The sequence below is a fragment of the Polypterus senegalus genome, chromosome 6 (genome assembly GCF_016835505.1).
Source record: "Polypterus senegalus isolate Bchr_013 chromosome 6, ASM1683550v1, whole genome shotgun sequence".
Lineage (NCBI taxonomy): Eukaryota > Metazoa > Chordata > Cladistia > Polypteriformes > Polypteridae > Polypterus > Polypterus senegalus.
In genome coordinates, this window is record NC_053159.1 from 123,304,555 (window position 1) to 123,448,733 (window position 144,179).

The following is a 144,179-nucleotide window of genomic DNA, read 5'->3' on the forward strand; positions in this document are numbered from 1 at the left end:
AGGGACAGGAACACATGCAGCTTGAAAAAGAAAAAGATCAATGAGTCAAAGGCAAAAGAGGTACACAGGGCAAGGAAATGGCATTGGCTGCATTGTTGGTTGGCCAGGACACTTACGGAAAATTATTGATGCAAACAGTTAATGCCACCCAACATGTTAACTACAATGCAATCCATATAACATGGTGCACTTATTTTTGGCTCAACTTTATCATGTCATAATTAAAAACATATCAAACAAGTGTTTGATTGCTTTTCACTGTGACTCACAAATCTCACGTCAGTTTAAAATGCAATACAAGGGAATGTTGCATTTTAATTCATATGCATAGATCACATGTCAAACTAAACGCAAGGCAAATGTATTGCATTTCTTTGATTGTCTTGCACTTTGAATCAAGGCCGTGCATTAGTCATGCCAAAACTGAATGTATTCAAATGATCATTCAGCCTCGAAAGGTGGGTCAAGGAGTATCAACAGTTGGGGTAAAAAGTGATCTTCTTAGCATTTTTGTGTTAAGCGTAAGTTTCACTAATGTGGAGTAATTAACAAACCAATGAGTTTTGAGTCTCACTGAGAAAGTTTACTTTTGATTTTTTTCAGTTGTCTGAATAATGTGTCATGCTTGCCTTATATCTTATTGCTCCATTCCTCTTCTGAAAGTCCTGGCCGATATGTCAAGAAATTCAGCAATATCTGGTAGTGTCATCTAGATCTGATGATATTCACAAACCATGTTTAGGAGAATATCAGTGTATGGATAACCGGTTGATGACCTACATAATCGTATGGACTGACAGACAGAACTTTAGATAGAACTGTTGCAGCTCTTCAGGACATTAGCTCTTACATATATTCTAAGAATGTTACTGTAGCAGCTGGAAATTCATCACCTGTTACTGCTTCTGTTACATCGGCGGATTCCAGCAAAAAGATGACACGGAAGAGAATGAAGTCGTCATTTACATCGGCAGCCCCAACCTGTTCAATGAGACAGTGTACCGTCTTCTTTATAAACTCCCCATTCAACATTTTTATTCTTTAACCCTGGGTGAACACATTTGTGATTAGAACGTCTCTTAGCCCAACTCTTGACACCCTTTGCCCCACCTTTTCACGCAGTTTTGGCATGATTATTGTGTGGTCTTGAATTGAAATGCCATGCACTCAGAGTGGCTGCTAAGTGCAATGCGATACGTTTGTGTTTCTTTTAATTATGGCATACTCTCTACTCTCATTCATATGCATTACATTGCAATGTAGTTAACATGTTGGATTGCATTTAATTTTGGCACAAATAATCTTCCATAGGCCTGCTGTTCTTTTATTAAATTTGGTTTTGTTTAGTGACTACTGTTTAATGAACTTTTTTTATTCTTTTCAGGCAATTTCTGACTTTTTAATGCAGTGATCTAGGCAGTCTTAACCCCAAAATATTCTACCACCTAATTTATACTAATAAAAGGCAAAGCCCTCACTCACTCACTCACTCACTGACTCATCACTAATTCTCCAACTTCCCGTGTAGGTAGAAGGCTGAAATTTGGCAGGCTCATTCCTTACAGCTTACTTACAAAAGTTGGGCAGGTTTCATTTCGAAATTCTATGCATAATGGTCATAACTGGAACTTATTTTTTCGTCCATATAATATAATAGACTTCTGCTCGATGCCCGTGGGAGGTGGAGTTACGCCTCCCACGTAATTTAGTGCCTTCCCATATAAGGCCGTCTGTCAGCGGCAATCCAATAGAAACACTGCCGCTAAATTTTCACGGGTGAAGGACTGTGCTTATGCAGAGGAAGATGAGATGGTCAGGGTGGTGTTTGGCACAAACTCAGCGAAACTGCGAGAGAAACTTTTAAGTGCCGGGTCTCAGCTAACATTAACTAAAGCCGTGGACATCGCAAGAGATGGCACCAGCACAGCTGGAAACCTTTGATGCATGTACACCGAGCAGCTCATGTGAACTGACGCAGTGCACAGACAAAGAGCAACAGTTCCAAAGAGTGCTGAACAAAAAACGAATTACACAATTGAGAAGGCAGCAAAAAAATATGAAGCGTCTGATACATACAAGCATATTCATAAGTGCAGCTACTGCGGAAACAAAGCACACGGTGGAAAAAGTCAATGTCCCGCTAAAGGAACACAGTGTAAAAAAAAACCCGTGCATGCAGTGTGTCACGTCTCAGATAAAGAGGAACACGAGCTGTTTATTGATGAGTAAGAAACGAATCGATGAATGAAACCGGTTATCTTTACAATGATTGACAAACACGTCATGTAACTTGAACACAACACATCCTACAAATACGAACCTGATTGAAAGAAATAATGATAATCAAATCCTTGATGACAGCAACACTCGTAACACTCACAAAACAATTACTGTATATTGACAATCATGTTGCGTTATTTTTAAAATGTTCCCTTTTCTTTTTCATAATTTCTTTAACACACTACTTCTCCGTTTGCGAAGCGCGGGTATATATATATATATATATATATGTATATATATACCCCGATCTACATACTCTCAAATAGACAAACCACACGCCATGGCGCAATGGTAGAGGCTTCGCCTCTAGCGCCCGACGTCCGAGGTTCGATTTCCGAGAGGGGATGCACTGAGTATGTATGCGTGCTTCCCGATTCATTTTACCCTCGCATCCCCTTGGTTTGAGACGTATGAAAAAATATGCGGTTAACGCAGAAAGACAGATCACCAATTGAAGCTTTATGAATAACTAGCAGAATACCCGCGCTTCGCAGCGGAGAAGTAGTGTGTTAAAGAAGTTATGAAAAAGAAAAGGAAAAATTTAAAAATAACGTAACATGATTGTTAATGTAATTGTTTTGTCTTTCATATGAGTGTTGTTGTCATATCTATATATCTATATATCTATATATATATATATATATACAGTATATATAGCAAAATACCCGCGCTTGGCAGCGGAGAAGTAAAAAGAAAAGGACACATTTTAATAATAACGTAACATGATTGACAATGTAATTGTTTTGTCATTGTCATGAGTTTTGCTGGCATATATATATATATATATATATATATATATATATATATATATATATATATACATATATATATACATACATATATATACATATATATATACATACATACATGTGTACATATATACACACACACATATACTATGGGGTGCCAAACAGGCAAATACATTGATTTTGTGAATATATAAAGTTGACGTCAGAATATATAAAGTCAAAATATATATACCGACGCTGACTTTCTATATTCAAGTTTTGACTTTATTTATTCCGACAGTGACTTTATATAATCAAGTTTTGACTTTATATATTCGCGAATGACTTTATATATACAAGTTTTGACTTTATATAGTTAAATGTAGTCATCATTGCATAACTTTTTCTTTACCATAGAAATTTAAAGACTAAGTTCAACTTCCATTCCTAACAAAGATATTTCTGGCAACTAAATAGAACCTACTTATATCCAAATTTGAGCTATTGAGCTCTCGCCTGCCTGCCTGAATAAGTCACCCTCGCTTCGCTCTTACTTTTTTATCGTTCATTTAATCATGGCTAGTAGCGGAAAAATTATAAAATGGAAGGAGGATTACACTGAGGATGGCTTTACCAAAACAATTATTGATGGCAAATCGATTATTCATAAAGCTTTAATTGGTGATCTGTTTTTCTGTGTTAACCTCATATTTTTTCATACTACTCAAACTAAGGTGGTGCGAGGGTAAAATGAATCGGGAAGCGCTGATCAATGTAATCGGTGTACCAGGAAATCATGCATTGACATAAGTTCCCCTTTGCTTGTATTGCAAAGTGTGATTAAATGCGTGATTTTTTAACGCGCTATGGAGCGCATACATCGAAGCTTCTCAGCTGTGCTAGTGCTAAGAAAAGGAAACATTTTAAAAATAACATAACACGATTGTCAATGTAACCTTTTGTAAGTAGCGCCTGGAGGATTCAGTGTGGAGAAACTCTAGAGACAGCGTGTGTATTAACTTGTGGATTTTTCTGTGAGTATTTGGTGGCAGTGTCACAAAGTCGTAACACTGCGTTAGCTGCAGAGCGCAGCTCAGAGTGAAATGAGGTGAATGGGAGGGGAGATGATGACGTGACTCCCCCACCTGCCTTAACTGTCAATCCCCCACAAACACAGTCTCTCGGAATTTGCATAAGCACAGCCCTTCACCTGCAATTTTAACTTAGTTACAAAGTGATCAAAACTCGTTTATATCCTGCGTCCTCTCATTAAACTTGTATCCCGCATTACCCGTGGGCATGACAAACGCCAGTGGCAGCCTGTCTATGAACTTAATTTAAACTTTAGGTTTACATCGTGCTTTGTTTCCGAAGTAGCAGCACTCATGAATATGGTTGTATATGTCACTCGCTCGCTTCTTATTGTTTCGCTGCCTTCTCAATTATATAATGCATGTTTTCTTCAGCACTTTTTGGAGCTCTTCCTGATTTTCTACGTACTGCATTGACAGTCAGTTCACGTGATTACGTGGGAGGCGTGATGATGTCACACGAAACTCCGCCCCCCACGGCTTTCGAGCTCAACTCCATTACAGTATATGTAGAAAAATAGCCTCCAGTTATGACCATTACGCGTAGAATTTCGAAATGAAGCCTGCCCAACTTTTGTAAGTAAGCTGTAAGGAATGAGCCTGCCAAATTTCAGCCTTCTATCTACACGGGAAGTTGGAGAATTAGTGATGAGTCAGTCAGTCAGTCAGTGAGGGCTTTGCCTTTTATTAGTATAGATGGATACTTTATCTGCCATCAATGATTGTTTTGGTAAAGCCATACTCAGTGTATTCATTAGATGAACGGTAAAAAATTAAGAGCGAGGGGAGGGTGACTTATTGAGGCACGCAGGCGAAACCACAATAGCACGCGGACTCAATGCGTTGGTGCGCATCAGCTCGATCCGAATTGCGCGATCACATTCGAAAAAATATATCTTTTCAAGTTCTATTTAGTCGACACAAATATCTTTGGTTGGAATGTAAGGCAAATTTACTCTTTACATTTGTATGGTGAAGAAACATTTATGCAATGATGCCTACATTTAACTTACATTCCTACCAAAGATATTTCTGTCGACTAAATAAAAATTCCTTCTGTTTAAAATTTAAACAGAACTTGAACAGATACGATAGTTCATAATATCCACGCAGACTTGCACGTAAGAGCGGGAGTCATCCGTTTTAACAAGCAGCGTATTGCACTGATACGAAATAGCCTGCCCATTTAATTATTTAGGAATGGATAAATAAATTAAGATTTTGTACAAATAATGTTTTTCATTTTTCTTCCTTGATGGATTCTGGCACGCCCAGCAACAGTTGCTCGCACCCCAAAGAGTGTTGTGAACGATAGGGGGCGCCCTCGCTCCCTTGAACCCCTGTCCACGACTCCAGACACCAGGTAAAAGTCCAAATGTTGACTTTATTTCTCTTCCACAGTGCACAAAGCACACTCTCCTCCACAATACTCATAAATCTCACAATAATACAATAATAAACAAATAACCAATCCTCCAGCTCCCAGACGCGTTGCCACCCTTCCACCCAGCTCAGCTCGTTGTCTGGGAGTTCCCACAGTCCTTTTATACCTCCTGACCCGGAAGTGTTTCTGCCCAATAGTCCACAAGTCCTTTTCCCTTCCGGGTCAGGGTAAATCGTCCCTTTCTTCAACCCGGAAGTCCGTCGCTCTTCCTGTGACGAACCTCCGGGTCACAGGGCACGAAGAAGCCCTCGGTCCTCCCTGCAGCTCCCTCCTGTGGCCCCCACGGCATCCAGCAGGGCTTTGCATAAAAACTCCAATGTCCATGATGCCCTGCTGGTCTTCTGGGGACCTCCTCGCTGCAAGGAGGGCTCCACCTGGCGCTTGGGGTATTGGCCGGGATAAATGGCCGGCCATCCATTACAGTGTATATATATATATATATATATATTGTGAACCCGGCCCGGACACAGACAGGCGGACATGTTGATTTTCACCACCACACATTTATTTTTACACAACTATTTACAAATAAGTGTCACTCAGACTCAGTCCGTGCACAACACAAACCCCAACACACAGTCCTGGCCACTCAATGCCTTCTTCTCCGGGCCGCCTCCACACTCCTCTCGTGCCTCGTCCTTCTTCCACCCGACTCCAGCCTTGAATGAAGGGAGACGCCCCTTTTTATCCATGTCCTGGATGAGCTCCAGGTGTTCCCAACACTCCCCCGTTGGCCACGCCCCAGCGTGGCGTAAGTGCCGGCTGTTCTCCCGGCAGCTCAGCGGTGTCGTTTTAAATCTTCCCCCCAGCACTTCCGGGTGTGGCGGAAGTGCTGAGGTAACAGGTCCCCAAGGCATTGGGGCGCCTCCTGGCGGTGACCACGGGCCCCTGCAGGGTGGGGCTTCCATGCCCTCAACCCGTGGCCCCCAAAGCAACCAGAGTGGTGGCCCCCACATGATCCAGGGTGGGCGCAGACCCACATCCTGTCCCTCACGGCGTCGCGGCCGGGTCGTTGCCCCTGGCATCCCTGACAATATATATATATATGTGTGTGTGTGTGTGTGTGTGTGTGTGTATGTATATATGTAGATATGTATGTATATACTGTATATATATGTATTTGTGTGTATATATGTGTATGTATATGTATGTGTGTATATGTAGATATGTATATGTATATATATGTGGATATATGTGTATATATGTATATATATATATGTTTATATGTGTGTGTGTATATTATATGACAAAACAATTACATTGACAATCATGTTATGTTATTTTCAAAATGTTTCCTTTTCTTTTTCATTACTTCAACACACTACTTCTCCGCTGCGAAGTGCAGGTATTTTGCTAGTCTATACTAATAAAAGGCAAAGCCCTCACTGACTGACTCCTCACTAATTCTCCAACTTCCCGTGTAGGTAGAAGGCTGACATTTGGCAGGCTCATACCTTACAGCTTACTTACAAAAGTAAGGCAGGTTTCATTGCAAAATTCTATGCGCAACAGTCATAACTGGAACTTACTTATGTACATGTATACTGGCCATAGCCTGCAGCTCGGTCGCCGTGTGAGGTGGAGTTGCATCTCTTATCTTCACGCCTCCCACGTAATTGAGTGCCTGCCCATATAAGACCGTCCATCAGCGGCAATCCAATAGAAACACTCTGCCGCTAAATATTCGCGGGTGAAGGAATGTGCTTATGCAGACGAAGATTAGATGGTCAGGATGGTGTTTGGCACAAACTCAGCAAAACTGCAAGAGAAATTTTTAAGTGCCGGGTCTTAGCTAACATTAAATAAAGCCATGGACATCGCACGAGATAGCACAAGCACAGCTCAGAACTTTCAATGCATGTACTCCGAGCGGCTCGCGTGAACTGACTGTGAACGCAGTACGCAGAGAACAAGCAAGAGCTTCAAAGAGCGCTGAACAAAAAATGCATTACACAATTAAGAATGCAGCAAAAGAATATGAAGCGAGTGACGCATACAAGCATATTCATAAGTGCAACTAATGTACTGCGGAAACAAAGCACACGGTGGAAAAAGTCAATGTCCAGCTAAAGGAAGACAGTGTAAAAAAAACCCATGCATGCAGTGTGTGATGTCTCAAATAAAGAGGAAGACGAGCTGTTTATTGATGCAGTAAGAAAGGAATTGATGAATGAAACCGGTTATCTTTACAACGGTTGACAAACACGGAATGTAACTTGAACACAACACATCCTCCAAATACGAACCTGATTGAAAGAAATAATGATAATCAAATCCTTGATGACAGCAACACTCATAACAGTGACAAAACAATTACATTGACAATCATGTTACGTTATTTTTAAAATGTTCCCTTTTCTTTTTCATAACTTCTTTAACACACTACTTCTCAGCTGCAAAGTGCGGGTATTTTGCTAGTTAATAATAATAGTTTGTATGAATGTTGTTAATAGTTCTTAACATTTATGTGAGAGCCAGAAATGTAGATTTTTTTTAATGTGTCATGGTTAACTTACCGCTTCAGTAGTGCAATGAAAAGAGGAACAAACGTTTTGGATTGCTAGACTGAGAAGACAGTTTCAAAATAAGGGGGTTTCAGTGAGGTAACCAAGTTAGAGAGGCACTCCACTCCTCACCCCCATTAAAAACCTTTGTCAGCGTGAAGGGAAATACTCTCCAGCCAAAATCTACAATCACGAGGACCAATTTGAATTCCACAGTCCAGTTTTACATGCCTTTTAGAGGCTGTAATTGTGTGGTGTGTTACAGTCATTTTGCAATAAACAATGCACATTATTAAATGCCATAGATCATAAGACATCAGAAAACAGAAAGAGCTAGCAAGAACCAAAGTCAGAAAACAAGCTGAGGTCAAATACAGGAGTAGCATTGAGATTGTTTGAAAAAACAAAAAGGCAAAACCAGAAACATACTCTGGCAAAAAAGAAAGATTTGTACTGAAAAGACCCTAACACAGACCTTACTAATACTATGAAGGTTTGTATTAGTTTTCTGATTCAGAGCAAGGATACTGAAAAATGTGTGCAATCCTTGAAGGAACTGAGGCAATGGCAACATATGATAACAAACCTCAATCACATGCCTAGTAACAAATGTAGTTGTTAAACACAACATGGTTGCAACCATCTAAAATAATAATGAATCTCAAGACAGCACCACAAAGACATCATTAGAATGACAAAATTAATAAATAAGAGAAAACAATCTTTTAAATGCGCAAAATCAAAACCAATATAAGCAAAAAGCTAATAATGTAAATTCTTAACAGCTGAGAGTTGTGCCCACCCTAATGATCTTAAGATTAATCTGTGCAGAACTATCCTCAAGGCATGACTTTCATTGATAGCATAGCCCGTACCTGAGAGTTTCATTATTTTTGATTGTGGATTATTTTGTCCTTTCGCTTCATCCAATTGTGACCTTCTTCAGCCAACAAGATGTTTTGCCACTGAGCATTATGTTGTCTACATTAAAATCCATACCTTTATGTTTGAAGTCAGGGTTCTTTTCCAGTTATCTGAGTTTAGGCACCTTTGGGTCTTCCTCAAGAGCGATGCACAGCATACATGATGATGATTGATTAACGTAAATAAGATGTGGAAGCTAAATCCTTGAGCAAAGCTTTCGGTATACAGATCACCAAAACACAACTATGGAAATGAGCTGTGCAAAGTTATTGAAAGATGAAGATTATGGACATAGGTGGCTGAAATTAGGCTCCTCTAGAAGGAGTGACTGAGTGGTGAATTTGACAATCTGAGGATTTCTCATAGTAGAGCTTACAAAGTAAGGTAGTTGAGGCATCTACAGTATTGGACACTGGTGTATGCCAGGCTTATAAGTGGTTGTTTACTGTTTATAGAAATAAACTAAAATTAATTTAGTGATCATGGTCCTGGGAGGCCCCCACAGAATGTACTAGGTACAGTCCAACATAAGGAAACCCAAGAGCAGTCTGCAAAATAGCAGGTCTGGGAGCATCTGGAAATACTCCAGGAGAACCTAGAGATTACTGCTGTAGGTTGTGGACCATGTCGGGCCTGATAATCCTGTTACTACTAGAAAAGCAGATGGAAATTGAAACCAAGGTGAAAAAATATTAATTTTGATTGACACTTATACCAAAACAGTACTTTAGCCAGCTTCCAATTTAAAGTGTATTTGGTAAAATTCTACAGAATAAGGAAGGCTCATAGTCTCTTAATAAATATAGCATGAGAATCTATATTTGATGAAATTATATTTTTATTCATTTGAGTTTTTCAGTTTTTATCATCTTCTTCCTCTTTATCTTTTCCTGCTTTTATGTGTGTTCGATGTGTCTGATCAACCTTCGTAGTCAATCCCTTTTCCTTCAAATGTTCTTTATCTATCCATTCCTACTTTGAGCTCCCTCTCTTTCTCTTTTCCTGAACTTCCATTTCCACCATGTCCATCATTTTTTGCACACATATCCATTGTCAATCCTCATCACATGTCCATACCAATTCAACCTTCTTCGTCTTCTTTTGACTGTTCCCGTTAGGGGTTGCCACAGCGGATCATCTTCTTCCATATCTTTCTGTCCTCTGCATCTTGTTCTTTTACACTCATCACCTGCATGTCCTCTCTCACCATATCCATAAACCTTCTCTTAGGCCTTCCTCTTTTTCTCTATCCTTAGCATCCTTCTCCCAATATACCCAGTATCTCTCTTCTGCACATGTCCAAATCAACACAATCTCACCTCTCTGACTTTGTCTCCCAACCATCCAACCTGAGCCGACCCTCTAATGTCCTCATTTCTAATCCTGTCCATATTCGTCACACCCAATGCAAATCTTAGCATGTTTAACTCTGCCTCCTGTTTTATGGTCAGTGCCACCATCTCCAACCCAAATAACATAGCTGGTCTCACTACCGCCCTGTAGACCATCCCTTTCACTCTTGCTGATATCACCTCTCTTCCATAATCCCCATTACTCTGTACTGTTGATCCCAAGTATTTAAACTCATCCACCTTTGCCAACTTTACTCCTTGCACCCTCACCACTCCACTGAACTCCCTCACATTTTCACACGTGTTCTGTCTTGTTCCTACTAACCTTCATTCCTCTACTCTCTAGAGCATATCTCCACCTCTCCAGGGTCTTCTAAACCTGCTCCCTACTATCGCTACAGATCACAATGTCATCAGCAAACATCATAGTCCACGGGGACTCCTGTCTAATCTCATCTGTCAACCTGTCCATCATCATTTCAAATAAGAAAGGGCTCAGAGCCGATCCCTGAAGTAATCCCACCACCACCTAGAATGCATCCGTCACTCCTACAGCAGACCACAGTCACACTTCCCTTGTACATATCCTGCACAACTCTTACGTACTTCTCTGCCACTCCCGATTTCCTCATACAATACCACAACTCTTCTTGAGGCACCCTGTCATATGCTTTCTCCAGGTCCACAAAGACGCAATGCAACTCCTTCTGGCCTTCTCTATACTTCTTCATCAACATCCTCAGAGCAAACATTGCATCTGTGGTGCTCCTTCTTGGCATGAAACCATACAACTGCTCACTAATCATTACCTCACTTCTTAATCTAGCTTCCTCTACTCTTTCCCATAACTTCATGCTGTGGCTACTACAGTCCTGCACATCCCCCTTATTCTTAAATATCGGCACCAGTACACTTCTTCTCCAATCCTCAGGCATCCTCTAACTTTCCAAGATTCGATTATACAATCTGGTTAAAAACTCCACTGCCATCTCTCCTAAACACCTTCATGCTTCCACAGGTATGTCATCTGGACCAACGGCTTTTCCATTTTTCATCCTCTTCATAGCTGTCCTTACTTCTTCCTTGCTAATCCGTTGCACTTCCTGATTCACTATCTCCACATCATCCAACCTCTTCTCTCTCTCGTTCTCTTCATTCATCAGCCTCTCAAAGTACTCTTTCCATCTGCTCAACACACTCTCCTGGCTTGTGAGTACATTTCCATCTTTATCCTTTATCACCCTAACCTGCTGCACAACTTTCCCAGCTTGGTCCCTCTGTCTAGCCAATCGGTACAGGTCCTTTTCTCCCTCCTTGGTGTCCAACTTCTCACACAACTCATCATACGCTTTTTCTTTACCCTTGGTCTCCTCTCTTTTCAACTACCAATTCAACCTACTTTCTTGTAAATATCTTAGATATCTCAACCACTTTCGTTCTACCTCTGATTGTCTCATTTCTTATTCTGTCCTTTTTTGTAACTCCATACATCCATCTCAACATTTTAATTTCTGCCACATTTAATTTCTTCTTCTCCTGTGCTCCCTTTACTTCCTGTGTCTCAGCTCCATGCATCATTTCTGGTCTTACCACTCTTTAAAATGTTACCTACATATTGAAACTTATCCAGTCCTTTCAGTAGTTCTCTATGAAGGCTAACCTCTGAATCATGATTATTATTAAACCTCATATATTCTGTCTTCTTCCTTTTTATCTTCAATCCTGTATCTTCTTAAATAAAAACAGTACAGTACAGTAATATTTTCTTTTCCTGTCATCTTTCCAGCATCTCCTGACTTAATACAATGGACAGCAAAATTCAGCAAAGCCCACAGTGGGGGAAGCATGGCTTTGGGGAGCCCTGGTTAGATTCATGCCTCGAGGAGACACTTATTCCTGGAAAAGTGTGGCATAAGGTAGGAAAAAGAGTGTTTATTAGGGATTTTAATTTGTGTTAGTTTTCTGTTAGCATCATACAGAACAAAGTAAGTGCCATATTGTGACCCTGCTTTTCCCACAGGTTTCAGTCTTAAAAAACATTTTTCAAAGCCACTGAGACACACAAGGTGAATTCTTTCAATGCAGGGTTAGCTTTATGGGGTTAGGGTTTTAATCTAAAACTCAGTGTACTTAAATGAAACAAAGAACTAGTAAAGATCCACCAAACTAAGAAAAAAAATAACAGAGTGAAGCAGTCAGACCTCATCATATAAAGTACAAAGGACGGAGTGTAAGGTGAGTTGGCATGTTGGTGAGAAGCTATTGATTCAAAAACTTTTATGTGCCAAGTAATTGCCATGTGATTTTTTTTTTTTTTTTTGTTTATGATCAAATTTTTACTGAAATACAAGCAAACACTTTAAAGGGGAACATTAAGCCATTCAGATAGGAATTACAATAAGGTAAAATCCCATTCCCGGCATCCACCCCCATCCCTACCATCGCATAACACCACCCAACCCAACCCAACCCTGCTACATTACAATTGTTAGTGAAAACAAAGGAATAAAGGAGCCCATGAGGAACAGCAAATGAGGGAACAGCACAGCATCAAGCCATTATAGAGAAGTAGAGTAAAGGATTAGGGTTGTAACCAAGACCTGGGTACATCTGTGCTCGGACCAGCTGTACCATATCCATCCGTTTGTCAATATAAGAGCCAGATGCTCCATTGATATCTCACCTCTGACATTTCCAAAAGAATCAGATTGTGAAAGGAATACTTCCAGACAGAAAAAAAGGTGAACAATCAGAAGATTTCCAGCTGAGGACAAAGGCAATTTTAGCAGCAATTGTCTCTAACATAAATAACTTTTGCTGGATAACACATAAATAAAGTAAAGTGTACCAGTAGGAAAATATGGAGAGGCAAAGGGATGCTAATTGAGAGAACAGAAATAAGAAAATCAGACACCCCAGACCAAAAACTAAACACATAAGGACAGTCCCAAAACATATGCATAAATGTACCTGAGGTGTTCAGGGAGCAAAAGTGACAATTTGGGTCAGATGGCCTTCCCCAAGTGTATCTTTTTAATCATTGGACAATGTTAAATTGAGTTTATTGATGATTTTGGTTGGAATTGCATTATGAATTGTACCTACCAGGTGGCAGCATCATAAGGGGTTCATCAGTTTTGATCTTCATCATTTATATGACACCTATGGTATTAGGCATTTAATGCGTTCCTGTCTTGCCCATTTAAACCCTTCTATAAAGTGAAACATTTTAACTTGAGGCTCAGAAGTAGAGTCTTAGTAAGACAAAAACAGAGGTAAATGTATAAGATTTCATGCAAAATGAAAACATTTTTGGGATCAAGTCACAACTGCTAAAACATTCTAAGGTTTGAGTATCTTATATTCTGTATGAACTGGCATAGCAGATGCCCCCATATACCCTTGAGGCAGTGCTCAAAGCAAGCAATTAGCACAACAAGCCTAAGCCAAACTATACCTAAGATAATATCTACTGTATGCTTAAATAACTAGTGGAAGACAGAATTAGTGACACAGGACAGAAGCAGCCGAATGAATTCTGAGGTGTTCAGAGACATACTTATACATACTGTCTGCTCAAATTCAGCTAAATGCAGTCAAATTGATTGGGTGGCGTTTCATGATTCAGATGGACAATGACCCAAAACATACAGCCAAAGCAACCCAGGAGTTTATTAAAGCAAAGAAGTGGAAAATTCTTGAATGGCCAAGTCAGTCACCTGATCTTAACCCAATTGAGCATGCATTTCACTTGTTGAAGACCGCTGCAGTAAAGACCTGGCAGAGCATTAAAATGGAGGAAACCCAGCATCTGGTGATGTCCATGAGTTCAAGACTTCAGGCTGTCATTGCCAGCAAAGGGTTTTCAACCAAGTATTAGAAATGAACATTTTATTTCCAGTTATTTAATTTGTCCAATTACTTTTGAGCCCCTGAAATAAAGGGATTGTGTTAAAAAATATATTTTAGTTGCCTCACATTTTTATGCAATCTTTTTTTTCAACCAACTGAATTAAAGCTGAAAGTCTGCACTTCAACTGCATCTGAGTTGTTTCATTTAAAATTCATTGTGGTAATGTACAGAATCAAAATTAGAAAAAAGTTGTCTCTGTCCAAATATTTATGGACCTAACTGTAGTTACTGACTGAGTGGCAGATGAGTTTGAAATAGAGTAGTATTCCAAGATAGTGTACTGACAGCAAAAATAAGTGTTAAATGCTGGACATTGTCAATGATTTCTCAGAATCCTCTTAGTACAAGTCAGGGTTTGCTGTATTTAGGGGTGTTTTTTATATTTTCATTGCATTAAAATTATTGTTTTATATCAGTAACAACGTACTTCACAATAACGTGCAGTGAATACACTTGACTCATAGTTTCCGTCCTCTTTCTCTGTACGTTTAGCATTCGTTTGCTCAGAGGCTGATGCACTTGCTGCCTCCTGAGCAGCTCTTCCTTTCTCCCCTCTAGCGGCCCGCTTCTTCTCTTCTTCTGTCAGTTTTTGTGTTGCAATTACTTAGTACGTTTTTCTTAATTTTTCACTTAAGTTTTCAATCTGCCTCAAGAAAGGTCCTTGGGTGTGTGGGAACTGTTAACATTTGAATTTGATGATTGTATATAGCGCAGAAATGACCTCTCTGTACTGTTCTGTCTTCTGCATCTCCTGGAATACAAAAGACACACCACCATGCACCAAAAATGTGGAGACTGGGCAAGGTCAGGAAAAAAAAAAAAAAACAAATGCGGTCACTGATTACAACCGCATGAATGGATGCAAATGGATATAATGTTGCATTAATGCAACGTGTTTTCTGAAATGTACTATACAGATTAATAAAATGAATTATTACAAATATCATATATTTCGCTCTTTTTGTCAGTGCGGCTTTGACATCATGGACCAGAAGGTGCATACTAATTTAGCGTGAGCAGGAACACTCAAGAATAAAACTGAATAAAAAAAAAAAATCACATCCACAATCATTCTCAGTCACGCACACCACTCACACCCACATCCACAGTTTTCCCAGTCCCAGTCTCATTCATGCACAAGATCTGACACTGTTTTGAAATAAAGAGGTGGTATAACAAAAAAAAATGTTTGTTATACCACACCTTTATCAGAAAACAGCGTCAGATCGGGGTTTGGGGGAGTGGTGTGGGAGCATGAACGTGACTGAAAAAGTAAAACAAAAAAAAAAAACAACGATAACTTTATATAAGTATATAAGTACTGTACTATAAATTTATACCGGCTGTTACAGACACAAATCAAATGTATGTTTTTATTTTATAATATTAACAATAAGAGCAGCTCACTACTCAAAACAGTATATTTAGGAGGCAGCTGATCTCTCAAACCGGCAACCTCTTGATTAGGAGTCAGCATTTCTTACCGTTTCACCATGCAAGTCTACCCTAATCTGCTTTCTTTTTCTTCAGTTATATTCTTGAATAAAAGCGCACTTGTTTTTGTTATACTTGCACCTTTTGTGAAAGTGTTTATTTGATATTTGGACTCCAGGCTTCACACATTACACACATCATGTCTACATTTTATCAATTATTACTAAAACATAAAAACGTTTCTGTTTTAACGATATGTTTACATAGATTGTTGTAAACATGGAACACGCATGAAATGTATGTATTCCAAATGACAATATATTATTTGCCCTCTACAACTCCAGCACTTCACTCCAAGATAAACACTTTGAACACTGAGAACCTTCTTTGCGAATTGAGCTGCGGTGGTTGGGGGTGTGGGATAGCAGGCTGCTTGCTGCTTGTTCTGATCGACACATTTACAACACAAAAGACACTGACAGGGAGGTGCGAAGGAATTTAAAGTGGGCCGGGATTACAAGTTTTTTCATAGGCTTCGTTAATTCTAGTGTTAAAGGAAACTCTTTGTGGCTTTCAGCATGCCTTTAGAATTCGGTCTGACAGAGTCACAGAGGTGATTCCTGACACCCTGAGTCATAAGATAGAAATTCACAACATGAGTACTCTTAAAATCTTTCATTTAAAGATCAGTAACATTTGTTATTTTCCTGAGAGCTCTTTCTTTAATGCAACATTGGCCCAAGTGGCAATGGTGGCTCTGAGGCTAGGGATCTGCACTGGAAATCGGAAGGTTGCCGGTTTGAAATCCATAAATGCCAAAAGGGACTCTGCTCTGTTAGGCCCTTGAGCAAGGCCCTTAACCTGCAATTGCTAAGCGCTTTGAAAAGTTAGAAAAGTGCTATATAAATGCAAAGAATTATTATTATTATTATTATTATTAATGTAAATGACAACATTTTTGGGTGTTGCTTCAGGTAACATTTTACACATTAGATGATTTGCCTTTCCCTTTTTAGATTAGTGATACAATCGTAATCAAAAAGCCTATTAAGAGATCCGCTTTATGTTTTTTTTTTAAAATATATGTTCTCATAGAAGACCTTTTTAATTATTTTTCACTCTTACTGGTGATTGATAAAACACATCTTATAATTTTCAGCATTCTCCATCTCCTAAATGTAGCCTTATTATTCAAATAATAAAGGCAGAACAGTCAATTTTTCTCAAATCTGACAGAATCTGTGTTTGTGTCAAATTTAAACTTTCCATTACTTAAAAACTGCTGCTAGACAATAAAAAGGCGCTCACAGTAATATTGTCAAATTTTAGTTTTCTGATACAGTACATCTCATGTACTAGTAATGCCAGGATAACACGTCTCAGGTGTTCCCAGACAAAACAACTGTATCTGTCTAAAGTTTCATGCTGATAACTCAAAGAAATAAATAGTTACAGCATTTGGCACCATGGGTTCCACACTCCTATCCAAAACCTCTCCTCACAGGGATTCAGGTTTAAAACAATTTTATTGCACATTAAACAGTGAACTCTGAACCCAATCCCCTAATGCACTCTTGCACCAAAGTACCCCTCCTCACTCCACCTACACATTTACATTAAACCATTTACATTGTTTGCTTCTGCTTCAGATAGTGTAATTTTTCATTATGCACACCTTCAGCTGTATTTCATTATGTCCATATATTCTTGCAGACATCTAGGTCGCTGTCATCCAATAGTATGAGGTTTTGCGAGTCTGTGACCTATTGAGTTAATGACCTGAAAAAGGGAGGTGGTACTTGCCAATGATGGCCTCACGATTCCTCTTATTTGGAGGATATCTCATGATTGATACATTGTACAATGATATGCTTGAACTTGTTTTGATCAGGAGAATCTGCTAGTGATCTAGTAGTGATGTGTCACTTGTAGATATTTGATGTTGTTTTGTGAACTAATATACAAGAGCACATGACTCGTGTTTTCTCAGTGGGCATTAGAGTTCATTGCATTGGTTGAAATCTTTTGATGGGGACTTTTTGATTGATGCATAACACTTGGGTATTCCTTGCGCAGAATAATTACTATAACTTTTTCAAAATCTTTTGTGAAAGTGTATGAAACACCACATGCATGATTTCATACCAGATTAACAGTCAACCGTAAATATTGTAACAGTTTGATTACTAGGAGTGTGAAGTCGATACTTATCGCTTACAAACAAGGTATTGTCTGTGCCGGTGTGTGGCATACTTCACCCGTATGATATAGTGAAAGATTTTTAAATGATCACACAGCCCTGTACCGAGCCATTTAGAGTGTAAGAGTTTGACAATATTGTTATATATGAAAGGGCACAGCACCATGAACCTGTTGCTCTGCTTGCACTGCTGTACTTCTCTTTGACTGCTCCTGCAGTTTAATGTAGACGGTGTGGAGACTAGCAAGGTCATGGTCATCTTTAACTTTTTTGTGGAGAAAGACACATGCTAGTGATATAAAACCAAACCAAGTAAAGTAAAGTTTCACTTCATGAAGGAAAAATCTGGTTCACAACTGTCAGCCTGTCGTCACACGCATATGTTATTAGGCCATATCTGGATTACTGGCTATAGTCTGGTTTCCTTATCATAAGAAGGACTAATGCTAGCTTTAGAGAAAATTGATAGAAGAGCAAACAGATTAATTCTGGGATTGCTAAGTATAAAGTATGTGGAAAGATAAAAGGAGATTAATCTGTTCATCTTAAAGCCATATAACATTATGCTACTTTATCAGTGATTTTCAGTCTTAGCTTTTATTTAGATACACTTGGTAAGATGTTATTTACATAATCTTACCAAGTTGGAGGCAGTTGGTGATATGCTATCTTAAGCAAGTTGTGTAATGCGACATGCCCAGCAGCTCAGTCTAACTAGAACATGACTTCCTGCCCTCTGCCATGGGGCAGACTTTGTGTGCATGAGAGCTGGCCACCAATGAATGCTTACCTGGAGACACAATGCATATAACGTAATGATAAGGAATAAATTGGCATGGTCCAGTGATGCAACCAACTGCAGTTGGTAAATCTGACATACCCTACTATTAGAAGTTGTGTAATGCAAAATCTGCTTTAAGGAAATGGAGACTTGATTACAACATTAAATTGTAATTTCATATTTCTAAATTCAATTTCTATTTTAATTTGTCTTTTGTCAATTGTGAAGCACTTTGAGCTGCAATTCTGCATGATGTTGTAAAATTATGAAGTGAATGAGTATGTTTGTGGCTGAAAATTTATGAAATTCTGTTCTTCAATAAAATTTTAGGACATACAAAATGTTTGTGATAAAATTATTCTTTGTACCGTAACATACAAATCCATAAAACAAGGTACCAAGCAGCAGTTAAGCTGAAGTACCCCAGTCTTGACTTTATGTTATTTTAGAAACAGCTAGGAAAATAGAATTCAAGCTGCACTGCTCTGATCAGATCATTCTTCTAAAAACCTTTATTTTTATTTATTTACTTATTAGCCATGGTATCAGCTGTTCATGAATTTCATGGAGATCACTTGAATTCCATGAAAGGTACCTGAAATAGCCTGACTTCTCCTCCTTCTCAGTTTTTCTATTCATTCAGTCACATTAGTGAGCAGTAATCTCATTGATGTGATCAATATGGCTCTGTTCTTGTTCTTGGCCTGTTCTCCATAACTCCCAGGGACCTCTGTCATACCACCATAGGAATCTAAATTTAGGACATTTTGCCTGCTTTCTCTTAGTGGTGTTCATAGGGTTGGTTTAGGGTTCCTATCCCCAATCTTATGCTATTTAATTTCCCCTGAACTTTACACTTCCAGGTTGCTGGATCAGTTCAGGCTTTTTCAAGCAAGTTAATTAAATATATGAAAGATTTATAAATTATCCACACTGTTTAAATCCCATGAGGAAAAGTCCTCTGCCAAAAAGAAACTTTTAATAAAATAACTATTTTAGTGAGTGAGGTACCGTAAATAGAGTGCGGTTTCTTCTTCATTCACAAGATGAGTTTAAAAAAGCACAAGGTGTTATGGCCTGGAAAAAAGAGAGAATTCTGTATGAATATATATTTACTATTGGAAAAAGATGATCTGCTGTGGCAGCCACTAACGGGAGCAGCCAAAAGAAGATGTATAGTAGCTCATAGTGGGGCCTGCAAGAAAGTATTTGCCATTCATAACACATACTGGCTTGCAGTCAGATTGATTCCTTGTTGTTCTGGTTATCTTTCACCTTTGAGTCATCAGCTCTTACCCTCTCTGCCCCTTTACATGCTCAATTGGATCACCACACTATTTTTACATGTGCTATATTCAAACTCAATACGTCTCTGTGGTAACCAATTTAATTGGCCGGATAAGTAGATTATTGTTTAAGAGCTACTGGTGGTTTATTTTCACATGTAATGAGGTTTTGTCCAGTCAGATGATCAAGGGTGTTCTTTATTTATTTATTTATTTATTTGTTGGTTTATTTGTTTATGCGATATTTCTTGTAAAGTTTAAAAAGTCCAACCAAATAGACCTCAGGGGTAGAATTGTATGCTCTAAGACTATAAGACTGAGATCCTTTCCAGTGGTATCTTGAATACATGCAGTATGCACATGTGCATGTGTTCAAAATAAATTCTATAAAATAACTGAAATTTTCACCAAGTTTTAATTTTTCCTCATTTTAAAGGTGTATGATAAGCTTGGCCCAGCCTTTGCCCGGGAAGTTGAGAGACAACTGAAGCAACCCGAACACAGTCATTTAATTTTCAGCATCCTTGGAGAACACTTTGTTTGGAAGTATTTCAGAGAATCCCCCCACTGGCCTAGTCCCCTGGTAAGCAGCAAAACAATTACGTTGTATTTCATATTGCTTAGTTTAGTTGCTTTCACAAACATTAAATTTAACAAGAGGTCTAGTCATTTATCTAGAGATGTATCTAATAGGACTATGACATATCACAACACTACAGGCAGACATTAGTGTTTAGAGGCACACATTTCCTTCACCCAACAATAAAAATTGAAATAGGAAGAATTTTAGTTAGTTTATCTTTATATTATACTGCACCATTCATACAACATGGCTTAAGAAGGTACTTTGTGAAGCATGCAATTGATAGTGGCAAGATAAAAAAAAATATATAGCATACATAATGAATTACAGGATGACACAGTGGTTAATAGTGCTGCCTTGCTGAGCCAGTGTTTTGGGTTTCGAAAGCTATGCCGGGTCAAAAATAAAGAAGGAGTTGTGTCAGTAAATGAGATGGAATTCTTTGAGCAGGGTTGTCTCAGTCTTACTTTCTAATTATTACTCATCTGCTTACAGTCTTATTCCAAGTTGAGTGATACTGAGAGACGGTCACTAGAAGGTGCGACCCATGCGCTTTTGGAGAAGCTTTTGGAGAAAGCAGCTGCTGAGGTGCATTGCCAAATAAGAATAGGTAAGAGTGGCTTGTGTGCCAAAACAGCTGTGTACTCCACTTTGGGATTTACAGTAGGTGGCAATATTGGGTAAATGAAAAGAAACTAGATTCTAATGGTACTTCATTTAGAGGCATTGGGCAAAGAAGGCCAAAGGAAAACTGAAAAGAATTCCTACCTTGCCTGTTTTGCTAATCTGATTTCTTTCTTTAAAACTAATCAATAGCTTTACATGCCTGCATCCCCCACTTTTAGCCTCTGATGGTGTTTTCAAGTCTGTTTGTTATACATATAGGAGCATGTTGCAGGCCTGAGATGCCATTGTTTTTATAGTAATTGACTTCATTTTGAAATCTGGGTTTAGTTCAGTTCTCAGCACCATATCTGCATGTCCTTCTAAGGCAGTGAAAGGCAACCGTTTTCGGGTTGCAGCGCACTAAATCCAAAAATTTTATTTCACGGCCCACCTGAGGGACTGCCCATAAATAAAGTCATGACGACACAATCTATGGACAATCGCCAATAAAAACAGTTAATTTTACAAGTTTGAAAGACATTTTATTAATAAAGGAATCAAAGGATAAATCTTAAATTTAATTAAAGTGAACGGTGAGATTGTTTTTCAGCACATATGAGATTGATGCAAGGATCAATTTTCGAAAGACAGACGCGCATTTCCTTGTCGATCATTTGAAGTCTCTCGCGTTTCTTAGACTTAATTTCCGTAAGTGTTCCGTTGTCTGTTTTTCCAACATAAAATCTTTTTTTTAAAACATTATCTTTTTAATCAACCAAAAGTTCAAAAACACTAGCAATTTTAAATATTTTAGAAAAGTTTTCGCGGCGCCCCAAGAAAATTCCAGGGTGCACCGGTTGCCCGACAATGGAAGGTTTTCTGGGTTTGATTGTTTTCTTCACATCCCAAAGACATTTATGCCAAGTTAATTAGTTGATGACTATCAAGTGGATTGGTCTGTCCATCTATGTGTCCAGCAATACTTCCTGTCTTGCACCCAGTGCTTCCAAAATAGGTTCAGTTTTCCAGTCACAATGTAAGAGAAAAGGCTCATTGAAGAAACTAATTGAAGGATATCATCTTAATTTGTTTACTTTAACAATCACCTGTTAAGTTATTTACCATATATTCAAAACTTCTGCTGACACAACACAAGGACCAAATTATGCACATTCACCAAACTGACAGAATTGAGGTATTTCATCTCATTACTTGGATGTTTTAACTTTTCTCCTTTATATGGTGTCTTCTGATAACATTCACTGAGGTGGGTGCTATATAAAAAGAAGAAGCTATAGGTAGTGTTTCTAAAGTAAAAAACAAAAAAAAACCGCACACACACAAACAGCTGAAATGTTTTGAAGGTAAACTAACACAAGACACTGACAAAGAAGTGCTTTGCCATATGGAGTAAATAGAATACAAGACAGATGTGTATCTAATGTTGGTATTTATGGTCCATGGAGTGAACAAATAATTATTATTACAATTTTCCCCTATATTACTGAAAATTCCCAAGTGGATTGTTGTTGGAAATGTTGAAGGCAGCAGACGGTCCTAGAGTTGAATTTATGACAGATCTGCACAATATGATTGTGCGTGAAGGGAGGATTACTGAAGACTGGGAAAAACTCAATTTGATGCACAATTTGACAAAGTGGGTGCATAAAAGATGTAGTGGTGTGAAGGGTAGTGGAAGGCCAGAAAGTGCAGCCTTTATTTGTAGAAAGTGTGTGAGAGGATAGAGGAGTGCAGAATACTGATGTTGAAAGCTGACATTATGATATCAGCAATGGAGTTGATTTAGAGAAAATAGGGAAGTTCTGACAATTAGGTGATATACTAAGTGCAAATGGAGGTCCCGGCACTATAGTGATAGCCAGGGTAAGAGGTTAATGGAAGAAATACAGGGAGTTGTCACTCATTCTGACATATAAGGAAGTCTATCTGATATTTAAAGGAAAAGTTTACGAAAGCTGTGTGTGTAGTAGTATATTCTATGGGAGTGAGATGTGGCTGACAAAGGTGAAACGTGAAGGAAGACTGGAAATTACACAGAGATAAGAATGATGAGATGATGAATGCTGAGTTAAGAGAATGTCTTGATTGTGAGGTAATAGGTATTGTGCCGAGGAGAAACAGACTAAGATGGTTTGGGCATATAAAGCGAAAGACAGAAAGGATGATTAGATGAAGTCATAAAGATAAAGTTGGAGGGGATGGATGAACAAGAAGAGCAAGTAACTTTGGGGGATGTTGTCAGGTGGTTTGAAAAGAATGGGCCTCATCCCAGAGGGTGCCAAGAACCAGAAAGAGTGGAGGAAAAACATTTAGGGGGCAAAGAGCTACCTTGGGTAAACTCAGAAACTGACCATTAAACTGGTGATGATGAGGACCACACCTTAATAGTGATGGAGGTGTGAAACAAGAGAATAATGTAGCAATCAATATAAGTTGGAAAAAAAGTGTTTGTAGAGTAAATACAGGTCACCTAGTCACTTTGATTATGTACCAAATTATGTGGGTTACTATTAGCACAGAGTGACTTTGTCTTATTCTCTTTTCTGTTAATGTGACAAGCACAACATATTAATTTGTTTAACTGAGTTCAAGAAAATAGTCAATGAAACAAAGCTGTGTCAAATTTCTTCATGATGTGCATTGGCCTACTCCAGCTGGGCTTATTTAGATTATCTTATTAAACTAGTAAATTAAATAAAATTTTAAGGGCAATTTAATTCCTCCTGCTCCAGCAGGATAGACCCCAAGGCTACTGGTAATATCATCTGTCTCTTCCATAGTAATGGAATTTTCTTCTATACGCTCACAGTTTTTAAGATCACTCGTAGTGCAAATGCAGAATATGGCATGCAGCAAATTACAATTTAAAGTGGAGATATTGTATTACTGGTAATTAAAGCAGCAGGCTGCCAACTTGTCGCTTCCAATGTTTTCAAAGGCAATTCCACATTGGCTTGGACAACTCAGATTAGCAGTTTATTTTGTCCTAATCAATCTCTTAAGGATGTAGTTTTCCATCAGAAATCAATCTCCTTCCTCTTCAAATGGAAATAGCTGAAACTAATGTAACTATTGTTTTTGTTGCATCTGTACTTGTTATTTAAAATAATTATTTAATTAAAATACTTTCAATATAATTTAGAACTACGTGGATTATTTTTACCAGATGCAGCATGCACTGATAGCTGTGCAATATCTATTGATAGCCTGTAGTAGAATAAGACAAAATAATTATGTTATTGTATCTTGCAGATGGTGACTATTCAGGATCTTCTAAGGAAATGGAGGATTTTGTCCGTGACACCTACAATTTAGTGGCTACACAGCTTATGCATTTGCTAACCAAAGAAGAGGCAGAGCAACATGTCAGTGAAGTAAGCCTTTAGCTTTATTGATAATCCCTGAAATTGTGTAAACATCTTAAGAGATCCGACATAGAAGCTATGATAAGACCCATCATGAATCCTCATCCTAATAATGATGACGTAATACTGAAGCACAGAATGGTTTGTCTAGCAGTGGGCTATTATTAGACTTAGACTAGCACAGTATCAGCTGATTAATTAGAGGTGTTAGTACTGCCAGCTAAAGCCTAATGTTCATGAGCACCCTGGATGTCTTAACAGTTATAATGCTCGTATGCCTATGACAGTGATCCTCAGTCTTGTTCATGATTTCAGGTTTTCTTCCAGCCAATCAATTCTTTCTGTTATTAATACTTGTTAGGCTTATTATTGCTCACATCCTGCCTTGTCAGACATCTCTTAGTATTGCAGGGTTTCCTTTTCTGAGAACATCATTGAACTGTTTTCTAGATGGTAGAAGATTCATAATTCTTAATTCCTTTTCTCTTTCACATTTTATATATTTTATCACATTTATACAGTATATATTATACTTTATTAAAATATAAACCACATGATGAACCACACATGGCAATACATGGGATCAGGTCAACTTGCATCCCTAGTCATTTGAATGTCATTGCTAAATAGGCATTGTTAATGGAAACAAAAATTACAATTTAAACCAGGGAATGCCACTACTTAAGAGTTAAAGAAGCTATTAATAAATGTGACCAGTCCAGCTCCTAGTGTGGCTGTTTCTGGGGTATTGGGGGCACAAAATGAAAGTTCATAGAATTCAGGGTAGGATCCAAAATGGGGATCATGCGGGTCAGCATCTGTCAGAGGAAGCTTTATTCAGGTACCTGCTAAAGGGTTGCTCCACCTAATCAAAATGCAATATAATATAGAGAGACATCAATCTGAGGAAGCCATACCTCCTAACTGCTCTGGAAGTTCATTTCTAGGAGCCACTAGAATGTTAAGAATGTTATAGGGAAATCAAAAGGAACCCAGAAGTATTACCCACAGACCTAGTGATGGCGTCATAACCTGTGTTGGCTATCACAGAACTGATGCAGGCAGACTGAGGCTGCCAAAGGGGGTCCTGAGGAGAAGGTCACAAGTTTTGCTAGTGGCATTCCTGACCCTTGAAGTGGCTCTTTGGATTGGAGTATAAAGCCAGTTCTTGCTAGAACAGCAAAAAGCTTAGTGTCAGTAGATGAGCTGGAAAAGATCTTCTTCTGGTAATGAAATAGTACAGCCAGTGTTACATAACAGAAAGGAAAAGAGAGATAAGGTGAATGGGGAGATTTCATCTCATCCTTGTGCACTGTTGTTCTTATGTATTATTGCTTTGTTTGTTTTTTTTGTTTGTTTAATCCCAAATATATTATCTCCTAAACATTATTGATACAGTTAATATATGATACATCGATATGATACAGTTTATCTACTTTGGCATTCTGTTGTTGGTAAGGTTGGCATGCGGGAGTGCACCATCACACAAGAGAATTAACTAAACGTAAGCCCAAATAATATGTTGTATTAGCAGCAATAACTGTTTTATGTAAAAAAAAAACTGTTTGGAACAGGATTGAGGTCTCCTGGTGAAGAATGCACAGCGTTAGTATCTGAGATACCCCTATCCTTCTATATAAAAGCGGTCGGGATTGTCCTTCCATCCCATTAGTGCTACGCAGGCGCGGAGTTTCACACACACCTTGTCCATTTTGCAATGCACGATGGGATTTGTAGTTTCGTTTTTCCAGGTAAAAGATGATTTTCTACTCCAGACTGTACGATATCTTCTTCTTCTTTCTTACTATATAAAAGCATTCGGAATTGTCCTTCCATCCTGTGACTGGAAAGCGTAGCGGTATTCCGCTTATCACAGACCTACTACTTGCAGCTTGCGGTATGAAGCGACATGATGTTAGCAGAGTTCTGGTGCTCCCATCATTCCCTTGCTTTTGTGCGTGTTGCGCTGGAAAAATAGACAAAATTGTGTCTCTGGAAATAATTAATGCTGATGGAGTACAAATGCCTCACCGCGTAGTAAACATCAGGGGGGTTCAAAAGGGCGACCTCAATATAGAAAAAAAGTTTAAATTTAATCACAAAAATAACAGAAACTACGAGTATTAAAGTAATACCGCTCAAATGCAATATAACCAAATTAATGAGTTTGTATAAAATATCAAATTGATCTACATATTGAATTGCCTTAAGAAGTGGTCAACTTAAAAGTCGGTCGCCTTAAAAGGCGGGTATTTCCCTACGGTTTTCTACAAGTAGTTCAATGACATGTTGTTAACTTGACTAGAAGCTATATTTACCCTGTATGAGTGGGTGTCAACTGTTAAAATATTCCTGATATCACTTTTATAAATGCAACTTAATTTTGATGAGTTTTTATAGAATCTTGAATTCCAAAGTTTAGCTGTCAGGTATTCATTATAGCGGTATTCTTTTCCAGTGTGATCCAGATGTTTAGAAATTGATGCAAAAAACAACTGAAATAATGAATAACCATAGAAAGTTTGATAATTATAGGGGTTAAAATAGTGACATATTAGGCAGAGGCACTGGCTCACAGGAGAAGCTTCCTGGAATTAAATTTTGTTTCTAATTGTCATCTGTGTAGAGTCTGCAACTTCTTCTCATGTCTCTATGGATTTTTTCTGGATACCCTCTTTTTCCTCCCACAGCTACAAAGAATGCAACTGAGGTTAACCGGTGATACTAAAGTGGTTCCTGTTTGAATTAGTGCATGAGAAGGCCCTGTGATGGACTGGTGCCCTTTTCAGGGCTGTCTCCTGCATTGTGTCCATTGTTGCTAGGATAGACTCTGACCCAGAATTGAACTAAGCAGGTTTGAGAATGTTGTGTAAATTCTGCCCATTGTTTCAAAGGTTTTCTTTGCATACTCCAGTTTCACTCGAACATTCCCAAAGATATTCTGGTTAATTTGACAGTTTCACGTTGTCCCCAATATGAGTGTAGGTATGCTTGTGAGTGGGCTATGTGATGGACTTCTGCTCCATCAGGTTTTGGCTCCTGCCTTGTGCTTAGTGCTGCCAGGCTGACCTCTGACCAGTACGAACATGAAGTGGATTAAGCAGATTTGAGAATGGTATGTTATTTTATGGTATTTGTAGGTAAAACAATATTAATCACATTACTTGCTTGCCACTTATTTAAGTAACTCTGTCTGAGGTGATTTTTTCAGATCACAAGGACTTAATGCCGCTGTGCTATAGTTCATGTGCATTTGAATGCTGACATGTGCATTAGTGGCTTAATTCTGCATGGCTCAAATGACACTGATTTAGTGATTCAATGAGCAGTCTAAAGCTGGATCAACAGACATGGCCTCAAAATATTACAAAAAACCCCTGTAGTTAATCAGTCAAATGAAATAATCCCAGAGGACATGTTTGGTAAAAAAAGAGGGAGCTGAGTTTAAAAATAAACTTATGAGTTATCTGCCGGTGTTGTTTAAAATTAGTTATAATAAAACCCAGATCCAGATGTGTAATCAGGAAAGGGATTTTACTCTGTACAGTTTCAGTGAGCTTTTTGTTCTGTAAGAAACATGGAAAAGGCTAATCTTTACCTAACGGCATGAATAGTTAAGAAAATAAGAGTGTTACTGCAGATTATTTTAGAGTTACATTTCTAGGGTGCTGCTAACACCAGTTTCCATACCTTATGCTACAGCCATTTTTGGCTGAATACTTTTGTTTACCTCCCTCACGTATTATTACTCAACTCATCTCTTTTTAAGTTGCCTGGTTACAGCAATTAGCATGCAGTTACATGATGCATGGGGTGCTGTGCTTTTAAACAGCCTTTTAGCTTGTCTTCAGTGCTGAGGTAGTTGACACCTTTGAGTCTCAAGTTTTCTGAGGCTTTGCATACTGCTCTCTTTTTCAGTATTAATCTAGTCTGTGTTCTTTAGTGTTTTAACCCTCAGATGCCTCACATGTCTGTCTCTATTTACCAGTTAAAACCTTCATGCTGCTTTCATGGCCATGTCCTTGCTTCCTGATTTAACCTTTCAGCAATCCGGCTACTGACTTACATTAGCATTCAAGAGTTTCTTTTTTATCAAGGTACCATTAAATAGTTTTAGAAATAAGGTTAGGTGAATTGGCCCTAGTGTGTGTTTGGGGTGTGAGTGTATGTTCATCCTGTGAATTCTGTATGGGGTTTGTTCCTGCCTTGTGCACTATGCTACCTGGGATAGGCTCCAGCCCCCACCCCCCTACAACTCTGGTCACGATTAAGTTGGTTATAAAAATTACATGACATAAAAAATATATTGTTAATGCTGCAAATGCACCATTACTGTTTTTCACATATGTTCTTGTTTCCAGCCATGATTTTTTCTCCACACTGATTCCAACCTAAAACATCACTATTTGTTGTGAGCAGTTGACACTAGATTATAGTGACATGCATATTTCAACTATGTGGGCCAGAAAATAAAGGCACTACCAGTGGGGTAAGGCAAACAGTTATCAAGTGGCCAGTGGTCAAAACTATAAACAATTAACAAGTATCAAGAATACCAAAGTCAAATACAGTACCCAAGATCAATTTGTTGTACACATGCAGAGTCCTAACTTCTTATATAAGCATGGAGCGACAGCATAATTTGTCTTGTGACCCCGCCTACCCTCACATATCATGTGACCAGAAATGATAAACAATGATAAAAAGAAAATTACAAAATATGTACAAAACTAAAATATGAGTGTATAAAGACTCTAAAAGTTGTTACAACCATTAGTTGCTGGTACTTCTTTGAGCATAAATGAGACTGGCACGCTAATGAATGGGCCTGCTTTCAGAAGGGGGATAGCTATGAAAATGACGAAAAGGTAAAGATTTTAATGGCTTCACATAGGTAAAGTGAGACAGAAAGACAGACGAAATGTCCTAATTTTAAATGAACTGATATACTTCAACTGGATTCTAAATGTCTATTAGTTGTATTGCAGTATCTGCAGGTATGCAATGAAGATGTCTATAGAAGCTACTTTCACTTAAATAGTGGGTATAATGTTAAATTAACCCAATTGACAACACAAGCAACATGTGTCAACAATTTCAAATTAACCCGAAAAGGCATTTTTCTTTTGTTGTGCAAATACATAATTTCAGTTTTTGTTATTGGAAAAATATCTACATCTGTCATTCTTTTCATAATGTTTCAGATTAAACTTTAATCATTTTAAGATTTCAAATGCTATACATGAATGCAACAGAACAAAATAATTTCTTCTAAGGCACACTCCACTTAGAAGCTACAATCACTTTGAGCTACATTTTTTTTTGTATGAAAATGTGCTATATAAATAAATGTTGTTGTTGTAAAGAAACATTTCCCAGTTTTGTAGGCTGGGTTGGCTGGAGTGTATAACTAGTGCAGAAGTTTGGAATACCATAGAAAGCTGTCCTGCTTTGCTCCTCATTCAGTTTATTTTTGTATAGCATTTTTCACTGAGTGTGGGTTTATGGTGCTGTGACAAGTATACAGGTGAAATGCACCTTAAAACTTCACAAATTAATAACTACAGAATGCACACAGATAAAGGCATAGATTTGTTTAAACACACAGTTGTACAAAGCAATTCCTAACTGATGAAAATAAATATATCTGTCCGTCAATTAACTTTTGAGTTAGTTGATAACAGAGGAGAGGAAAACAAAAGCTCAAGTCAGCAGCATCCCACGAGAAAATAATCCTCTGGAGGGACCATAGTCAGTTACAGAGGACAAAATCAGATACGGTGTCCTGGAGACCTAGACCACCTGACCCTCCACCCCCCTGAAAGTGTTTGGTGGTCTAATAGGATGACAGAATCTTTCTGTCCATTGATTTCAAGGTTCCTGGTATCTCAGATGTATTTCTATAGGTGAGAAAACAGCTTCAAGTAGAGTGGTGGCACCACGTGTCACAGCAGGAAAACAGAACACAGCAGAGTTAGTACAGAATTATTGTATAACTTATATTTTTATATAAATTATTAACAAACAGAGATGCAAAGTGCAAGATAATCAGCATCTCTAATCTGGGTATGCTAGACTAAAGTAGTGAGTCTTCAATCTCGATTTAAAAGCTGTGACTGAAGGGCATCTCTTATATTAGCAGGCAGTTTTGAGGCCCTGAAGATAAAAGCTAGACCTCCCACATGGAATCATAAGTAGGCTGTCATCTTGAAATCTTAATGCACACTCTGGTTTGTAAGTAATGATGAGTTCAGATATGTAAACAGGGCCTTGGTGATTTAAGGCTTTATATTCAAGAAAGAGGATTTTTTCAAATCAGCTGTAAGCTTAAGTGGGGATCAATGTAAGGACCTGAACACCAGAGTTATGCATCAAGAAAATAACACATTGCAGTAGTCAGTCCTAGAAATAAATGCATCAGTTAATTTCTCAATATCTTCCATTTAAGAAATTCTTAAATTTCCAATATTTTTAAGCTGAAAAAAAAGGACTTAGATAGTTTTGTAACGTATGTTTTAAAAGACAGACTAGTGTCTGAACTGTAATGCGGCCGTTTTTACATTTGAGTACAGTGGTCATGTGCAGTGTTTATAAGATGTGTAGGCCACAGATGGAGGTATGGGAATTGGTTGCGTTGTTTATTTATTTATTTATTTTTTGCATATAGTGAGTTTTAAAGCTTGAGAACCACTTACAATCAAGCAAACATTTTCAGACCCACCCTCCACTGCAATGTTCCTTATCAATAATTAAAACAATGCAACTGTACAAAATGAGAATTTTTAATTAGTGATATACCTGGTATGCCCAAAAAACAAGCAACCTGAGTTGTTGAAAAAGCCACCCCGCCTTAATGATTTTGTCAATCCTACTTTCACATTTATTTTATAAAGTTATTTTGTAGTTTCACTTCTTACCAGCTTTGGAGACCTGATCCTCTGCAGAACACTAGGAATGCTGGAGAGGTCTCATGGAGTCCACTTATTAAGATTCCTGTTTTAATAATTTTGCTGGGTTCAGAAATAATATACTTTATGTTTACTTTGCATTATCTCAGATACCATAGCTCTGATTTGGATCCCTCTGAGTAGTAATCTGATTAGGTATCATTGGTCTAGGATTTTTATGGAGCTAGTTTCACTCAACAACAAAGGAGACCATGTGCAGTAGAGGTGTTGATAAAAACTCAATTTAATGCATGGGTGCATAAAATATATTTTTGGTCCAAAGGGTAGTCAACCGGTAGTGAGTGTAACTTTTTTTAATACAAAGTAGAAAGTGACTGAAAGGAGTACAGAATGCTAATGTAGAAAGTTTATATTTAAATAAAGGTAATGGAATTGTTTTAGGGAAAGTAGGGAGGTTCTACTAAGTAGGGAGGTTATGACGAGGATGGATAGGATTAGAAATGAATACATTAGAGTCTCAGCTCTTCATACAGAGTCTCCCTACAATTGAAGTGTAAAGTTTACGAAAGCCATGTGAAGATTTGTGTACTCTTATGAGAGTGAGATGTTGCCAGTGAAGGCAAAAAATGAAGCAAAGTTGGAAAAATGGAGATGATAATGATCGGGTGATTGTGTAATGTTTCGCTGAGTGAATGGAAGATGAATGTCAAGTTAAGAGAAATAATTGGTGTGAAGGTGATAGGTGTGGTACATGAAGAGAAACAGATTAAGTTGTTCTGAACATGTGGAGTGAATCAGAGAGGATGCTTGGGCAATGAAGTGCATCAAGGTGAGGATGGAGGACATAATCCTCATTGCAAAGGATATCCAGGACGACAGAGAGTGGAGTAAAAACATTTGGAGGCATCTGGCTAATCTGGGAAAACCCAGAAAATACCCTTTAAAATTAGTGATGATGATTGTTTTATTTAAAAAAAATGTAAAAATAAAATACTGCATTCTTCTTTATTTCCTTTGTAATGCCTAAAGGATATGGAATCAGAATGGTATGCTCAGGCTCAGATCTTTTCACCAAGAAGGCGAGAAAATTCAGTGGATAGTAAAGACCTTCATTTGACAACAAGACGGGGATCTGCTTATCAGTTAAAACCAAGAGGTATGTTGTCTTAAATGCTTCTGTCCTACCACATCTGGATTTTTGGTTCTGTGGAAGCCATATATTCTCTACAAAGAGGTTTATATAAAACAAACAAAATGTATAGGGTACTGTAGTTGGGCTTCTATTGTACTATCACAGCCTCACACCTGGGACAATATGGGCAGAGCTGAAGAGTTTCATTTTTTTTTTTTACCTTGACTCATCAAGTGGGTAGGGGAAGTTGGATCTCCCTTCTTTAGATTTTGAGGATCAGCAAAGGTGAAAGAAGAAACTAGAAGAGGATCCATGATTACAATACACAATTATGCGTGTGCCCACTCTCCCCCTATTAACTATTTTTTTTTCTTCTAAAACATCTGGTGATATAAACCATCCCCTAAGGAAAGTATGCTTATGACCTGCATTGTAACATAACATAACATAACATAATACTCTCAGACCTTATCCAATCCTGTTTGGCTTCAGGAGGAGCAAGTGTTTATTCCAGTAGCATGCAACAGGAATCGGGACTGAATGAGCTCCACTCCATCACAGGACCAACTCATATACTTTCCCACACTCACTTGGGGTCTGTTTAGGCAACCAGGCAACATAATAAACTTCACTGTGAATATGGGAGGAAATCCAGAGTACCTGGAGAAAAATCTGCATGGGCACTGAGCGAATGTGAAAAATACACGTAGACAATGACCAAACATGGAATTTAAACTCAGGATGCTGCAAAAACAAAAGTATGTTTCAAATATGATATGTATTCTTACCAAAATTGATAACATGATATGTGTACTTCATAGCTTGTAGGTGTGTACTAAAATCTATGAAACACAGTGGTTTTTGTGACTAGAAATCTAAATTGGCAGCTTTGAGTACGAGGCTGGAATTGATCCAGAACAGCATAACAGTCTCTAGACAGACACTGAAGCAATTTTTCTAATTGCCATCATCCTGACAGCACACAGTACTGTGCTAGTTTTTAGGCCACTGGCATGAGAAAGGCACCCAGGACAAAGGCACGGGGGAAAAATGTGTGGAGCAACACATGAGATCAGCTAGTAGATTAGTTTTATTTTCTGGGAAGATTTTTAAAACAATTTTCATGGGTGGCATGCTTTTGCACAGTATAGTATCTTTGGCCAGTAAGAAACTCACCTAAACAAAAAGATAACATACAAATTCAGTACAGATGTTATTATGTGAAGTACCCATACTCCACAGCACTCTACTATGCTTCATTTCATTATTCTCTGATATGATCTTAGGTTTAGCCAGTTGTAATTTTAGTATCTTTAAATTGAAAGGTAGAAAAAAGAGAAACAAATAAGATTATTTTTCATATTAAATGAGGGATATTGATCTAACCCTAAATCTTATAATTTATAGCTCAAAATATAATGCTTTAATTCCAGGTGAAGGCCTCCACCTTGCTGACCAAAAGACTCCTCCTCTTATCAGTACTGAGTCGGAAGTGCTGGGAGCCTCAGCAGCCACCATCCTTGCTGTTCATCCTGAGCTGATGACCACAGTGTGCGAGAGGCTGAAAGGAAAACTGTTGCCAACTGCCCTTCGAAGCTCCATCTGGCTTGATAAACTGCTGAAGGCAGACGAAATATTAAATAAACCTAACAGCTTGCAGTAAGAAGACTAATCCCATCAGTGAATATTTCTTTAGATGCAGAAATACTCTTTGCACTTACATCTTCAACCACAATTTCTGTGTTGTAATTCATGTTATAATTATCATTATCTAATGAGTCTTCAAATTTTAGGTGAGAGAATGTGAATTTTTGGGAGTGTGCCTTGTAATGGACTGGTACTTTTTCCAGAGGTGGTTTCTGCTATATACTGAAATCTGTTCCAAGTAACACAGAATTTATATGGAGGTAGTCCAGTAAAGGTCTATATACAATTACCTATAAATATGTTAATGTTCAGTATTTCTGTATTACAGGAATCTTGAAAAAGCATCCAGAGAAAAATTTGGTCGAGCAGTGGAACGCAGAGTTGGGGAATTAAAACTGAGAAGTGCTACACGCTCACCTATTTCTGGCTTAATTGAAAATGCAGTGGTTGAGGTGAGACCCATTCTTTAAAAAGCCTGCATAAAACAGAATAGGCCATATTTCTACATTGTTACATTTTTATATACTTAGGTATTAATATATATGCACATGCATATCACAAGGTAAAACTTATTCACACATTGAGAAAAAAAACTCATGCAGTTCATAAAAACACAGTATTATAACCAACACAATATAAGATCCCCTTTTTCTGTTACTAAAATATGCCTTACTTTCATTTTCTGCTGGAAACTGCCTCAGTTTTGCTCACTTTGAAGCAAGCTACCCAGCATTCATGAACATGTGGAATTCAAAATGCACTTCGAACAATACATTTAAGAAAATCTAGGTGTAAATCAGTGTAGGCTGCGGTGGGCTGGCGCCCTGCTTGGGGTTTGTTTCTTGCCTTGCGCTCTGTGTTGGGTAAGATTGGCTCCAGTGGACCCCCGTGACATGTAGTTGGGATATAGTGGGTTGGATAATGGATGGATGGAAATCAGTGTAGGGCAGGTAAAATTCTATTGAAAACGGTGGTACCTATTGTCTTGTTCATCTTCACTATGACATATCCAATTTCTGTTTTTTCTTTGCTTTTTATGGATTGGAGAAGTATTTGTAAAATACAGTATATAGCCTCTTTAATTTAGAAGAATGTCAGTCACAAATACAGTTACAATATATATTAATTTCCTCTGCAATAAGCACTCCCCTTTAATTTTTTGGCTTAGCATGATGATGAATATCACCACAGCTCAGAGCTTACCCTTTTTCTAATGTCTGAATCTTATTGGGGACTGCCCTTGTCTTGTGTCATTTGCCAGTTCCCTTGCTCTGTAAATTCAGACTTTACCGAGCATCTTTCTGCAATACCTATTACAGATGTTTATACCTTCTGTTTAGATAATCTTTATATTGTATTTTGAGTAGTGTTATGAGACACTTAAACAAAAGAAACATTCAATTTTAACATTTGCTGCATTCAATCCATCCATTAATTTTCTAAACTGTTTATCCTGAGTAGAGTTGTGGAGGACTCAAGCCTTTCCCAGCAAACACAGGGCACAAGGCAGGAATAATTTCCTGGACAGGGTGCCACTCCATTACAGGGTGAACACGCAGACAAATATATGCACAAACCAATAACCAGTAACATTGTTAATCTACCTAATCTACATGTTTCTGGACTGTGAGAGAAAACTAGGACAACTGCTAGGAGGACTCAGGTTGTGAACCCCAGCTTCATTGTTGCAAGGCAGCAGAGCTACCACTGCATCCTCATTGCATTTTATCTCAGTTTTTACATTTAAAAAAAGAAAATTAAACAGTGTTCTGAAAATGTTTGTAAAGGTAAGAAATAACAAAAGGTTTAATTTCTTTGAAGTAATATTCCGTTTGATTGATTCCTATAAAGAGCATGTAAACTTACAGTTTGGCGTCTATACACTAATGATAAATAGTTAACATATAATACAAAACAGCATGCAATAAAATCACAAAATGCAGTGTTGAAATAGCAACAGTAAAACACCATGACATATATACTGTACAATATATAATACTGTTTAATGGCATTATGTCAAACAAACAGAAGAGAAATGGCAGTTGCACTGGTCAGTAAACTAGATTTATCTAGGCTAAAGAGCTATAAGGCCTGCAGATTTCTGTTCATTTTCTTAATTATAAGACAACTCATTAAGCTGAAAAAACAGTTTACTTTATTGTAAGGAGTACCTTGCGCCAAAGTGCTGTGCAAAGAAGCAGTAAAATAAACACAATACAAACAATTTAACAGAAGCGGATTAATAAAACAACCAATTAGAACATCCCCCACAATCCCATCATACACAGTGAAAAATGGAAGAAAAGAAGTAGGTCTTAAGCTGACTTTTAAAAACCTTGATAGAGGATGAAGACCTGATGTGGAAAGGAAGCTCATTCCAAAGCTTAAGAGCAAAAACTGAGAAGCTCTGTCTCCCCTAGACTTCAAATGAGATCTTGGAACTACAAGGAGAAGTTGTCCAGATGACCTCAATGCTCTCTATGCCGCATAGGGATGAAGGAGGTCGCAGATGTATTTTGTAGCGAGACCATGCAAAGCTTTAAAAACAAACAAGAAGATTTTAAAATCAGTGCAACACCTCAGCGGTAGCCAGTGGAGAGAGGCTAAAATGGGGGAGAGATCCTTTTTTCTAGACCCAATTAAAAATCTAGCTGCTGCGTTTTGTACCAGCTGAAGGCATGACAAAGTAGATTTGGGCAGGTCCGCATATAAGGAATTACAGTAGTCTAGTCGAGATGTAATAAAATCATGAATAACTGATTCCAAGTCCTTCTATGAAGCAAATGATTTTAGTTTAGAAATTTACCTCAGTTGGTAAATACAACTTTACTACCATGGAAATTTGTTTTTCAAAACTTAGTGACGAATTAAAGATGATACTTAGGTTTCTGACATCATTATGAATCATTGCTGCCGAGGAAGCCTAACTGAGTGCCGATTTCAACTGCAGATGTGGTAGGTCCAAAAATAATGACCTCTGTTTTATTTTCGTTTACTTGTAAGAAATTTTGTGCCATCCAATATTTAATACCCTCAAAGCATTTCAGCAGCTTTTTTACCAATGAAGTGATGTCAGGACTAAATTTGATGTAGGGACAGCAAAAAGAACAGCAGAGAATGTAGGGGTTAGTACAGATTTTGGAGCCACCAAGAATGAATAAGTGACATCATGTTTTTGAAAGATGGTCTTCAGGGGGAGCAGATAAAGGGAAAATAGAAGACACGCCAGAATAGAACCTCATGGAATGCCTTGTGTGAGAGGAGCTGGCTGAGAGAAATTCCCATCTATGGTAACAGACATAGATTTACCTTTAAGGTAGGATCTCGAACCATTTTAATACGCTGCCTTCAATGCTTACTTCATCCTCAAGCCATTTTAACAGAACCCTGTTGTCCACCTTGTGAAATGCTGCACTAAGATCAATTAAAACTAAGATTGCAGAAGAGCCCAAGTCCAAAGTTAACAGAGTAATTAATCATTTTAAGTATTCCCTGATTACTGGGTGTGGACAGTGACATTTTTATATAGTGTTATAACAGTTACAGTTAATGCTTGCTCAATGGATTTTTGTTGAAGATTGACTGTTATTAAGTCTTTTTTGTATTTCCTTTTTTCCTTAACAGAAATATGAAAGGATGCCCTGCATGCAAGCCTTTGCTACCAATGAACAGATGATTGCTGAAGCGAGCAAAGCATTGAATATCCTGTATGTGCACAGTGGCGTGTATGAGCCTTATCTTGTCCTGTGGCTATTTCCACTGCAGATTGCTTTTAAGCAGACATACGTGAGAGGTACACATTACACCATAATAATCTGGTTCAAGATTAATATACCAATGATGTAATGCATTTATTTTACATTTTTAGCTGAACACTGCTATGAGCTGGCGATGTACTTGCATTTTCTAATTCACAAGTTTCCATCCTGGCCTAAAATCTTAGGCTTGGCTGAGAAAGTCATGAAGCGTGTACAGGAAGAGGACTCAGACTTATATGTGCACCTCCAGTCCTGTTCCATGAAACAAACTGAATCTAGCTCCAAGGTAATAAAGGCTTAAATTTTCAAAATACCGTAATAGCAGAGTGAAGTCAAACTAGACAAGTGTGTGCTTGTATTATGGAAATCTGATATGAGATGTTGTCTCTTTGCAATTGTTCTACAGAATCATTTAAGGTATAATAGTAATAACTATAGTTTTTCTTTCCACAATAGAATACCATTTTATTTCTAGCTATATCCCTAGGGATAGTACTACTTTAAAAAATATGCTGCTTTTTAGAACCACACCTTTTAAATTGCTGTATAGTACAATATTCTGTGACTCAGCCAAGCTTCATTAGATTCCATAACGTGTTATCATATTTTTCATTATATCGTTATCATCAAAACTTGACATTGTCATACAAACACCTTTATCTGTAATTTCCAAGCAGCAGGCTTTAAAGTTCAGAAACATGAAAACACTGAACTTAACATTTTCAAACCTGAGTGCTCAATCTCTGAGACAGCAATGTTAATCACTTGGCAAATGTTCTGCCCTGAACCCATATAGCAATTAATTATGCAGATTTAGAATTTTGAGCACTAAGCTCAAAAAAAGATGCACTTTCTTTCTGAAAACCTAATGCAACAAGCTTTAAAGTGCCACTATATTATATTATATTATATTATATTATATTATATTATATTATATTATATTATACTAGCCGAAGCCCTCCGTAGCATATGGCGGTGTAAGAATAGAAATGGAAAACGATGAGAAAGGAATTCATTATAACAAAGGCTTAGGAAACCACCGTCGCAGTATAATGAAAATAGCAAGGAGCGAAACCAATGTCAAGGGTCGAGAGAGTACCTTCCTGTAGCAGGCTATGGAAAACGTAGACATACATAGATAGACGCCGCATTCACTGTGTTGCCCAGTCGACACGATAAGTCAGCGCATCCGCCCTATTGCGAGTGGTAAAAGTGCCATTTAAACTAATACAGGTAGACATGGAAACCAGGTTTTCTGATGAAAAAACAATAACGTTTTAAACAGTATCGTTTACATACAACAGATTTTGGCAGATCGTTTACATGCAATTATTTATATCCATTTATACACTAAATGCATGCGTATCCCATAGTATTAGAGTTGGCGGGCGTGGCTCTCTGTCTTGCTTGCCCTTACTTAGAGTTGGCGGGCGGGGCTCTGTGAGTTAGCGATCGTGGCTCTCTGTCTTGCGTGCGGTGTAAAGTCAACGTGGCTCAGAGGTGCATGTGGACTTTTGCACAGACGAAATCGACTGAGGCTGTGTTTGGTGAGTTGTTGCGTACCTCAAGAGCGACACTGGACTCGGTAGGACGGTTACAGTTGGCGTGCGTGGCTCTGTCGTGAGTATCCCATGACGCGGTAGAAGGGTTAGAGTTGGTGGGCGGGGCTCTGTCGAGCGTATCCCATGTTCTTACAGTTGGTGGGCGGAGCTCTGTCTTGCTTGCGCTCACTGTCTTGCGTGCCCTGAGTGAATTACATATAAAGATATATACTGTACAGACAATTTTGCTTGATTTCACAAAACATACAGTAGCCTAAAATGCATGCACACTGCCCAAAACAATTTATAGGTTAAAATAGCTGGATGATCATAGAAAAAAAGGTTCAGCAATTTCTAACATGGCATGTTTGATAAAAAAACAGCTACCAGTAGTGCCCCTTCAAGTAAATAAAGGAAATACTGTATAAAATGCTTTTAACAGATAGTAACACTGTAGACTATTTTTTGTGATCAGTTATGCCGTATAATGTTACTTTTAAATTTTAGAATTTTTGTATCTAATCTCAAAATAATGTTTTGTTTATATTTTGCAATGCAGTGTACACATTCTGACAATCTCTAATATGTTCCTGGCATCTTCAACCTGACTTTTAAAAAGCTACAGTCTGTGTAGAGTGTAGGAAGAAAATAATTGTGGCTTTATGTTAATTACTATTGAGCTACTAATAATTTGAAAAGGAATTTTGGAAACATTTTGTATTTAAAAAGTGTTGGTAATATGATTATCTTATTTTGGTGTAGCTGAGGGGTTTATGCAGGAAGTTGAATATTAATTTGTGATAGTTCATTTTAGCAGATTCCTTTGATTTTATGAAGACACCTTTCATTAGTGAATTCTATTGCTTTACAAGTCCACATTCTTAGTACAATTGTGTACAAACATTTTGTACAACTGTAGCATTGAAGGTTAGTTTAAATCAAATCACTTACCAATTAGGCCACAATGCCTCAGGCAAAACCTGAAACAAGCAAGCAGCTTTACCCAGTACTTTACAAGTACAGAAACTGTATATACTACAACTGTCTACAGGCATTTTTTTACAGTTGGAATACAGGCTGATTAAGGGACTTGGCCAGAGTTACACAGCCTGTTAGAAGTTGGAACTGGACCAGCAACCTTGTGCTGTAGGGTCAAAATCCTTAAACACTGTGCCACACTGACTGCCAATGAAAAATTATTTGAATTAAAAATCTATAGTTAAAAGGTTCTGTAATTACAGTTTTAATTGCCTGCCCTTTTGCCACTTATCATTGTCTTTTTGATAGTTTAAAAAAAACTGGATCTCCAGTCTCAGCCAAGGCTTTTTTTCTTACAGAATAATGTCTGGTTAAATTTTGGTCAAGTTTACATATCTTACATGGTTGAATAAACTATTGTATTTCATTCTTGTTAGGACTTCTTAGTTGAGCTTATTGCTCATGAAAGAGAACAGGCTTTTGAAATGCTGGATGTTCCAGCCAAGATGGACAGACAACACATTATCAACAGTGAGCTGCTGGCAAATCCTGTTATTTTTCTTCGAAAGTGGATGAGTGAGGTACATCAGTTTAATTAATTATATCAATGGTATCCTCTAGCAATGGATCTTGTTTCAGTGTGCCTAGCCCCAGCTGCTTACATATAACCACCCAACATAGTGACTTAAATTAATGTTTACTTGCCATTATCCTTGTTTCCACTACAAGTCTTTTTATTTTATCCCAGATTCCCACAATTCTTTTCATTAACAAGAGCTTCCTGTTTTCTGTCTTGAATGCACATCCCATTCAATTTTCTTTAATTATGTCCTTCACTGTTTTATTAGAGGTATCAAACTGATCAAGCCAAATTTATTTCCTTCCAATACTAAAGAGGCTCAGTCCCCTAAATTTGTCAGATTTAATACATATCTTTCAGGCTGTCTACTGTCATTTTTTATATATTTTTTTTAAATTTCTTGTTCAACACCCAAATTTCTACTGTCTGCTCAGCCTTTCCAAATAATTCATTGAGCAGAGAGATTTTAAACCTGGATACCTTTTCACCTTGATTAGTCTAAGGGGTTCAAGTCAACTGAATGACTCAAAATGGTATGTTAGAAATTTGTACTAGCAGGTAACTTAAATGAATACATTATGCCATCTTGTTCTGTAAAACTCTAAAATAAACACATGCACGACAATAGCCATTTTGTTGGCCATACTTTAAGAAGAGGGCCCCTCCCTCTCTTGGAGTGCAAAGATATTCAATCATAATGCTCGAGCACACCTTCTTTTGACTGTGAATAGAGTTTTTCTGTTACTTTTCAACTGTTGATTTAAACCCTGATTAGTTCTGATTACCTATACATTTCTCGGACATTGTTAATTGTTGATTTCTGATACATAACAGCTGTGGACCCCAACAATTTAAGTGCATATACTGTATAAGATATATCATTAACAAAGCATCTTGCCAGTATTTTTACACAATAACTGATTTTATTCAGACATTTCTTAAATGGTGTGACATGGTACACAATGGTTAGTTTGGCTGTGCCACAGCACCCACTGAGTTTATAGTCTAGTCTTATCATTGTCAGAGTACAGCTTACATTGCTTTCTGTTCCTGTGAGTTTTCCAAAGATAATGCAACATTCTCCCACATCTCAGAGATGTGCAGGTGAGATTACTTGTTGACTCCATAATAGTGATTATGAGTGGTTGTGGGGGTGTGCATGTGTGTGCATGAGCATGGCATGTGATGCGCTGCCATCCTGTCCCAGGTTGGTCCCAGCCTTTCAAACAATGTTAACAGCATAGGCAGCTGCAGCAGTTGACATTGACTCTGTAATGAAATAAGCAAGAAGACATGAGGATGTTTTTGGTTTCAAAAACATAATTCACTACTCTTTATGTAAATAAATTCCTTGTTTTCTGTTTTGAATACTTATTGTATTGGTTTCCATTAGTGCACAGAGACCCTGAGATTCTCAAGGATTACACAGCAGCACCTGCTCTTCTCTTTACTGATTGCAATGTAGCAACATTACATCTGTTTGATTAGAATAAGAATTACACAATATACCTGGGGTCACTTACCCACTGTAAAGCCTTAACCTTTTACACTTGGCTTCAGTCAAGTGTTAACAATAATGGTCTATAGCTTCCATTTATTTAATAAAGTAGCCTTTTCAATGATATGTTTCTCAGGGCCCAGTAAATTTTTCATGCTCTTTGGTCAGTCAGTCCAGTTGCCTTTTGAAGCAGAAGAAGATGGGAGCTAACCCCACATTAAGCCAAGGAACCCTCACACAATTAACATCTTTGCTTTCAACATATCTTTGAAAGCACATCTGGAGATTAACATTTAATTCATTGTATCACACAAGAAAAATTTGCCCTAGACCATGAGAGTTTTATGGAGGTACATAATAAAAATTTATAAGGAAGTCACACTCTGTCAAAAAAGTACAATACGGTATATAACTGCACAGATAATCACCCACACTCTTCTCTTCATCATGCCTAGCCTCATATAGAGTATCTATATACTGCATATATATGTAAATGTAAATTCATCTGCGAGAGAGAATACACTTTAATTAGTTGGGTTAGCAGAGATACAAAACACTGTGATGTGTCAGGCTGCAGTTAGATAGACATGACCTTCTTTCTAATGTCATTAACAGAAATTGGGAAAGTTTCATATGTGCTTCATGGACTAAGTGACTAGAGTCTGCTCATAAACTACAGGAAGAAAGCATGCCAATACTTGTACCATGTTATCTTTTTCCTGTTCAGTTTTATTTATATTGCACACATTTACATATATAATTCAGATTAAAGACAAAGCACTAAGGAATATGAACATACATATATTCATTTGTAATTGAATTGCATGGCTCAAAATTGTGGCAATATTAGAAACTAAGAAAACAGTAACCTTTAAATATGTTAAGATAAAGATACCTCACTATCGACAAAAGGAAAGCCAAACAACTACTCGTACAAACTGTAGGAGCTCACAATCAAGTCAAAGTCTTCTTGTCCTTTTGAAGATTCAACCATATGCTGTGGTACAGGCTGGTGGCCATTATTTTAAAGCAATAAAACAAAGAACTGGCTGTGGTTTGGCCTTGAACACTGAGATTTGAATAACAGTAACTTAATGTGTCTGCATTTTGAGTTGCACAATGAATCTGTCATACTAGGAGGTAATATATTAGCATAGATCTGACTTACACACAAGTAGTTTTTTTTATTGAGTCTCTAAACATTAAACCTCTGCTTATGGACTCATTTTTTTTTAAATTTGACACTTATTGTTAATGAAAACATATTGGGAAAAGCTGTTTTCATTGAGATATCATGAGCACACTGTACAAAGTTTTAAAATTACTATTACAAAACTTCTTATTGAAAAAGTATTGCCAAATTTTCATAGTATCTTAAATCAGAGAAATATTCTGTGCACCATGAGTTAATGATTAGTTTATGGCCTCACATTTCCCATGAGTTTACTTTAGCTTTTATATCTTTTTATATTTTCCTCTTTTACTTTTTCTACATCTACTCCTGATGGTGAAACAGTGGAGCACCTGCAGAGTTGTGTGCACTGCTTGATTGATATGCTATCTATAGAAGTGGTTCCTGCAGCTGTGCAGCATCTTGCACATTTCACATTTATCTAGAAATGAATGAAGGAGGAAACAAGCTCCCTAATTGTGGTTTGGTGACATGTTATGCATACAGTGAACAAATGCCTTCTCAGGATTTCCGTTACTCTAAAAACAACCTTATGACTACTTTATTTGAAGATCATAATAATTAAGTATTTTTCTGACATTATAAATTATCAGCAAAACACCATAATAATCTGATATTCATCATGGTGAGACGTACAAAACAATTTTAGGTTGCAACTTTAACACAGATTTTAAATCTGCATTAGGTGATTCTTTGAAAACTTTTATGTTTAAGAAATTTGCAGTTCAATTAGCCATAGACATCCAGCAAGTAACAATAGGACATCAGTCAATGCAGTTTTCTCATCACTTGAGCTAGCCTCTGCTATCAAGCTATTTCGACCATCACAAACCTATTTGGGCACCATTTTCTACTACTGGTATTGTTAAGTGGTATTTCAAAACATATTATCACTGTTATTTTTCAATATGACTCACCGTTACAAAAATATTTAACAAACAAAATTTTAATTAACTCTTTGAACAAGTGATTACAAATTTTTTAAATGCTCCAGCCTTCAAAACACTTAACCTTAGTCCCTGAGTACAGCTGAATGTTATGCCATTGTTTCATATAACTGTGATTATTTTCTGTGTGAATGTTCTCATTTTGGTGGTTTGGGTTGCATTTTTGTGTGATTTATAGAGCACCCTGTCATTATGTGTTTTGGATGGCTGCTGTGTAAAATACCATTTGATTGATATTGAAACTACATATTTTAATTTCAATTTCCTGTATGTTCATGTTGTTAATTCTTTTTTTTGAAAATCAATGTGTCCTGTTAAGCAACATCTTAGTCACTCTTATTTTACACATGTGTCTATTCATTAGAAAGTGTACTTTTCTATATAAAGCGTGTCTTTATTTTCAAATTTTTTCTACATATATATTATTTATCTCTTTACAAACATTCCTGCTAAATCAGATTTCCCCACTGGGACATTACAGTTAGTATTCAGTTGAGGTTATTTGCACACAGTAGTGCTGACATACTTCCAGTGAAATCTAAGCCTGCTGAGTCAATTCTGTTGTCCATATCACAGTTGTGATTTTTGCTTAGTGGTGAGAATTTTTCAGATAAAGAAATTTAAGTTTCAGCATACAGATAGCTCTGCACCTGAACATTGTTGTGTATCTTTATGTCAAAGTTACAGTAAGTACAACAAGGTACTTAGTTTTCATGTATTTCCCTCTGATGCTCCAAATGGATCGTTGCTATCCAGAGAGAGAGCTTTATGTTTAGTCCTGATACTCGAGTTTGTAGCTGTCATTTTGAAAAAGAGGATTTTCGTGAGCCAGGGTCTGAGACAAGGTAGCGACTGTTGAAGAAGGGAGCGATTACTGCATTGTTTAAGTGGAACAATTTCACCATTCCGGAGGTTTAGGAGAGGAGAAAGCGACTGACGCAGAATAACGCATCAGGTGAAGAGGAGGATCCAGCAGTTGTTGACCTAGCACTTGATAGAAACATGTCTCTCAGAGAGGAGATTCTCCAGCTGAAGAAACAAACTGAGACCCTTATAATGAAGCAGCAGTTTGGCTTTCTCTGTTTTGCTGGCTCAGACAGAACATTTGCTTTTTTACAAGGTATGCTGTCCAGCAGACTCACGCTATTATGTATTAAACTTACATACTCGTTCACCTGCTCCTGAATAAAGTTTAATGACTAATTGTTGAAATTCTGTTATTTTTAAAGAAGCTTAATGTAATCACATATTTCTTCCATATAAGTTCATAGTATACATGAGTTTTTAATTCATCTGGATCTTACCAGTCTTGTGCCCTGTGTTGGCTGGGATTAGCTCCAGCAGACCCCCATGACCCTGTAGTTAGGATATAGTGGGTTGGATAATGGATGGTTGGATGGATGTTACCATCGTAATTGTAGATGTAGCCTGAAATAATATAGTTTGAAGCCCTTCTCCTTTTTAGGTCCTGACATTTTACACAAGGTTATAATGCAACTTTCATTGTTTACCATTAGTCTGGGCATGTCTTGAAGCGATCGGGTAAAAAACGCCATAGCTAGTCCATTTTGATATCAGCACCGTAAGAGCAGCAGCTGGCTGATCCGGAATCTGGAAGAGAGTGTGCATGTAGACTACTACTTTGTCACTGTCAGTGTGGCGTTTACATATGAATCCCCCCACACTCCCAATCTACATGGATTTTTTTGTTTGAACTGTGATTTTCCTCCCTCCTCCCAAGGTTACTGTAGGTTCACTTAAAATTCTTAATTGGCCCTATCTGAAAACAGTGTGTATTGTGGATTGGCAGGGTAGTTTGATGGTGGCATGTGAGTCAGAGCTGCTACTTTACAACTCCAGCATTGTGGATTGAAACTCCAGCTTGGGCACTGCCAACACAAAGTTTTCTCCTATTATTCCTGTTTTATTTCTACAGTTACATTTATATTTATTTGCTTATTAGACACTTTTAGCCAAAATGACTTACAAAAGAGGGAAATATAATCCAGTAAACCTCAGTTTGAGGGTCTGTTTGGGAAAAAGTGGTACAGGAGAAGGTTATAAAAATGATAATTCCAAGTGGAGATCTCAGAACAAATTTCAAGCTACTTACAATTCCTAGACAATAAAACAATTTCAGATAATATCAGTTAGACAGAAATTCACCAAACAAGAAAATATTTAAATCCTTCTTAAATACATTGAGGGACATTGAGGGTTTGTAATGCAGGGCAGTAGGTGCTGCAAAGTATTTTAAAAACTCTCCTTAAATTAAATAGGCAATGCAAAATAATCATGAAATAAATTTGTTTATTTGCACAATGTGCCTGGTGTTAGCATATGTCAATATCCATTAAAAATTGTTTCCGACTTGTATTTGTTTAATTTCTGTGTAAATGCCTATATTTCCTGAGTGAAGGATGCTGGCCAAATAAGAGTGTATGTAAGTCCTTGATCTTTTGGCAAGCGGGTTACCTGAGGCTGCCTTTTAACTGTTTGCTTTCAGATTTCTCTGGGGACGGAGCTCTCTATGGCTTGGACACTCCTACATTTATTTGCAACAAATTAGTATTGTTTCAGGTTTTTTTAATCTAATGTGATTGGACATACTATTTCATGTTCGCATCATTGGTTCAAAGTTCACACCCACCATTAACGTAACTATAAATGAGTAAGCGCAGCTTTAGGAAGATGGCCTCATCAAGTGGAACTTCATAAATCATGCATTTGATGGAAAAAAGGAGTTGAAGAAGCTTGGACAGGACCAACCTCACTTAGGAATTCAGAAGCAGGCAAGTGATGGAGGACAAGCTTACACACGATAGGTCTACCTGGAGAAACTGGCATAAAAGCAGCTTCACGATCACCATGTTAGAGCACTTTGGATGTGTCTCCTGACTGCTAAAGTCCATCTGTCCTGGGTGTGATGTCACCATCCTGCCTCACATGGCTGTTGAATAGTGGACATACAAGGGAAGGGCAAGAGGCGAAGCATCTTGGAGATCCCACCAAAGTCCTCACTAAGTGATGTATCTGTGAATATTGGTCTCTGAGCTTCTTTTTTACCAGCTTCTCTTACAAAAAGTGTGATGTTGTAGAAAAATAAATGTTTGGAAACACTGCTCTAGACAATAGTATGAGGCTAAATGTTTTGGGCCAGCTTAGTAAAATGACTTAGTTTAATAAGAAAGTAATTTTCAGGCCTGAAGGAAAGGAGGGCAAAATGTATGTTTAAGGAAATATAGGTATCCTGATCATAAAGGCAGAATAAGATATAGGATGGACTTGTCCTAAGGGTGTAATACAAGACAGGTTGTGGGGCGCGTTATGTTTTAAGATGTGAGGGTCTTTGGATCTTACAATGTGAATTTGTGCCCAGGTGAGGTAAGCCTGGCAAACTTGCACAGGACTGGACAGACTGGCAACAGTAAAGAATAAAATTAGGTTGGGTATGGCTCTGTGGATGTGGTAAATGATAAACTGGGATGCAACACTTGAGAAAAATCAGAGGTCTAGTGACTGTATGATGTGGATTTATGGAATATGGTGGAAATGGCCAAGGACTGATAACTCTGTTAGCGGAGGCAGAATAAGATGTGGATTGGACTTATGCTATACATGTGTTATAGGTCAGACACAAGTCCACGTTATTGGAAGATTACAGAGGTGGAAGTGTGGAAATTATGGTGTGGGTTTTGACAGAATGGGGAACTGGGCAGGTTGGCAGTGGATTAGGCAATTTAAAGATATGTGCAGTATAGAATTTGGATTGCATGTGCATTAGTTCCTTTCCACATCCATAGGGCAAGTTATAGAAGAATAAGGGAACTGTGGATGTCATTGACTAAAGTTTTAGAGTACAGTTGAAATGGGAAAACTCGCATCAGTTTGGGTAGCATGGTGGAAAGGGTATAATACATTTTATCTGGATTTCTCCTATGTGTCTGGTACTGGACAGGCCAAGATGTGCATTGACGATATATTGAGGACCATGAGAGCATGTGAAATGACCAGACAGATAGACAGAAAGATATGAAGGGCACTATATAATAAAATATGTGAAAGGCGCTATAGATAGATAGATTTGAAAGGTACTATATAATAAGTAAGTATTGCTTCAGTTTGTCCCCCCAAAAACTGAGCCCCCACCCAAATTATTTTCACCAGCCACCACTGTAGAGGGAGTCAACATTCTGAATGGAGGTAGGAAGCTAATTTCACCAGCTAAGAGCTACACATGAAAACAGTATGGACTGAGATTTGATACCATGCAGATATGGCATCACCAGACTCCATTCAACAGCAGACCTGACTAGTCAAGAAGGAGCATAGGACCACATAAGTGTCTCCATATTCTGTTAGATACTGTCTGATGTTATGTATACTGTATAGAGTAAATCTTCAAGCCAAAAGAGCATAGAAGCATAGTCCCTTAAGGGAAACTGGCCATTAATCACCACCAAAGGTTTCACAGTGACTACATCTCCAAATCATGGCAAATCATGGCGATTAGGTTGATTGCTGTCACTAAATCTAATGTGAATATGCATGTTTCAATGATATGTTTGGGTAACTTGTTTCAATTTCCCACTGATACCTGCATAAGCACATTCTTTATGTTTTCTGTTTGGAATGTTCATTCTATTTGTTTCCTTTAGAACTCTTAATAGTAGCTTTATTATCAAGCTACTATAAATATGCATGTTATAAATATTTTATTATTGTGAACTTTTCAACTGAGTAACAATTTTAATTTACCCAGGTATCAGGGGGTGTAGTGGATTTGCCTATCATCCAGGGTTGGTACCTAGTGCTGCTGGAATAGCCTCCAGTACAACATAGCCCAAAATTTAAATGAAATGGGTAGATCTCTCTATGAATGAATTTAAAATTTCATCAAATGCAGAAAATGTTAAAAGTTCCAAAAAGGAATTTCATTAAGTAGACATTTTGGTAAAATGCAATAAATGGATTTGGATGAACTGGTTACCTGCAAAGAAAGTTAGGAGCAGCAGGGATCTTTGAGTAAAGAATTGATAAGCCCTTGGTCACTCATAGTTTTATGAATGACCTATAAGGGCCTGCCTTCCTATAAAGACTGTTGGCCCATCGGTGTCCTTTTAACTTGTAATAATGGATAAAAAGGCTGGCCCTTACTTATATATGTATGTTTTGATTGCAGGGTTTTATCAGTGCACTTGACCTGCCTGCTGTGTTGTTGATTTGGGACCAGTTTTTCATGGAGGACTGGAACTGCCAAGTGATGGAAGATTTCTCTCTTGCAATATTGATGCTGCTTAAGGATCCACTGATGGCAACGTATGACTATCAGTCATTAAGACAGGTGAAAATTACATTGCTTATTGAGATTTTGAGATTTCACTCAATTTAGGGAACCACGTGTGACTGAGACCTTCACTTTCTTATATACAGTAATATAATAATAATAATAATAATATCATTTTGGCTTATTGTTAAGTAAATAATGACAAAGTAAATTCTGTTACACTGTAGGACTTTAGGTTAGGTTGAATAGGTGATAGTGTTCTCCTGAAAAACCTTACAATTAAAATTGGTTATACTTAATATTTCAAATGAGTGTAAACATTATTGCATCAACATTTGCTAGCACTTCTTGTCGTAAAAAATAACCTGAATAACTGCGTGTTACATTAAAACATTTCAATTAATCTACCTTAAACATACTTTATATATTGGTCACACAGTTTTCTTTAAAATGAAACAATTTTTTTAAGATTATAGTTGTAACCCATGACTCTCTGTCGTGTTTAAAAAGAAGACGTGTCACAAAGCATCAAAAGAGCTCCTGGGCTTTCCATTGCTAAACATTCCCCCGTTTGGATTTTCTGTTTTGTTTTGTTTTTTGTTTTAACTGCTTCCACCTCAATAACTTTTGCCATTTGACATCATTAAAATAAATAGACACACCTCTCACTTAATTTCCATTGTGCATTTTTATGCTTCATTCAAGTATGCAGACTGTACATACAATATGCCACGAATAACAATGAGTCATTTGTTCCCAACAGTGTTACCCACTGTAATTGTATGTTCTGTGGTCATATGACCAAACCAGTTTTACACAGGTTCACATTTCACACAGGTTCAAATTATGCTCTGCTCATGGATAGTTCGATTGATTAACTATGGTAAGTTTTAAAATAATTGGCCAGTCAGGCGTTTTCTGTAAAAAAATCTTTTAAGGATGCAGGGTATAATTTGCCTTATTTAAAATTAAGATTTAACTGTAGTATAACCCTGCAGTCGGCTGGTGCCCTGCCCTGGGTTTGTTTCCTGACTTGCGCACTGTGTTGGCTGGGATTGGCTCCAGCAGACCCCTGTGACCCTGTAGTTAGGATATAGCAGGTTGGATAATGGTTGGATGGATGTATTATAACCAGCTCTGCTGCCTCATAATTTGGAAGTCTGGGTTTAATTCCTGTAAAGTCCATACTTTCTCCCTGCATTAATGTGAGTTTTGTCCCACATTCAAACAATGTCTGTCTTACTTTAACTGGTGAGTCTAAACTGACCCTGTCTGGTTATTATGCGCTTCATCTGAATGTACACTACAATGGAGTTACATCCCAACCAGAGCTGGTTGCCTACATCAGCTTGATGCTACAGTTGTAGGTTCCAGCTCCCAGAAGAATGGAGAAAATGGACAGATGGGTAATTAATTGTTTGAGTGAATGATCAGAATTTAATGTTTATATCTGAATTTAAAATTGACATTTATAATCAAGGCCCATCAAGCTTGTGTTAAACAGCATGTGTTTTTGCTCATTGCCAACCATTTGTTTAACTCAAGTAAATAATTTAACAAATTAGTAGACTATTGCTAAAAATAATGTTCACATGTTGTTCTTTTTTTGTGTACTCTTTCCCATCCAATCCAAGGTATTTTTGGACCAACCCAGCCATCTATTTACAGAAGACATTCGAAAATCCTGGGTTCACTTGCAACAAGGAGGGCTACCAGCTGATATCCCGTGGTTTAACCAGTCAAATATAAGGTAACAAAATATAAGGTGAAGCCTTTTTTCTGGTAAATTATTAGTTTTCTAGTCTTAAGCTGTTATGTTAAGTAATCATGAAAAACTCATTTTAAAATGTTGTGTATATAGAATTATTATTATTATTTTATTTCAAGGTTCCTTCAGGGGATATCATCAAGTCCAAGACAAAGAGGTAAGTTATGAAGGTGGATTTTTATGTAAAGAAGAACACAAAAGCCCAAAATAAACAAGATAAAAGAACAATTCCTGCAGCTTTTCTGGGTCTTGTGCTGCATTCATTGGCTATTGGAAATATTGGAAAGAGGAGCTTCCCTGTGGGAAATTCACATGAATGCCCTAGAGGGTTGGTTGCTTAAGGCTGGAGGATTCAAAGATAATGTTGCTCAAATTTACTAATTTATAAAATAAAACTATATCTCTTTTTACTTCATTAAACAAGATTAAAAAATAATAATAGTCTCAGTCAGAAATTGCATTTTGTAGTTATATTGCAGGACAATATGATGGTTTGATTTTTGATTCATTTCTAATGTTTTAATCTTTGCATTATGTGAGTTGTTTTAATCCTAAGGGCTTTCTTTGGCATTTAGAATAATTTTATTTAATATGGTAACGTGACTGGGCACTATCTTGGATGTAGTTTCAGGCGTCTACAGCTATGTTGTTGGTAGCGACGATATTTGTCGCTAATCACATATTCAGATATTATTGCAACATTTGACATTGTGTTATCCCAATTTAAGATGATGTTTTGCAATGCGCAAATCTATGTATTGGATTGAAGAACGATTTTTTTTTTACTTTCAAGTTTTTTTTTTGCCATAGGAATTTGGAAAGGATATTAGTCCAAGGAATGGGTATTCTTACTAATTTTTTCTGGATTTAGTGCTTGGTTTGATAAGTGATCCCTGCCTGTTCTATACATTATCTCTCCCCTTAAAATATTATTTACTTCTTAGTTTTCCTTTCACTAATTGTAGTGTCCATTACCTCATTATTGAGTGTAGTGTGCCGTTACCAGCAGATCACATGAGTAGCAAAGGCAATTGTTATCAACAAAAACATTGATGTGGCCATAAATGAAAAGTCACATAATGGCAGTGAACATTTTAAAAAATAGTACAAAAAAGGGGTGTGGAATTGCCATAAGAATGGTAAGAAAAATATCAATAATCATAAAAAAACAAATGCAAAAAGTACACAAAAAAAATCGGTTCCATAGCGGCTAAACTCATATTTATTATACTTCATTGGTTCAAAAGTCCTGCAGCTCCACCCCTGCCGCTGGCAGTCCTATGTATCCCTTTATTTCTGACCCCATCTCTCAATTAAAGCACAAGACACCCTTACTATTTCCCAGTTCTATATTAAATCAGTGCTTCCCACGTGTTTCACATGAAAGCCCTTTGGTGCCAGCAGATGATTTGGAGGACTTCTCTTGGCTGACTATTTTCCCCATAACATTCATCTTATTTTTCAAGGCGCTTTCTAACCAGATTTTTCATTCTTTTCCTTTCTGCTGCCCTTCTTTTTTTCTGAATTTCTCCTGTTTCTATAAAATTTCCATCTCCTTCCTTCTAAGCAGCCCCTTACATGCTGGACAACACATCTGTGATGGACTGAAACCATATTACTGGTTTGTGGGTTAATTGGCGTAAACATTATTACAGCATCATGCAGTCAGTTAAATTAATGCCTTTGGTTCATAATTACATTTTTTTTTACAATAGAGCTAGTAGTGTACCCTTCAGTTCTAAAATAATGAAAGATGGAAGAAATGGATTTTATGCATTGTATAATCTTCTATATTTATTTAAACTGCTGTTTAAAAAGGTGTAAGTTTTTTTGCTTACCTTGTTAGTGGGCTGTGAAGCAGTGGTGAGTTTTTGTATAAAATGTCAAACCTGAGTACTGGGTGTGTCCTTGATTTTAAACCATTTGGGCTGCAGCCATATTTCAGTTAGTTTTAGTCATTTATTTCATTGATGATTTTTTTTATGTGGCATGAATAAATTAAGCATTTTTTGTTAGTAATTGTGCATCAGTCTTCACACTGGGTTTTAATCCTGATTCAGTCACTGTATATTTAATGTTTTCTCCCTTTGTCCGAGTTAGTTCTTGAGAGATACTCTGATTTTCCTGTCACATCCCAAATATAATCAGGTTACCTTTATTGGCCATACGAGAGTAGTCCTAATTGGGTGAGTGTGTATGTGTGCATTTAAAGAGCCTAGTAATCTGCTGGCATCCTGTCTAGAATATCATCCTGGGTTGTAGCCAAGAATACCAGGATAGGCTCTGGCTTGCCTGCAATCCTGAAATGGATTAAGAATTTGAAGACAATTTTAAGACTAAACTGTAAACATGAGGTTAACAAGTGAATTTAAAAACAAACAAGATACTAAGATTACAAATGAGATATATTAGTTATGTGTCTCTATCTGCAGATCCAGTGCATCCAGGTCCTAATGTTCAGGTCAATGTATACAACTCAAATGAGGAACTTCCCAATAAACAGCCAGGAGGGTGAGGCATAATTCCATTTGTGCATCCACAACTGAGTAGATGTGAAACACTTTTTTGTAACTAATAGTTACAGCATTATTTAGCTTTATTTTTGATAAGTAAACAAGCCCGATGCTGAAAATTCTAAAATCAAAATAACGTTTTTAAATTTTTTTTCCCTAGTGCTTTAGATGTGTATATTGATGCAGTGCAGTACATTCCAGACAATGCCACCATAATAAAGGTAAGTCTTAACTAAGCTTTCTTGAGATGAGTCATAAAAAAGACATATTTCATGTTAAACATTAAGAGCTATCATGATTAGGCACAATTTAGAAACCTCTTCTTTAAACAGCATATTACATATATGTGATATAAATTAATTTTGAAGGCCAGGTTTCCTCATCAAGTTACAACTGCAATGAGGGGGTTGTGCTTTGTGGTCAATGAATTTTAGTCTAATGACATGAAAATGTTTTTCTTAAAAATAGTTAGAATTTCATGCTATCTCTGGATGTGGCTTAGAACTCATTGCAAGGTTTTATGAACTGCATGGTCAGTCATGCCCAAAATAGATTTTCTCTTTCTCATTGACACTCATTCTTAGCCATCCTTTGTGAGCAGGGCTAGTAGTAAGTGCCTGATGCAGCAAGAACTGCTGACAAGGTTATTAAAGCATGGATTTATATTAATGACATCTGACATCTGGAGAGGTAGAGGTGTGGGCGAAGTCGAAAAAGACCAGTAAGCCGTCAGATTAACAAAAATGAAAGAATACGCAGGCATGCATGTCGTCGACAAACCACTTAAATATAGAGAACAAGTCAGAAACAGGAAGGCTATGAACACGAATAAGCAAAAAGCGAGGACCACAAGAAATGCCAAGGGTGAAGGTCAAGAGACAGTTTAAATGTACCAGCAAGTGGGAAAAAATGGCTGCCGATGTCTACATGATAACTGCTGTTGTCAACTATATACGGAAGGCATGTCCAGATGTACACTGGTAGGGGAAGGGGCTTGCTTTGGGTGTTGCATGACAGAGGGAGGTTTGTATTTATTGTCTTTACCCATGTGCTTTGCATATTTGAGATAAATCAAAGTGCTTAAATTGTGGTTCATTTTGTAAACAATTCAATATAACAATATATAAATATTAATAAAACAATGTCCCTAGAGTCAGTTTTGGGAGCCAGAGATCAGTCTGCCACTTCGACTTCCACCCAAGGACCCTTATGTCTCCTCCTAGAGGTTGAGAGCACATTAGAGAAAGAACCCATCTTGCTGCTTTGGTCTGTGCCCTGCCAAGTCATATGGGTAAGAGCCTAACTATGTGACTCCTGCTGACTAGACCCAAGGGGGGCAATTTCCCTGACATAGTATCTCTTAGAATCATTGTGACACATAACCCTCTCCACCATAATAAAGTGCCGATTCATAGAGAGTTTAAGTATCTTGGAATCTTGTTCACAAATGATGAAAGCAGAGCATGGGACATCAACAGGCAGATCAGGGCAGCTGTGAACATTGTACAGTCAGTCATGGTGAAGAGACAGCTGAGCCCAAAGGAAAAACTCTCAGTTTAATGGTTGATCTGTGTTCCTACCCTCACTTATGGTAATAAGCTCTGAATACTGACTGAAAAAACAATAAACAACATTATGGATACAAGATCGCAGGTTGTCTGAGCTAAGCCTTAGAAATAGGGAGATGAGCATAGGCATTCAGGAGGAGCAAAAGTAGAACCACTGCTTCTCTGCATTGAAAGGAGCCAGTTGAAGTGGTTTGGGCATCTATTTAGGATGCCTCCTGAACACCTCCTTGGGGAGGTGTTTTGAGCATGTCCAATCTGGAGGAGACCTCGTGGTAGACGCAGGACACGCTAAAGAGATTATATTTCTCAGCTGTCCTGGGAACTCCCTTGTTTTTCTCAGGAGGACTTAGAGTAGGTGGTGGAGAAAAGAGATGTTTGGACACATTTGCTTAGAATGGTGCCTCCTCAACCTGAATCCTGATAAGTGTTAGAAAATGGACGGATGGATAATAAAGCAATGATAATCAAACTTGGAACTAGTAACTCCACAATGTTTCAAGGAATATGTTTCAAAAATCAAGTTAATTGCTCTTAACAAAACATTGAGGTTTTAAATACTTGGTTTTACTTTCTAGTGAACATATAAAAGGGGACCCAAAAATGCCCTGAATTGTAATAAAAAAAAAAAAAAATTATTATCTTACAGTAATTCCTATTTAGGCACCATCAAAATACTTCCCATGAGATGCAATATACTTGTGACACTTGTCCCAGCACTTCTTCCATTCCTGCAAACATTTCCTGTACCCATCTTTTGTTACAGTGTGTAGAAGTTCCTTGTGATTTTTCCCGGATTACTAACACTGTAACAAATCATCTTCATTGCAGTTCTAGTTTTAATTTTGGGAGTAAAAAACATCAAAGTGAGTGACATCTGACTAATACAGGAAATGTGAAGCAACAATCATATTATTTTTGGTCAAAAACGTTTTGAGTGGTAACGCGATGAGTATACTGTATAATGTGGTTTTGCATGTGCCACTGCTCCATGCATTTATTTCTTGATACTTACCTACAGACTCCTCAGCAGTTTAGCGTAATGTTGCTTATTAATATTCTGTTCATGGAAAAACTTTTTAATAACAAGTCAGTAATAGTCAAAAAACATGATCATCATTGTTTTGATGTTTGATGACTTGGGGGGTTTTTTTAGCTTGTGGTCACCTGCACAATTGTAGAATAAATATCAAAAATACACATTTCAGTCAACTCAATACAGTGCCATTTGGTAAACTGATTAACAAGACTGTAGGCATCCAATAACCAACGGCATAGTTGATAACTACACTCTACTGCCATGCTATTGACTGATTTCTGGTAATTTTCGGGTCCCCCTCATACTGTACGGTATTTTATAAATTAAAGAGACAGCCTTTGTGTTGATCTTGAGCAGTGGTAAATTACAGACCACTGAAAGCAGCATAGCATAATAGAACATTTCCTTAAGCCACTTGAGGCAGTGAAGTCTATCTTGCAACATTACATTCAAAACGGGAAATGGCACTGGACAGGATGCTGATTTTTTCTTTTTTCTCACTCATCCTCACATGGGGTCAATGTAGAATTGCCAATGACTTCACAGAGAGAATAACACAGGATATGAACCAAGGGTGCTTGGTTCATGAGGTAGTCATGCTAACCACTGTGCCTCTGTCAGAAATTAATTTGTCTTATACAATTTTAAATCTGCAGTAGTACGTCTTCTATGATCAGGCATTTGAATATTTCACATTGTTCGAAGCTTGTTTGTGATGTTCTCAGGGGAGCTGAATTTGCATCTAGAAGACTTCCAATTGTTTTTAATTTTTTCCTCTGTTTGAAAGAATGTCTTAATATTTAGCATTCTCAGATGACTACATTTCATGTAAAATCACAGGTACCCTTATGTATGCCCCAAGTGGAGAAAATCTGACTTATTCATTCTTTTCAAAACTTTTGCTACATTTCTACCTTGTGCATGTCTTTATGAACATTGTATCCCAACAGAATTGTTTTAGAAATAATTAGAAAATTTGTCTAAAAACCTGTGAAAAAGTTTTTATGACTCTTAACATTGTGCAATATATCAGCAGCTGCAAAATTTCAAATTTTTGCAATCTACTGAAATAAATTTTATTATTAACTTTTTGCCATCTCTTGTCTTGTATATGCAATACGCTAGATAAAGTAGATTCAGAAAGTACTCAGACCTTTTCACTTTCTACACAATTTATTGTTGTACATTTAATTATAAATGGATGCATTTGTCATTTTTAACCATCAGACTACCCTCAATAACCCATAATGCCAAAGTGAAAAAATTTTTTAAAAAGTTTTAAAAATGTATTAAAAATCAAAAACTGAAATCTCTCATTCCTTTTAGCGTGTATATTTTATAATTGATCTTTCTGCAAAATTAGTCATGAAATTTTTTACAAGAAATCATGAGTGTAAAAGTGATAGTATGCATTTACGGTTTGATGCTCCAACAATGATGGATGGATTAAAAGGAAGAAGTCTACGTGACCATCATCATCATCAAGCCCTTCCGTGAGAATCCTAAATCCAAAGAGGACTGTTTCATTTATGTTAGGTAGAATGCCCAGAGGGGACTGGGCGGTCTCATGGTCTGGAATCCATACAGATTTTATTTTTTTCTCCAGCCGTCTGGAGTTTTTCTGTTTTTCTGTCCCCCCTGGCCATTGAACCTTACTCTTATTCGATGTTAATGTTGATTTATTTTGTTTTATAATTGTGTCTTTCATTTTTCTATTCTTTAATATGTAAAGCACTTTGAGCTACTGTTTGTATGAAAATGTGCTATATAAATAAATGTTGTTGTTGTTGTTTGAGGGATTTATTGTACTCTTGTCTGTTTTGTGAAGTGTCTTGTGATTGCAATCTTTACGTAAGGTGCTGCATAAAATAAAGTCTGACAGATTATGTCCATGTATCTCTTATTCACAGGTAACAGGTCATTTCATTCAAGAAGGAATAGATATTCCAGATATACTGGCTCTTCCAGAGCTCCATTCGCCAGCAAGAAGCCCACAATTCCTATATCGCATGACTACAATGGAGGAAAAGAAGCTGGACCCTAAAGCATTGCTCTTGCTGACAGTGTACACTGTTGATGCAGAATCCGGAGGACTTAGTGGTATAGGTCAGAAATAAAGGAAACATACTGTAAACTTGTATCTTGGTGCACCTGTATTACTATAGTTGTATTGTGAATTGGAATAGAGAATCACAGTGCCATGAAAAAGTATTTGTCCTTTGTTTGTTTTTATATTTATTGCATATTTGTCCTTGTAAATATTATCACATTTTCATTAGTAAATGTTAGTTAAACGTACTCTTGTTGAACAAATAGCCATTTTTATAAGATATTTCATTCATTTATGTGACCAACATACACATATGTACACAAAAAAAGGTTCCATTAGTTGATCTTTGTTGAGTTTGAGTAGCAAAGACTCGAAACACTGGATTAATCAGAAATCAAAAGACAAGGAAAGGTTGATTACTGGTAGAAATACTCCTAAAAGGACAAAAACAAAATTGATGTAAAGAGGGAGCATAAATCGGATACTCCAAGAAATTGTATTTATTGTTGAATTAAGGCAAGCCTTATCTTCATCTAAAAATTCAAAATTCAGGCAATGGTCCACTTGCCTTCGCTCACTCACATAAGCAATAAGCTAACAACTGCCACGATGCCAATTAACGCCAATTAAATGCACTGTAACAACACTGTGACAGGAAACCAGTGTGATACAAATTCAGATAATGCCATCAGGGATGTGAAAAAATAATATAATAAATTATTAGGAATACAACTATAGGAAAATTTAACAAACATGGAAAAATAATGCTAAACATTTGTAGATCTCAACAATTTACTAAATAAAGCTATGTGAAACCCAACATCCTGTGTGAGTAAAAAGTTGATCTCAGTAATTCAGAAAATCTTTATAGTACCTTTAGCAATAATGATAGCAACTGAACATTTCCTGTAGCTTGCTGATTGTTGTGGTGCTATGGAGAAATTTGAAACTAATCCTTTTCATAGCATGGTTTGGGGACCTTTGTGGATTTTCAGGCAATAACTGCTCATTTTAGTTTCTGTCAGTACACCTCAACAGACTGGAATTCCACACTTTGCAATGCCTGGTTAACATTTGTAAAGACACAAGGTGGCTATGTTGGCTAAAGGGTTGTGCTCTTTTTTTGCTCTTTTGGTCCAGTCATGAATACTGGCATTGAGGCCTACAGATCTCTAGATGTTGTTTAGGATTGTTTGTGACTTCATGGAGTTTTCATGCTACACTCAGCCACTCCTTGTTCTTGCAACATTTGAAACTTTCTTCTTTTTATTAATATGGACTTGACTTTTCTTTAGGTACAAATTAGAAGTGGATTTTTTTAATCATCTCTGTAATTATAGACATTAGTAACTTTTTTTTCTGGAGATTGTTTGGAATTTATTTGGCTTATAGCATAATGTATCTCTAGAATCTGATTTTAAGAGCCTAATATAGTAAAGCGTATACAGGGTATAGTTAGTCATAATCAGTTTTATTGTTAACTAAAAATATTCATGCAGCAGACCCCGATCATTGTATTAATTAGACTTTCTTCACTGCATGGGAAGCAATAACATTTTCAAATGAAAATTGCATGTTTGTTAACTTTGCAAATAAACACTAACCGTTGATTGTAATTTTCCTTAGACTCTCCCATATACTCCAAATTAGACAAAGAAAAGAGGTCACAAAATTAGGTGTGAAAAATACACAGCATTGTAGAAAATGAGACAAGGGGTACATTTTGTTCCAATTAGTGTTGTAGACAGCCAGAGCCTATCTTGGCATCACTAGGTGGGAGGTAAAACCAACTTTGGCTGGACTGCTAGTTGCAGGACAGACTTACAAACACACCTACACTTTTTTCATAATGAGGCAGTTTAAATGGGTCAAAGAAAGAAACTTACACTTCTTTAGAGTGTGCAGTGAAAACTGGAGTACTTAGTGAAAACCCATGTGAACACAGGCAGAAATAAAAGAGCACCTTATTAATGAAGTAAGTGTTCATTACATTACTCGATTTAAGAATGAGCATGAAGTAAAATGTTTATTTTTAGCCACTTTTTTGAATGGTAACAATGTGATATATTTTTTCTTTTCTTTGGATTCCCTTTATTGGCCTTGTGGATTGGCAGTTTTTGCCTTTCAAATCATGCAGACATTTTCTCTGGCTGATTAGTGACACATGTCTCATCTTCTTAAGATCCAGTAGATACTCTCTAATTTGTCTTGTATAGCAATTACTATAATAATCAGTAGTAATAACATTACTGCCACTTTCATTCTTAATATTAACACTTTTGTGCAAGGCTATTGCTGTACAGGAAGTAAATAATGAAACTTGAAGTGTGAAGTTTGATAAATGTTTATCTAACTGGAATATCTATTTTGTAGCCTTTTTTGAACATGTGTTTCCTTTCAGGGAGCTGCTTTGTCCATCTATTTGATGAACATGGGCACTTAAATGTGGGAGGATTTCAACTCAGATTAAGAGGAGGAGTGCAATCAAAAGAAATCACCCTCACTGAATCATCACTCAGCCGCTACCCCGTAGTTCCTTGTTGCTCACTTTTAATCCGAATTTTACCTCACACCCTAGTAAGTAATAACTCAGAGCCGCCACCCTTGGAGTATCACAATCCTACCAGAATAAGCATTATTCCATGTTGGATTAATTGTTGTAGTCTCATTTAATTATTCACCAAAAGAATCTGTAGCATTTTCTTTATAGGCATTCATATTTTGAATTCTTACCTGTAATACTTCAGATATACACTATAAAGGTAGGCCCTTGGTGTGCCTTTCAAACTCCTAAAGAATTGCTTGTCTTGGATGGCCCATAAATACCCAACATATTCTTGCACCAAGGGTCCATATCTTGTTAAATTTTAATAAAGGTAGACCAGTACTAAACATTATGTTTTCTTTTCCATTGTTCAGGATATTGTTCAGCCTCCGGAGAACCAGAGTGCATTTTACCAAATGATTGAACCAAAGCTCAATAAATCAGAATTGGATATTATCTCTTCTTTTGAGAAAGACTCCAAGTTTCCAACAACAGTGCAAGATATGTTAGAGTTACTAATGAAAAAGGAGCAAGCTTCAGGTAGTGAAACTCTCACATCATTTAAGCTTTCAAGATCAAAATGTTAATGCTTATGCTTTCACTGTAATTCCACCAATATGATTTTCAAACATCTCACCAATGATTTATTGCATATACTAAAATAAGAAATTTTCATTTTAAATTACGGCTTAATCCAATACCTCTTGGCTCATCCACATGTTCCTCCATTACATTATGAGGACAGCGCTAAAGAGATCCCCAGTTTAACCTCATATTAGGCATGTATATATCTATCTATCTATCTATCTATCTATCTATCTATCTATCTATCTATCTATCTATCTATCTATCTATCTATCTATCTATCTATCTATCTATATTTTTAGTTTGGATAACTCACATGATTATAATTTATACTGTACATATTGTAAGAGAAAGACACGACTATGCTAAAGAGTTGGGGTACCATCCTTGATGAAATGAAAACAAAAGAAAATCATGCAACAATTGCGGAAAGTTTTTTTTGGACATGGGTTCAGGACAGAACTGATTTCAGATGGACTTCCGGCAGGACGAGGTGCGTCCAGGTGAACAGACACCAGAAGTGATGTCAGTGGTAGTAAAGCCGTCAATGTTGTGGTCTGCAGAGGGAGGAAGAGAAGAGATATTACTATACAGCGCCAACCCCTGGAGTGGTGGTTATTACCAGGACCAGAGCCCTTAAGCTGTCTCCTAAGCACACACATTTAACAATATATAAATATATTCCCAAACCCACTTACTCCAATTGATGGTTATGGTACAGGACAGGTCACCATTCCATTCCAGGGCCCACTCATGCACACACCCATACTTACACAGGGCCAATTTAGAATCATGAATGAAACTTTACATCTTTGGAGGAAAGTACAAGCAGACATATAGAAAACATTCAAGCTTCACACAGACCCTAACCAGGTCTGGAATCTGAATTCTGATTCTGGATCTGTGGAGCAACAGAGCGAACTGTATCAAGCTATTTTTGTATTGTGCAAGTTTTATTATTTTTATCAGCTAACCTGGGCAAATCCAGTAAATGACCATTAAAACAGTTTAGCGCTCACATTTTCCAACGTAATATTTACATTATCCAGAGCCAGTTCTGGAACCACATGGCAAGAATTTACCTTATATTGGTCCCCAGTCCAAAACAGGACACGCTCTTATTCAGTTTGAAGTTACCTTTAAGTCTATCACAGAGCACACTTGTGTATACACCCACTCTCACACACAATAGTCTAGTTTAGAGCCTACAATCAACAAATGCAATACATCTTTATGATATACAGTGAAACATCGGTTCACGACCATTATTCATTCCAAAACTCTGGTTGTAAACCGATTTGGTTTTGAACCAAAGTAATTTCCCCCATCGGATTGTATGTAAATACAATTAATCCGTTCCAGACTATACGAACTGTATGTAAATATATATATTTTTTTTAAATTTTAAGCACAAATATAGTTAATAATACCATAGAATGCAAAGTGTAATAGTAAACTAAATGTAAAAACTTTGAATAACACTGAGAAAACCTTGAACAACAGAGAAAACTAACACTGCAAGAGTTATAGTGCTACGAACCGCTTGCTAAAAACACTTTTTTTTAATGAGTTTAAAGCACAGGGAAAAAAATGAACATTTGAAAAAAATTTAATAAACCACCAAGAAAAGTAACATTGCAACAATGTACGCTATGAACCGATCGCTGTAAACAGAAGTGAAATGGAGGTTAAAATCCAATAGAAAAAAGTCTTCATTAAATACAACGAGGTTAAAACAATGCTCGGATCTATTTCTTTAAAAACAAGCCTTGTGCATTCTTTAACTGCCTTCTCAGCCTTATGTGTCCAGCCGTCTCTCTCTCTCTCTCTCTTGCGCATGTGTGTGTGTGTCTTTCTCGTTAGCGTGCGTACGTGTGTCTCTCTTACTAATGTCTCTCTCTCACACGCATATCTGTGTGTGTGTGTGTCTCTCACGTGCTTGTGTCTGTGTGTGTGTGTGTCTCTCTCTCTCTGGCTGCACAGGGAATACACAGGGAGAGACTGAACACGAGCGGAAATCATTGGCGCGCACAAACCGAAAGGGAAACTGGCTTGTTCATATACCGAGTGTGTGGTCATGAACAGATGCAAAAGTTTGGCGAACTTTTTGGTCGTAAACCGATTTCTACGTGTTCCGAGACGTTCGTGAACCGAGGTTCCACTGTATGAGGCAAGCCCACACAGACACTGGAAGAACATGAAAACTGTACACATGCGGGAGCCAGGCAAGTATTTGAACTCAGGACCAGGGCGGGATTAAGATGAAATTGGGCCTGATGCTGCAGCGCAAAAAAGGCCTATTTTTTCTCGCCATTGGTGCATGTGCATTCGACACTCACCGGACATAAGCAATCAGACCAACCAAGGAGCCTTAATTGCTTGCAACGCAACCAGCCAGCCTTTATTGATCATGAATAATAATAACGACGTAGTATCGTAACAACTCGAGATTAACATCAAACTATGTAACATCAACATTCAATAGCAATTATCTGAAAAGTACACTTAATGCAGAAAACCTAACAATGAAATACACAAAATTTCACAATTCTCTTACGAAACAGAGTAAGAAAAAATGAATCTGCAGAGACATTGGGTCAAAGTGACTCAGTTCAGGCTCTTGAGGGTAAATATTTGTCCACGATTTAAATTTCATAATAAACAAGAATCCTGTCGAGAATTTTAAAAATTCTAAATATCCATGCCGGGCCTGCGGGCCAGCTTTTAGTTTTACCTTTATGGATAACCATTTAAATAGCCATCAATTTTTACTGTACAACTAACTTTCAAGGTGAAAAATTTACTACGTGGCGTTTACCAAACAATAATAAAGTGACAAGAATCCCCAAGGTATTGCAAATAACACAGCTAAATTACTAACTAAACTGTTTAACGTAAAATTGATAGCATTAACTTGAAATCTTCGGTTAACAATAAACACAACGGCGTTATAGTTACGTCACGGCGCAAGGAACAATAGTAACTTTATAATAAATAACGCTGTGTCTAATTTCATTCTAAGAATTATTTTGAGGTTAATATAGCAAAGGAAAACTGTTCAGCTTCCGGAAAATTCTTGTCTGTTTTCATCTGGGCCTATTTCAGGAATGGGCCTAATGCTGCAGCATCAATAGCACCCACCTTAATCCGGCCCTGCTCAGGACCTAGCAGTGAGTTAGGATTGCTAACCACTGTACCACCTCATTATTATTATTACTGCAATTCATAATTCCTTGATTATCCTATGTTTGGTATGTTGTTATGCTTGTAGACATTTCAAAATCATGTTGATGTATAAATTTCCTATGATAATAATATCCACTAAGTACTGTAGTATGTAAAAAAAATACATAATATCACAAGTAGCATATTTAATTAGTGATAGATAGATAGATAGATAGATAGATAGATAGATAGATAGATAGATAGATAGATAGATAGATAGATAGATAGATAGATAGATAGATAGATAGATAGATAGATAGTGGTGCTGCTTCATGGTTTGATTCAATATGTAGTCTTTACATTGTTTCCATGTTTGTGTCGGTTTTCTACAAGTTCTTCAGTATTTTGTAAATGTTAAAGACACCTGTTAGCGTGATTGGTATGTCCGAATTTACCCCTTTTAAATCAAGTGCGGGTAATCACACCTTATAATGAGCTGATATCCCATTTATGATTGTTTCCTACCTTGTGGCTAATGCTGTACAGATAGGTTCTGGCACTCTGGGAACAAACATTGGCTCAAATAATGTAGGTGTGATGTAGTGTTCTTTTTATAAAATATAAAGCAACTTTTATCAAGCATATTTACAGTACCTTCTGGGAAGCAAACAAAGAGATGCAGAGATCTAACTTAATCTGAATACATCTTCCTTTTGTTTACCTATGTTTCTGACTTTAAATTGTTTTTATTAAGTCTATCTCAAAGGCAAAAACAAAGCTTTGCATTGTAGTTTTGAAGATATCAGATGAATAATAAAAGGTACACTTTTTATTATAGACAGATTATAAACTCAAAAAACAGTGAACATTACAAGACATTATTCTCATTTTGTTAATTTAATGCAGAGTCACTGCATACCGTAAATGTAATTTTCTGCTAAGTACATTAAACAGGTGGCACGCTGCTACAGTAGGTTAAAGGCATTGTTATTAAATGAGTTTGGTAGCTGCTGCTGTGTGCATGCTAGTGAATGCCTGTGGTTGTCACTGTTACATGGAGTCTCTTTTTTCTGCAGTTCCTGCTGCTCAGTGGCTTAACTGGTATAAAGAGAGGATGGATGTCACAAAGCTGCTTTCATCTCAACAGTACCTCAGCATGAGCCATATGGTACACTACCGCCAACAAGCTGGCATTCGAATCCGAGTTGCACAAGCATTTGGACTTGCTGGTATGTAGTCCTTCAGCTATCGTTGCCATATTCAGTGACACTGCCAGGCTGACATTAATTTGTCAAGCTTAAAAGAAGTCAATGTTGCTGCATCCTAAGAGCAACAATTTTACACTAAGAGGCTATTACTAATGGCCCTGAAAGATATTTTCATCAATCTCTCCCTCATCTTTGTTAGTTTTGAAGTATCTTCAAATTTAACTAAGATGTTTAATCAATATAGTTCAAAAAGATATACAGCATGAGGTTGGTTGCAATGCCTCTGTGTACCATTACTCAATAAGCAAGACTGACTTAAGTTTCTAGAGTGAAGAGAAGGGTTCTCTTAAATAATGACATTATATTTGACACTGTGCAACAAAAAATGAGCTTCTATTTCAAGCCCTAATTTCAAAAAGCTTAACCCTTATCGTAACTGACTGCCTCTCATTCACTCTGGATACATGTCAACAGGGAGAGGGGTTTGTTGTAGTGGAATCCAAATTAAAAGTCTTCATTGTTTTCCTTTGTCATTTCACAGCTGACGGCTTATATGTGAATGCTCTGGCAAGAATTCTGAAAGGAGATGCCAGTCAACATCTCCCAGAGCTCCCAGGGCACTGGGGCGGTGAGGAGAAGTTTCTCAGTCATCGGCATGATTTTGCAAGCCTCCTGAGATCTCCACGCTGGACCGATCCATCAGTGGTGCGTACGATAAATCAAAGTCAAACACCATTATGGCAAAAGGAATATCCAGTGTATTCTAAATCTCTTCAAACTGTTAGAAGAAATTGTGCATGAGTGAAAATGCATTTAACAGTTTATTTTTAAGTGGTGCTTTTTTATGGTGAAGAAATTGCGCTCATTTTGCATATAGCAGAAAAATTCAGAATCAGTATTCACCCTTTTTTCATTTCTTCTATTTACTGTATATATTTTGGATGCATTACACAATGTAAAACATGTTTTATCGAAAACTGTCTTAATTCCTACATATTTTTCTTTAAATTACTGCAAATATGTTTTAGTGTATTTTCAAGACTGACATTTTTAAGGCCTAAACAACTTGGAAGCTACATAAATTGGCAATTTGGAATTCCTACTGATGTGAAGATGTCTAAAATTATTTACACCAAATAAGTATTCATGAGTGGTACTTAGGAGCTCCTCCAATTTCTTAAATAAGTGGGCTTATACTGGGACACCGCCTGATTAGACTTGAGAGCTGGCACTGCAGCATACAAGCTAATGATGAAGCTGCACACCCCAGTGAAACATTCTAGGTAGAGGAATAGGATTTTGCCCGCTGTACTAATATGTTGTACAGGGTTTGAAGGAACCTGATGAAATGCTGCTTGTTGTTTTTTTAGTAACTCATCCAGCTTTGGAAAATAGTTATTTTAAGAGGTTACAAATTTGTTAAAGCTTGTTTATGCTTAGTAGAATTTACTGAAGTCATGAAAAGCCTGTCCAGGGGTATTAGTGGCATTTATGCAATTGTACGAATGCATACAAAGTTGGGCTTTAAGGAATGCCTTTATGCATGAGAGGTTATGATTTCTGCCCATAATAATAATCATTGAATATGATGCTAATTTTTGTTAATTTTTGTAAATGGCAGCTCCTGTCTTCTGTGACAAGGAGACTCAGGTGTACTATCCATCACCATGCAGACATTTTAGGAGTTTTTCATTCATGCGTTATTGATATTATACACACTCATCATGTTTTGTGAATTATCTAACTTTTAATTATTTAATTCCCACTTTTATTCAGCCAGACACAAACAGACAAAATCGAATTTTGTACAAATACACGCAATGATAGAAAGTACTTTTTTCTACATTTCAGTGCAGTGTGATATGAATTTTCCTCTACACAATACAGAAATAAAATTTGAAAAGTTTCTTTACATCCAATTTCTGTTTACAGGCCTGTAGCTAGCAGACAAATTTAATAGATTTTCAAGTATATTATTAAGTGATCCATTTTGATTATATGATAATGGAGGGCATGGCCCAGGAACAAAACATGAGCTGGTCCGGGATGAAGCACACATGTTTACACTCACCTAGACCAGATCACGTTATATTTACCAAACAACCTAATAGGCACATTTTTAATGTATGGTATGAAACTGGGTCACCCAAAAAAAGTTGGGCTGTGGGATGAGAATTGCTGCATACTCCATATGGATACTGACTGGGTGGGAATAAAACTTGTGCCAGGTTGTGAATCAGTAGTGCTCAAACCTGCTCCACCGTGCTACCCCCCAAAAAATATCAACCATGTATTGTTTTAGCACCTACCACAGAGTGGGCCATTACTCTGTATACTGTGCAAGAACAGAGAAGACACTTTAGCTCCCTAGTACCTAAGACTGACAATCAGGTCATCCCTTTTTGGGTCTCTAGACCGCTGTAGTATATACCATCACCGTTGGCTATACTGACACCCTTTTCCTCCACTCAGCACTTTATACATTGCTTCATCTAATTGTTAGAAATGTTACTCTTTCTTTAATTATGCTTGTATTGTATGTGACCTCATACTTAATGATCCATGCGGCTTGATAGGAATTCAGCTCCATCCTACCTGTGTCCAGTATGGTAACTATGAAAAGCACAAAGCACAGCATGTTTTTTTCCATAAACATATAGTCATAATGAGAATCATAATGAGAAACAAAGTGTGGTTGTGGCATCTACAGTGGTTTTCAAATGGATAAACATGCTTAACTTTAAGGCCCATTATATAATCAACGTTCATATTGAAGTTTTAATAGCATTGGTTAGGAGCAAAGCAGAACAAACTCATAAACAATATAGGAAATCATTATTAGTTAATATTTAATACAAGTTCATAAAACCTTCTAGATTTCAGGCACAACTCTGGATACATTGCTTAATCCAGTTTTCCATCTCATTGCTAACTGTAGCACAATGATCATTTTTTTCTGCTGCCAGACTATTTTATTGCATTATAGAAAGAAAAAAATCATACTTGGGTATTTACTGTTTTATTTCTTTTTCTGACTACATCAAAAGTAGTTTCAAAAGTCCCATTTTTTAAAAAAAGATCTTGTATATTTAGTGTACATGATGCTGCTGGGCCCTGTGATTCCAAGTTGGATTAAGTGGGTTTAATAATGGATGGATGGATGGCTTGTCTGGTGTACAAAGACCTAGGATGGTATGAGAGAGGAAGAGAGAGGAAGGTGTATGTTAGTGAATCAATTTAGGATAAAATGAAAGGAATAGGGCAGCATGCTGCATCTAGGTAGAAAGTAACTTGAAAGTAATTATTCTGTTTATAATGAAATTAAGTTTGATGTCATTGGGAGCTGTCAGATGTCAAGGAGCCATCCCCTAAATTGTAATGTAAAGTGATAATAATGAAGGAATGTTAAGACTGAAGTGTTGAAAATTACGACAGGAGTAAATAAGGAAGAGTCCAGTCATTAGTTTAAGAAAAATAATATGGGGGGGGGGGTCAAATGAAAGTTATTTAAGGGTAAACTTTGGAGAAATGTTAGGAGTTTTTCTTCACAGAGAGAGCTATAGAGAAAAGGAACTAGTTATAAAGTAATGTAATTGAGGTTAGTACTTTGGAGACCGTTAAATCTCGACTCTACAATATTTTGTAAAAGGTCGGCGACCTGGGAAGTGATGAGTTTTTTCAGGCTGAATGGTCTGCTCTCTTTCAAACATTGCTTATGTTCTTATTCCATGTGCATACACTCTATTTGCCTCATTTGTTCTATAAAGTGTTTAGCATTTCATCATCAGAGTAATTAAATGTACCACATTTTGGTAAAATGCACAGGTACCTCAAATGGTGTAAAGAACTCATTAAATTATTAGTTTCATTTTGTTTAATTTTTGGATGTATCATTTTGTTTTTTATTTTTGTTTACCTTATTACTAGTTTTGTAATATTGTTACACCATCATTTTTTGACTGTTCTTCCCAGTGGCCAACACTATATTTTGTATTATGTTCATGGGTGCTGCCATGTTGTTGTCAACAACTACACCTATCGCTACAGCCTGACTGAGTGGTACCATCACGCTACCATCATAAATGATACTGGCTTGCATCGGCAGGCATTCATTGTAAAATCAACAACTCATGATTATTGTGTACATGAGCATTCTTTAAAAAAGAAATAATATTTTGAGATTAATTTGATGATAATTTCTGGATATACTGAAGAATACTGAAATATGAACTACATCATAAATCCTAGTTTTTATCTTGTTGGCCTGTACACCCATAATGTGAGTACTATGCGGAGTGGAGGCAGATCCTCAGTGTTTTTTCTTGTCAATTCTGGGGTTTGTCAGGGGTGTGTTCTTTCTCCTACTCTGTTCAATATTTGCATGGGCTGGGTGTTGGGCAGGGTTCATGGAGTCCAGTAGCTGTTTTCAATCTGTTGGTGAAGAAAGATTCACTGGTCTTGACTGTGCTGACAATGCTCTGATCTTTGCAGAGACAATGGTGGCTCTGATCTGGGCTCTTGAAAGACTGAGTGAGGAGTCTGAGTGTCTGGGCTTCTGAGTGTCCTGGAAAAAGCCAAGATCCAGGCCTTTAATGGCCCAAAGGGCACAACAATCAGTAGTGTATTGTATCTGTCTGCAGAGGGAATGTCGATCTCTTTGAGTGGTTTATTTACCTCGGCAGCAACATTCATATCTCTAGTGACTATTCCTATGAAGTCAGCAGACAGATTGAGAGAGCATAGGGATCATGAGGTTATTGGAAAGGGATGCGTGGTGCTCCTGATATCTCTTAGAGTCCTGGTGCTTCCTATTTTGCAAGACATGGACGCTATCCAGTGCCCTGAGATGAAGACTGGATTCTTTGGTATTGTGTTTCTTTCGAGAATCCTTGGCTATCGCTAGTTTGGCTTTGTGTCGAACGAGCAGTCGCTCTCAGAGTCCTGAATGAAGCACATTACCTGCATTGTGAGGGAGTGTCAATTGCGTCACTATAGCCATGCGGTGCAATTCCCTGAGGGTAATCTGGCTCACAAGATCCTCATTGTTGAGGACCTAAGCGGCTGGACCGCGCCAAGGGAACGCCCACGTAACACCTGGTCATTTCCAAGGGGTGAGACTGGACCACATGTCTGCCTGGTTGCTAACCGGGATCCCAAGTTTCATCGTGTGGTGGGTGAGGCAACATACTATACCAGCACATGCTCCCCAACCTGACCTGACCTGAATGCTTTTTTTCTCAAAAAAGTTATTTTATGTTGCCATCTATTGTTTGAATTATTTTTATTGTTGTGATAGTAATGTAACCACATTGCCATTTGGGGTTTCTGTTTTGTTCATAAGCCCCAGCATTTGATGCAGTTGATCATAGGTTCAGCGGCTTTGTGACTTGATGATGTCTCATGGTGTTAGATGCTTATTCCTGTTTAAGATGGCAGTGTCTGTCACTCAGTGGCATAGTTTTAACCTATTAAACCATCGCAAACAACAATTCACTTTTCAAGAATAGTTAGAGGCAAGTCACATATAGAATGTTTGGCAAATTTATTATGACTTTTCTTTTGTTTTTTTTGTATTGGCTGTGATGTTCTGATTTGTTGAGTCTCTCGATTCCTGACCCTTGCCTGCATTTTGACTACAATGTTGACTCTGTCTTTTGTAGTTTCATCCATCTCCTGATTTTCCTGTTGACCTTTTAAATCTCCAAATCTTTCTAGAAAGCCTGATAGATTAGTATTTCCATTTTAGTAACTAGTTTTGCAATTTGATTTTTGTGTAATACGTCTATGAGTCATTTTTCATTTTTATTTAGCAATGACTTAGTTCAAGTTCATTTGGACTCCCCATTTTTAAAATATACATTACACTCTCACTTTTTACTTTGTTCAAAATTTCTCAGTTTTCCAGTTATTGTCCTTATCCCTAATCTACCAGATAGCCACAGAGGTCATCTTAATGCTGTATGTTACTTTATTACTCATTGTGGCCAAACTACTTACTCACATCACTTTGTCAGACCTTTCTCTTGCAGCTGTCTGGAAAGTATAATTCCTCAACCACCATATGAACTTAGTATGTAAACAGGGTTCTTAATTCTGTTTTTTGACTTTGTTTTCCTTGCCATGCCTTTTTATTGTTTTGCCAAGTCTCATGTTACAGTGTTTGTGCCTGATCCTTGTTTCTTGTTTTGTCTGATTGGTTTGGTAGTTTTTGTTCACTTCATCATGTCTTTGTGTCCTGCTGGCTGATTCAAGTTTTCACATTTAGCCTTTTGTGAAAGCTGGCCCTGGCACAGACAGACGGACAGCATATTTTCACCCACACACCGTTTATTATTTACAGTTTTTGCTCACGTGCACCCCCAGTGCCTTCTTGCACTGATTTCCCCAATGTCCAGGCCCACAGTCTCTAAGCCGTCCTGGCCGTCTCCCGTCTCCTCTCTATCTCTCTCTCTCTCTCTCTCTCTCTCTCCAGCTCTGTCTGCTTCCTCCCGACATCCACCAATGAGTGGAGGGAGGCGGCCCCTTTTATGGGAACCCGGATGGGCTCCAGCTGCTTCCCAGCACTTAACGTTGGCCACACCTGTGTGGCGGAAGTGCCGGCTGCGCACCCGGAAGCCGTCCGTGTCTCCCCGGGATAAATAGGCACTGGGGCGCCGCCTGGCGGTAGCCACGGGTCCCTACAGGGCTGGGCTTCAAAGCCCCCTACCCGAGGCCCCCTGCATAACCAGGACGGACGCCCCCTCTCGGTCTGGAGGAGGCCCACACTTTAAATAATTGGTTTTGATTTCCTCATGCTGCCATAGACCCACCATGCTCACTTAAGCTCAGATGTCAATCTTTATGGAAAGAGTAAGTGGTCACTTTTGCCTGTTGTGTATGAATAAAAAAACAGTTTGAACTGTACAAATTTTAGAAAATACAGTATTCCTGTGTATATTAGTGCAATAAGAAAGAGGCAGTTTATCATAATGGCTTTCTCATTTTTTCCCAGGTACTTCATCCTTACTTTGATATGAAAACTGTCTTGTTGGTTGAGTTTTTTGGCCTCAAAGCAGTGTATAAACCAGATCCAAGTGGGAATCAGCATGGCAAAGTTATGTCCCGCTCTGGGAAAGAACTGAATTTCTCTGCCATGTCACACTTGGGATGGGCAGCAGTGCCTCTCTTTGAAAGGTAAGAATTAGTCAATTAAGAGAAAAGACAGTGTTTTGTGGTTAAACTATGGCTATTATGCATTACCTCACTTACAGATATTTATAGACATTGTAGAGCAAATTAAAGTAGAAAGTGATTGCCATTTTATTGTTCTTTTGAGTGTAAGTCATTGCTCTGTATTGCTCATTCAGCTTTGGCTCATTAGATGATAATGCCAGTTGTGTGCTGAAGATTTATTTGCTCTTGGCAGTACTAAATGATTAGGACCTTTTATTATGAAGAAATATGTTCCTATTTATCCATCACTTGAAGATAATGATATACATCATAAGACTAGTCTCAAGGTTGCCAGCCTAGCAGTAGACATTAACTTTCCATTTTATTATCTGCCTTATTGAAGTGTAATTTAGGCTGCTCGCTTCCAGGTTAGATGGAGAAAAGACATTCTACTGCCAGAATATCTTACAAAAATAATAAACCTGATATCTTAGTGAAGCTTTTCTGAGTATGTTGCATATTATTAGATTTATACTCAAAAATGTAGAACAGTACAGTAGTTTATACCTGTTTTATTATATTTGTCTTATGTCACATTACTTACTGCTCCCGACTTTTCTGTATTTTTGTTTCCAAGTGTTCATGCAGTCAGACAGTACATGCTCCATTTCATTTTTTTTTGTCCAGATATTACATAAGGAATCCCATCATGAATTTTGAGATTGGATAGTGCCTTCATCATTCACTTGGGGAGCAATATTTTAGTGATCACCTGTAATAAACGAGTTTACAGATATGTATACTTGACAGCTTGCTGCAGCAGGTCATTTTTTAATCATGCAGTGTTACAGGTTGATTGTGTGTAAACCTCCATCATGCCAGGTGTTGCAAAGAGACTTCCCTTAGTGTAAATCTTGTCAAGTAACATTGGCCTCAAATTAACATATAGCCACTAAGTGGCAACAATGATTTCAAATCTGTTTCTTGTGCTTCTGTCATTTTCTAAAATTTATTTGGTTTGCCACAAATCTACGATGATTTTATTTATGTTTAATTTATTATAGAAATGTGTTCTAATTAAGGTTTTGTAAATTATACAATTACTTTATACTATTTGTATCTTTAGAGCATGAACTGTGCCATTTTTCCTAAAAGATGGCAATCCTAAGGGTTCTTTCCCTATACAAATCCATTATCACACATGTACATTATATGAATAGTATGAAACGATAAATAGATATATGTATCTATAAGTAGATACTGTCACCTAAAAGAGTCTGCAGCTATAAACTCACTCTTTACCATTAGTGACTTCCTTGCACACTTTTTGCAGTTACCTTTGCCAGATGTTGAGATATTATATATTAGTGAGCTTTTAATTATGGGATGAGTGGATGGGAAATATGCCTTTTTCTTTCATAATTTTCTGGTAATTATATTTTGAAGTGTCATTCTACATTCCAAGTTACAGATATCATGTATAATGTGACACCCAACTCACTACGGCTGGAAAATACTGATAAGCATATTTTTGGTTGTTTGTTTGTTAACTTCATAAAAACTCTCCTTTGCTTCTGAACCAATCTGTGTTGCTGTAATGTTTCTACAGTATATGTTTTGTTCAGAATTATTAAATATGTCTGTGGCCATGCATAGGATTTACATGAACAGAATGACCATCTATGTATCTCACATAAATGTAAATGGTCCAGGTACATATGAGTCAAACCAAAGTATCCTGGACACAAACAGAAAATATATTAAAAGAGATAGAGTGACAATTGAAGGGACCAATCAACAGCAGTTAGAATGAAAAGAGTGGAGAGGTGCAATTAGTAGTTTATTGATTAATGTCCCAGAACAAGGGTGCAGAAAGGTCGTGATCAAGTAAGTTAGATCAGTGTTTCCCAACCTCAGTCCTAGGGACCCATTGTGGCTGGAGGTTTTTGTTCCAACCAGATACCTAATCAGTGACAACACCTGATAACACTGATCTCATTTAATTAGCTGGCATTATTTTTTTCTCCTGTTCTACATTCAGAAAAGCACAGCAGCATGACTTTTACATTTATAAGACATTTAGAAATATTTCTGCTTTTGCTATTGATTTAAATGCTTATCTTTCTTTTGTTGATTTCATTATATTTTGACCTTTCTCTGTGCAGTTATTCCCCTTCGTTGTATCTTATTAATGACAATTAAAAATGAGCAGAGTAGACACGCTGGCAAACTACTTTAGCATCAGACCCACTAATTAGTAAACAATGGATTAATTAAACAATGAGAACACCTAAAAAGGTAGAATGAAAATCAAGATGAAAATATTGTTAAAAAGAAAAAAAAAAACATCATTCCCATATAACTGCTTGGTACATTTTAATATATATATATATATTAATATAAATTAATAATTAATAAAATTAATATATATATATAAATAAATCATAATTGCCATTTTAGATGGTGGATCTATTAAAAAAATTAAGATTAGGCATAATATTTTATAAATGCCACTGTCTCCAACTATGTCTGATCTCTACTGACTTAACATCAGGGCTACCTATTTACTGACTTTAAGGTATATATATATATATATATATATATGGTGGTCCTGATCTAATTATGCAATTTTCATTACGCTATAACTTATTAAGTTTATTACATAGAAAATCACCCAAAATATCACAGACCATCGAGAAGTGTGCAAACTGACGATATGAAGAATTGTCTTCGTGCTGAACTGGAATTGTCCCCTGTGAACATTACCCAGGCACAGACAGGCAGACATGTTGTTTTTCCACCACCACACGTTTATTTACAATATCTATTTACAATAAAGATCAGTGCACACAAAAACCCCAAAAAAGTCCTGGCCACACAATGCCTTCTTCTTCGGGCCGCCTCCACACTTTCTTCTGCTTCATCCTGCTTCCACCCGACTACAGCCCCGCATGAATGGAGGCGGCCCCTTTTAACCTCACCCGGATATGCTCCAGGTGCTCCCCGGCAATCACCCACCAACACGCCCCTGTGTGGTGGAAGTGCCGGCTGTACTCCCGGAAGCATTCCGGGTGTCCCTGCTTCTCTTCCCCAGCACTTCCTGGTGTGGCAGAAGTACTGGGGTCCAGGGTTCCCAAGGCATTGGGGCACCCCCTGGCGGTGACCATGGGCCCCTACAGGGTTGGGCCTCCATGCCCTCAACCCGTGGCCCCCAAAGCAACCAGGGTGGCGGCCCCCACGTGATCCAAGGCGGGCGCACACCCTCTTCCGGTCCTTTATGGCGTCCCGGCTGGGTCATCGCCCCTGGCACCTCTGACACCCCGCATAAATCAAAGTCATCCAGACAATCTGGATCTGCATAATTAGATCTGGACCACCCTATATGTATGTAAATAAATACATATATATATATATATATATATATATATATATATATATATATATATATATATATATATATATATATATATATATTTTTTTTTTTTTACCAAACTTTTCTAACTTCTATATTGTTCCCAAAACACACAACAGTTCACTTAATTAGCCCAGGAGTTCAATTAAAAACAGAAGCTGGTTGGAACAAAAACCTGCAGCCACATTGGGTCCCCAGGACCGACTGAGGTTGGGAAACACTGAGTTAGATTGACAAAAATTTATCTGAATTTAATGCTTAAAGGAGTAAGTACTCTATAGTTTTTCTGGGCGATTAGATGTTATATTAATCTATACTAATAAAAGGCAAAGCCCTCACTCACTCACTCACTCACTCATTCACTCACTCACTCACTCACACACTCATCACTAATTCTCCAACTTCCCGTGTAGGTAGAAGGCTGAAATTTGGCAGGCTCATTCCTTACAGCTTACTTACAAAAGTTGGGCAGGTTTCATTTTGAAATTCTACGCATAATGGTCATAACTGGAACCTATTTTTCTCCATATACTGTAATGGACTTCAGCTTGATGGCAGTGGGGGGCGGAGTTGCGTCTTACATCATCACGCCTCCCACGTATTCACGTGAACTGACGCAGTACATAGAAAACAAGGAAGAGCTCCAAAGCTTATTCATAAGTGCAGCTACTGCGGAAACAAAGCACAGTGTAAACTGTAAGTTTAAATGAAGTTTATAGACACACTCACGCTAACGTTTGTCATGCCTTCGACGAATACTTCATTTGCGAGGTACAACTTTAATGAGAAGACACGAGATATAAACAAGACTTTGGATCACTTTGTAACGGAGTTGAATTTGCTGTAGCAAGAAACTTTTAACTACAAAAGGTTGCCATTGATTTGAGGCAAGATTGCTTTTCTCCTGGACAACTATATGTTGCATTCTCAAGAGTGAGCTCGCGCAGCTTCTTCATATTACAACCGGAGTGCAGCCAGAAACTTTTAAGTGCCGGGTCTTAGCTAACATTAAATAAAGCCGTGGACATCGCAACATCACACAAGAGAGCAGCTCACGTGAACTGCCTGAACACAGTATGAGTGATCACTTCCATGCATCATTACACAATTGACAAGGTGATGGCTTTATATGTCGTTTGTTTATAAAACAGCGGAGAAGCTGTGTAAAGGCTGTTTCACAAAAAACCAGCGGAGCGTCTTATATGAGCAGGCAGTCAGCTAAAGAAGGGAATCAATAAATATCTATATAATCGTAATAAACGAGCAAAAAATAACGTACAAGCCGCGGATTAAATAAAGGAAATGGGTACCTGAACAGTAAAGTAAGTCTCGAATAGCTACACAATAACTATAAGAATCGTAATAAACGATCAATAAAACAGTACAGAACCGCGAAGCAAGGAGAAACGATGGCCTTATATGGCATTCGTTTATAAAGCAGCGAAGAAGCTGTATGAAGGCAGCTACACAAAAAAACAGCAGAGCGCCACACTCTGAATGTATTCCTGGCATCACCGTTATACCCTCTGATCTCCCATTTCAATTGAAATGCCTCAAATTTCCAGTAAGGCTCTGCTTCGCGATGACAATTAATAAGTCTAAGGGACACACCCTACAAAAGGTTACCATTGATTTGAGGCAACATTGCTTTCCTCCTGGACAAAACTATACGTTGCATTCTCAAAAGTATATATATATATATATATATATATATATATATATATATATATATATATATATATATATGTGTGTGTATATATATATATATATATATATGTATATGTATATGTATGTATATATATATATGTATATGTATATATATAAGTATATATATATGTATATATATACACACCCCGATCTACATACTGTCAAATAAACGAACCAGACACTGTGGCGCAACATGAGAGGCTTCGCCTCTAGTGCTGACATCCGAGGTTCAATTCCCGAGAGGGGGTGCAGTGAGCGTGTACTGCCTGATGAGCCCAGAATTAGGGCGAAACATGTGCCGCGTACTGTTTGCATTATTTGACAGTAAAACTATTTCAATATATTCAATATATATATATCAGCGCTTCCCGATTCATTTTACCCTCGCACCCCCTTGGTTTGAGGAGAACTATGAAAAAATATGAGGTTAACGCAGAAAAACAGATCACCAATTGAAGCTTTATGAATAATCGATTCGCCATCAATAATTGTTTTGGTAAAGCCATACTCTGTGTAATCCTCCTTCCATGTTATAATTTTTCCGCGACTAGCCATGATTAAATGAACGGTAAAAAAGTAAGAGCGAACCGACGGTGACTTATTCAGGCAGGCAGGCGACAGCTCAATAGCTCGAATTTGGATATAAGTAGGTTCTATTTAGTCGCCAGAAATATCTTTGGTAGGAATGGAAGTTGAATTTAGTCTTTAAATTTCTATGCTGAAGAAAAATTTATGCAATGATGACTAAGTTTAACTTACATTCCTACTAAACATATTTCTGTCGACCAAATAAAAATTACTTATATTTAAAATTTAAATAGAACTTCAACAGATACGATAGTTCATAATACCCACGCAGCACTAAGTGCACGTAAGAGCAGGAGTCATCTGTTTTAACAAGCAGCATATTGCACTGATATGAAATAGCCTGCCCATTTAATTATTTAGGAATGGATAGATAAATTAAGATTTTGTACAAATAATGTTTTTCATTTTTCTTCCTCGATGGATTCTGGCACCCCCAGCAACAGCTGCTTGCACCCCAAAGGAGATATATATATACTCAGCAAAAAAAGAAACGTCCTCTGACTTTCAACTGTTTTTACTTTCAGTAAACTTAATGTGTAAATATTTGTATGAACAGTAAAAGAGTCAACACCATAAGACATAAACTAAAAATGTTTCACAATGTGTCCCTGAATGAAGGGAGGCTCAAAATCTAAATTTCCAGTCAGTATCTGGTGTGGCCACCAGCTGCTTGAAGTACTGCAGTGAATCTCCTCCTCATGGACTGGACCAGATTTGTCTGTTCTTGCTGTGAGATGTTACCCCACTCTTCCACCAAGGCACCTGCAAGTTCCTGGACATTTCTGGGGGGAATGGCCCTAGCCCTCACCCTGCGATCCAACAGGTCCCAGATGTGCTCAATGGGATTGAGATCCGGGCTCTTCCACTGCGAGGATGATCAACTGTTCTTCCTGTCTCCCTGTAGCGCTGTCTTAGGCGTCTCACAGTGCGGACATGGCAATTTATTGCCCTAGCCACATCAGCAGTCCTCATGCCTCCCTGCAGCATGCCTAATGCATGTTCACGCAGATGAGCAGGGACCCTGGGCATCTTTCTTTGGGTGTTTTTCACAGTCGGTAGACAAGTCTCTTTAGTGTCCTGCGTTTTTAGAACTGTGACCTTAAATGCCTACTTTCCGTAAGCTGTTAAGGTCTTAACGACCATTCCACAGGTGCATGTTAATTAATTTAGAATGGTTAATTGAACATGCATGGATAACATTGTTTAAACCCTTTACAATGAAGATCTGTAAAGTTATTTGGATTTTTAAAACATTATTGTTGAAATACACAGTCCTGAAAAAGGGACGTATCTTTTTTTGCTGAGTAAATATATATATATATATATATATATATATCGGCCGGGCGCCCAGGAGGACCGGAGGAGGGCTTGTGCCTCCTCCAGACCGCGAGGGGGCGTCCGTCCTGGTTATGTTGGGGGCCTCGGGTACAGGGCTTGGAAGCCCAGCCCTGTAGGGACCTGTGGCCACCACCAGGTGGCGCCCCGGTGCCGGAAAATCCCGTGTGGGACCCGGCCGGGGCCAACGCCTAGGAGGACCGGAGGAGGGCTTGTGCCTCCTCCAGACCGTGAGGGGGCGTCCGTCCTGGTTATGTAGGGGGCCTCGGGTCTGCCACACTGGGGTGTGGCCATGACTGATTGCCGGGAAGCAGTTGGAGCCCATCCGGGTTCTCATATAAGGGGCCGTCTCCCTCCAGTCAGCAGTGGATGTCGGGTGGAAGAAGACAGAACTGGAGTGAGGACGGGAGGCGGCCAGGAGAGAGGCATAGAGACTGTGTGGCCTGGACAGTTGGGGGAACGGTGCAGAGGCACTGGGGGTGCACGTGAGCCAAATTGTACATATTCTTGCAAATAAACGGTGTGTGGTGGAACTATGTTGTCCGTCTGTCTGTGTCCGGGTCCCAGTTCACAATATATATATATATATATATATATATATATATATATATATATATATATATATATATATATATATGTATATATATATAGATATAGATATAGATATAGATATATAGATTATATAGATAGATAGATAGATACACATAGATAGATATATACAAACCGGATTCCAAAAAAGTTGGGACACTATACAAATCGTGAATAAAAACTGAATGCAATGATGTGGAGGTGCCAACTTCTAATATTTTATTCAGAATAGAACATAAATCACGGAACAAAAGTTTAAACTGAGAAAATGTATCATTTTAAGGGAAAAATATGTTGATTCAGAATTTCATGGTGTCAACAAATCCCAAAAAGTTGGGACAAGGCCATTTTCACCACTGTGTGGCATCTCCCCTTCTTCTTACAACACTCAACAGGCGTCTGGGGACCGAGGAGACCAGTTTCTCAAGTTTAGAAATAGGAATTCTCTCCCATTCTTGTCTAATACAGGCCTCTAACTGTTCAATCGTCTTGGGCCTTCTTTGTCGCACCTTCCTCTTTATGATGCGCCAAATGTTCTCTATAGGTGAAATATCTGGACTGCAGACTGGCCATTTCAGTACCGGATCCTTCTCCTACGCAGCCATGATGTTGTGATTGATGCAGAATGTGGTCTGGCATTATCTTGTTGAAAAATGCAGGGTCTTCCCTGAAAGAGATGGCGTCTTGATGGGAGCATATGTTGTTCTAGAACCTGAATATATTTTTCTGCATTGATGGTGCCTTTCCAGACATGCAAGCTGCCCATGCCACGCACTCATGCAACCCCATACCATCAGAGATGCAGGCTTCTGAACTGGCGTTGATAACAACTTGGGTTGTCCTTGTCCTCTTTGGTCCGGATGACATGGCGTCCCAGATTTCCAAAAGAACTTGAATCGTGACTCGTCTGACCACAGAACAGTCTTCCATTTTGCCACACTCCATTTTAAATGATCCCTGGCCCAGTGACAAGCCTGAGCTTGTGGATCTTGCTTAGAAATGGCTTCTTCTTTGCACTGTAGAGTTTCAGCTGGCAGCGGCGGATGGCACGGTGGATTGTGTTCACTGACAATGGTTTCTGGAAGTATTCATGAGCCCATTCTGTGATTTCCTTTACAGTAGCATTCCTGTTTGTGGTGCAGTGTCGTTTAAGGGCCGGAGATCACGGGCATCCAGTATGGTTTCGGCCTTGACCCTTACGCACAGAGATTGTTCCAGATTCTCTGAATCTTGGATGATGTTATGCACAGTTGATGATGATAGATGCAAAGTCTTTGCAATTTTTCGCTGGGTAACACCTTTCTGATATTGCTCCACTATCTTTCTGCGCAACATTGTGGGAATTGGTGATCCTCTACCCATCTTGGCTTCTGAGAGACACTGCCACTCTGAGAAGCTCTTTTTATACCCAATCATGTTGCCAATTGACCTAATTAGTGTTTATTGGTCTTCCAGCTCTTCGTTATGCTCAAATTTACTTTTTCCAGCCTCTTATTGCTACTTGTCCCAACTTTTTGGGATTTGTTGACACCGTGAAATTTTGAATCAACATATTTTTCCTTTAAAATGATACATTTACTCGGATTAAGCGTTTGATCTGTCATCTACGTTCTATTACAAATAAAATATTGACATTTGCCATCTCCACATCATTGCATTCAGTTTTTATTCACAATTTGTTTAGTGTCCCAACTTTTTTGGAATCCGGTTTGTAGATATAGATAGATATATAGATATAGATAGATATATAGATATAGATAGATATATAGAGATATATATATATATTGTGGATGCTGGCCCAGACACAGACAGACGGACAACGGTTTCTCACCCAACACACCCATTTATTTACAATATTTACAATGTTCGTGCACTCACAAACCCCAGTGCCTCCAGCACCGATTCCCCCAATGTCCAGGCCACACAGTTCCACTGCCTTTCTCCTGGCCGCCTCTAGTCCTGCCTCCAGCTCCGTCCTCTTCCACCCGACTTCTGCCGATGACTGGAGGGAGGTGGACCCTTAAATGGGAACCCGGATGGGCTCCAGCTGCTTCCCGGCATTCCTCCGTAGCCACGCCCCAGTGTGGCGGAAGTGCCGGCTGCGCACCCGAAAGCCGTCCGGGTGTCGCCTGTCGTCTTCCCTCCAGCACTTCCTGGTGTGGCGAAAGTGCTGGGCTCCCGGGATATTCAGGCACTGGGGCGCCGCCTGGCGGTGGCCACGGGTCCCTACAGGGCTGGGCTTCCAAGCCCTTTACCCGAGGCCCCCAACATAACCAGGACGGACGCCCCCTCGCGGTCTGGAGGAGGCACAAGCCCTCCTCCGGTCCTCCTGGGTGGAGCCCGGCCGGGTACCACAATATATAGATAGATAGATATATACCTGTGTATGTGTATGTATATGTGTGTGTGTATATATGTAGATATGTATGTATATATATATATATATATATATATATATATATATATATATATATATATATGCCAGCAACACTCATGACAATGACAAAACAATTACATTGTCAATCATGTTACGTTATTATTAAAATGTTTCCTTTTCTTTTTCATTACTTCTTTAACACACTACTTCTCTGCTGCAAAGCACGGGTATTTTGCTAGTATATGTATATGTATATATGTGTATATGTATATATATATGTATATGTATATATATGCATATATATGTATATGTATATATACTGTATATATGTATGTGTGTGTGTCTGTGTATGTGTGTGTGTCTGTGTCTATATATATGACAGCAACACTCATATCAGTGACAAAACAATTACATTAACAATCATCTTACGTTATTTTTAAAATGTTTCCTTTTCTTTTTTCATAGCTTCTTTAACACACTACTTCTCCGCTGCGAAGCGCGGGTATTCTGCTAGTATATGTATATGTATATATATATGTGTGTGTGTATATATATATATATATATATGTTTATATGCATGTGTGTGTGTGTATATATATATATATGTTTATATGCGTGTGTGTGTATATATGTAGATATGTATGTATATACAGTATATATATATATATATATATATATATATATATATATATATATATATATATATATATATATATATATATATATATATATATCTGCCAGCAACACTCATGACAATGACAAAACAATTACATTGTCAATCATGTTACGTTATTATTTAAATGTTTCCTTTTCTTTTCATTACTTCTTTAACACACTACTTCTCATCTTGAACACGGTATTCTGCTAGTATATGTATATGTATATATATATGTGTGTGTGTGTATATATATATATGTTTATATGTGTGTGTGTGTGTGTATATATATATATATGTTTATATGTGTGTGTGTGTGTGTATATATATATATATGTTTATATGTGTGTGTGTATATATGTAGATATGTATGTATATACAGTATATATATATATATATATATATATATATATATATATCTGCCAGCAACACTCATGACAATGACAAAACAATTACATTGTCAATCATGTTACGTTATTATTTAAATGTTTCCTTTTCTTTTTCATTACTTCTTTAACACACTACTTCTCCGCTGCGAAGCACGGGTATTCTGCTAGTATATGTATATGTATATATATATGTGTGTGTGTATATATATATATATGTTTATATGCGTGTGTGTGTGTGTGTATATATATATATATGTTTATATGCGTGTGTGTGTGTGTGTATATATGTAGATATGTATGTATATACAGTATATATATATATATATATATATATATATATATATATATATATATATATATATATATATATCTGCCAGCAACACTCATGACAATGACAAAACAATTACATTGTCAATCATGTTACGTTATTATTTAAATGTTTCCTTTTCTTTTTCATTACTTCTTTAACACACTACTTCTCCGCTGCTAAGTGCGGGTATTTTGCTAGTTTGTAATATAAGCACAATTTTATGTAAGCATATTGGTATTTTTATGGGTATTCATTTTAACAGGCAGGAATTTCACTGTACTCTGTACGTCTGGCAACGATGACCTTATAAACCTATAACTACAGTAATTCTGGAGAAAAATAGGTACACACATGCACACATATATGTATCTATATGTAAATAAACTGATGTATCATTTTAAAGTTGAGTTACTGTCTGTGTCCTGCGGTGGGTTGGCACCCTGCCCAGGATTGGTTCCTGCCTTGTGTCCTGTGTTGGCTGGGATTGGCTCCAGCAGACCCCCGTGACCCTGTATTCGGATTCAGCGGGTTAGGAAATGGATGGATGGATGGATGGTTACTGTCTGTAATTTGGCAAAAAATAACTTTAGACTCAAAATTCCAAGTTAGACTACACATATTTTGTATTTATCTACTACCGGTAATTAATCCAACTATCCACACATTTCTCTCCACTTTTTAAATTACATGGTTACAGTGCACCACTTCCTATCTCAGAACTAATGGCCTCTAAACAGTAAGTAGCCTTGTATGGTACAGCAGTGCATTGCAGGTTATGACCACCCTGCCATCCATTCTCAGTCATGCTGAGATAGTTTTACAGTCATCAATTAAAGCAATATGTACATTCTTGGGATATGGGAGAAAACTAGGTGTAAACTCAAACACACATGGAGAGAGTATGCGCACTTCACACAGTGATCATGATGAGATCCTACTATACTTTCCCTAATATAATGGATTCTGCTTTGATTCATTGTCAACAATGATCAGATGTACCCTCCTGCACACATTTTAATCAACTAATGTGCTGGTAAATTTATTTTATTTTTCAGTAACCCTCATGTTTTTTTCAGCAGGAATTATAAATGAGAAAGTCTCCTTTACAATAACATAAATAAAACAAAAGCCAGACAGCTGAGTAAACACACACATTCCTAATTGCCTTAGGTCTGGTAAACCATGTTCTGTGTTTAGAACTTTTCAAACAAATTACACCACCAGCTGTTGCATCAATTTGTTTACACCTATCCTACTGTTTCCAACTTTAACCTCTTCTCCCCCAGCCCTGGTCCTACAGCCTCTTCTGACCTAACATCCTTTGATCTCTCTCATGAACCACAGGACATAGCTAATTGGGCTACTTTGGAGTACTATTGAACTATCAAATAACACCTTTCATAATGTGTTTTTGAAAACAAACTATAATATTATGGAAAGCAATACGATTCTACAGAATGAATTAACAAGAACTGAACCTCACAAAAACCACACAAAAATATTGGTACTCAGACATTTTGTCATCAAAGGAGTCTGTTGCTTTGTGTTTAACATTTTATTACTTACAGCAACCTATTCTATATCACTCAATATGTTGTGTATGAAAATAGGGCCACATCTGAAAAATTATATGGAAAAGACACATCTAAGCTTCTTTGTTTCATTATTTGTTTAATTCCTTGAATCTGAAGACACAAACATAATCTGTTTTTAAAGACTAATAAGACTAATAACTAATAGGTTTAATAAAGTAACAATAATAATTCATTTGTTTATCAGGAATTGAACTTAAATTAAATTGATAACAATAATGAACTGTATACAGATGAATGCTCCTAAAAATGTAACCATTTTTACTGTTGAGATCAAAGAACTGCCCTACAATTGAAGATGAATGGAGGCCACAATTTATATGCTGAGTGTGATTTTACGTTTTTCATCTCATATATGGTAAATGTATTAATTTCATGACTACTAAGTAATCCCATCTTCATTTCTTTTATTCAGTTATTATAGTGTCTGTTTTAAAACAGTTCTGGGATTTGAATACTTTTATTACTAACTTAGAAAAATAACAATGACATTTAAAGTTAAATGAATAACATATGTCCAGGTTTTTGTCTTCAGTTTTCAAGAGTTAGGTTAGTGTTGCAGTGATTATTGATGAGTATTAATAGCTGTGCTGTGGTATTTATTTTGCATGCCTTAGCCCAAATAATGAATAGGAGACAATTTCAAATTCTTGTTATTAATCACATCTACTTAATAGCCCAGTGTGCTGTTAAGTAATTAAAACTATATTAAAAATGAAATGCAACATAAATACAAAACATAATATTAAAACGTAAGCAGAGACACATTATACAATATATACAAAAATACACATTTATATATACTTGGTTTTAAGTTCAACTTCTAAAACTGCCTTAAATCAGCTGCATTTTTAAAAAGGACAATACTCTACTCAATTAATGCCAATTTCATTACAGAAGATATCTGAAAACACATCAACTCCACAGTGCACCAAATGCCACCACCAACATTAGGAAGAGATGGAAAACAGAGGACAATTATTAATGGCAGATCAAAACTACAATTAACTTAATTATAAGGGTGAAATGTAAAAGAGCTCGAGTAGCAGCTCTAATGAAAATATACTAAAATATAATAAGTAGTGTCTTTTCTTAACGTAAATGATGAGACCTTTTGGGCTTTTCTGATATTCATAGACAGGTTTAGGTATAGGGAATGACTGTACCTTCTGCACAATTTTTTTATCCTAAATGTTTTAAAACAACTTCTATCTTTAGATGACAATGTACACAGAGGAGGTTGGGCTAATAATTTATGGCTTTATAAGTGAGAAGAAGGATTTTAAAAATGGCTCTAACTTTAATTGAAAGCAAGTGAACTGTTTCCATTACCTGATTCAGGACAAGCTTAGAGTCACAAACAAATGATATAAAGCCATACCACACAAAATAACATACACGATTCCTACAAAAAGATAGGGTGTGCCTTGTGATTAATTCCATTAATCTCCATCTTCCATTTTAGGACTGCAGTGGCCAGAGCCTATGCCACAATAGGGGGCCAAATCTGGTGGGTATGCCTGTCCATTACAGGGCCCACTCATGCCATACATGCTTTCATGCAGGACCAATTTAGGGCCAACATTTAATGCAATCTGGATGTCTTTGTGAAATTACATCCATCCTACTCTGACAAAGAGAGAGCTGTGAGATAGCAGCACTAATCACAGCGCCAGCATGCCACCTTCATCAATCAATGCTATGTTAAAAAGTTCTCCTACCAGCTGCTAGGGTACTTCCAGTAATCTGCATGATAGATGAATCCTTTGGAATTTGAAAGCAGAAATTCAACAAAGAGAACTATCATAATGATGAATAAATAAATATGTTAAGAGAATAAATAATGGACAGCATGGTGGGTAGGAGACCTGGGTTTGCTTCCTGGGTCCTCCCTACTTGGAGTTTGCATGTTCTCCCCGTGTCTGCGTGGGTTTCCTCCCACAGTCCAAAGACATGCAGGTTAGGTGCATTGGCGATTCTAAATTGTCCCTAGTGTGTGCTTGGTGTTTGTGTGTGTGTGTAAGCCCTGTGGTGGGCTGGTGCCCTGCCCGGGGTTTGTTTCCTGCCTTGCGCCCTGTGTTGGCTGGGATTGTCTCCAGCAGACCCCCGTGATCCTGTGTTAGGATATAGCAGGTTGGATAATGGATGGATGGATGGAATAAATAATTGAAAAGCTCTTTGTTGTTTTATAAATCATTTGGGAGCTATAGCAGTGAGGGATAAGGGCAGCAATTACCTGCCATGTGATGATCATTAGAATAAAACTATTTTGTAAAATGAAAATGACATTATATTAGAACCATCACAAATATGTTTATCTGCACTGATTTACAATTAAAAAGAAAATGATCAAAATGCTTATTGCGTAACCTCACCTAACACTGTAGGAGTCCATAGGAAACAGTGTAGTTGTAAACTCAAAAGAAAATAATTGCACAAGTGCACAACTGAAAATACAAGGAACAGTAGTTGCAAGAAACCAAAATCTGGTCTTTTCCCACTCTTTAATGTCACGGAGGTTCTCTGTTCTGTACTAGGCTCAGGTCCAAATGAGAACTCACCTTCTGGAGATGTCCCTTTTTATAGAGTCACTGGGCATCTTCTTGGAGCTGCAGATGGAAGACAAGAAACAGGTAGCAACAGCGCTAACTGAGCCAGGAAGGTGTTCCCCAGGTGCACATACAGTGGTGTGAAAAACTATTTGCCCCCTTCCTGATTTCTTATTCTTTTGCATGTTTGTCACACAAAATGTTTCTGATCATCAAACACATTTAACCATTAGTCAAATATAACACAAGTAAACACAAAATGCAGTTTTTAAATGATGGTTTTTATTATTTAGGGAGAAAAAAAACCCAAACCTACATGGCCCTGAGTGAAAAGTAATTGCCCCCTTGTTAAAAAATAACCTAACTGTGGTGTATCACACCTGAGTTCAATTTCTGTAGCCACCCCCAGGCCTGATTACTGACACATCTGTTTCAATCCAATCAAGAAATCACTTAAATAGGAGCTGCCTGACACAGAGAAGTAGACCAAAAGCACCTCAAAAGCTAGACATCATGCCAAGATCCAAAGAAATTCAAGAACAAATGAGAACAGAAGTAATTGAGATCTATCAGTCTGGTAAAGGTTATAAAGCCATTTCTAAAGCTTTGGGACTCCAGTGAACCAGAGTGAGAGCCATTATCCACAAATGGCAAAAACATGGAACAGTGGTGAACCTTCCCAGGAGTGGCCGGCCGACCAAAATTACCCCAAGAGCACAGAGACGACTCATCCGAGAGGTCACAACCATGGCAATGTCTAAAGAACTGCAGGCCTCACTTGCCTCAATTAAGGTCAGTGTTCACGACTCCACCATAAGAAAGAGACTGGGCAAAAACGCCCTGCATGGCAGATTTCCAAGACGCAAACCACTGTTAAGCAAAAAGAACATTAGGGCTCGTCTCAATTTTGCTAAGAAACATCTCAATGATTGCCAAGACTTGGGAAAATACCTTGTTGACAGATGAGACAAAAGTTGAACTTTTTGGAAGGCAAATGTCCCGTTACATCTGGCGTAAAAGGAACACAGCATTTCAGAAAAAGAACATCATACCAACAGTAAAATATGGTGGTGGTAGTGTGATGGTCTGGGGTTGTTTTGCTGCTTCAGGACCTGGAAGGCTTGCTGTGATAGATGGAACCATGAATTTTACTGTCTACCAAAAAATCCTGAAGGAGAATGTCTGGCCATCTGTTCGACAACTCAAGCTGAAACGATCTTGGGTGCTGCAACAGGACAATGACCCAAAACACACCAGCAAATCCACCTCTGAATGGCTGAAGAAAAACAAAATGAAGACTTTGGAGTGGCCTAGTCAAAGTCCTGACCTGAATCCAATTGAGATGCTATGGCATGACCTTAAAAAGGCGGTTCATGCTAGAAAACCCTCAAATAAAGCTGAATTACAACAATTCTGCAAAGATGAGTGGGCCAAAATTCCTCCAGAGCTGTAAAGACTCATTGCAAGTTATTGCAAACGCTTGATTGCAGTTATTGCTGCTAAGGGTGGCCCAACCAGTTATTAGGTTCAGGGGGCAATTACTTTTTCATACAGGGCCATGTAGGTTTGGATTTTTTCTCCCTAAATAATAAAAACTATCATTTAAAAACTGCATTTTGTGTTTACTTGTGTTATATTTGACTAATGGTTAAATGTGTTTGATGATCAGAAACATTTTGTGTGACAAACATGCAAAAGAATAAGAAATCAGGAAGGGGGCAAATAGTTTTTCACACCACTGTACGTGACACTTGTTATTCTGTGTTGTACAGTAGCAGTTTAAGATAAATTAAGGAAGAAATTTAGCTTTTTGGTTAATAAATGGAATCAATTGCCTACCAACTTTTGTGAAGACAACAGGATTTTATTACTTTATCCTACAGACATGTTGAGAGGGTATACTATAAATTACATTTATTCCAGATCTGGAAGTATCCAAGTAACCTAAAATAGATTTCCAACTTATTTTTTCTGTTCAATTGACAATATCAACAAAACTCAAGAATATCTTTGAATATATATTTTTACTTCTGATTATTACTGCCGGTTGCTAGCTGAGTATGCTGATCAGCTTCATAATGTCTGTTCTGCTAAAGCATTGTAATCCTTTTTTGGTTCTTGTCGTGTGTGTCTAGTGCTACTGAGATAGATAGATAGATAGATAGATAGATAGATAGATAGATAGATAGATTGCATCCAGAAAGTATTCACAGAGCATCACTTTTTCCACATTTTGTTATGTCACAGCCTTATTCCAAAATGGATTAAATTAATTTTTTCCTCAGAATTCTACACACAACACCCCATAATGACAACGTGAAAAAAGTTTACTTGAGATTTTTGCAAATTTATTAAAAAAAAAAAATTGAGAAAGCACGTAAGTATTCACAGCCTTTGCCATGAAGCTCAGAATTGAGCTCAGGTGCATCCTGTTTCCCCTGATCACCCTTGAGATGTTTCTTCAGCTTAATTTCAGTCCACCTGTGGTAAATTCAGTTGATTGGACATGATTTGGAAAGGCACACACCTGTCTATATAAGGTGTTCACAGTTCATGTCAGAGCACAAACCAAGCATGAAGTCAAAGGAATTGTCTGTAGACGTCTGAGACAGGATTGTCTCGAGGCACAAATCTGGGGAAGGTTACAGAAAAATTTCTGCTGCTTTGAAGGTCCCAATGAGCACAGTGGCCTCCATCATCCATAAGTAGAAGAAGTTCGAAACCACCAGGACTCTTCCTAGAGCTGGCTGGCCATCTAAACTGAGCGATTGGGGGAGAACTTGATGGTCACTCTGTCAGAGCTCCAGAGGTCCTCTGTGGAGAGAGGAGAACCTTCCAGAAGGACAACCATCTCTGCAGCAATCCACCAATCAGGCCTGTATGGTAGAGTGGCCAGACGGAAGCCACTCCTTAGTAAAAGGCACATGGCAGCCCACCTGGAGTTTGCCAAAAGGCACCTGAAGGACTCTCAGACCATGAGAAACAAAATTCTCTGGTCTGATGAGACAAAGATTGACCTCTTTGGTGTGAATGCCAGGCATCACATTTGGAGGACACCAGGCACCGCTCATCACCAGGCCAATACCATCCCTACAGTGAAGCATGGTGGTGGCAGCATCATGCTGTGGGGATGTTTTTCAGCAGCAGGAACTGGGAGACTAGTCAGGATAAAGGGAAAAATGACTGCAGCAATGGATTAAAACCTGCTCCAGAGCGCTCTTGACATCAGACTGGGGTCGACGGTTCATCTTTCAGCAGGACAACGACCCTAAGCACACAGCCAAGATATCAAAGGAGTGGCATCAGGACAACTCTGTGAATGTCCTTGAGTGGCCCAGCCACAGCCCAGACTTGAATCTGATTGAACATCTCTGGAGAGATCTTAAAATGGCTGTGCACCAACGCTTCCCATCCAACCTGATGGAGCTTGAGAAGTGCTGCAAAGTGGAATGGGCGAAACTGGCCAAGGATAGGTGTGCCAAGCTTGTGGCATCATATTCAAAAAGACTTGAGGCTGTAATTGCTACCAAAGGTGCATCGACAAAGTATTAAGCAAAGGCTGTGAATACTTACAGTATGTATATATGATTTCTCAGTTTTTGTATTTTTAATAAATTTGCAAAAAACTCAAGTAAACTTTTTTCACGTTGTCATTATGGGGTGTTGTGTGTAGAATTCTGAGGAAAAAAATGAATTTAATACATTTTGAAATAAGGCTGTAACATAACAAAATGTGGAAAAAGTGATGCGCTGTGAATACTTTCCGGATGCACTGTAGATACAGTTGTGTTTGAAAGTTTGTGAACCCTTTAGAATTTTCTATATTTCTGCATATATATGACCTAAAACATCATCAGATTTTCACTCAAGTCCTAAAAGTAGATAAAGAGAAACCAGTTAAACAAATGAGACAAAAATATTATACTTGGTCATTTATTTATTGAGGAAAATGATCGAATATTACATATTTGTGAGTGGCAAAAGTATGTGAACCTCTAGGATTAGCAGTTAGTTTGAAGGTGAAATTAGAGTCAGGTGTTTTCAATCAATGGGATGACAATCAGGTGTGAGTGGGCACCCTGCATTATTTAAAAAACAGGGATCTATCAAAGTCTGCTCTTCACAACACGTTTGTGGAAGTGTATCATGGCACGAAATAAGGAGATTTCTGAGGACCTCAGAAAAAGAGTTGTTGATACTCATCAGGCTAGAAAAGGTTACAAAACCATCTCTAAAGAGTTTGGACTCCACCAATCCACAGTCAGACAGATTGTGTACAAATGGAGGAAATTCAAGACCACTGTTACCCTCCTCAGGAGTGGTCAACCAACAAAGATCACTCCAAGAGCAAGGCGTGTAATAGTCAGCGAGGTCACAAAGGAACCCAGGGTAACTTCTAAGCAACTGAAGGCCTCTCTCACATTGGCTAATATTCATGTTCATGACTCCACCATCAGGAGAACACTGAACAACAATGGTGTGCATGGCAGGGTTGCAAGGAGAAAGCCACTGCTCTCCAAAAAAAACATTGCTGCTCGTCTGCAGTTTGCTAAAGATCACGTGGACAAACCAGAAGGCTATTGGAAGAATGTTTTGTGGACAGAAGAGACCAGAAATAGAACTTTGTGGTGTAAATGAAAAGCGTTATGTTTGGAGAAAGGAAAACACTGCATTCCAGCATAAGAACCTTATCCCATCTGTGAAACATGGTGGTGGTAGTATCATGGTTTGGGCCTGTTTTGCTGCATCTAGGTCAGGGCAGCTTGACTTCATTGATGGAACAATGAATTCTGAATTATATTAGAGAATTCTAAAGGAAAATGTCAGAACATCTGTCCATGAACTGAATCTCAAGAGAAGGTGGGTCATGCAGCAAGACAACGACCCTAAGCACACAAGTCGTTCTACCAAATAATGGTTAAAGAAGAATACAGTTAATGTTTTGGAATGGCCAAGTCAAAGCCCTGACCTTAATTCAATCAAAATGTTGTGGAAGGAAATGAAACGAGCAGTTAATGTGAGGAAACCCACCAACATCCCAGAGTTGAAGCTGTTCTGTATGGCGGAATGGGCTAAAATTCCTCAATGCCGGTGTTCAGGAATGATCAAAAGTTACCGGAAATGTTTAGTTGCAGTTATTGCTGCAGGGGGGGACACAGCATATACTGAAAGTAAAGGTTCACATACTTTTGCCACTCACAAATATGTAATATTCAATCATTTTCATTAATAAATAAATGACCAAGTATAATATTTTTGTCTCATTTGTTTAACTGGTTTCTCTTTATCTCCTTTTAGGACTTGAGTGAAAATTTGATGATGTTTTAGGTCATATTTATGCAGAAATATAGAAAATTCTAAAGGGTTCACAAACTTTCAAGCACCACTGTAGATAGATATGAAAGGCAGTATTAGATAGATAGATAGATAGATAGATAGATAGATAGATAGATAGATAGATAGATAGATAGATAGATAGATAGATAGATAGATAGATACTTTATTAATCCCAAGGGGAAATTCACATACTCCAGCAGCAGCACACTGATAAAAAAAAATTAAACTAAAGAGTGATAAAAATGCAGGTAAAACAGACAATAACTTGTAATAACTAATAGGCTTCAGCAACAGGAAATCCCATGATTAACTATGAAGGTTAGAAAAAAATTGATAGATTGCAGGAATTTGCTTTCTACCAGTGTTTCATGTGCCTTTTCATTTCCCTGAATCTATAAGCAATTCAGGCCAAAGACGGTCATAACCATTTTCAGACTAAAGCCACTTTGAATGTGTAAAATCATCCTGCTGTTTCTACTGAGCAGTTCTGCTCATAGTAGGGTAATATATTTATTAAAAGCTTTGTCCTTTTAGCTCTCATTTAATGGTTCATGTCTAACCACCATGTCTCACTGGGCATCTCTTTGGTTAGTTTGTTGTTGTTTGTAAATAGGTTCTTTAAAAATTAAAGATGAGTTTAAGCCTGGCTTTGATCCCTTTTGAATGCTGCATAGATGAATAGCTCAGTTTCAAACAGCTTGTAGTGCTGCAACACTTTGTGTTTCTTTTGTGCACTCTGCAATGGCCCAGAAGTGAACTGCAGTGCATATATGGAACATAATGTTGTCAGCAGTTGATCCTCTTTAATTTGAACCTCTAATGACTGAAGTAAAGTGACTGGAAGTTTTATCCCTCACTAAACCTTATAAAAGAGCATTGTTTAATTCACAGCCGTTGTCTTTGAATGTCAGAGAAATTAAATATTTCTTTGAGGCTGTGTGGAGCTTTCCCTTTAAATGCTACTGGTAGAATAATCTTAGATTCACTGGGGTTCACATTAAAGTGGCAGATTAATGGCCATACATCTGTTATAGGCTTTAGAAATGGCCTTTATAGCTTGTCTAGATGGAAAGGTCAGAAGTTAGCCATTCTGATGCTTGGAGAACTGGAAATGATTTAAGACATTTACCTCTTTTCGTAGATCAAGTTCAGGCCAATTCGAAGTTGCAGCAAGCACAGGGTTGCACACTGGAGTGATGTTTGCTGTGCTTTTTATAATGAGATTATGGGGGTTGGGCTCCATCAATGTGCACTCTGTTTTACCCCTTGCAATGATATAGATATACTCCCCCCCCGCCGACATATTGCAATAGTGAAGTGTCCCTATTGAAGTTTCCTTTCCCCTTCAGCCTGTTTTTCATTACCGTGTCTTTATGAATTCTCAATCAAAAGACACCAAAACCCTGAAACTTTGAACAATTTAGATGCCCACTTTGAACAATTTAGATGCCCACTGTCAATAACAACTTATTATTGTTATTTTTATATTTTTTAACAGTTCCCATGTGTATACTGGAGTACACCATGTCCCCATCTTCAAAAACAAACCTGATGCTGTAAGTATACATGTTATTGAATGGGGTGAAGTGGTGGCACAGTGAGTAGCACCGATGCTTCACAGCTCCACAGGCATTTCTGGCTTGTTATGTTCTCCATTTGTCCATGTGGGTTTTCTCCAAAGATATACCATTGATATGCTATTGATTATTCCAAAAAGTGCCCTGCGGTGGACTGGCACTCTACCTTTGTAAACAAAATTCCCTGAAATAGGCACAGGATGGATTGTTTGAACAGTCTGTTAGACTACCAGGTAAGTAACCAACTTGTGTTTCTTCAGTTTTTATACCCACTTTTCATTACATGATCACCAGGAGCTGGAGCCTATCCCAGTGGTACTCATGTTAGAGAAGAGTCAATCGCCATGCACACTCACATATTCCCTTACTCCTATGGTGTCAATTTATATTTGACAGTCAACTTCCCATGTATGTCATCAGGATATAAGAGAAAACCTGAGTACCTAGAGAAAATGTATGTAAAATTTGGGAGAAGAATCAGCAAAGATTGTGCAAAGAATCTGCATACCTGGTGCTGCTAGGTGCAGTGACAATTACTGTGCCACCATGTTGTCCTTAAATGTCACTCAGTTCAGTTAAATGTAAATGGTGAGCCATACAATTATACAATTGATTGCCACAAAATGTCAAAGAAAACAAAGTAAAAGATTTGCTTCTTCTGTAATGTAAGCCACACAGCTACAGTACATTAACTAATGTAGTTGCAGTGAACATTGATGATTCTAATAGCTGGAAATTATACATTTAAACAATCACAATAATTTTTGTGATATTATCACCCAAAATTTAATGACTGTGGTCTGAAAGCAGGTCACAAGTCGTCTGTAACATGTCAACTAACTTAATATACGTGTCCTTATGATGTGGGAGAGAAATGGAGTTAAAGAGAATAACTGCACAGAAAGCAGGAAATGCATAAACCACGGAGTGATAAAGTAATTAATTGAACTGTGCAACAATATCAGCTGTCATTATGACATTTTACCTCTCCAGTTTTGATTTCTAACACACTATGTTTACTGGCTCATTTGTAAACCTCCTGACATTTAAGCCTTAGGCTGTAGTTAGTTACTTTATTCAGTTTTGTGAGCCCATCAAAACCCTAATGTTTATAAAGATCTTTTTCTTAAAAGCATATCACTGAAATAAACTTAATCATGGAAATGAACACAGAATAATAAATGCTTCAGGCTACACCTCACACAGCATGGTTGTGTGTAAAAGGGCAAAACAGACATTGAATATTACCCTTGAAATAAGTAAGAATCGAGCAACATTTTCTTCAAATGTAAGTGCAAGTGCAATAAGCCTCCCACATAACACCATTCTGAAAGCTTCAAGGGGTTCATTATGAACCCTCTTCTTTTTTAAACTCGCTTCGCTTGACCACCAAAACCCCCACCCCCCCCCCATCCCTGCCTGTGCTACGCACCAGCCACTTCACATCACTGCCGCTCGCGTGGTGAAGATCGGGACTGAGCGCACCCCAAGGAGATGCAATCGCTCCTCCGACACCCCCTCATAAACGGTGATACGATGGGAAACAAATACAGTTTTCTTTTACCTCCTCTTTGCTCAATCAGCTGCTAGCTTGCTGCTGCTGCTGTACCATGTCAGCTGCATTTCTCGCGGTGGACTTCTGTCATATCACTTATGTCCATATATTTGATCTCTTTTTGCTTTTACCTTTTCATCAATATCGCATTGAATTTTGATTTTGTGTTTGGAATTACATCGTGACCATGCAACATATAACTGCCCGTGAGTGAATATTGTGTCTTTCTCTCTATAAGAAATGTGTCTGACATAACCATGCAGGACTTTTTCAAAACTCTTTGCATAAGCTCTTGTCTCGCCGGGCTTTTGGCCCCAGGCGTGGTCACATCGCTTGGCACGAAGATTCATCTCACAGGACGTGAAAGAGTCTCTGAGACAATCACATCTCATCTCCTTCCAAGATTTTTTTTTATAATAGAGAGATGTGTGAGATAGACAAAAACTGAAATTAAAAGATATATGTTTGTTTTCACTAAAAGTTGCTCTGAAGTGCCAAAATTACATTTATTTATTTGGCTGAAACGCTTGTTTCTTTTGTTTTTCCATTCAGATCATAGGTCGGTGAAGTGACTTGCTTATGGTCACAAAGTATCAGTAGCAGCATTTGAAAACCATGACTGCAGGGTTTGAAGTCCAAAGCCTTAAACACCATGCCACACTGACTGCAAAATGAACACGGACTTCATGTTATGCTGTCTTTTTATGTAAAAAATCTGCAAAGTTGGAGTCAGAGGCATTTTTACTATTCTTCTTCCTTTATTTCTGCGAGCAGAAGAAGAAAATACATAAGTGGTTATGCTACATTCAAATCCTTCCCCTATATATTCCTTTAAAGTCAGTCCTCTAAAATGTCATACTGACACTTACACTTAAAAATTGTGAACAAAACTTCTAGATAACTGTACCTAATTGCACTGAAAAAATTATAATTTTAAAATATCACTATTTAGTATTTAGTAAATTAAAGCTTTTCAAACACTTTGCTGAAAAGCAAAGGGCAGATAGCAGATTTTTTTTGTAATATAACATGAGAAAAAAAGTAAAAATTGTGAAGTATGTAAGAATTAAAAAACAGCTAAAATATCATCCATATGATATAATGATCAATCAAAAGCCACAGGAAACTATAAACAAAAACATCTGAGATATTATAATATCAGTACTTGAACTGTCCAGCAAATGAAATATCCTGGAAATGCCTAACTGAAATGCTAAAGAGAAATCAAAAGTCACCTAACAGAAAGTGAGAAGGCAAGATTTGCTGGAGTTTGTTTAAATACAAAGAAACTATGGAATTACTGAGGGGCTGTAAAAGTTACAAGATTTGTACCCAAGTAACACCAAACAGCACAGTGGTTCAGCGTTTAGTGCTAATTCACACCTCCTGGAGGTTAAGTTGGGGTCCTGGCCCACTCATTGTTTGTGTAACGTTTTCTCCCCATGTCTCTCTGAGCTTCATTTCATCCTACATCCCAAAGAAATGTGGTTTAAGTTGATTAGCTACTCTAAATTGTGCCTTTTTTGGATGCATGTGTGAATGCATACCTATGGTTCCTGCCCTGTACCAGACACTGCTGTGGAAAATGTAATCTCTCTAACAGTCCTGAAATGGAATAAAGGTTTCTGATATTGGTTGAATGAATGGCTCCTCTGGTGAGGCCTAAAGTGATTACCTCCTTTTAGCTTACAGATCCTTGCGTTGATGTGCTCTGTGTTATAAGTGATGCAAGTATAGAAAATTAATGAGTGAATAACTAGCTGCTGATGTTACTGCTGTTTTCATGCCAAAGATGTGAAGGCTCATTTTTCTCTCTTCAGGAGATTCTGAGGGCTGTAGTGGCCCATCCTTTGAAAGAGGTCATCATGACGAGGCTGAAGAAGAAGACACTGAAGGCCCTGAAAACATTTGGCAGTGTGGCTGTGGAGCTATGGGATGGCCACTTCTTGGACAATGAGCATCCTGATTTGCCTGTAGGTATCAAACCACTATGGCAGCACAGACTGGTTTACCGCTGGTCTTTGCCACCCTTTCAGCAATTCAGTTACATAATATTGTCAATCATAAAAAATTCTAGGTGGCATGGTGGTGCAGGTTACTGCTGTTACCACACAAATTGAGGATTCTATGTCCCGCCGGTTGACTATGTGCACCTCTCACATCTTGAAGGAGATGTTTGTAAGTTTAATTTGTGACTCCCGCCTTGCTCCCAGTGAAGCTGAGATTGACTCTTGATCCCTACAACACTGAATTGCATTAAGTAGATCTGAGAATATTACACGTATTATAACTTAGAACATAAAAATATTTATGATTAATAATTTAAATGAATGGTGTCATAACACAATTAGCATGTTATTTCTAAATAAGAGGAAATATGACTTATTTTATGTCATTAAAAAGTCTACCTACTTCAGTACAAGTATTTCTTTTTGTATTATAACTACTGAAAAAAATGTTTATGATCAATAAATGAGGTTATAAGAATTAACATGATATTTCTACATAAAAGGAAATGTAAGTTTTTCAAACAACTTCTACACTGCAAAGATAATTATCGATTAAAAGTGCACTCTTTAAAATATCAACATAGGCATTTACATCCTTAAAATTACTGTCATTTTTTTTCTTTTGCATACTTTTAGGTAAATCAAGAACTGCTAAAGCTGAATAATCTGTCCAAATCACTCAAAGCACAGTCAAATCATTCTGGGAAAGGCATGTCCAATCTGATTCTACAGACTTTAAATAAGCAATTCAGGAAACAGGGTCGAAACAGTCCTGCCTATCAGCTTGAGGAGCGCTTCTATGAAGAATCGATGGGCCGCACATTTCACTCATTAATGGTTAGTGCTCTGTTTCTCATTTGTTTAAGTGTTCACATGTTCATCTGGACACTTGCAGTGCAGTGGTGGTCATTGCATCTTGGCATTTATCCACAGTAACTGAGTGAATAAAAAATGCCAGTGCAAGAATGTTACATTTTTTTATCAATTATTTACTAGGCAACAGAGTGGCAAAGCAGCTCGAAGTGCCACTGCTTAGCACTTGGTCCTTTGGTTTGGAGTTTGTATGTTCTCCCCTTATTTCTGAGGATTAATTGCTCAAATTATTTCCAGATTGAGCAAGTGTGTGATGATGTGCTGTTCAGAAGGCTAACATCACACTCAACACAAATTGCTACCTTGCTCCTTATATTACTAAAATAAGTTACCATTGCCTGCAACTTTAAAATGGACATGCATATTACAAATGCATAATTATTCTCTTGAATGATATTTCCTTCTAACCAGCTTTCAAGGACATTAGAATGTGATATTGCACTTATCATGCATCACAGTTGTCTGACTGATAGCCATTAACACTGAGGCTGTTGAATATCATATTTTTTGCACTATATTATTCACATTGTTGTATTTTATTTTTATACCTTTGCACAATGTAAATTATTTCTTTTCCATATTTTCCCTTTCTTTATTTACATTTGTTTGCTATGCGCTGCCAAATAATGACCCATGTTTGCACTCATGTCTTTGCTTCTAAAGAATTATTCCAGGTTGAACCCTTCAGCATAAATAAGTTCTCGAGAATAAAGCAGAGCAAGTTGTATGCCATAATAACTGTTATGAGAAACAAAGATTAGTCAGAGGGACTGCCAGCAAAGAGCCAAATCTAAATGCCAGTGCTTAGGAAAAGCGAAAAGGAGAGTAGGTTGGAAAACAAGCAAAGGTGTCCAAAAGCAGTAAATGGAAATTTCTAATATAGAAGAAATGTAACAAAGGATAATTCAAAAGTGAACTCAAGTGAAAGCACCACTTTAATGTGATGCACTTCTTTTGTAGAAAGGAAAGGCGGAGCTAGAAATCACAAAGACTAATAAGGCAAAAAAAACAGGAGAGGCCCGAATTGACTGGTGAACTGAAAGACAGACTTCAGAGTGTGACAAATTGGAACTGAGAGAACAGTGTGAATGGGAATTCTTATGTGCTGGTTACCTGTGTCAAAAAAATCTGAACTTGAGAAAAACGTGCATATAGTAGATATTGTGGAAAAATGCCTTAAAATCTGCACAGCCCAGAGTAGGTGTCCAGTCTTCACTGCAAGACTTCACTTCTTGTTTGTCTGTATGTTTGAGCGGCACAAATGAGAGTATTACCCATTGAGATTTCACATCTCTGCTCAAGATTGAAGTTAAAGGCAATCAACATATTTAAATGCGTATATTAAATCATTTTCCACCTTTATTAACAAACTACGAAACTGCAGGGGGTCACACTCTGGTCTGTATAAATAAGAACTCTGTCTGGTTCTTTGAGGGTTCCTTGTCTCTGCCTCTTACTCCTTCTTCAATGCTCAGCTGTGGGGACCTTAAACCTTCACTCTCATCATTCATTGGTAAGAAAGCCTCAAAGTTTCTGCAGGCCAGTTCCAGTGTGAATGAAACAATACACAGCATCCATGAGTGCAGTGAACACAGCCCAGTCTGCTGCTTTAAAGAAGGCCTAATTAGAAATGTAAATTATGTGTTTAAAGTATCTTAAAAGTCGGGTATGCAGCAGACTCTTTTTAAAAAGAGATTCAAGAAAGACAAAGAGAATTTTAACACCAGAATAGGAATGGAAAAAAGAGAAAGAGGGAGAGAGTGGTTGTGGGCAGCCTACAACACGATCTGTCCATCCATCTTTATTCATATACTGTATAAACTTTCAAAGCTGACAAGAATAAAAAAAAGGATCACAACGCAGACTAGAAATAATTTAAACTCAATATAAATAATACTATTTACTGAGACATTGTGTAGAGGCAGCAGTCATCTGACCATACTATATACCTTTAGGTGCATTTAGAATTTTGATATCACAGAAGAATCATCAAAGAAATACAGAAATCATCTATCCATCCATTTTTCGTGCCTGCTTAATCAAAGTTTGAGCCAATGGAGGCTGGAGACTCTCCCAGGAGTACCTAGTTGTAGTCAGGAACTAGTTGTGAACAAGACAGGACACTTTTCAGTACACTTACACTCACCTTACAGGTCCAATCTGGAGACCCCATGATATCAGACACTGAAATCAATATTGTAAATCCTATTATTTCACATCATTGCACTCTGTCTTTTTAAAAATTCAAGTGCTTAATGCTTTTAGTCCTTTGGGAGGACAGCTTATCTATCTTCACTGCATTTAATTCCTCTGCCTGGAGAAACAGATAGTTGTTAGTTTGATTCTATTAATTAAAAAAGAATACAGAATCTTGTGCTGTCTTTATGGTAAAGGGATGTTTTTCAAAATTGTGTGTGACAGTATGTACTCTTCCATCTTCTGACAGGCACAAGCATAAGGAGGTCCATCTCCTAAAACTATTTTTACAATTATTATAAAAGGTGGTAATGATGACCAGTAATGGAATTCTGTTCATTCTTCATTTTCAGTTATGGTTAGGCTGTGTAGATTAGATGCTTTTTCCTGAATTTACTTCTTAAAGTATGAGGTAAAAGATGGCAGCTATTGGACATTCAGTGAAAAAATCAAGACAAAATTCCAATGGGCAATTCATCTAAATGTAATTTGTATGTTTAACAATATATAATTGCAGATTAAAAGTCCTTTCTAATCCTATTACCCACCAATTTCCCTGCCTGCTTAACCAAGGTCATAGGGAGCAGGAACCTATTCTGGCAGCACTGGGACAAGTGTTAGTAAGAGGATTTGAACCCTCAACTTTAAGGCCTGAAGTTTAACGCCTTAACCACTACTCTACACTGGCTCCATAGTTTCCATTCATTTACTGCTTTCATTTTTGTTGTGTGCTATCAAATGAGGGTGGGATGGTGACATGGCGGCTACTGTTCATATCTCACAGCTGTGGAGACCTCAGGAATGGTTCTTAACAGAACTGCCAATGATGGAGTAGTGAGAGGCCACCGAGGCAAGGGTATAAAAGAAACAGAAGATGAAATGTTTGTCTAAAAAAAAGTGTTAAAATCAGATAATCAAAAAGAGAATTTGTCAAAACTAAAATGGTAGATGTAATCAAGGTCATACGAATTTTCCAATAGTTTAAAACCAAGTATTCTGTTACTAAGGAGCACTATACAGTAAGTCTTTTTAAATCGGTATCCACAGTTTTGGACACTGCAAGAACTCCAGCACCATATTTTAAAGTGTCATGTGTGTAATGTCATGTCACACTACTTCCAGGAGATACACTCCCCAGCAACAGACCTCCACATCATGGTAATGGTGACACAAAATAGTGGCAACTATCAAAGAAACTAAATAGTCCCATGATAAATACAAAAAAACATGCAACATTAAAAAATATTAACTTTGCTTTAAATAAATTATTGCAAGGTAATAATTATAAACCCAAGTTCTTTGTATTTAAAAACATCTAAAACTGCCAATCAGGGTGTCAGAAAAAAAAATGTGTTAAATAAAATACATTTTTAAAATTTGCCACACCGTAACACTAACTAAGTCACTATCTGTGTGAGTTTTCCCTCGCTCTTCCAGTTTCCTTCCACTACAGAAAGATGTGCACATTTAGGTAAGTAGTCACTCTAGATTAGCACCACATAAATGAGTGTTCTCAGCTGTAGACTGACGCTTATTCCAGGGTTGGTTGCTGCTGTGTTCACAATGCCACCTGTGTAGGCCCTGAATCATTCTGACTGTGCAGTGTAATAAGTAGGATTTAGGAAATGGATGCATAATGGCCAATGAATGAAATACCTCACTTTTTTCCTGCTGCTACTCAATTCCTGTGGCACCATATCAATAAATAATTTACAAACTTAAAGTCTTTTGCTGCACGGCATTTTCCCTTGTATGTTTTTACCCAACTTCAATTTAAATTTCTCCATTAAGGGCAGCATGATGCAGTGGATAGTGCTGCTGTTTAAATTCTGTTGGGGAATTTTCACATTCTCTTCATGTCTGCATGGATTTTACTCTGGCTTCTACCATTTTCCTACCAAATTTCCCGAGCCATTATATCAAATTGATTAGATATTCCAGACTGGCCCTTTGAGAGTGTTTGTGTGTGTGAGTGGGACCCTACAAGGAGTGATGCACTGCCCCAGACTAGGCCCTGCCTCATCTTACTTTGCCAACACAGGCTATCACTTATCATAATTCTTTATCTGATTAGGTATGTATGACAATGTTATATTGTGAAATACTTTTAATTTTTTCAGTAAGTGTTGCAAAAGGAATAAGGTCCAGGTGGATAACTTGTTTCAGGACAACATTTACAAATAATTTTAGGCAATAAAAGAGGCTGTTTCAGCATTTTTCTGGGAGGTGCATCTCAGCACACACAGGTAATACCCTGTTCCTACAGATTATCCTCTCTTCCCTACCTAAATTATATTTCCCTCACATATTAAAAATAAACCTTTTAAGGATTTGTTAAATTTAGATTCTTCTGCGGTCTAAGGACTGCTGTTTGGTTTCTTGTAGTCAGTTTGTCTCCTGGCTCCAAGAAAATGAGTTTTCCAGGTTCTTCTTGTTCCAAAGATGGTTAGTTTAATATAAACAGACAGATATTAGACAAATACAGAGATAAATATACTTTATTAGTCCCCAATCAGAAATTAAAACTTTATAGAAGCTCAAGAAAAAACATACAGTATATTAAACAACTCCCCAAATGCACATAAGAACTTCTGCTGTTTCCACTCCATCTGATCAGTGAAAAAATGTCCAGTGTTATAGCACCCAAATTAAGATGTTTAGGCTGGTTTCGCACAATAAACAAATGCCACAGAACCTGAACTCATCGTGACTCACCATGACATATAAAAGTTCATCCAACTTGTGTAACAGCAATCGAACATTCCATATTTATGGACACAGGCCAGTTCTGAGTACTTTCCACCTAACTTTTATCCTTGCTCTGTATCCTTTCCATCCTTGGATTTGATGCTCCTCATGTAAAGTGAAACAGGTGACGGTGATAGCAATGCTACCAGCTGAATACAGGAACATTTAATGTAACCCACTTTACATTCTCAGATGTTATAGATGTAGGTAGTCATCAGATTCTTTCAATCCTCTTAACTCTCTCCAGTGACAACACTCAAGTTTCCAGCTCATCCAGAAGGTAGTGGGGACTTAAAAGTGGCTTGGGATGAGTGAGTGCAGATGTGTGCTCCCTTTCTGGGATGGTTGGCTGCCTTCTAACGGATGCTGCTGAGGAGGTTCTAGGTTCTTTTGACACTGAATTGAAGTAAGCAAGCTCAGTAAATGGAGGGATTAATGGAGGATTGGTCTTCTTATTGTCTCCTGCACCCAGTCACTCACTGCAGTTTGTATTTTCTGCCTAAGGGTTTAGGGCTTTCTTCCAGATATTTCAATTTTTTCTTCAGCATCCCAAAGACATGTATTTTGATTCATTTGTTGTTTCAAATTGGCCCTGTGCATAAAATGAGTGGGCATTGTCCAGGGTTGGTTCCAGCCTTGTGCTTGATATATTCTCAGCCTACATTACCCTGAACTCGAATAACTGGTTTAAGGATGGTATGTTATGTTAACACCATACCCAAACAAAATAATCCAGAATTCTTAGTAATTGTGGCTGCAGACTGCAAAAGGGTGTTACCACAGTAGAAGTTAAGAAAAGACTCCCTGAAAGTTGTGTTTGTGCCAGGTATTGCAGCCTTGCATGCAGATGGTGTTGAAAGTTTTACACTCTGAGAAAAGTGCATACTCAGTGCTTCCTGTTTAGAAGGTGTGCTTTTAACGAGTTTGACTATCATGGAACAATGTTGCACTGGAATGAAGAGCAAAGCAGTGGCCTGCCCTATTTAAATATGTTATTAACCTGTGCTTCTAGGTCACCCCCAGTCATTGAGGACTCACTGCACTGAAAACATAAAGTCTAGCCACAGCTGTATTTAAGCAAATGCCTCCTGGATGTCATGTTATCAGGCTCACTAAGGAGCTGCAGGGAGTCTCAAGTGATGAAGAAGAACAAGATGGAGAACGAGGTCAATTAAACAGAGAAAAGAAGAGATAGCCATTTCATTTAGGAAGAATAGCTGTAGTTTGTAATTGCTTTTCATTATACTCAGCTAGGTCAAGTTAATTTGATCTACTGATGCAGTGTGCTACTCCTTTCTTTGTGCACCTTCTTATGCGTGTGTGTGTGTGTGTGTGTGTGTGTGTGTGTGTGCATGTGTATGTATTATTTGTGTGCATGTGAGCCGCGCTTATATAAAGTCATAATGAATAGCGTTTCTGATGTAAGTCAGTAGCTAGGGCACGCTGACACAAAAGGAAACTGTTATTGGATATCATTGTGGAGCACGAGGGCCATCTACAAATAATTTGCTTTCTTGGTGTGCTGTTTGATAACGACGATCCTCAGTGACCCCAGAAGAAGGAACTGCCTTCCCATTGTTGTTTAACAGCAGTCCTCCCTCATATGTATTTATATTCTCAGTATCAGTGAAGATTTTCTTTTCTCATCCGAGTGATTAGGTACTTGTGTGCTGAAATCCCCTAAGACACAGTCACTCGTCATACTTCTAGTTTAGCTGCTCGACTGTTGAATGAAATTGCCAACTCTACCATGAAACTTAGACCATAAGAGACTTATCAGTCATTGAAATATGTCACTCTTAAATACCCTCCTGTAAATTGAATTTTGGATGCAGTTGATCGTGTCTTGTAGCTGTGCAGAGGGGAACAAACCAAACGGTCTCCCTGAGAGGTAAGAGATTTCAAGGGTGAAGCCTGCAATTAGTACTTGTGGCTTTAATGGTTTTATAGTGTAGTAATTGAGTTGTGTGTGGGTTTTAGTGGTAATAGTTTTATGTTTACTAGATTTGCATCAAATGTTTACACAATTCCTCTTTATCACATCAAAGCAGTCTGTGAAAGATTGCTTTTGCTCAAGTGTGAAGTTCAGCCATGATTCCTGTACTTTATGTGTGATGCATCATTTGGCCTCACCATTTATTATCCTGATAACACTTTACTGTCCATCCCAGTGCTTCACACTTACTGTCATGATATCTGGGGTTTTAAAGGGTGCAGAATTAGATTTTTATATATTTTGTTATTTTTTTTGAATGTGTGATTTGTTTTACCCATTGCTTCATTTATTTTCACACCACACAAGTGTTTTTTCATATTGCCAGACATACTGTTGTTGTCATCATGTGGCTACAGAATGTGACATTACATGATGTCATCACTTGGTTATTACTGATGTCCAAAATTCTGGATTTTTTAATAAATCTTTTCACAGTAAGAAATCTTTTCTCACAAGCACAGTATTAGCTAGTGTAAAGTCCACCTATGGAGTCAAATCACTGCATGTTTCTTTCATCAATGAATTTGATTAACATTTTGATTTTCATATTTCTGTTTATTTTGACCTTTGGGTTCTGACTGTTTTAAGTATTTTCTGGCCATGTCTTGCCTGACATTTCCTGACCATTTTTTTTATTACATTTCCTCCTGAGTTGCAGCACATTGACCCTTTTTACTTAAAACCTGTCCTAGTGCAGTGGACACTAGCTGTCCCTTTGAGTGTCAGCTATAACTAAACAAATGTGTAACAAGTTAAGGTAAGGTAAGCTGTAGTACAGATCAGAGGCCTACGTCAGGGGAGACTAACTCTAACTTTAAGGACTCTGAACTGTTCCACAAAGCCAGCAGACTTCATCATTGTTGTTCATCAAGTCACTGTAGCCTGTCTTAGCAGCAATGGGCGCTAGGCAGAAGCCAGTGTGCCAGTCCATTACAAGGCCCAATAGCACACACACAAACATACTCACTCATTTACTCACTCACTCATGCTCTCACACCTTTTATATCTGTAGATTTTAAAAATCCCATCCACTTACATTTTACATTCTTACTAATCAACAGTTGTTAGAGCTTTTAGGGATAAGATGCATTAACGTAACTGATGGCTTTAAACAGCTCAAGCTGATCAAACTTTATTGTTAGGCCCAAGGTCACTAGGTTAGGTCAACGGAGAAATGAAGTACAACATACTAATATTTACCTGTGAGAATGAAATGAAGATACAGCATCAGTGATGGAAACTTTGTCCAATTAAATGATGTCTCATTCCCAGTGGAACGTCTAATACAGTAACTGAATGTTTATAAATATCTCAAGATTACCTTACCCATAGTGAAAGAAATTAAATTGGAAATATAATAAAGAAATACTGTCCTCAATTAGGACCTCTTTGAGTCAGAAACCAGCCAAGAGGAAGCCTTTTTATCCGCGTCTTTATTTATCTCTAGCACCGTGTTCAGTAGGGAACTATGGGACCGTGTCCTAAGCACAGGTTGTCAGCAAATGGCCACAGAACAGAGACAGAGAGTCATTCTTATAGATACCTGAATTTGCATAGCAGTGCTGAATTATTGCTTCCTTTGATTGGTTCACTAGCTTGCATTCACTCAGAATGGATCAAGAGACATAGAACATTTCCAGCAGAGAGAATAAGTGGGGATTAGTACGTTTGAAAGAGACAGTACTGCTGCAATAAATTATTTCATCGAAGTTCGCGCACGGTGCAGCAAGCATCTTACATGAGGCAGGAACAATCTCTGGACAGGGCGCCAGCTCATTACTATCACTGCGCCACCGTGTTCCCATGTTTAATAACATGCATCATGAAAATTATATTAAGTATACATCTCAGTATTTTAATTATTCAGAGAGCTGTAATATCACAAATATAATGGATTACATGGATTATATAGAGCACATAGAAAAACACATACAAAACAAAGCATTTAACGTGCTACTTTAGTTACAATGGTATTTAAGAAACAAGTAAATTAAATGATTTAAAGATTAAGTTTATGATGTTCTACTTTAATGACAAAAAAAACTACATGATTAAAGTGGAAATTTCGAGATTAAAGTTGGCATTTCGAACATTTTTCTTACTGTGTCCCTATTTTGTTTTCTTTTCTCTGTACTCTAATAAGCTTTCATATAACACTCAGATGGTGGGCTACAACTCGCCTTTTCACAGCGACTTTGATATCTGACAACTTCTTTTTTATTTCGGGCACTCTGCGACTTTGTGAACTTGAGCTTTCCAGTTTCTCTGACACTCTATGTCACTCGATTAACTTCCTTTTATTGTTTATACCACTGTTCAAACCAACAAATAGTACGTTTTTCCTTGCCTCCACTTGGTATTCGCTGAAATTCTTTTATTTCCCCCTGTGCTTTTGCCATTGTCTTTCCACAGAACGCTGAGCTTAAATGCTATTTATATTGATTTGCATATTCAAAGAGGCATAATTCTGGGAGGAGACGGGGTGGGACAGCAGGTGCGTGCACATGCGTTACTTTTCACATTGACCGGGATTTATGGAGTGGAAGAATGTGGAAGTTGGCGAACGCACAGATTTATGCATCTGGATTTTTTGGTGCATACGCACATTTCCGCTTCTGTCCTTATGCCATGTTTTAGTGTGAGTTCTACGCATGGCGTTATGCATGAGACCCCAGGACTTCTCCAAGTCTGATAATAATAGCAAGTGACATTGTATAGTGCAATTTGCTACAGTTACGTAACAGCATTTTAAAGAAGCTCCATGTAAAAAAATGCAATATCTAATGACGGAAGAGTGCCACCATGTTTTATTCTAGACTCCCAGTTGCAGGCCAGCCAGTACTTTTATAGAGTTTGTAAATTTTTCCTAGTCTCAGTAGGTTTCCTCAGGGCACTCCAGTTTTCCTCCTGCATCCCAAAGATATGTAGCTTAAGTTCCCTAGCAGCTCCAAACTGGCCTTGTACGAGTGAATGTGTGTGTTTGTGTAAGTATTCCCTTTGTGGACTTGCACCCAATGCAAAGCTGAAGTTCCGTTATGAATTGACCCTCTAAACTAAATTAAAAAAGTTAGAAAAAGGATGGATGAAATTCATTCTTCAGAACCAAAGAATGTAAAAGTTACATTAAATCTCTCTGCCTCCCTGCATATACAAATACAGTATGTTTACCACAACTGGCTATTGCCAGGAAACAACAAGAAGCCATCAGAACTTGTGTAGGGTCTCTGCTGTCTAATCTCCTAGAGGTGCCATGCTAGCTTCTTCTTTGTCCACCTCGATTAGTCTGTCAAGGCTGATTTGTTCTTCTGCCTTGAGCCTGTGCTGTGCCTGTGCAGTCTACAGCATAGCCTGACACGTATCTCCTCAGAAATGAGAATACGCATCATGTCAATGTGGACCCTGTGCAGACTACACACATATCCCATGACTCTGATAGGCCAGTTTGGTAACCATACATTTCTTGAACGCTTTTCTGTTTGTTTTCTGCTATTCTGAATTAACATGGTGTTGATTGAGGAAAGACTTGTCGATGAAAATAAAAAATATACACATTTATATGATAACTCATCACAGCACCACAAAGACAATCAGGTGGTGGCTAATTTGTGGCATGAAATATCAGCTAACATTGATTTGGAAGTTGCCAAATGTATGAAGAAGTGAAGAAATGTGAGGGACAACTACGTTTGCCTATGAAAGAAATAGTGTGGAAAGCAGATCAGTGACCTTGGTGGGGAAAAAAATGCTTGTATTTTAATAGATAATTTGCTTTTCTTGTGTGCAACAAACACCGCCAACTAGTGTTCAGGTATGTGCCTGCAGTGTGGTGCAACACAAATGTTTTAAGCTGCTTTTGATGACTAGACTCGACACAGAAATACAGTATAAATATACCTTCACTCAGATGCTTCCAGAGAGTTATGTTCTGGGACATTCTTTGTACAGGGCTTACACCCCCAGAAAGTCTTCTATCTAGCTTCTTCAGGCTTCCACAATTTTCCAGTACCTCTGTTTGGCCAGTCGCATAATAAGACATGCCCAGTAACTCACCCCAACTAGTTCAAACAGGTTTGATTTTGTCCTTAGTCGTAGAGGTGGGCTCCCTGTACATGACAGCTGACAACCAATGGGTACCCATCTGAAAGTACAATGCATATAATGCAGTAACGAAGTATATGGAATAAGGGTGACATCACGAAAAAAAGAGAAGCTTGTCTGTCTTATGTCTCATGTGTTATGTGCCATTATTGATTGGAAAAAAGACAAAAGTGGCTGAAATTGTTGACTCTTACAAAAAAGAAGTGCACCAGAGGGTTGATATGCAGTAACTAAATTTGGCATACCCTCCGATGAGATCAGCATCTGTATTCTGCAAGTCTGACATATCCCATGACTAGAAGTTACATAATGTAACATCAGCTTAAGACTTTGACACATTATGAAGAGGAGATCCCATCACCTGTTACAAGATTTAATGAGGCAGGCCTCTCTATGCTAATTTGTAACGAGCATTGCCCAACTGCGAAGCTCTTCACTGAACAGTTGTGTCCTTGGCATTTTTGAGAAATTCTGGCATGCAAGCTGCAGTTTGTTTAACATTCTCCACAGTCTTTTATCTCACCAGAAAATCTGGATTTGCCACAGAACAACATTCATCACCCTTTTGGCTCCAGTTGTATACCAACCATGAATATTGAATCCAAAGCCTATTTGTTTGCTTTAATTTTGGAATCTCTTTTCATTCCTGAGTCCCTGTTTTTATGCTAATTTTCATGCCAGCTAAGGTGCTCCTTTTGGGTATTATTTGTCTTTTGCAGTACATTTCCAAAGCAAAAGTAATAATCCACTGATCGTCTTTTCCTAAATAGTCTTAAATGTAAAAAGGCAGTACTGAATAAATCTGACGATGAAAGTACACTTTATGGACAATTAGCAGCAGCATCTGTTTAGGGAAAGTGGATCCCTAGTGGTCTGTATTGATCAGTTGTAAATGGCATTGTGGCCCCTCAGATGTCATAAAATTTGTGTGATGATCAGACTGACTAACAGCCTGAACAAAATTGGATCAGTAAAGAAAAGAGCTTTAATTTCTTTAATTAATAAAGGCAGTAGGGAAACTTCCCAATATACAGGCATAGATGCTTTAACTCCATAACCACATAATCAGAATACTACTGAACCAAACCTAATAGCTAAGACAAAATCTTTGTCAGCAGTCAGAGCAAAGTACAGGAGCAAAGCTAACAATAAAATGTCCCTATCAAAAGAAAACAACACAATGCAGCAAGGTTGTTTTTGGATTTGTCCTGCAGCTAGGGTACACAGGCTACTGTGACACTATCTTGAATAGTTGCAGCAATTAAGACATCACATGCAGTACTAGAAAAAAATCAATAAGTGTTTCTGCCAAAAACAAACTACTAAAACACACGGAGATCAAAATGTCACAACAATGGCGCCACCAAGATATTAAAAAGTATCAACAATGTGAAAAATTAACTAAAGCTAAAAAAATAATTTGCAAAAAAATTCTTTGTAATCAATTACAATCAAATTAGGACTAATAATTGGCAAATACTGTATGTTTAAAAAAGCCTCACAGTTGGTATTGAAATGAAATATTCACAGGAAGGAAAATTAGTGCTTTTTTGATTTAAATCATTATACTTGTTTGACAAACTAGAGGTTAAATTAACTGCTTTATTGAAAGGTATATGTTCCTCACTTTATTGCCTCTGCTTGCCTAAAATAAATCGGCTTGATTTGATCATCCGTGACTATTTTACTTTGAGGGGAAATTCACCTTAAATGTTTTGGGAGAAATTATAAACAATCAGCACAGTCAAATGAGAACTCATAGCATATAGGAACATGTTGTTGGGTAAAGAGTGGTTTATAGCAAGGACAGTACTCATTCAAAATGTGGCCACACATGTCCATTGTTCTGCACCAAACAGGGACAGAGAGGAAAACTCAAAAAAGCAGTGCAGTCAGGTTTTGAAATAAACAATAGCTGACAGTAAAAATGGACCAGAAGATGGAAAGAGAGGAAGCAACAAAAGAATGATCAAAAACACAGCAAAATGTCATTACGAAAGATTCAAAAGTGATCCGGCACCAAAACCAAACAGAAGCAAAAATTCTTAATTGAAGAAGAACAAAGCAGAATAAAAAAAACATTAATCAAAAGTCATAGTTCAAAATTATCAAAAGGCAAAGCTTTAGGGTTTGACCCCATACTAGGATACAGACCTGACTGCACCACTGTAGGTTATTGGTCTAACAGGATAATGTCACATCTTTATATATAATACGCTACCATGGCTGTCCGTATGTCTGTCCAGGACTTTAAATCACCTGTAGCTCACAAACCATTTGAACTATTGACCTGAAATGTGGTACACATATACTACGTGACGTCTACTATCCACTTTCAGGATGATAATTGACCTCCAAGGTTATTCCTCTTTTTTTTTATTTTATTATAGAATCAGCTCTCGGCAGCGGCCATCCCTACCACTTTTGCCATCACTTCCCCTACCTCCTCATATCTTAAATCATTCTGGAGGCAGATTGAAGACTTAAGTGCCAGCTTAAGTGAAAAATTAAAGAAAATGTACTAAGTAATTGCAACACAAACACTGATTTAATCAGTTTTAATGCGAAAAGGTGCCAATGAAAGAAGAGAAGAAGTGGGCCACTAGGGTGGAGAAAAGAAGAGCTGCTCAGGGAGCAGCAAGCACATCAACTTCTGAGCAAACGAATGGTAAAGAGGATGAAAACTATGAATGCTCAAGTCAAATGTATTCTGCAGTGCGCCATTACTGGTGTACCGTAATGCAGATTACATGATTAGCAACCATTATAGCAACCTTGGAAAAAATGCTGTGTGACAGATAGGGGGCGCTATCGCTCCCTTTAAACCCTCAGACTTGACTCCAGACACCAGGTAAAAGTCCAAATATATGACTTTTTATTATTAAATAGTGCACAAACCACCCTCCTCTCCACAATACTCATAAATAACAATACACTAATCAATAATCACAATCCACCTCTCCCAGACGTGTTGCCACCCTTCCACCCAGCTCAGCTCGCCATCTGAGGATTTCCCACAGTCCTTTATAGTCCTTGACTTAAAAAGTCCTTTTTCTTCACCCCAGAAGCATGTCATTCCTCTTGTCCATGTGACTCGGACGTACTTCCGGGGCATAGGGCAAATATTCTTTGCTACTCCCTGCAGCTCCATCTAGTGGCACCTGTGGTATCCAGCAGGGCTGAGGATGAAAACTCCATTGTCCATAATTCTCTGCTGGTATTCGGGACACCTCTATGTTTCAGGGAGAGCTCCATCTGGCGGCCTGGGGGTATTGGCCGGGATGACTGGCCAGTCATAGACCACAGCTGACAACCATGAAAATTCAAAATGACATTACATTAAAACTAAATTAAATAACAAAATGAAAATAAACAGTATTACTGAAATCTGCAAAATCATGATATCCATTAAGTGATAAAGTGACTGCAGGGCCTACTTCTTGTGTTTAGTGTTCCTAAATTCTTTTTCCTTCCAGAGTTTGGTGCCAACTGTAGTGTAATGATCCCAAAAGTGATGTAGTGCTTGACTTGTGACTCTTACCATTTCATGCATATATCTGTGATCTGTTCTGTGTAAAAATTCCCCCATCTCTTACCTCACACTTCAGTGGGCTTTTGTGTGTTTTTCAGGGAGAAACTATATTTCCCTCTTTTTTTATTTTAATGCTTTTACCAGATCTGCAGTTGGAATGATTACTTTGAAGAAAGAGAGCATAAGGACAGTGCTTTATAAACATTTGGAGAAATGGCAAGTTCAACCGAACAGAAAAGTGAATAGTTGTTTTGGAAAAATCCGAAAAAAGGAGTCATTATATCAAAAGGACTAATAACAAAAAGACTAGTTCATATTTGTTGTCTGTTCTTACCAAGTCAAATCAAAAAACCCTCTAAATTCTTTGTTTTCTAATAGGGCTTTTGTCCCTGAAAGTCCTGCCTTTGTATGCTTATGGCCGTGCCTATGAAAAGCATTGCATGAACTATGGGAAAAACATTATAAAAAAATGTTGCTTCAGTGACCATCCAGAAAATAACAATAAAAATAAAGTACTAATATATATGGGCCATACATAGATACATATATGACCCATGCCTCCTCTGTCCTCCTAAATCTGTGATTCTAAAGGCTTTGCTAACACTAACAATGATACCTGGTTGCTGGAGGAGTAAATGGCCATGTGCGTAAAATGTGTCATTTAAACACTCCTGTCTGTATTCTGTGAGGATGGCTGAAGGACTGTGGAGCAGACAGACTTTGTCTGCATGCGGAGAAAAGTCCTACTTAATGTCCTCTTGCCGTTCCTTTCAACTGCACACAGTGGTGACACAGTAAGCACTGACGTTTTTCAGAATTAGTAAAGCCTCCTCTGAGTCCCCCAGCCACTCCACTATCCTACACTCTGTGAGTGATTTAAAAAGTGAGGAATCCACCCAAACCGAGATGTTTATCTTGAGGTAGCCCATAACAAGACTGCCTGTCAGCACCTTTATGTTAGAGTGGCCTGATTTCACTTGGAGGCCCCTTTGAGTAGTGCACATGTACAAATAAATGACTTGACTCTTTCTTCTTTTCACAGGAGGATCACCTAATAAGCTCAGGCTATGGCCCAATATAGAAGGAATGCAGCAACGGAGAATCCTGCAAACATCTACACGCGACCAGACTGATACCCATTTAGTCGCCATGGTGTACAGGATGGAACTACCTGGAACTTTCTTCTTCTTCTTGGCCAAACAACTACCAGTTCTCTTACTTTCCCCTTGTATTTCACAGGGGACACACACTGCCTGAAATAGATGTTCTCTTGTTTCACACCCAGGTAGAAATTGAAATAAGGCAAGTTTCTTGTCTATTGCTGATTTCTTGGCTCATCATTTATTTCTTTAATAAGAGAACATTTAATTAAATTGAATAGAATCAGCTGTAAACATGTGGCTTAATTCAGAAAAAAAGACATCCAGAGATTGGGTGGAAGTTTCCTGATAGTCTTCTTCTTCTTCTTTTGGCTGTTCCTGTTAGGGGTTGCCACAGTGGATCATCTTTTTCCATATCTTTCTGTCCTCTGCATCTTGCTGTTACACCATCACCTGCATGTGCTCTCTCACCACATCCATAAACCTCCTCTTAGGCCTTCCTCTTTTCCTCTTTCCTGGCAGCTCTGTCTTTAGCATCCTTCTCCCAATATACCCAGCATCTCTCCTCTGCACATGTCCAAACCAACACAATCTGGCCTCTCTGACTCTCTGTCTCCCAACTGTCCAACTTGAGCTGATCCTCTAATGTACTCATTTCTAATCCTATCCATCCTCGTCACACCCAATGCAAATCTTAGCATCTTTAACTCTGCTACCTCCAGCTCTCTCTCCTGTTTTTCTGGTCAGTGCCACCGTCTCCAACCCATATAACAAAGCTGGTCTCACTACCATCCTGTAGACCTTCCCTTTCACCCTGGTTGATAACTGTCTGTCACAAATCACTCCTGACACTCTTCTCCTCCCATCCCACCCCGCCTGCACTCTCTTTTTCACCTCTCTTCCACAATCCCCATTACTCTGCACTGTTAATCCCAAGTATTTAAACTCCTCCACCTTCGCCAACTCTACTCTTTGCATCCTCACCATTCCACTGACCTCCCTGTCTTTTACACACATGTATTCTGTCTTGTTCCTACTGACCTTCATTCCTCTCCTCTCTAGAGCATATCTCCACCTCTCCAGGGTCTCCTCAACCTGTTCCCTATTATCGCTACAGATCACAATGTCATCAGCAAACATTATAGTCCAAGGGGACTCCTGTCTAATCTTATCTGTCTACCTGTCCATCACCATTCCAAATAAGAAAGGGCTCAGAGCCGATCCCTGATAATCTTATCTCAATGTTGAAAACATCTGTCACTCCTACCGCAAACCTCACCACTGTCACACTTCCCTCGTACATATCCTGTACAACTCTTATGTACTTCTCTGCCACTCCCTCATTCCAATACCACAACTCCTCTTGAGGCACTCTGTCATATGCTTTCTCCAGGTCCACAAAGACGCAATGCAACTCCTTCTGGCCTTCTCTATACTTCTCCATCAACACCATCAGAGCAAACATTGCATCTGTGGTTTTCTTTCTTGGCATGGAACCATAATCATGACCTCACTTCTTAACCTAGCTTCCATTACTCTTTCCAATAACTTCATGCTGTGGCTCATCAATTTTATCCCCCTGTAGTTACTACAGCTCTGCACATCCCCCTTATTCTTAAAAATCGGCACCAGTACATTTCTTCTTCACTCCTTAGGCACCTTCTCATTTTCCAAGATTCCATTAAACAATCTGGTTAAAAACTCCACTGCCATCTCTCCTAAACACCTCTATTCTTCCACAGGTAAGTCATCTGGACCAACGGCCTTTTCCTTCTTCATCCTCTTCACAGCTGTCCTTACTTCCTCCTTACTAGTCCCTTGCATTTCCTGATTACTATCTCCACATCATCCAACCTTCTCTCTCTCTCTCTCATTCATCAGCCTCTCAAAGGAATTTTCCTGATAGTAGCCCCACTGTTAAAGCAAGGAGACAGATAGCTGAGGAATAAGGGTGTTAGCAGCCCTTTTTGTCACCTTATTCAAATATCATTTACAAACATTTGTGCTTTATCTTCCCACTTTTTCTCTTTGAAACCAGAACATCCTATCATGCTTTTGGTTATATAAAGGATCTTGTGCTTCACGTTCTAGTAGTTTCCAAAATGGCCTCACCTCACAGCTTTAAAATGGTTCTTATTTAACATCAAGTAATATGTGTTTCCTTCTACAAAAGCTAACATACTTTTATATGTGTGTATAAATGAAAGTCAAATCTATGTGTAAATATGTAAATACATACAGTACCAAAAAAATCACATTCACGTTACCATTAAAAACATGATCTCTGGTGGTGTATTTATGATTGGTTTTATTTACTGCTCACTACACCGCTTTGCCGGCACCTGAGTTCTCAAACTTTATACCTTCACTGGCTGCTGAATTCTGTTCCAAGCATTTGCTTAACCCAAAGGTATGCTGTTTTATGATTTCTGCTGTGACTTTGAAGATGGTTGGGTTCGCATTTGGTGTAAATGGTAAAAAACCCCTGGATCAAACCTTCATTGTGTCAACAGTACTGTACATTCTGGAAATGACAGTGTGATGGTGTGAAGATATATTGGACCTCTTGATGCCATTATTTGAATTGTTCCGGACCATGTAAATCCCATTATGACCACAGCCTACCTTTTTTGAAATTGGCATTGTCACCTCACATCATCTGACGCTGCTTCTACAAACATAGGCTTTAATTTACTCCGGTGGACTCCGCAGTTTTCAGATCTGAATCCAAAAGAGTGCCTTTAGAACAAGGGAGAATGGCTAGGTTCGCAGTATGCACGTGTTGTTGAAAAAACTGTAGGAATTTGGATTGAGTCAGCATTGACCAAAATCTCGAAAGATGTTTCCAGATACTAGTTAAATCCATACCTCAGAAAATTCAGGTTGTCCTAAAGGCAAAAGGGGTTCCTTCTGGGTAGTGGATAGGTGTACCTAATGAAGCAACCTCTGAGTGTATTTATTGTTTGTTGTTTTGTGTATTAAAAGCAGTGATGGACAGTCAAGAATGGCTGCAGCACCTTATCTGTGCACCACTGGCTGCTGGTATGACCTCCTATAGTTTATAGACTGTTGAAAGGTTTATTTTATTTACTGCCCATTTTGCTATTTTCTGTAATTGTTTTTGTATTTCTATGATTAAAGCCTTGTTTATCTAAAATAGTAATTAGCTTAATAAATCTAATCCATAAGTATATCATATAACTCTGCCCATGATTTCTTAGACACTTCATACTGTAGACGCAGATATTGGATTCCATTATTTATTCAAATATTGTGAGATGAGCTATTGAACCTCAATTGAACTTTTTCTAAATTTTCATTTGGGTAATTTAATTTGGTATATTACATGAATTATTAGTTTCAACTCTGTAATAAGAATATGATAGCTGAATTTCACTTGAATTTTCAGTTTGGGGTGGAATGCTGGCACAGTGGTAGCGCTGCTTCTTCACAGTAAAGAGACTGGGGTGCTCCCTGCATGGAGTTGGCATATTCTCCTCGTTCCTCCAAGTGCTCCATTTTCTTCCCACAGTCCAAAGACATGCGGGTTAGGTGGATTAGTGATGCTGAGTTGGCCCCTGCTGTGAGTGTGTGTGTGTGTTTACCCTGTGATGGATTGACACCATGTCCAGGGATTATTCCTGACTTGACCCTGGTGCTTACTGGGATAGTCACCAACTTCCCTCTTACCCGGCTAAGGACAGACAGGTTTAAAAATGGATGGATGGAAAGATAGTCAATCCAGCTTGAAGACAGCATGGTCAATGCTGCTTAGTCTCAGCTCTGGTGACTAACTTTAAATCCCTACTTCAGTATTTGTTTGTGAAGACTTTGCTCATTATCTCCATGAGTGTTTATTAGGATGTTTGACACTATTTACACACCCAACCTGCCTGAAAGGGGGTCTCTCTCTCAATTACCCTTCCCAAGATTTCTTCCAATTTTTTTTTTTACATTTTTGGTGTTTTTTTCTTGTCTTCTTAGAGAATCAGGGCTGGGGGGATGTTAAAAAACAAGGCCTGTTAAAGCCCATTGAGCCATTCCTTATGTGATTTTAGACCATACAAGAAATAATTGTTACTGTTGTTATTACAGTTCTGTCTAGAAAATGTTCATCTTAACACCGCATTCTGTGCTGATGTTGATGTTACCCAGTGGACAAGCATACATGGCCTCTACAGGTTCTATTTTTTGTTAAATAAATAACAACCAATTGTGTTGTGATATGTGATGTGATATGTGTTCTTTGTCACCTAAGGTTAAAGTTAGCTACCTTTAGGATTTGGAAAGGAATTGATCATTGTATGCTATATCACATCTATCTGCCGTAGCCAGGTTGTTACGTGGGCATCCTCTTGGCTTGGTACAGCTGCTCGAGTCCTGAGTAATAAGGATCCTGCGAGCCAGGTCACCCTCACTCACCCAAACTCCCTCACAATGCAAGTAATGTACCTCATTTGGGACTCGACACCAAGTCAAGTTAACGGTAACCAAGGATTCTCCAAAGAGACAAAGTAGAACATCGTAAAGAATTCAAAAATGTTGGTGCGATACACATGCCGAGCAGGTTAGAGATAATGAAAGTACTAAAATTCGAAAGTCTTCAAAAATGATAGTAAAGATCGCATTAGCGCTAACAAATGGAAATTATTGCTCAGTGAAATAACGGAACAGCGAAAAGAGATTGAATATATTGTTTGGCTTTAAACTTTAAGACAGAGACTTGTAGATCGTCTGATTCATGTTGCCATCAGGGAAAAGTAGTGTTTCTTCCCAATGAAAAGGCGTATCCGCAAGAATTAAAAGATTTATTGTTTGGTGAAAGTGAAATCTACATACACAAGCGACAGAGACGCCAAGTAGCTGGAGTATAGCGCAGGCCGGGGGGGTTGGCAGGCGAAGCGAGCAGGGGGTGAAGCCCCCTAGTAGTAGAATAATTTAAAATATGTGCTATCTTTCGCTCTAGGTGTACCTTCAGCACCGTTTCCTTTGAATTTGTGTGTGTCTGAATGTCTCTTCACCGGTGCTCCCTCTCTTGTGCGTGTTCCCGTAAAGCCAGCTTCTCAGACTCAGTCACTATGTTTGAGACACCTTTGACATCTCCTGTCTGGATTTATGCTCTTTGTCTTTGAAGGCAAATGTCTCAGTGTAACTCGTATGCCATTTCTCCTCCTCACTTGTGTGTTTAACTCTCACACTTTCTTGTTCAATTGCATCACCAAACCCAAATTGACCAATCAGACTGCTCGGAGGGACCGGACATACAAACCTTAATGTTTTATTATATGGTAGATAGATATGTAAAAGCATGTTCACTTTTTGGCATCACAGTTGCTTTTCTGACTGGGTATTGTTGTTTTTGGAAAGGCTGCTCAAGTGTTTATGTGAATGAAAAGCTCATTATTACATTTCGAACTCTGAAAATGAATACAGGGAGAAGAATGGAGGGGCCATCTGAAATGCATTCTGGGAACTGGCAGTTGAGAATGATCCTTCTGAACTGCCTTTTAGGATGTGTCAGATGTGCAAGTGTTTATGTTCACTCAAACGTGGCTCATGACTTGTGGCCTGTGTGGACTTTCTGGCAGGAACACCAAAGAGATGTGACAAAAAGATTAAAATGCATATCAGGATGTGGTGCTATATTTTATGACACATGATGCTTACAATGTTTTACTTGATTGGACATCCAAGACCTTTTTTTTGCCTTTGTAAATCTAATTCCTTCTGAGCTCAATGTTGTACATCACAATGACCAAAAATATTAACATGGCTATCAAACATTTGATAATAAAAGTTCCCAGGCACACAGCGCAGTACACTTTGCTCCATCCTCCTTAAACTAGAATGAAGTTCTCATTATTAATCATATTCCTTCAATGTGTTATTAAACTAAAAAATTCTGACATGAGCGCCAGTAGGCTTTGTGCCCTAGGAACCAAGTTACCCAAACTATTCTATAACATTTCACTAATTATTTACCACTCTGATGCTGAGCTTTCTGATTGCAGAAAAGATCATTATGATAGCAATTGATGAGAACAAATCATAATTAATTGCAGAATTAGGGTATTTGAGGGTTCCTCTGGAGTGGCTCTTTCTCTTGCACGATTTGGCTCTTAACTAATCAGCACATCGTCATCTCATAACAAGCTAAGTTTCGAGTTTTGTATTTTTTTGTCCAGCCATTTTAGCTCTAAACCGTCCTCAAGAAACTGTGGCACACAAACACACACAGACAGACAGACACATAATCACCCCATCATTTAGATATCAAAGTTTATGGTATCAGGGAGACCCTAAAACACTGAGATCCGTCGAAAATGGCAGATCAAAATTTTTGGCGAATCTAAAGCTTTTGCTTCTCCTACATAAATGATGGGTTATGATGGGGAAGGGCACAAAGCAAAAATTATTTGTCTTTCAAAGTAAACTTTAAAAATTTCCATTATATAATAAAAACTTAAAATCAATACAATTCTAAAGTAAACTGAACTATCAGGTAATGTCCTAAATAACACTACAGATCTGACAGCATTGTAAAAATCTATTTATTCTACACCTACTTGAAAATAGTGTGGATGTGCAGTGCAAGTCATGCGGGGGGCACAGATCAAGTAGCCCCACTCATCTCTGCGGATGTTGTGTGAAACGGATGGCATCCGTGACTTTCTTAGAAGCATTCACTTTGGCAAGGAGCTCTAAAGGGATTCAGGTTTGATGAAAATTCCTGTAGTTTGTTTCAGAGATAATTAATTTACTAATTCTCCACCTAGTTATTATTGTATTTCACTCTGCATGGATTCCAAACATGGGATGGGAGGCCAACAAGTGACCCCTTGATCCGTCTGCTATCGCTTAATGCTTTAAATTAAAATTTCACCTGACTGATTCGGCATTCAATATCTTAATCTCCCATCGACCTGGAGTGTGTTTGTGCTTTGTATGTGTGCTAGTGTATGTGTTCAGATATACAGTTAATTATTTCATACACCAGAGTTCATTTATTATGTGCTACTTATTAATTAATATTTTTTCCTATATGTCTAGTAATTGTGTTGTTTCTGTATGACACATTTATGGTTCTCCCAGTTTCTGTTTGCTGTAAGTAGAAAGTCCAGCCAAGCACAAGGCAGGGAATTAATATGGCTGTATGTGTTTAAATGGCATTATAATCAACATGGATCCATTGTGTCACTGGCTTATCCAGAGAGGCTGAAGCCTACCCCAGCAGCATCAGACACAAGGCACACCACAGACACCGTTACTCTGATAGGCCCAGTTAGGAGTCACCAGTCGACCCCACCTGCACACACATAGCAAGTGAACCTGGGTGTCAGCGAATGTGAGCGATTAGCGTCTGCCGACTGAGATGATCAGAATGAAAATGGGCAGACGCTGCAGAGTGCCAGGGCACTGAACTGTCACTCACTTCTTTCAGCCCAGTCTAGACCAGGCAGACTATATTCCTACAAGACAGTTGTTGACCTTCATTTGCAGACATGCTTCCTACTTCTTCTGTCATGATGAACTTGGGGATCTTCCTCCCTGCAATCCATGCCAGGAGCTATAAATTGCTGATATCCTGGCATAGGTAGTGAAACCGGGGGCATTTGTCAAGCAGGCACTGTAAGCATGACTGAGATCTGCCAAGCTGCCATTAGACCGACTGCTGTTTTTGTACTCAGTGTTTGTAATGAACGGTGAACATAATGTCCTTTGCTTGAGCATGAGGGCTGTTCTTGCTTTCACGCCTGTTGTTTATCAGCAAGTGGCTATCAGGAAAGAGCAGCTGCCTCTCTCAGCACGTTAGAGCTCAGCCATGATATATCAGAGCAGGAGAACAGGTGTTATCTCTGGCAACACACTTCTGTGGAGTGACGCTCAGTAGCAAGGCACTCTGCGCTTATTCATGACAGACTCCAGCCTCCCGGTGCCAGGAATGGACCCCGAGTTTATCAGTGTCAGCCCTATATTGTACATTTCTATTTATCTAGTCTATTAAAAAAATTGCCAGTCCTTCTATTGAATAGGAAAATGAAGTCATTTTAGAATCTTTATCTTTGGGCTCAATGAGAAATTGTCTCAGTCACACAGTGTCAGAGTGAAGCATGTTTATGCCTTTGAGTTTTTGCATGTTTAGCTTGGCCTTTCAATAAGCATAATCCATTATGTTGTTCAGTTGAATTTAATGTTTATCATCATTAGCATTTCTTCCATTCATTAACTGAACCTGCTCATCTGGTATTACCACTTGAGAACTGTGCAATATGTCAATTCGTGCCTCACCTAATACATAACAAGTGATGACCTACAGCTCATTCATTCCATGCATGAAACCAGTTGTTCCCGTGTTTGGGTCGGCGGAACTGGGGGACATTTTGGCAGTGCCGTGTTTAAGGCCAGGGATGCATGGATGGATGGGGTGTTGGTCCAGCATGGAGGGCCAATTTGGAGTCACCCACTTCATTAACTTATGTTGTCCTTAAATATCAAGGGTGTCTGACCTGCTCTGGTCACTGTCTTTTACGGAGTAAAAAATAAATAGTAAATATCCATTGATCAATGTGTCATTAGTTTTGAATTAGTGGAGAGTATGTCTACCCATCTGTCACAGGCGAGCAATTGCTCAGGGTCCTGCTTCTCTCCACTCATGTTAGTAAGCAGGGCTCAGATGTCTGCTGCAGCTGGGAGGGTATCATAGCACACAGCTGTCAACTGTCCCCCTCTTTCACAACTTTGTCTCTTTCCTAAGCAATCGCAGGAAACCCCCCAAATGGCAGCCCCTTGTTCCTCTCCTTTTCACGCTCTCACACCGGTCCTCCAAGTCAGTAAGCAGGAGTTATTCATTTGCGTTAAAGGAGAACTCCTAGGGCCCAACAGCCTACTGGGTTTCTAGCTATTAGGGGGTATTTTACTCAACTGATAGTTCTTTCTCTCTCAGCCTCAGTTGGCCTCTCCTGAGCGAATCCCAGTCACGGTGTCATTTGTCCCTGCTCATGAAATTGTCCAGCAGGGGGCTCTAACTCCCTTGTTGGAATGAGTTCTTTTGTAATTGCAGTGTGTTACATAACATGAAACTATATAGATATGATATTAAAAGGTGATACCCCTCCCTTAGTGATAAGGTGGTAAGAAATCACATAGGAGAAATAACTTAGCCTTCTTTAATGACGGTTTACGTGGCATAACAGACGAGGAAGTCATGACAAGACCTTTCGGGTAGTGGGAGCCCAATGTATAGAGCCTGCTATTTTCATCGCTGCACTGTAAGGATTTTCAGGATTGGATGACGTTATCTCCCATTCGTCCGTCGGCTTCAAAGGTGTGCCGGGCAATGTTCCATGGCTTTATACTCTTTCTCCATGTGCAGGCCCCCACTTAGGTCAATCATGTCATTCCATACAAGGAAAAGAAGATCCAATGTCATGCTGACTCTGACACACAGAAATAATACAATACCCATTTCAAAGTTGTCCTTAACTTGTCTTCTAATGCTTGCCTATCAGTTCTGAATGTTGGACCCCTATACTAAATCTGGCTTTGTGTTAGCTGTACATGTGAGAAGAAAAGAAAAGCACATTTAAAATCTTTTCACAGACACAGTGGCATATTAAACTTACATTCTGATTACAGAGAGACTCCCCCATTTTAGCTACTCGGCCTCTCCATGGTGGCTGCAGAATTCAAACTCAGGATCCTTCAGGTTACTGAAGGTAAAGTAAAAAAGTGCATACTCGCAGTCAGCAAAAAGATGTTCACAAATAATAAAGATCTTAACACTAACTTGAGTTTCATTTCCCAATTTAACAATAATAAAAACTGAAAAGACTGTGGTAATGAATCCATTACTCAGATGTCACATTATATTGTATACAGTGTAGGCGGGGAGTGTTGGCCCGCTGACATTGCAGGATGTTACTTTCCATTCAAAGCACACTAGAAACAGAAGTGGTTACCAACAACAGATGAATGAAAAACATCCATGGAAAACAAAATGTCAGTACATAATACAGTTTAAGCAAAATGATACATAATTTTCAAACTTAAATCACTCAACCAAAATTGAAAGTCGAAGCCAGTAAAACGGACCTGTAATGCTAATTGTTTTGTCATACATGGTCCTATGGTGACCCTATTTTCCCCTTTTTACTCTTTATTGTGTAGACCTTAACAAAATATTTTCAGTCTCCTTCTTTTCGCCTTCGTATGTTACACTGCCTTTTGTACCTGTACTCTCACGCAACAAAACAGAGTGAAAAAACAAGCAGGAGAAAAAGTCTCACATTTATTTAATTGTATTATCTAGTTAATATCACCGAAATAATAAGCAAAATAAAATTAGCATGACAAAAATACCATTATAGCCTCAGTAGGAGTGCATCTTGCATCCATAGGCAGCACTCTACTTATCTTCAGTCTAGCTTTGACTTTGCTACCACATGGCCTTTAAATGGAGTGTTGAAACAGTCTCAGTATGGCTGTATGAACTGAGTTGTCTTCATCATGGAGAAATGACAAGAGAAACAGATGGTCTTCTCTTCATGGCCAGATGATGAGAGAGTGGAGGATTTGAGAGAAGTGACTGAGAGGTAGGGTGACCCTATGCAGATCCAACTCCTTTTGGTGTACCTCTAGGCCAATGGATGCAAGCAACTCCCTTGCTTCATCGAATCCTACTTCAGCCACAATCCAATTGCAATGAGCAATAGAGCAAGTCTATGTGTCACTTCCTGGCCATTCACCAATGAAAGTACTCAGGTACAAGCCATCCCCTAGTTGTTTTGTTCAGTTGTATGTAGCCTGCCTCTGCCAGCTTGGCCTTCCCATAGGCTCGTGTAATGTCCAAACAGTGTTACTGTTGTGAAGGATGGCCGGCAGCTCAACCCGGCCGGGACGACCAAATGATGGAAGGATGGGGGAAGGCATATACTTTTGGACACTGCCTCCCCCAAAATGCTAGATGGCAACTTCCCTGGAATTTAGCGATGCCCGCAGGGCATACTGGGACTTGAAGATCAATTGCTCAGCCCTTTTGGGTTCCATGGGTGCCACCAGCAGGAGCTGTGAAGAGACAGGAGGAGTCATGCCTCATCTATGGCCCGAAATTATTCCCAGATCACGAGGATGGAAGCTCCAAAGTACGTCTGGGCTGTAGAAAAGACCAATTCTCTATCTGACCTGGAAGTGCTAGCAAGTCATGTGGGCAGAAGGAACGAAGCACTTCCCAGTCAAGGACTATAAAAAGGACTACTGGAGAGCCAACAGGCGAGCCAGAGTTGGGAGGGGGTAGACAACGCTTGCTGGGAGGTGTGAAGGAGAGAATTATATTGTGTTTGTGCTTGATTTATTGTTTATTTACCTGTGGTACATAAGGCACTGAGTCACTGAGAAGACAAACGATTAAAATACTTCTTGGTACTTTTACACGATGTCCAGAGCGTCTGTCTGTTGGGGTTAACGGGGGCAACAGCAACCCCTAGCATTTATACTGTATAACAAAGCCCCTTGCCAAACTGGTTTGATGCATGCTCCCATTACCCCTTTCTCCTGAGGTCTCGGGGGGGCTAGTTAGGTAAACATCAAAACGCAGCTGTCCTTATTGGTAAAGTAAACACCATCTGACTCTTTACCATTACAAATAAAGACATGCAACATATCTATCAACTTATATGCTAGCTATCTCTCATTTTACACTCCACTACATTAATAATGAACACTAAAAGCAACAGGCAGACATTTCTTTCAATTTATCCATAAACTTGGATGGCCAGATGTTTTTAAAGAAGTTTTAATTTGAAATTTTCTTTGGCTTTCCTTGTGGTAGAAAAATATTCTAGGTGTTGTTACCGGTTCAATTAAGTTGTTTTCGAGTCTTATGTAAGTATTGGTTATTCATTGGATTTACATTTTTTTCTGACTATTTTGCTTCATTTCATAGATTACAACTTTTGGAATATGTTTTGGGACTTGTTTGCATGATTTGCCTTTTAGGCAAATCTTTTCTGTCTCTTTTTACTCTTTTGAGCATTTTTGCTTTATTTTGTATTTTTTCTTGAATAATCTCCACCAGTGGTTTACAGTCATCCACCCTCTTGTTGACTTTTGGGAAATTTTAAATTATTTTGCTTGCTCTCCTTTTCTCCTTTCTTTTTCCTACTATGTTGAAAACTGCAGATGGCAGTGAGGAGTAAGCAGGACTGAGAGAGCCTCTTCTGGGATGGCTAGTGAAGGCCCTGGCCTGTTTTGTTTCTATATTTTGGAAGCCTAATCCCCATTCTGCTTTGTTTGTGACTCCTAATCACAACATGAACAAATTTTGTTGTAGAGTTAGTTAGGGGAAAGAAACGAAAGAAGTATCAGAATGTCTGCCTTTCTTCTTTGTTTTTGTGCGCTTACTTTCTCCATTTTGCTGTCTTCTCTGATCTTGGGACTTCTACCTTGTTCTCAAACTGCAATTTTATCTTTCCTTCTAATTGGTATCTCTCCCCTCCTGGTTAATTTGAATCCATTAAAACTAATCTCTGGAAACCTCCATCCTCCCTAATGTTCATAACCTCAGCTCTCAATGCCGGTTCACTACTGCTGGTACCTTAACACTTTATTCTGGTCATTTTCAGTGTTCATTACACTACCCTAAGGAAAATAATTAGCACATTTTCAGAGAACATCTGAGGTTCAAGATTCAACATTCTTTACTCATATTTAATGCTAAAGAAGGTACTTCTGATATTGGGGATGGGTTGATTTTGTTAAAATGATTTGGAAAAATAACTAAATGAAAAATGTAATTTTGATTTGATTCAATATACAGTGAACCCTCGTTTATCACGGTTAATCCGTTCCAGACTCTACCGTGATAAATGAATTTTCGCAAAGTAGTATTCTTTATTTATAAATCGAATATTTTCACAGTTAGAGTATAGAAAACCTGTTTATGACCTTCTAAATACGTTTTTTTAACATTATTAGAGCCCTCTAGACATGAAATAACACCCTTTAGTCACCATTACACTCGTATTACCCAATATATTAGACAAAATAAGAGAAAATAAGAAATATTAGACGTTACAAATATCATATTACTAGGCACACTCACCTTTTAAGGCGACCAATTTTTATCCTCAATTTTTGTGCGCTCCATGTGTACATCAGGCATGTAAGTGTAGGGAATGAGAACATCAAAGTGCCCATTCATAACATCTCCCGAAAACCTACGTTTTTTTTTATCCCCTCAAGTGCCTGTCCAAAGTCGTACAATGTCAGCCCGAATCTGTACCGCTAAAGACTGAGTTTCATGCACTAAATAAGCTATAGATGAGAATAAGCAAGCACCATGATTTGCAGTACTAACGCCTCTCTCTGTCTCTCTCTCGTACTACTTCTGGGTTCCAAGATGGCTGTCCAGACGTCATTTCTGGCATCCACTGATGATGATACTTCCGGCTCCATCTGATGACATCACTTCCCGAATTACATCACTTCCCGTCTCTCTTCGATGACATCGTATCCATCCAACACCATTTCCTGACAACTCATTTCCGTCCTCCATTTTGTTTATGTATAAAACGGCAGCTTTTCTGTTACAGGATGTCAATTGCTGTAAATGCTTTTTGATCATTATTCAAGTCTTTTATGTTTTTCTTTTGTCCAACAGACATTATATGGGGATGGTCCCCAACTGTTTTCCTTTTGTGGAAGTGCTTTCTTGTTTGACTTATTACACTATCTATCTATCTATCTATCTATCTATCTATCTATCTATCTATCTATCTATCTATCTATCTATCTCTCATATAGTGTCTTTTATATCTATCTATCAAATAAGTCACAAATGAGACGGTAAAGGAGTCTATGATGCTGACCGTTTTGCCGACACAGTAATTACATCACACGTCGCACACTTTCAAAGCCAACAGCCTGGCAAGTCTGCATTACAAACAGTAAACAATGTCGGCCCGATACTAAAAATAAATTTGCACAACGGAAAGACATAATTCAAAATGAACATCTTCAAAAATATCCATCCATTGATCCATTATCCACCCCGCTATATCCTAACATAGGGTCACAAGGATCTGCTGGAGCCATTCCCAGCTAACACTGGGTGTAATGCAGGAACAAACCCCGGGCAGGGCGCCAGCCCACCGCAGGGCACACACACACACCAAGCACGCACTAGGGACAATTTAGGATCGCAAATGCACCTAACCTCTTCAAAAATATGATAAATTAAAAAACAGACCAGGCCATTAAATTCCTTAATCTCTAAAAATTCAAAGCTACTTCCATAATTTTTAAAGGCCAAGAAAAGTCTGCACAAAAAAAAAAAAAAAAAATATACTCAGCAAAAAAAGAAACGTTCCTTTTTCAGGACTGTGTATTTCAACAATAATGTTTTAAAAATCCAAATAACTTTACAGATCTTCATTGTAAAGGGTTTAAACAATGTTTTCCATGCATGTTCAATTAACCATAATCAATTAATTAACATGCACCTGTGGAATGGTCGTTAAGACCTTAACAGCTTACGGAAAGTAGGCATTTAAGGTCACAGTTCTAAAAACGCAGGACACTAAAGAGACTTGTCTACCGACTGTGAAAAACCCCAAAGAAAGATGCCCAGGGTCCCTGATCATCTGCGTGAATGTGCATTAGGCATGCTGCAGGGAGGCATGAGGACTGCTGATGTGGCTAGGGCAATAAATTGCCATGTCCGCACTGTGAGACGCCTAAGACAGCGCTACAGGGAGACAGGAAGGACAGCTGATCATCCTCGCAGTGGAAGACCACGTGTAACAACACCTGCACAGGATCGGTACATCCGAATATCACACCTGCATGACAGGTACAAGATGGCCACAACAACTGCCCGAGTCACACAAGGAACACACAATCCCTCCATCAGTGCTCAGACTGTCTGCAGTAGGCTGAGAGAGGCTGGACTGAGGGCTTGTAGGCCTGTTGTAAAGCAGGTCCTTACCAGACATCACCAGCAACAACGCCGCCTATGGGCACAAACCCACCTTCGCTGGACCAGACAGGAGTGGCAAAAAGTGCTCTTCACTGATGAATCACGGTTTTGTCTCACCCGGGGTGATGGACGGATTTGTGTTTATCGTCGAAGGAATGAGCGTTACACTGAGGCCTGTACCCTGGAGCGGGATCGATTTGGATCAATGGCTAGGGCCATTCCCCCCAGAAATGTCCAGAAACTTGCAGGTGCCTTGGTGGAAGAGTGGGGTAACATCTCACAGCAAGAACAGACAAATCTGGTCCAGTCCATGAGGAGGAGATGCACTGCAGTACTTCAAGCAGCTGGTGGCCACACCAGATACTGACTGGTACTTTTGATTTTGAGCCTCCCTTCATTCAGGGACACATTGTGAAACATTTTTAGTTTATGTCTTATGGTGTTGACTCTTTTAGTGTTCATACAAATATTTACACATTAAGTTTACTGAAAGTAAAAACAGTTGAAAGTCAGAGGACGTTTCTTTTTTTGCTGAGTATATAAAAACAAGTCCAGATTATCCTGTCAAGGTTTACATAATGTCATTTCTTGCAATGAATGTGCATTTCAGTAACTCAGATAATATTGAGTCTTTTTAATTAATCGGATCGGTCAGATTCAGTAACAATAAAAGTTGCTCAAATTATTACACAAGAATTTTGATCAAACCAAAGCCAATTTTGGTGATGAAGTTCCTTTTGCATCTACAATATCATCACCACTGTTTCTGTTTCTCATCATATGAAGTTAGAATAAACCGAATTGTGTCTTTCTGCTGTTAATATTTTGCTTCCTTCTTAAGTGCGCTCTTTGAATAATTTCACTTAAAAGAGTTCTCAAGGCAGTAAACCCCCAGGCAGCACATCATCCACATTAACCTCATGCCTTGCTACCATTTTAATTCTAACTTTGCAATTGTCTATTACTTCTGTTAATTTTGTCTCAGCATGAAGCAGTACATTTTATTTAAAAAAGGCACTCAGTGGACAGATAATTAAGTTTTATACTCCTGCTGTCTTTGCCTGTAGCAGTTGGATCATGGGCAGAAATCTCTTCTTTCTGATTCAGAAATTTTATTTGTTTGAAGCTGAAGCCAGCACTTCATGGCTACGTTTACAAAGCTGATATTCGTCAGGAGGTTAGCCCAAGGAGTCAAGGATGACAAAGAAGATTCAACCCCAAAGTTACCATAGAAAGAGCTTGTACTTAATGTTAGGTAGGTACTTTTTTATTTAAAATTCATCTGCTTGTTTAGCTTTAATTTGTGCCTTGCTATCCTGGACACCTTTTCTGTGTTGTCCTGCCTCTCTCTTTCAGCTTCTCACTGTCTTCAGAAAGTGAGTTTGATGTATAGCCTGCATCGCCAAAAACCCAAAGATACCTCACTCTGGCTCTACTCTAGTCTGCTAAAGTGCAATCGGCAAGTTGGGCTTTGAAAATCAGAGGTAGGTGTAAAGGAAGCATTTTTCAGGTAGATGCTCCTTAGGCAGATATCAGAGAAACATTTCCATGGATTAAACAAGAAGTGGATTATATTTTCCCTGGACAAGCTAATAACTTTACAGGGGAGACACTTTTATGTTAATGAATTTTTCGTGTTTCATACATTTATTTTAAATGGGGCCTTTCTATAAGAAACATCATCCATATAGGTAAGTGTAACTCTGTGGCGTAAAAGTGGGCTAGGCAGAACATAGAGAGAGGGGTTTGAATAGAGAGCCCTTATTTGAAGCAATTCTGAGGTGCCTCTCTACTGCTGCTAAAGTCAGTTGGTCTAGGTGTGTGGCCACCAGAAAGCCTTGGGAAACGTCATGGCATTGGATTGGGTCACAAAGGTGGGAAAAGTGTAGCCACTAACCCCAGATGAGCAATGTGAGTTGAAAATGGCAGCCTGACTGAGCAGGCACAGACCAATCAGATGGGAGTGTGCAGTCTGTGGAAGATCAGAGCAGTGTTGAACAGCTGCCAAGGAAGGAGTTGGCTATTTCAACTGTGGAAGAATCAGTTGTCCTTTGTCAGGGTCAACTACCATGGCAAAAAAAGTGTCACTTCTAGATATGATAACATGCAGGATATACTTTCATGTCTGTGAGCTATAGATACAGCATGAGCAAGCCCACACTACACACTACATTCAAAAGCAAGAGTAAGAAATTTGTAAACGTTTTAGGGTTGGCACTTCAAAAAATGTAAAAAGGGTGTATCAATTACCTGACAAGCCACTAAGGAAATTGGAAAGAACCCTCAACATTTAGATGGGAAGATCTCACAAGCCATTTGCTTATCTACACGTGAAAAGGCAAAACTGCATCTTCAACAAAAAAAGAACACAGACTGGTGGTATGGCGTCCACAGAGCCCTGATCTCAGCATCATTGAGGCTGTCTGGAATCACCTGGAGACATGAATTTCATTCTTTACTGAGTTTTTTTTTATATGTGCCTAAAGGTTTTGTGTAGTAAGTGTGGCATAGTGGTTAAGGCTTTGGACTTCAAACTCTGAGGTTGTGGGTTCGAATCCTGCAATTAAAACTGTGTGACCATGATCAATCACTTGACCTGCCTGTGCTCCACCTGGAAGAACCGATGAAATGTAACCAACTGTATCTCAAATGTTGTAAGTCGCCTTAGGTAAAAATGTCAGCCAAATAATACCTGTATATATGTAGGCTGAAACAGATCATTGCTAGGATCAGGAATGGCCGAGAAAACTCCTAAAGCCCCCCTCGAGACGCCAGGTGTCCCTGCTATCCTGAACCCATTTCTACCCTCAGGATACGTATCAATTAAAGCTGCAAGTAAAGAGCTTTCCGTCCATTTTAAAGACTCTTAGTCTGCTTGCTGTTGACCCCCAACATCTCCCGTCCAGAACTATGCCCAGCATGTGATTAAAAAAATATATAAAAATGATATATAATATAAATCATAAAGTAAAGGCATTTTGAAAATTACATGGTAACCACAACAGATAGAAGCTGATACAAAACAACATGTTTGCAATGGCTTATGGGTAGTTCTAACACACACACAGTGCAGTGCTGTTAATCTCGTTGAAGCCTAGGTGATATGAACATGGACGCCCTGCTGCAGGATTTCACTATTGTTGAACAGCGTGCCATAGTGACATTTCTTTAGGCAGAGGGACTGAAACCTGTTGAAATTCACTGAAGGATGTTGGCCCAGTACAGAAGTGAAAACAGCATGGCTCAATGAAACATGCAAAGTTATAAAGCAGGAAGAACAAGTGTAACCACCGAAGTTTGATCTGGTCGACCATTAACATTGCGCACACAAGCCCACATTGACCTGGCAAATGAATTATGTTGACCGATTATGACCTTAACCCTAAACCTAAGCCTAACCCAAATGGATTACGTTGTTCACTGTTGCCAGTTTGTGCAAAATGGGTATGCAAACAGCTTACTGATCTGTGCAAGGCAACATCCTTCAATGAATTTTAGGATGTTTCATTCCCTGTTCCAAAAGAAATCTCACTATGGTGCATTGTTTAGCAAACATGCCATCCAACAACGAAGCATCCATGTTCATTTGACCTTGGCTTCAACTAGACTAACTGCAGAATGCAGAGGTCTGTGTATTCAAACTACCCATAAGCCCTTGCAAACGCGTTGTATTGTATCAGCTACTATCTGTTGCAAGTACCATGTAGAAAGGCTTAAAGCAGGAAGAACAAGTGTCAGCCAATGTTCGGTCTGGTCGACTATTAACATCCCACACATAAGTTCACATTGACATGGCAAATGGATCATGTTGACGGATTACATGATTGGATACCATAAAGTCTGTGCAAGATGGGTACCCAAACAGCTTACTGATCTGCACAAGGCAACATCCTTCAGTGAATTTCAGCAGGTTTCACATTCCCCCTTCCCAAAGAAATCCCACTATGGTGCATTGTTTAGCAATCATGCTATCCCGCAACAGAGTGTCCATATCCATTTGACCTTGTCTTCAACTAGACTAACTGTAGAATGCGGCGCTCTGTGTTTTCAAACTACCCATAAGCCATTGTGTTGTATTGGATTTGCTATTGTCCATTGCAAGTACCGGGTAGTTTTCAAATTGCTTTTACCTTTTCATTTACCCTTGTATTTATGATATAATACCATAATACATATTACATATAAAAATAAAACAACATTAAGACTCAAACACTGATTGACAAGAATGGCCCTGTGTGGCCAACAATTCAAGGCCATGGATGTTATTGAAGTAAAGCTAATTTAGAAGATTAACAGCAGTTGGATTGAAGGAGGGTGTGAACTGGCCATTTTGTTTATCCTTAGAAACTTGAAAACTGGCAACAGCTTGTGTTGAGAATGTCGTGGGTGAGTTCTGTCTGAGAGATGCTCTCTGCTTTCTTCAGTAGTTGCTTATTTAACAGGTCTGTCAGATCTCACTGCTTACACCTTGGTATTTTACTGCTCCATTTTACACTTTGTTTTATCCAGTGTTTACTGCTAATATTCACATTTTCATACCAAGCAGGCAGAGCATAAGCTAAGACAGGCTAGGCTCATTCAAAGATTTATGTTTTCCATTTTTGATGCACATCTTTTTGTCAATGAAATTAGGGTCATAAATAGGTACAGACATTAATCATTGAATTGAATTGAATGTATTCAGAAGTGATACATGGCTTGCTCAGGACTGCACATTGAAACAGAAGTAACCTACCATAGCTCATCATCAACACCTTTAAGACCGTATACAGCTGGTGCCAAACTGGCTCTGCTTAGTAAGGATGCAGAAACGCAGTGTATTACAGCTGATGGTGTATGTTTGGTCCTTGTTAGGACTTCTGAAGTGGACACTTTGCACAGTGATCACTCTGTGTGCATATAGTATAGACCATTCATTTTAAGACAGGCTTGATGATGCACACCATTCCAGTATTTAGAAGTCAGCCACACATCTATTTCTGTACTCACTTATCCAGTTCAGTGTCATAGGAGCCGGAGCCAAGCCGTGTTCCCAGTAAATCTGAACTGCCTTGTTAGGTTTTCTGCATAATCCAAGGTGACTGATGGGCACCTTGGATCTCATATCCCAGCAAATGCTTTCTTCTGTGAGCTGCCTTCAGGCTATTTTTGACAATGGTGAATTTTAGGCATAAGCACCAAATGTTTTAACTGGATAGATAATACTAGTTTCTTGTAGTAATCACAAAGGCTGGTCCTCTAGCTATAACAGAAATCACAAGAACACCATTGAGTTGTATTTTGTTGTGTAATGTTGTAATGTTTTCTTCTCAAAAGAAAAAAAAATCGCAGTGATAAAGAGAAAATTTGGAGGTGGATACAGATTAAACATTTGCTCTTAGCATGTAGGAGTGGCTGCATCACACAGTGGCTCTATGGCAAAGACAGAGGACTGCATCTTTGAATCAGCTTTTGGTTATTTACAGCATTCCACGTGATAAAGACATAGCTGCCTTAGGAGGTGACTATCAAAAAAAATGTAAAAGAGTGACAGAACTATGAATCAGTAAAGAGAGGGCAAGAAAAATGCATCACATTTTCATACTTGAGGCTAGATTAATTAATGAAAAATTGTCCATTTTCTAGACCTGCTAAGTCAAAAACAGAACAGACAAGAGGTCACGTAAGCAGCACTGGGGTTGAGACAGGAAATAAACCTAAAAAAAACTCCAGGCCACTGTAGAACATTCACGCAGACAGGCCATCTCAGTTACATGCCTTGTGAGTGTGGAATAAATCCAAAACGAACACACAGAAAACAAATGAGCATCACACAGAAAGTAGGATTTAAACCTATCACTTCAGAGCCATGAGGCAGTGGTGCTAAGTGTTGATCCACTGTGCTGCCTTAAAGAAAAAAAAGTTGAATGAAAATACTAAAAGAAAACTTTTATCTCTGTGCATAACAGACATCCGAACTGTCTTTGTCTGCAACCTGGATATTATCTATCTATCTATCTATCTATCTATCTATCTATCTATCTATCTATCTATCTATCTATCTATCTACAGTGGGTACGGAAAGTATTCAGACCCCCTTCAATTTTTCATTCTTTGTTATATTGCAGCCATTTGCTAAAATCATTTAAATTATTTTTTTCCCTCATTAATGTACACACAGCACCCCATATTGACAGACAAAAAAAAGAATTTTTGAAATTTTTGAAGATTTATTAAAAAAGAAAAACAGAAATATCACATGGTCCTAAGTATTCAGACCCTTTGCTCAGTATTTAGTAGAAGCACCCTTTTGAGCTAATACAGCCAGGAGTCTTCTTGGGAAAGATGCAACAAGTTTTTCACACCTGGATTTAGGGATCCTCTGCCATTCCTCCTTGCAGATCCTCTCCAGTACAGGGATATCCTGGACAAAAACCTTCTCCAGAGTGCTAAGGACCTCGGACTGGGCCGAAGGTTTACCTTCCAACAAGACAATGACCCTAAGCACACAGCTAAAATAACGAAGGAGTGGCTTCACAACAACTCTGTGACTGTTCTTGAATGGCCCAGCCAGAGCCCTGACTTAAACCCAATTGAGCATCTCTGGAGAGACCTAAAAATGGCTGTCCACCAACGTTTACCATCCAACCTGACAGAACTGGAGAGGATCTGCAAGGAGGAATGACAGAGGATCCCCAAATCCAGGTGGGAAAAACTTGTTGCATCTTTCATAAGAAGACTCCTGGCTGTATGAGCTCAAAAGGGGGCTTCTACTAAATCCTGAGCAAAGGGTCTGAATACTTAGGACCATGTGATATTTCTGTTTTTCTTTTTTAATAAATCTGAAACAATTTCAAAAATTCTTTTTTTGTCTGTCAATATGGGGTGCTGTGTGTACATTAATGAGGGAAAAAAAGTATTTAAATGAATTTAGCAAATGGCTGCAATATAACAAAGAGTGAACAATTGAAGGGGGTCTGAATACTTTCCGTACCCACTCTATCTATCTATCTATCTATCTATCTATCTATCTATCTATCTATCTATCTATCTATCTATCTATCCACCTGAGAATCCTGATTTTCCAACACTTTTGGTATCTCCTGAGGGTGACTGGACAACGGCAGAGCAGAGCAAATTTCTTTCAGTGGAGAGGCTGATGGACCTGCCTTTGCCAACGGCTACAGGGAAACAAATGTACTGGCTGAGCGTAAAAGTGAGACATCGAGACCCCCTGATGACGATAACAGACACTCCATGGAGGAGAAAGATCGAATGCACAGAATTCTCAGAGCCAGCCTGGAGGTCACTATACAAGCCACCATTGACCAGTAGGGTGGGCGATTTACAGTGGAGGGTCTTACATGGGATTTTAGCTGTGAACTCCTTCTTGTCAATTATTACACCTGGGGTGTCTGACAGTTGCTGTTTCTGTGGGGAAAGAGAGACCGTGTTTCACTGCTTTATGTTCTATGCAAGGCTTGAGCCTTTGTTTAATTTAATAGAGAGGCTTGTTGGGGATTGGAAATGGTGTACACTAGGGTGGGCTTTCTGTTTGGTTTTAAAAAAACTAAAAGAAACGTAGACAATGTAAATTTGGCAAACTTTATTATGGGGCAAAGTAAATTAGCTATTTGGAAAACCAGAAAGCATAAAATTGTAGGGAGTGGTTTGCAAGATCCAATTGTGTTTTTTAAAATACTGTGCATTAGTCGCATTTTGATAGAGTTTAATTTTTACAAATCCACAAAGAATGTGGATAAGTTTAAAACAATATGGTGTGTGAATAGTGTACTATGTGACTGTATTAATGAGGAACTGTGGTTTGTTTTTTAGGGGTTTTGTTGGTTCAATTGTGTTTTTTCCAAAAATAATTGAACATGAAAATGTATTTATAATTATAATAATATAATGTGTAATAATATAATGTGTAGTTTGTATATTTGACTGATATTTTTTGTCAGTAAAGTTTGTTTTTAAAAATAAAAAAATATCTATCTATCTATCTATCTACCTGTCTGTATGTCTAGTTTAGGAAAATTATCCATATCCATTGTTCACATATGGAACTAATATTCAATTTTTTCATCCATTTTTATTATTGCTATTCTTACTTGTTTGTGTGTGCTGCATACTTTAGTGTCTGTGGCTTTTCTTCTGGTGTGCTGTCTCTGAATCGGAAGTGCAGGTTTAAATCCGTAGCGGTAGGTTTATTGATCACTTAATTGCTTTGCTTATTAGCTCTGCTCATTGCCCCATGCGGTTTACTGCTAAAGACAAGGAGGCAATTTGGGGTTAATTAAGAGTGGACACTCTGAGGATGCCGGCAGATTGGGGCTCACAGACCGACTGCAGCCCCAATTAGCCCTAAGCACCCTTCTGTCTCTATAATGTACACATTTAATAAACACAACAATTACACAGTTGATAAGTCCAACAGCATACCTTCTTAACTGTGCACAGTAGAGACTGCTGATGGATCATTTCTGTAAAATTGCACCCTCCTGGCAGACAACCGTAGTATGGACACTCTTACCACATAAAAATACACTTGCAATTTGTATAGTCAGGCTAAAAGATTCCATTGGTTTGGGTACAAAGTGCCTCTCTCTTGCAGAGAAATACTAACAGATTTATTAACTTGTCATATATTCATGTTGTACTTTATTAACTCATGAATTAGCCTGTCTAAATTGGAGAAATTCTTACAGTTTGTGGGCTCCAAAACTGCATCTTCCCAAACCTCTTTATTAGGCCATGTGCACCCTGATACAGTTTGGCTGCATTACCCATCATAATGAGAAACCTTCATTACAGAACATGATTTAATAAAATTTGACAAACCAGAGAATATTAAGAAAGCTGAATTCCGTCACTGACAGGTAATTGACGTGTTCAAAAGCAAAGATAGTCTTTCTCCCAATCTGCTCATTGACAGTTTACAGCTTTTATGTCATTGTATCTATTTTAGATGCAAAAGATTTTCTTATTCTAAATTCCAAATTCCCAGCTTAATGTTTAATAATAATCTGTTTTCTGTTTTCAGACAAATGCAATGGTAACCCATTTAAAAAATATACCTGGCAACACTGAAGTGAGCTGGTGTGACTGAATGAGACCCCAGTGATGGATGGACATCCCATCTAGTTCTGGGATCAGCTCTGACTTTCACAACCTTACACTGAAGGCAGTATATTCAATATGTGGATTCAGGGGTCAGAGTGTTAAATGTTAACAGGAAGGACAACCTCACCAAACTGAGCCCTGGTGGCTCACATTTATGCAGCATCGGTTGGTGAGGTTGAAGTTTGTGCTCGAGTCCAAATTTATGGTCTAAGTTTATGCTTGACTGGAAATTAAAAATTCTGGAAAAACTTTGACTATAGGCTTTCCTGACCCTTTGAGCCTGTGGAGTCACAGTATGCAAGATTTTATGATAGTCAGCAGCATAATATATGATAATATCATTACTTGATTTCAGATATAACATGATAGTTTAAAGTTTATTCAGATATAAAGCTGCTTTGCTTGTCCTTTTGTCTTCTCAATTTAAAAATTAGTAGAACCTCAGGAGCAACATTCTCTATTTGGAATTTTGGAGGGCTGCTAGACACGAATCTAATATACTTGAGAGTAAAGCACAATGGTTTTGATTAGTTTGCTAATAAACAGTCTGTATTTCTTTCAGCACACTAAAAAACAGTGACAAATGTCTCTGTTCTTGAGATTAATGGGATATATGCAATATAAGATATCAATATGGATTTACTTGCACGTCCACATCGATTTTCTCTCTAGGCACCCTGCTCTTCAGAGGACGTGCATGTTCATTTAATTGGGATGAACGTGTGTAAGCGGAGATGGGAGTCTACCCTGTAAGTGACTGGCCTCCTTACCAACCATAGGGGCTGCCTTGCCTCCCCCATGACCATTTAATGGAGAAAAGGCTTCAGAAAATGAAATGAAATTCTAAATCATTTATAATCAGTTTTGTTTGACAATTATTTTTGATTTGCTTGCTGACTTTCTGTTTGCTTACAGATTTCTATTACAATGTCAAAAATCAAATTTGTCATGTCACATACATTTATACACAGTACATAATACAGTGAAATGCCTAGTTGCTGAACTCCAAGACTGTGCATTAGAAGAAGATAAAAGGACAATAAATCATAAATACCCAACTTTATAAATTTAAAATGTGGCTTTGTGATCCAGATAAATGTTGGGGCAACAACCGGCTCATAATGTTTAATTAGCAAAAAAGATTTAAAAGAAACAATACATGATGACACATAAAAGCAAAGGTAAAGAGCTGCTGTTGCTATTTTATAGTCTTTCAAGTCTGGTCCAGAGCTCCATCTCTCTTACGTGTTAGACCAGAATGAGATGCCACTGTTTGTGAGCACCTCAAATATATAGTCCTCTGAATAGAAAAGGCCGAGTCAGTCTTGGGTGTCTTCTATGTGCTGTTGGAGCAAATAAGATTTGTTACTGTGACAGCTCCCCTCATAGCTGCGTCAAATATCTGAAATGGTACAATTTGTGCTCCAGTTTAAATGTTTAAAGTCTAAATATTCTCAATTGCAACAGACATTTGTTACTTTTCATCCTCATGATGAAGGTCCATAGAGGGCTAAATGCATAGTAAATGATCAAAAACCAAAATGATATTATTTTCATAATCACTGACCTTGAAATAGTCTAAAATGATACCCCACATGTTTGAAATTTGGAAGTGGCTCCTAGAGGGCTAGGACGCTCAGTAAAGAATCAAATATCAAAAATATTATCATATTCATGATCAGCAACCTTAAAATATCATAAAATGGCATTCCACATGCCTATATTATCTATGCCAATTTTTCTAGGTTTTGTGAAAAGGGTTGTGTTCAACTTGAAGTCCTTCAGATTATTTTTGTTGAAGATACCTATTGATTTACTCTATCATTAGGGTGTCATTTCTTGCACAAAATATGATCCAACATTGATTTAAACATTTGGGTGAGCCCCCAAATAGCTTGATATCTTGCATAACCAGCCATCAAAATGTGTCCAATAGTATATCCATTATGGGGGTTTTCTTATACCAGTGACTCATGAGATGTCAGAATAATAAAAAATACTAAAGTGAGTTAAAGGTTTTATAAGCAATTATTATGAACACAATAACTTAATATCAAGGGGTTCCTAAATGATAACAACGTTTTAAAATACAATGCTTAGTATATGTCTGTTATTATAATGTCTTAATAATTGACTTCCCCTGATTGCTTTTAATATTATAAAATCCCAGAGTCCCAATATTAAATCACCTGTAGCAAGATTAATCAATTTTGCCGTTTTATATATCCCACCATGACTATTCCTGGCTGGTTTTAAGGAATTATGTCACGTCAGGGCACGAAATTAACTAACTGCTTTGGTAATGCAATGGGGATGACGGTAGGCGTTTATTAATAGTAGTGCACTCCGCTTGCAATGTCAGATGCGAGACGCCAGGGGACGCGTTATCAAAACCCGATCTGTTTGCAAGCTCTCTAGCGCCGCTCGGTCTCGCCTAGTGGCTGCTGCGGTGTATTGCAGCTTATGCACCCTCCTCATGACCATACGCCGGCCAATCGGCTGCTCGAGGCAGAGTTGTCCCTGTGGCCGCCATTAAAGAAAGGAATCCATGAATTCAAATGGCAAACCTGCAGGAACAGCGACCGAAATAATGGTGGAAACGAGCGAGAAAATATAACCCGAGCCCGGTTTTCGACGCAATTTTACAACATGAATGCCTTTTCGAAGTTGGATTTGGCGACCATGGAGGGCTAGAGGGCATTTTTTTTTTTAAATAAATGTGCATTTCTTAATCCTAAACCGTTTTAAACCAAGGGGGAGGGGGAGAGTGCTCATTTGATCTCCCCGTTTGCTTTTTTTGTTTTAACGAACCTTTGGGATTTTTTTTAAAGACACGAATACAACTATATCATTTTACTCTAAATTATAGTATTTTATGGAAACAATGAGGGGTTCGGGGTACCATTAATTTTTCCTCTCTCTGAGTGTTTGGGGATTTTTTCCGATATTTTCTGGCGGCGGACGCAAGAGAAGAGGCTGCGAATTACATTCCTTCTAGCGATTGTTTCACGCCAGTCTTCGCCGAGCTCCACTTTTCTGCTCCGTATTTTTTCTCTTTTATTGGGAGCTGGATGATGGCGTGTTCGTACTTGGAGTGAAAGGATGAGTTCTTGTTTTGTTCCGAACGGGGCCAGCCTGGAGGATTGCCATTCTAATCTCTTCGATCTGGTAAGTGATTTAAAACTAACGTGAAAAAAAAATCAGCCATTTTTTTTCTTTAAGAAACCGAACGGCAGCCGGAGTAGAGAGAGCGAAGCCGAGAAGGCCCCTGGGCCTCGGGTTGGCTTGGCCTTAGGTGGGCTGTATGTGACTGTCTTGTACTTGCTGTTCTGCGTACCTCTGCTCCGCCTTATCTTGCCCGTAGGGAGGAAGCACTGAAGGCAAAGGTCTACCGCTCACATACCCGGCCGTCACTCGTGAACGGTTTGCTTGTTTTGGACGCTGCAAGTGTTTGTTGCAAAGTTAAGTCGCGAGGCCGCCGACGCTCATGTAAACAGGGGGCCCGGGCCAACTTTGCAAAGCCCTCCTCCCCCGGCCGAGCCAGGGGTAGGAGTTTGCGTGAGCCCGTGGGCAGGCAGCCCGTGTGTGTGTGTGTGTGTGCGCGCTTGCGTATGATAGTGGCTGGCATGCTTGAAAACTAAAGTGCTCGTATGGTCAGCTTTCTCGAACTAATGAAAAGTTAATACCCTTTACCCCAACGACTGTGACGTACTTATACATGTACCGGGGTTTAAGAGGGCAACTAAATGGAGTGTATTGCAGCATTGAATAATATCGAAGTCCGGGAGGGGGGTCTGATCTGCTTACGATCTCCTGTTTGCATGTGTTATTTCGTCGCCCGTCTGTACTGGGAGGCGGTTCGCTTTCTCCGCCTCTCGCCTCTGCGCTCCAGTGTCAGTGGATTTAGCTGTTTTTTAACTCTAGAATTGATTGTTGCCGGTGTCGCGGTGGGTTTTTTGTTACCGGTTAATCTGGGTGTGATTTGTGAGGCTGCTTCTGAGCCATTG

The 144,179-nt window shown here is 38.3% G+C and overlaps 2 protein-coding genes across 4 annotated transcripts in view; both read left to right on the forward strand.

Annotated features, from left to right (window-relative positions):
* The first annotated feature begins 5,429 nt into the window (after positions 1-5,429).
* LOC120531533 lies at positions 5,430-116,516 on the forward strand. Of its 3 annotated transcripts, none has more exons than XM_039757029.1 (26): positions 5,430-5,462; positions 12,110-12,239; positions 20,374-20,520; positions 21,016-21,130; positions 24,400-24,512; positions 32,450-32,576; positions 33,986-34,211; positions 34,528-34,651; positions 37,824-37,992; positions 38,068-38,243; positions 40,914-41,057; positions 49,876-50,037; positions 51,615-51,730; positions 51,868-51,905; positions 54,181-54,259; positions 54,422-54,482; positions 58,776-58,971; positions 61,317-61,492; positions 61,835-62,000; positions 66,287-66,439; positions 66,960-67,123; positions 73,410-73,591; positions 95,908-95,965; positions 99,362-99,514; positions 100,187-100,387; positions 116,036-116,516. In XM_039757029.1, exons 2-26 carry the CDS (start codon positions 12,129-12,131, stop codon positions 116,072-116,074), a joined length of 3,396 nt encoding a protein of 1,131 aa, XP_039612963.1. In that variant the 5' UTR covers positions 5,430-5,462; positions 12,110-12,128; the 3' UTR covers positions 116,075-116,516. The 3 variants fall into 3 exon arrangements, with proteins under 3 accessions (XP_039612963.1, XP_039612962.1, XP_039612964.1); XM_039757028.1 differs by having other exon boundaries at positions 5,431-5,462; positions 24,400-24,521; XM_039757030.1 differs by having other exon boundaries at positions 5,431-5,462; positions 24,400-24,521; positions 38,143-38,243.
* A 26,204-nt stretch (positions 116,517-142,720) lies between these two features.
* The window catches only part of med13a (mediator complex subunit 13a), a 229,515-nt gene continuing 228,056 nt past the window's right edge, over positions 142,721-144,179 (forward strand). Inside the window, exon 1 of the mRNA XM_039757031.1 lies at positions 142,721-143,340. Coding sequence (XP_039612965.1) covers positions 143,275-143,340 — 66 coding nt within the window. The 5' untranslated portion in view covers positions 142,721-143,274. The remainder of the gene's footprint in view (positions 143,341-144,179) is intronic.

What these genes read in the sequence shown, in the direction of transcription:
- LOC120531533 (XM_039757028.1), top strand. Translation starts at nt 12,129, where the DNA reads ATGGACAGCAAAATTCAGCAAAGCCCACAGTGGGGGAAGCATGGCTTT. An exon ending in TAAGCAGACATACGTGAGAG is followed by an intron (nt 37,993 to 38,067) that starts GTACACATTACA and finishes TTACATTTTTAG; the next exon opens with CTGAACACTGCTATGAGCTG. An exon ending in GCAGTGCCTCTCTTTGAAAG is followed by an intron (nt 73,592 to 95,907) that starts GTAAGAATTAGT and finishes ATTTTTTAACAG; the next exon opens with TTCCCATGTGTATACTGGAG.